Here is a 141,249-nt window from a genome sequence, read left to right as displayed (position 1 = left end):
CTGTTATTGGCCAGTGTGTTACCTGTATAAGTAAGTGACCCCCCTCCCTGCAGGTTTTGGTTTGGGGCGGGTCCACGGTGTCTCCTGTAGGAGCGACTACAGGTGGCACTATTTTACACGCTGTAGTATATAGAGGGTAGTGATGCGGTCTGAGCCGCGTACTGTAACTCACACAGAGCGGAGCGGCGCATTCAGACCGGCGCCGGCTCACCTTCTGTCCTCACAGAGGAATTAACTTTAAATTCAGTTATAATTTATTATTTTATTGTTTAAAAGTTGCTGCTGAAGGAGCTCTCAGGATTTGGATTTTTGGTGGAGATGCGTGGTGAGCCTGGTTCTGTATCTGAAGAGCTTCTGAGGACTGAGGTGAGGAACTCCATTAGAACCTTCTTGTCTGGTTCTTGGTTCTGGTGAGAGGTTTGATGTTTACTGACATTTTCACCCCCTGCAGTCTGTAGAATAACTTTTATTCTAGATGTTATTTGGGGGACTTTTCTTTAGAGTTTGAAGAATATTCTTGCCAGTAGGTGTTTTGGTGTTGGTGCCACAGCCCTCCAGTAGATCCCTTCTATCTCAGAGTAATGATCTGCTGTAGTGTTCAGAATCTTCTTCACTTCTTCTGCTTTGCTTCTGTTGTTTTTTATTTAATCTGATATTTAAATGGACACCAATCTACCCTCCGCACCACCAGCCGAGGTGCTTACAAGGAACCTGAGCAAAATCCATTCATTTCTCTCAATACTGAAGTTCAGCTCAAACTAGAGGAACAAATGACACTTTATCTCCTCCTGGATAGTTTGTTGTTGCTCATATTTTACACTAAAAGTATTGGGACACCTGACTGTGAGCTTAAATGGGCACAAATTCCCACACACAGAAGAGCGGCTGTTGTTCTGGCTGAAAAGAATATCTTGTTTTTAAGATAGGACATCCAACAAGCTCATGGTCAGGTGTCCAAATACTTTTGACCATGTAGTATAGGTGTTAACAAAACTAAATGAAAGGGAAATAATTCATATTAAATGGGACTCATTGGATTTTTCAGCCTTGTTGCTGTCCGGCGTGTCACGTTTATCTGATGTGTGGAACAGAAGCTTCCTGAAGTTTATATTCACACCTTTATCAGAACTGAACAGAACGAGTCTGAGTAATCCACCTTCTGCACTCGTCCTTATATTTAATCACACTGCCTTACTGCTCACGTTCACTTCTAACAATCAACAACAACACGGCCAAAAGTATTTGGACACCTCGTCCACGACATCGTTAGATGGGGTGTCCACATACTTTCGGCCGTGTAGTGTGTGATAACCCAACGTTTCTGGATGCATGTTTTGAAACACGTGCGCAGCTCTGATAGGAAGTTGTGAAATATGGGGTCGGTGTGAGGTGTCGGAAGTTTCAGTACAACAGGAAGTACGTGTGAGCGTCTCTGCACCGTTACGCATAGTTCAGCTCCTCTAAAGCAGTGCGTCCCAAAACTTTTGGAATAAGATCACCTCATGATCAATTTATCTCTTAATGTTAATTATATCTGCGCTCACATTATTAGGAACACCTCAGTCCTGCTGCTTTTGAGATGTTGGTCCATGTTGACATGATAACCTTCCTCTGCTCGGGTGGATTCGGACCCGGGGACTGGGGAGGCGGTTAAACCACGCTGAACTCCTGGTGAAAGCTAGTTAGCATCACGCTGGAAGTAAATATCGATGCTGTATTTCAAATGTATTTAGTTAGAATTTCAGGCCGTGCTGTCGACCTCAGGGGGTTCCCATACAGGCATGATCAGCTGTGCCTGAGGGAGGGAGGAGGGCGGATTCATTACTGATGTACATTTGCGCCCTCTGCTGTCTGGTCGAGGCATTTGCACTGGTGACGGATGATCTGGAGAGTATAGCGTGTCTCTCTGTGTGTCCAGCTGGGATCTGTGAGTGTGTGAGTGTTTGTGTGTGTGTATGTAAGTGTTTGTGTGTGTGTTTGTGTGTGTGTGAGTGTTTGTGTGTGTGAGTTTGTGTGTGTGTGAGTGTTTGTGTGAGTTTGTGTATGTGATTTTGTGTGAGTGTAAGTGTTTGTGTGTGTGTGAGTTTGTGTGTGTGTGAGACTGTGAGTGTGTGTTTATGTGTGTGAGTGTTTGTGTGTGTTTTTGTTTGTGTGTGTGTGTGAGTTTGTGTGTGTGTGAGTGTTTTTATGTGTGTGTTTGTGTGTGTGTTTTTGTGTGTGTAAGTGTGTGTGTGTGAGTTTGTGTGTGTGTGAGTGTTTTTATGTGTGAGTGTTTGTGTGTGTGTTTTTGTGTGTGTAAGTGTTTGTGTGTGTGTGTGTGTGTTTTTTTTTGTGTGTGTTAGTGTGTGTGTGTTTTTGTTAGTGTGTGTGTGTGTGAGTTTGTGTGTGTGTGTGTGTGTGTGTGTTTTTGTGTGTGTAAGTGTTTGTGTGTGTGTAAGTGTTTGTGTGTGTGTGTGTTTTTGTGTGTTTTAGTGTGTGTGTGTAAGTGTTTGTGTGTTTGTGTGTGTGTGTGTGTGTGTTTGCGTGTGTTTTTGTGTGTGTGTGTGAGTGTGTGTTTATGTGTGTGAGTGTGTGTTTGTGTGTGTGTGAGTGTTTTTATGTGTGTGTGTTTTTGTGTGTGTAAGTGTTTGTGTGTGTGTGTGTGTGTGTGTGTAAGTGTTTGTGTGTGTGTGTGTGTTTTTGTGTGTTTTAGTGTGTGTGTAAGTGTTTGTGTGTGTGTTTTTGTGTGTTTTAGTGTGTGTGTGTAAGTGTTTGTGTGTTTGTGTGTGTTTTTGTGTGTGTTAATGTGTGTTTGTGTGTGTGAGTGTGTGTGTTTTTGTGTGTGTGTGAGTGTGTGTTTGTGTGTGAGTGTGTGTTTGTGTGTGTGTGTGAGTTTGTGTGTGTGTGTGTGTGTTTGTGTGTGTTTTTGTGTGTGTTAATGTGTGTGTGTGAGTGTTTGTGTGTGTGTGTGTGTGTGTGAGTGAGTGTTTGTGTGTGTGAGTGTTTGTGTGTGTGTTGGAGTGGGTGCGTGATAGTCTTAGCCCTCCTTGGCCAGCGTAGGGGGAATGTTACTAGAAGCATTTCAGCCACGCCCTCTCCGACACGTATGCAGTAGTGACTGCTTATTTTTACCTGCATGGAGATCCGTATCGCGCACAGAGAGTCACGCACTGATCTCCATTATTCCCCGTCTCTGTGCAGCACCATCGATCAGCCAGCAGAGGGCGTAACTGCAGCAGGTGTGTGGAATCCCTTCAGCCCTCCCTCCCTCTCAGATGAGCCGATTGTTGTCTGTATAGACGCCCGGCTGGCTGATAGCACAGCTGAGATGGTGGGGACGGATGGAGCTTTTCTTTATGACCCTGCTCCTGGTTTTGCACGTTTATCTGCAACGTAAATCGTTTCTATTGGTTAGATTTTCTTGATAAAAGTGATCAGATGTTTGATCTGCACCAGTGATAGCTCAGTGGTTAAGATACTGGACTAGTAAACAGAAGGTTGCCGGTTCAAGCCCCGCCACCACCAAGTTGCCACTGTTGGGTCCCTGAGCAAGGCCCTTAACCCTCAGTTGCTCATAATGTTCCGCTCATTGTGTAAGTCGCTTTGGATAAAAGCGTCCGCTAAATGCTGAAAATGTAAATGTAAAAATGCACCACTGCGCTCGGCTTTACTGCGATTGGCTTGTAGAATTAAAGGAAAAAAATGCACAAACGCTGAACAGATTGGAAACGTGTCGGATATTCGTCACGTTGGTGTAATTGGGTATCGAGCCCCAACAGGACGCTGCTGAGGAGAGCGAGTGATTTATGGCTGCAGTTTGGAGGAACTTATGTGAGGTCGGGCGGGTCAGCGAGCACGTCCATGTGAACCTGAGTACAAAAGAATATTTCTTCTAGGCGGCCGATCCAATAATAGCGTGGCGAGCGAAGAGTTCAAGTCCGCTTCCTAGTGATAGTACAGATAAACAAATGAGCCGCGGCCGGCGATATCTCATGCACGTCCTAAAATACCACGGTGTTGTCGGCCTGTGCGCGTCCCACTGTTGATGTTGTGGGAAAATGACCTTCTGTAGCAGGAAACCAGGGCTTTTTTGACCCTTTTGCAAATTTAGAGTCTGATCCTCCAGATGTGATTGTTCTGTCTGCAGGGTCAGTGACCTTCCTCTGGAGCTCCTCCAGCCCCCAGCGCCCGGATCCTTCAGACGCTCTGCAGCCGGGGCATGAAATCAGGAACGTAGGCGGTGAGAAGGTTGGTGAGAAGGTTGGTGAGAAGGTCAGTGAGAAGGTCGGTGAGAAGGTCGGTGAGAAGGTCGGGAGGCCGCGCCGCTCGTACGCCGCCCTGAGCTCGGTGGCCCAGCGATGAGTGCCAGTCCGGGCTCCCACTCTGAGCTGGCATGGAGGACAGTGCGTCACCGGTTTACATCGTGCTGGAGCTGCTGATCGCCGTGCTGGCCGTGTCCGGGAACGTCCTGGTGTGCTGGGCCGTCAGTCTCAACAGCAACCTGCAGAGCATCACCAACTACTTCGTGGTGTCGCTGGGCGTGGCCGACGTGGCCGTGGGTGTGCTGGCCATCCCCTTCGCCATCACCATCAGCATCGGCTTCTGCAGCCACTTCCACGGCTGCCTGTTCATCGCCTGCTTCGTCCTGGTCCTCACGCAGAGCTCCATCTTCAGCCTGCTGGCCATCGCCATCGACCGCTACATCGCCATCACCGTCCCGCTCAGGTGAGTCCGTCAAAAAGCGCCAGGGGTGGGAATCATTTCTGTTAGAGGCTGCACAGCACGTAATGCACCCTCCACCGCACCTTTACCACACAGAGCATGAAACCCAGGTCCTTAAATCTCATATTTCTGTGTGGCACCCACCAAACACAACCATGCGATGTCATTGCTGTCACAGACACATGCAGCAGGTGGATTGGCAGCTCTAAACTCTTTTTGTTGCTGTGATGGAGTTAGTGAATGTGTGTGTGAACCCTGTGTGTGTCTTGTCCGGGTGTACTTTTGCCTCATGCCCACTCTTTCTAAGTGGCTCTGGAGCACCACGACCCTGACCAGTACAAAGTACTTAGTGTAAATAAGCACACTATAGGGTCAAAAGTATTGGGACGCCCCTTCTAATGACTGAATTCATGAACTGTCACTAACAGGTAATAAATCAATGATGTAAAGGAAATGATTCTGACGTAGCAGCATCAGTGTGTGTGTGTGTGTGTGTGTGTGTGTGTGTGTGTGTGTTTAGTGTGTTTTACTGATAAGCAGTTTAATGTATGAATTAAATTATGAATGATGGATGAAACATGAATGATAAAGGATGAATTAGAGATGATGGATGAATGATGGATTATAATGAAGGGTGAATGGTGGTGGATGAGAATGAGAGATGAGGAATGAGGGACAAATGAAGTCCATCTCCAGAGAACCTGATGTTCCTGTGCCCACTCTGTGGCTTGATGGGTTGGCGTATTAGACTGCAGCACCGCCCGAGCGCCCCATCCAGGTCTCACTGGTGAGGTTTGTAGGTTCTGTAAGTGTTTGAACATGGAGTTCCTGTAGATGTGCTGCTACACTGAACCTTCTCACTGTATCTCACTGTATCTCGCTGTTCCTCTGGGAGAGCCGCTGACGTCCCTTGATTATTCGAACAGCGTCCTGCAGATGTTTTCCCTCCCACAATCCATTGGGGAGAGGATCTAGCACAGCTGGAGCGTGGTGATGGTTCACCACACCAGACCGTGAGCTTGTTGGACGTCCCATTTTAAAGCCATTATTGAGTGAGGTGCTTCGGTTTTTTGGCTACAACCACCTCCACTATTCTAAAAGACCAAATTCCACCAGATCTTGAAGGTATCTGTGGATCTTCTGAGATCTTCTAAACTCAGTTTTCTGTGTGTGTGTAGGTATAGCAGCCTGGTGACGAGTCGGAGAGCTAAATGCCTGATCGCCGTGTGCTGGATCCTGTCGGTGGTCATCGGCATGACCCCTCTCCTCGGCTGGAACACCCACAGCAGCGACGTGACCAACAGCTCGTGTCCTGTCGGCATGACCGAGTGCCTGTTCGAGAAGGTGGTCACCATGGACTACATGGTCTACTTCAACTTCTTCGGCTGCGTCCTCACGCCGCTCCTGGCCATGCTGGTCGTCTACGTGCGGATATTCATGGTGGCCCGTCATCAGCTCCGGCAGATGGAGCGCAAGTCCTCGTTCGGGCACCTCCAGGCTGACGGACCGTCCGCGCCCTCCTCCCGGTCCAGGCTGCAGATGGAGGTCCACGCCGCCAAGTCTCTGGCCATCATCGTGGGCCTGTTCGCCGTGTGCTGGCTCCCCGTGCACATCATCAACTGCTTCACGCTGTTCTGCCCGAGCTGCGCCCGCCCTCCGGCGTGGGTCATGTACCTGGCCATCATCCTCTCGCACGGAAACTCCGCCCTCAACCCCTTCATCTACGCCTACCGGCTTCGGGACTTCCGCTTCACCTTCCGCAAGATCATCAAGCAGCACATTCTGCACCGGAAAGAGCAGCTGAGCAGCAGCATCGCCGTGGTTGCCGGGACCAACTTTACCGGGACCCCCGTTACCAGGACAACCATTACCGGGACCCCCGTTACCTCTTGGGCCGACGTGACGGAAAACGGAAAAGTGCCGAATAACGAGAGTCCAGTCAGAATTCATTCATACGCTGAGCGTGAGATTCGTAGGGAAGCTCCGACGATCTGATCAGCAACGACAACGTCTCGGCTAATCTCACATCTCCAGCCTCCTGCCGGGCGGGGCTCACTGAGGTGTCATGACTAGACAGTCAACCAGTCAACTAGATTGATGACTTGACCTCCACACGCTCATCAGCCCGGGTTCTTAATTTATTGATCATTTATCACATGATTGGTCCATGTTGTTTCATAATTCTATGACCAATAATATTAACTTCGCTATGACAGACAGCCAATGGAAGACTCGCTCCAGGAGCTTACTGGTTACCCTTCGTCCATCCGAAATTCGTTCCATAAATAACTAAATGAAGGTCACACTTCAGTAGACGTCAACGGTTTGGTCCAGCAGCAGTGGGTTATGGATTAGTATGTAGGGTTCCCCCCCACAGATGTTTTGTTCCAGATAGGGAAAGTTTGAGGTACTGGACTAGTAATCAGATTTAAGCCCTACATGTGCCAGGCTGCCACTGTTGGACCCTTGAGCAAGACCCTTGCGAGTCGCTTTGGATAAAAGCGTCTTTAATTTGTCCGTCTATAAATAATTCATGTTCCTGCAGCCTGTGTTCAGGTTCTCCAGATTAAATGTGACGTTCTGAAATACTGAAGCGGCATCATGCTTCACCCTTGACGTTTATTCCGTGTAATCTACACCCCGGACACATGGTGGGCAAAATAAACGCCTTCAGGAGGGGAGTTGTGTTGTTTGGAGTAAACAAGGTGATGCATTTAAACCCAACAACACTGTACCTGCTGTGGAGCTCGGTGGTGGTAATGTTATTCACTGCAACTGTTTTGCTGCTGATGCCAAGTTCACACTACACGACTTTCCAAGTGGTCAGGGTCGCTGTACAGTTCTCACTACACGACTGGATCTCTTGTAATCGGGAGTCTCCCAGGTCGGTGTGTATTTCACACTACACGACTGATGGGTGATGGGGGGTCTCACACTACACCATCTATCACCAACTGGAATCGCAGGCGAGCTTCTCCGGTCTCCCAAACTACGTTCGGTCACAAACAAACGCGAGAAGTGACGAGGGGTTTAATGATACCACGTCCAAAAATACACGTCAACAAGCAGCGAGAGATCAAAGTTTGTGTGCTGATGTGCAGCGTAAAATCAAATTTAAAAATAAATGAACTGAGTGGATTTGGCAACACGAGCAGCAGGGATTGTTCTATAGTGAGTCAGAGGTTAATAAATATTGTTTGCGATGCAGCGTGGGTGTTTTGTAGAGAACGATCAGGTCAGAAATACTGTAAAACTTGTGTGTGCTGATGTATTCTGATATAAACTATAATACGCCCCTGTACCATGTTTTTACACTCCTCTCCTGCGTTTCCCCTCACACCGTATCCTGCGTTCTCATTGGCTGTTCGACATATCACTCATTGCCAGTCAAGCAACTCAGATCCAGATATCTGACATGCTAGAAATCTTACCTCAGATCAAGTTGTTGAGTAGTTCACACATAGCAAAATCGTGTAGTGTGAACTGGGCATAATGGAACTGGTGCATCACAGAACATGGACAGAATGACAAAGACTGAAGGTTCCTTCACAATTCTCTCACATCTCCATCAAAAGTAAAGTGGATCAAAGACCCAAACACGGTTGTACCAGAAGATCTAAGACTCATAGAAGTGAATTTATTTATGCTGTGTGTATATTTCTGATCTGAAACCCCTGAATAAACTCATGAAAGAACCGAAATATTTAATAAAAACAAACAAACGTTTTTCTCGGGTGTATGTAAACTTTTGACCTCACTGCATGTGTGTCGACGCATTTCGGAGACGATGTGCTGACTGATGGAACACTCGGCCCAAAAACCAGCAGCACTTGTCAACTGCTGAGCATGAAAGTGATAACTGAATGTTTTGTGGTTTTGTGGCGGCCGGAGACACCGGAAACATCGTGTGGCTAAAGATTAAAACCCCGTCTCCACTTCAGAAGTAAAAATAAAATCAACTACACAGAAAATACATTATATATTCTTTAATCGTGTACTTTCCATGTTTTGTATCCTGGTCAGGGTTGCAGGGGGTCCAGTCTTCCCAAAATTATTGAAATTACGCCAGCCCACTAACACTGAGATCCAGGGTTCGAATCTCCAGCGGTAATATCGGCTAGTTGGGAGTCTACATACAGATGTGTGTGGGTTCTCACCCCTTGCTTTTTGGGGAATTCTTCAACCCAGTCCATCAGGTCTTTATGCTAATCAGATCTGCTGCAAACTACGAGGAACCTCCATCAGATCAACGTCTAATAGATCCCTCACACGCTACAGACAAGGTGTTACCATGCATATTTTGGGGGAGGTTGAAGCAAGAAGTGTGGTGGTGGCTCTGTCCTGGTCTAGATATTGAAAGGTCTTTGGTTCAAGCCCCACCCCCACCCACTCCTGGGCCTCTGAGCAAGGCCCTTAACCCTGAAGCACCACAGTGAGAACACACGAATGATTGGATGGAACGTCACGTAGAGTCTCAGGTGATTGACTCTCTCCCTGTATGTGATGTTCCTCTGGTGTTCCTGTGGCTAAAAGCAGTCGCCCAGTTCTCACCGCCGTCCATAAATAGCTAACCGACGCTCTGTTTACCTGCTCTGATTCTGTGGGAACCGGATGACTGAGATCATTAAAGTCTAATGCATCTCAATCTTGACGTTCCAGTGGAATTCCTTCATCCCTCAGTATCACAGAGCTTCCACAGTCCAGCAGATCAGAGCTGAACAGGAAGTGGAGGAACGTTTCTAACCATCACCATTACTGACAACCTTCAAAGTGTTATGAAGGTTTTGTTCTGGTGAATCCACGACTCCAGCACTCACACAGCAGGAGAACGTCCAACCAGGCCACAAGCTCACGGTCACGTGTCTACATACTTTTGGTCACACGGTGTGTAACGACCGCTGGTCTCTACAGCAGTGGGCGCTGACGCCAGACGCCGGTCCTAATGTGATGCAGATGAGATGACAGGGTGAGCGATGAGCCTTTTATTGTGCTATTAGGTTCCTCTAGGCTCATTAGAAGACTCCAGGGTATAAAGAGCTGCATTACCGTGGTGATCTCCATAAAATACGGTGCTCACCATAAACCTTCTGCGTGATGAAATACTCCACACTGTGTTTACAGAACTGGATGACCTGCACGTGCCAATAAAACTGAGGACGGATAGATGGAACAGAGGAGAAGATCTTCCAGGAAAATGTTTCTGTCGAGGAACATCTCACCAGCTTAGACCAGCTTTACATCACTGCAGTAATGTACACTGTACTGCCAAAAATATATGGACACCTGACCATGAGCCTGCTGGACATCCCATTCCATTTTTTTTCTTTTGGGTGCTTCTATATTTAGGCATCATCACAAATTGGATCTGGTCCTAACACCCGACCTGGCACAGTTGTTATGCCGGATGCCCTTTCTATCCGGCACCAAGAGCACACTGACAAGGACGTCTCCCAATGGCTGGGATGTTTCAGCCATCCTCACCCAGTCAGATGCCCGACCGGCTGATAGCACCCTGAGATTCGATCCCTGGATCCCCAGATCGCAGCAGCAGTGGGATGCTGTACCTTCGAGCACCCACGTCTCATTCCAAAAATATGAGCTTGAGGTTAATATATAGTTATATAATAGAGTTTCCACAAACTCCACTCTTCTCAGACGGCTTTCCACAAGGTTTTGGAGTGTGTTGGACATTCCAATTCATCCCAGGGGTCTTCAGTAGTTCCTCCACACCAATCCTGTCAAACTGTCTTCATAGATCTCATGCTGGAATAGAAAAGTGTTTCCCAAACTTCTGCCACAATAGTAAAAGCTTCTGTCTTCTGTCCTGGTCTTCAAGCTTGTTGATGGTTTTTCATGTTTCTCTAAATGTTTACCTCCATCTTGTCACTGACCGTCCTCTTCCTCTTTTACCTTCAACTCTTTCAAGCATAATCGTTCTTTCTGATGAAAAGAGCTTCAGTTTGGTTCTCTGAGCTTCCAGTGAGATGTTTCGTTTAATTTGGTCCAGGATTCTTTTGCAGCCCAAGCAACTCTGAAAAGTCTTCACCAGAAGGGAGTCGATCTTCTCCCTGTCCTGTTTTTAATGTCCAGCTTTCACATCCATAAAGAAGCACAGAGACGATAATAAAGTGAGAATAAATAAACAGAATTGTGGAGAGGATCTCATCAGTTATAGCGTATCATATTTATTATATTGATCAAATGTGATTTGTTATTCACATGTTATAAATGGGTGCAGCTAAACACCTGAACTTTTTCCTCCACATACTTTTGTTTCATGCTGTTATTGGACAGGGTGCTCAGTGACGGCTCAGTTTATCTTCTCTGTTTGAACGTACCGTGGTCTTATCTACAGATCTGCTCTAATCCTGTTCATCAGACGTATAGAATCACACATCAGACCCTCCTGACACCCTCATTCAGGGGTTGATGGGAGCGCGGCGGCATTACCCAGAGTGATGGGGTAATAGACGCTCCAGGGTTCGAGTCTGGTTCCCTTGTACAGGCGCTCGTTTGTTTCTGACCGCAGGTGAAATTCATCAGACGTCTGAAGCTTCCGACTTTCAAGGTCGGAGTGGAACCATCTCAGTGTGCGTTTTATTTTTGGATCGTCTCTTCCTTTACTGGGGCGTCTGTAGGACCTTGATACGTTCTTGCCTTGTTTGGGAAGGGTTTCTTTTAGGTTCACCTCCCAAATCATGCCAATAGGTACGGAGAGAAATTCGTGCCGAATTGAAACTCTGGAAAACAATGCACGTGGATTCACATTTAAAAAACAAAATGCTAGACCGCTCAGGTGGCGCAGCGGTAAAAACACACGCTGGAACCAGAGCTGGGACCTGGAATACATCGTATCAAATCTCAGCTCTACCAGCCGTTTAAGGCTGTTGTTCATATATGGGCGGGACTAAGCCGGATGGGGTCTCTCTCTCTCGCATGACTGGTGCAATTACGACCTCTGCTGGCTGATTGATGGTGCCTGCACATAGATGAGAAAAGCGTGCTCTCAGGGTGTGTCTCTCCGTACACAACGCTGAGCTGCACTGCACTCGTCAAAGTGTAGGTGATAAGATGCATACGGCTGCTGCCCACGTGTTGGAGGGGGCGTGGGTTAGCTTCGTTCTCCTCAATCAGAGCGGGGATCGGCATTGGTGGAGAGAAAGCGTGACGCAATCGGGCAATTGGACGCATTAAAAAGGAGAAAAAAGGGAGAAAATGCATAAAGAAAGAAACAAAAAAAAATCGCTGAATCAGGTCAGAATTTAATACAAATCAACTTGAAATGAATCAACTCACACACTTAAATAAACCAAAACCCCATACATTTATATATGTGTATCTGAGTCCTAACAGTGCTGTATTTGTGCCACAATTAAAAGTAATCTTTGTCCAATCACAATCCTCTTTGAATTTGGGGTGTGACTGAGAAAGGTGCAACTTAATCAATAAAAATGTCTTTTCAGGACCTAGAGAAAAAGGAAATAAAGACTTTAATCTAACAAGTTGAGGACAGTTTAGTAACAGACGACTATGTGCTAAGAGAGGCTTTTACACATCATGGGGAAGGTCCTTACAGTCAGACTTCAATGTGTTTATATTTCAGGGATCAAGTCTTCTTAGCCACGCCCCAAATTCAGTACAGGATTGTGACTGGACAGTGATTGTTTACGTTTCATTGTGGCACGAGTACAGCACTGCTTGGACTGAAATCCACTAAATGTTCTGGGTTTTGTTTTGGCTCACTGGGAGCAGCTCACAGTAAAATGTCGATGCGCTTCAGGCTGATATGTGTTTAATTCTGACACCAGTTCAGTGTTTTGTGCTTTTAAATATATAAACCTACTCATGTTGTTTTTCTGTAATGAGGTTTTTTTTTGTTAGACCGATGTGATGGATCAATTTAATGTAATTTTGGCAGGTTAAGTCTGTGCTTTGATATAATTTCACAGTAGTATAATAGTACTAAATAGTTTAATAGTACAGCGGTACCTTGCAACTGAACATCCCCTAAACTCAAAATTTTTGAACGTATATGCTTTCCGTGGAGAAATTTGTTCCCTTAAACTCGATGTTTGTGTGACCGTCGCTTTGTTTAGCGCTCGTCTTGATCAGTAAACCCTCACCAGCGTGTGAATCTGATCTGAATCTGCATCAGTGTGGAATAAGGTGCAGATCCAGGGTTACAGCTCCACATGTATCTGTGTTTATCTGGATTCTCCTCCCTGTTTCACTTTTAAACTTGTGTTACAGCTCCAGCTTCTGAGAAATGGTGAGAATCAGAATCAGCTTCTCCCAGAGTCTAAAACGCTTCTGGTTGAAAATAAAGCTTAACGTGGTTTAATGTAGTAAAAGAAGGAGACAGGAGCACTAAACTTCTCTTCATTATTACTGCTCATAAGTTCCTCCACTAATCACATTCCTCACTCGCTGTTTTACTACAGTAAGTCACGTTAGGTTTTGTGCACCGCCGTCACACTTCATAGGAAATAACGGCACAGCGATGCAGAAGCGGTTTTAGCACTTCTCGTGTGAATGCGCCGGTGCTGAAGGGAATACGATATTCCAACATCGAGCATCTCCACCATTAAGAAGCGTCAGGAAACAATAAAGAAGTAAAACTAAAGTGCAGCTTTTATTGTATTTTTATTGATGTGTAACTGTTAGTAATTGTATTTGTGTGTTTATATTATATTTGTGTTATTTTCAGTGTTTAAGTGTCAAAAACAACCTCATTATTTTACATGAGACTAAAATATCTGCAGCTCCATGGGACCATGGACGCATTAACAGGTTCCCCAAACATCCTTATGGGGAAAAATACCTCGAAACTCAACGTCTTTAAAACTCGACACCACTCCCAGAACCGACTGAGGTCCAGTTTCAGGGTTCCACTGTATTATAATCCTGACACAAATTCAGCATTTTTTCAGTGCAAATGAATGTGAATTGTTTTCCAACAGTAAAGACGTCCAGCACTGTGAAAACGATGTACTAGAGGTTTTACTCTTCATTTTGGCAAGTTTTGTGCATGCGTGTCATACATTTTAACTTCTCAATAATTAATTTCCACAGAAATTAGCATTAAGTTTTCAAATGCAAATCCTTGTGTGTTGTGTTTCAGTAAAGACGTAGAGTGATGTAAAAACATTTCTGATGTCACGATTTGAGCCTCTGTGTGTGCTCCTGAGGTGCCACGCCCCCCTCTCCATGAGCACACTCTGTCTCCAGCCAGCCTCCCTCTCCTGATTGGTTAGCTGGGGCTAATTAGCCCCAGCTGCTACTATTTAGGAGAGGCTCAGAGAAAGGCTGGTTGGAGACTATTTTCATTGTAACTCTGTTTGCTCTGGTGACTGTTTGCTCCTTGCTCCTTGCTCCTTGCTCCTTGCTCCTTGCTCCTTGCTCCTTGCTCCTTGCTCCTTGCTCCTTGCTCCTTGCTCCTTGCTCCGGTCTGTTTAGTCCTGTCCAGTCAGTTTAGCCCTGTTAGTCTGTTTAGTCCTGTTTAGTCTTTGTTTAGCCTGTCCGTTAGCCCTGTTAGTCTGTTTAGTCTGTTTAGTCCTGTTTAGTCTTTGTTTAGCCTGTCCGTTAGCCCTGTTAGTCTGTTTAGTCTGTTTAGTCTTGTTTAGCCTGTTTAGTCCTGTTTAGTCTTTGTTTAGCCTGTCCGTTAGCCCTGTTAGTCTGTTTAGTCTGTTTAGTCCTGTTTAGTCTTTGTTTAGCCTGTCCGTTAGCCTGTTTAGTCTGTTTAGTCTGTTTAGCCTGTTTAGTCTTGTTTAGCCTGTTTAGTCTTGGTTTAGCCTGTTTAGTCTTGGTTTAGCCTGTCCGTTAGCCTGTTTAGTCTGTGTAGCCTGTTTAGTCTTGGTTTAGCCCGTCCATTAGCCTTTTGTTTGTTTAACCTCCATGTGTTAGCTCTGTGTTATCTTGTCTTGGTGTGCCTGTCTTTTGTTTATTAATAAATATAGTTTAGTTTATTACATCTCTGCGTGTGTGTCCGCCCCTCCTGTCCGTCTAGCCCACATAACCGTTACATCTGATCATATTTTGCATATATTACTGTGGAAGAGCAATGATGTGTGTATTGTGTTTCACTTTTTCCTTTGTAGTGATCGCATTTCAGTTTCCTACTAACTCATCTGCATAAATAATACCAATAGATGTGCGTGTGTTGCCTTCATGTAGATTGGCGTAAACTTCAGGTTGCATAGCACCAGGTACTCAGTGTTCCTGTTCTTCAGAAGGACAGACAGTGAATCATTTAAGTGGATTATAACATGAATAAATAAATGAACTGAATGAATGAATGAATATGTCACATGACCCCCAAATTTGTTTATTTATTCATTTCTTGGCCAGCAGTTTTTTAGATTAGAGGTTCTGGAGGACCGCTTTACCCTGGACATTGATTTAGACGAGGTGGATCTGAGCTGAATTCATCCAAACAGGTAATCCATCCCCCCTAGATCAATAAAACTCAATTACAGCACAAACCTTCTCCAGAACCCATCAGGACTCCAGGAAACGAAGAAAAAAGGACATTTTTCTTTAAACAACTACGATATTTAAACTAGACTAGAACAGTTTTACTCTGCTTTCACCGGTGAAGCCGTGTTCTTCATCACCGAGGACGGGGTGATCCAGACCCACCAGGTTTCCTAATAAGAACAAAACATTCAAGGACACGAGAATTAAGAACCCTCATGTAAGAATGTGAGATAGGATTCAGTAACGATCTGCTGCTTAAAAACAAACACTGAACCACATCTGAAGGGGAAAAGGTCCAACGTTACCAAGAACAATCAATTCAACACGTCTTCTGGACTGAGGAAAGTATGATGAACTCTGAACTCACTCTGAATAAGAGGGCACACCTAATGCATAAGCCCAACAGCGCTGAGACCTTATTCTGTTAAGTTTGAGTCTCAGCTGTGCTATCGACCGGGCAGACGTTTGGGGGCATCTGAGGAAGTAAAAGGTCAAATGGGTTCCCTACTGGCTGGTTGAGACTCCTGTGGATGGTAGTGCATGACTCTCTGTACATGATGCAGCTCTCCGTGAGACTGTGTTTGACAGGTGAAAAGAAGTGGTCGGAGACTGTGGAGGCATTAAACAGAAAACATGATTATAAAGAGTCAGGAAGAGTGAAGAGTGGTAATGATTCTTTGTTCGTTTGTTGTAAACACTGGAAAATTAAGTTTAAATCCAGTCAATAAAACATTATTAATGCCTCTTCAGTTTGTTTTATTTTCCTGGTCAGGGTCCCGGCATGGTCCGGTTCCCCTGAGAAACACTAAGTGAAGGGCATGAATGTTCTGGACAGGGCACCAATCCATCAAAGGACTTAATCACCGCCAACTTTACAAACTTTACTTCCAGAAAAGTTGGGCCAGTATGTGAAATGCTAATATTATTCTCTGTCTGTCTATCTATCTGTCTATCTATCTATATGTCTGTCTATCTATCTATCTATCTATCTATCTATCTATCTATCTATCTATCTATCTATCTATCTATCTATCTGTCTGTCTGTCTGTCTGTCTGTCTGTCTGTCTGTCTGTCTGTCTGTCTCTGTCTGTCTGTCTGTCTGTCTATATGTCTGTCTGTCTATCCATCTGCTTATCTATCTATCTATCTATCTATATGTCTGTCTGTCTGTCTATCCATCTGCTTGTCTATCTATCTATCTGTCTGTCTGTCTATCTATCTATGTCTGTCTGTCTATCCATCTGCTTGTCTATCTATCTGTCTGTCTGTCTATCTATCTATATGTCTGTCTGTCTATCCGTCTGCTTGTCTGTCTATCTATCTATCTATCTATCTATCTATCTATCTGTCTGTCTGTCCGTCTGTCTACTTTTTTGCTCTTTCCACCTTCATAGTTTCGAAGCTGCACTATTAATGTCATAAACAATGTACATAAACACTAAACCCACAAAATGAAATATATGATAAAACCTCAATAAAACAAATATAAACATTTTTATTTTATAAAAAGCCGAAGTAAAGAAAGAAAAGTGAAAAACGAAGAAATAAACAGAGCGGTGACACCGAAGTGCACTATGAAGGGATCATGGTCGGAATGAAACACAGCCTAGTTCAGCTTTTCCCGCCCACGCGTTTACTAACAGGCTGATTGGCTCTCTGCTAGTCGATGGGCGGGACTTCTCGTGAATTCTACCTCACTGCGTCATTCCCGCCGAACGGTTCTGACTAACCGTGCTGAGGGAACCGGTTCTAACCAGTTCTAACGGTTCCCGAACCGTCTTCATATGGAAATCACTGTAGAACCGTTACTGACGGTAACCAGAACCGTTCCACACTGCAGTGGAAACAGAGTTGTTCAGACTCCCGAGGGTTCCTCAGTGAGTGCAGATGTCGGTGGTGTGGTCGGTGGAGGAGACTCTGGCTCTGCTGGGGGTCTGGTCGGACAGTCGGATCCAGGATCAGCTGGAGGGGATGAAGAGGAATGAGAAGGTCTATCAGACCATATCTGAGCTGCTGGCCGGTCGGGGGATCCAGCGCTCCTCCAAACAGTGCAGAGATAAGATCAAGAAGCTCAAATACACCTACCGCATGCACAGGGACAAGAAGAACCGGAGCGGCCGCAGGAAGGACCGCTTATACCAGGCTCTGGACCGGGTCCTGGGCTCCTGTGGTTCTGTCGGTTCTGTAGATCCAGATCCAGCTCGCCTCTCTCCGGTACAGGTGGAGCTGGGGGAGGACGGGATGGAGCAGGACCAGCAGGGTGAGATGTTCAGTACATCTGATGTTCTCCAACTGTTCCATCTGAACCAACCACTCACTCACTTATTCAACCTGATCACGGGCGCGCTGGGTCTAGACCAACCAGTAACACTTGGTACTAAATGCAAAGCATTACCTGTTTACTAACTCACAACACAGCCAATCCACCTTCCGCATGGTTTTGTGAGGTGGAGAGAACCCAGATTATCTAAATGAAGCCAGTGTGGACACACAGAGAACATGCAGCTCTCCTCACACACAGTAATTACACTATAGGATCGAACCCGGGTCCTAAGGACCTAAGAGCTTAACTTAATGCATGTTTGGAGCAGCTTGTTTGTTTACATTCAATTCAATTCCTATAAAGAGCCATTTCTCCACGTCTTATTGGTGCAGGTACATCATTAAGGTATGGGAAAGCTCAGACCCTCAGCTCATCGTTTATTTTACTTTTAATCATAAAAATATCAGTGGAAATTATTTTATTTTATTTTTCTAATTGTTTGAACAGCTTTTAAATGAACCTCAGACCTCAGGCAGGACTGATGATTGATAATGGGTGGAGAATCATAAATATGTGGACATGGTTGGTTTTGAAAGGAACAATCCGATATGTAAATATATATGATGAGGTTACCACTGCATTGTCCTGGTCAGGGTCGCAGTGGGTCCTGTATCACTGGACGAACTTCACCCAGACAGGACACCAGTTTACCTCAGGACATTGGCCACCACTCCACCCCACTCTCACAGAGACAGAGCCAATCACGTCTGTATGTACACGTCCGACCGGTCGATAGCACTGTTGAGGGTTCCGACCCTGGATCCCAGCACTAGTGGGCTAGTGCAATTTAACCGCTGCACCACCTGAGTGCTCTGATGAGTGATTTCTCTATCAAACTGGGGCTTCATACAATGTGATCATTATTTTTAATCAACCGCTTTGTCCTGGTCAAGGTTGCAGTGGGTCTGGTTACACTGGGAAACACTGGGCGCAAGATGTGAAGCCTTTTTTATATATGTGAAACTTTTTTTTTACAGATGTGAAACTTTACAGAAAACATTTTTACAGATGTGAAACTTTACAGGAGTAAAACTTTTTTTACATATGTGAAACTTTACAGAAAACTTTTTTACAGATGTGAAACTTTACAGTAGTAAAACTTTTTTACAGATGTGAAACTTTACAGAAGTAAAACTTTTTTACAGGGGTGAATTTTCTTTACAGATGTGAAACTTTACAGGAGTAAAACTTTTTTACAGATGTGAAACTTTACAGAAGCAAAACTTTTTTACAGGTGTGAAACTTTACAGAAGTAAAACTTTTTTACAGGTGTGAAGCTTTTCTTTACAGATGTGAAACTTTACAGAAGTAAACCTTTTTTTTTTTTACAGATGTGAAACTTTACAGATGTAAAATTTTCTTCTTTACAGATGTTGTAAAGTCCCAGAGCCCTGCTGACAGTTTGAATAACAGTGGACACTCCGAATCAGAAGCCAGCGTCCCATCATCACCTGTACCTGCTGCATCCACACAGAAGGAGGCGCCACCTGTTCCACCCACATTACAGACCCCGCCCACCCCCGCCACACCTGATGGCCAGGCTCAGACCAGCCACGCCAGCAGCACCAGCAGACGCTCCGTTCTGGGTAAGATCGTTCAGTCTGTGTAATAAATACAACATGATGGTGGTGCGGCAGTACAGGGCGGTACAGAGCGGTCACTCACAGACCGTAATTATGAAAAATTTGGGACATGAGACGCCTGAGACGCGACCTCTCTCCTCCTGGTTTGTGCAGGAAGGCAGCGGCACCAGCAGACCATCCACACGGAGTTCCTGGCGTACCTGCGGGAGTCGGACGCCGCTCACCTGACCCTGCTGGAGGCGCAGCACAGGCGCTGGATGGAGAGCCGAGAGGCGGACCGGGCGGCCGAGGCGGTTCAGGCGGCCGAGAGATTGCGGGTGGACGAGACCTTTAATAATCAGTTCATCTCTGTGTTCGGACAGTTCGTCCAGGTTCTCAGAGACGCTCGCTCACAAACACACGCCGAGATCCCACCGGACTGAATCCACGAGCATGATGGGAAAAATAATTAAAGCACTTATATTTCTAACATCTGTTTTATTTGATTTATTTATTAATTAATTATATTATTAATAGGCGGAGGCTGGCACAGGCCTCATCCGAGAAGGCTGAACGCATCTTTTCACCAGACAGAGCTGTAATATGTACGGAGGAACACACTACACCTTCTGTACTCCTCCACCACTTTTACTGATACATCAACCAGCCAGCAGGAGGCGCTGTTGCAGCAGAGAGATATGGCTGGTTTGTATGTAGATTGGCGGCACACAGTACGGGGCAGGACGAGCTTTAATAAGGATGCCGTGATCAAACACGGGTTTATCATATCATGCATGAGAGACGGTGTTACAGGGTCAATCCTAAATAAATTCCATCCTGGTCAGGGTTGCAGTGGGTCTGGGACTCAAGCTCATTTAATCAAAGGGGCAGTTTTAAGCACCCAGTCACCCTTTTCCTTATTTGGCAGGAAATCAGTGTATACACAAGGGAAAGGAACATGCAAAACTCATGTTTTAAGTTCTGATCAAGGAGAGTCAGATCACCACAGACCCCCTCCGACGAGTCCACGCCGCTTCTGATCACCTACCAGCGTTGGGTTGCATTGTGTACAGAGTCGCGCTCCACAAGCCCCAGAGATCCGTCCGACCTTCCCTCCATCAATCACGTCTCGTGTGAATGCGCCGGTGCTGAAGGGAATACGGTATTCCAACATCAAGCATCTTCAGCATTAAGAAGTGTTAGGAAACAATAAAGAAGTAAAACTAAAGGGCAGATTTTATTGTATTTATTGATGTGTAACTGTTAGTAATTGTATGTTTATATTATATTTGTGTTATTTTCAGTGTTTAAGTGTCAAAAACAACCTCATTATTTTACATGAGACTAAAATATCTGCAGCTCCACGGGACCATGGACGCATTAACAGGTTCTCCAAACATCCTTATGGGAAAAAATACCTCAAAACTCAACGTCTTTAAAACTCAACATCACTCCCAGAACCGACTGACGTCCAGTTTCAGGGTACCACTGTACTAAAGTTTTGGGGGCCTAAAAGTGGCACAGAATAAGTGAAATAAAAGACAACACGCCAGCATAGAACTGTTTATTTACTGAACCTGGACCCTCGAGCATCAAACTAAATAACGTCACGTCTTTATTTAAACTCGCTGCTGTGGCAGAAATGTCGCGCGAGTCCATCACGTACACGACTGGTGTCTGAAGTCTCCAGCGCCGCAGGTTCCGCCTCAGGCTGATCCGGTACCGGAGCGTCGGACCAGTCCGAGACGTACTCCTCACCGCGCCCCTCACACAGGTTGTGTAGAACGCAGCACGCCACCACCATCTGCGTGGCGAACTCCACATCGCAGTTATTCCGCTTCAGGAGGCACCGCCAGCGCCCCCTCAGTCTGCTAAACGCAGTATCCACCGCCCCCTTCACCCCGCTGATCCTGGCGTTGAAGATCAGCTGCTGTTCGCTCAACCCGCCGCCACCGTCGGCGTCAGTAAACGGCGTCACCAGCCACGACTGAGCCGGGTACGAGGCGTCTCCGATTATAAAATATCCCACCTCCTCTCCTCCGATGGTCCTGCTCTGTGAGGGAAACATCTCAGCGCTGTTCATGAGCCGCCACAACGGGGACAGACGCAGAGCGCTGGCATCGTCTAGGCCGCCCGGGCGCCCGGCGCTGACATCCCAAAACCACGCCCTTCCACCGACCACGGCCTGCAGGAGAACGGAGTGCCAGCCGCTCTGATTGATGTACTCATCCTGGTACTCTCTGGGCACGGTTATAGGAATGTGCACCCTTCCAATGGTGCCAACGCACTGCGGTACCCCCCACGTTCTCTCAAACTCCTCTGCCAGCTCCGCAAAGCCCTGCGCGGAGGGTACGGCGATGACCTCACGCTGCAGGACATCAGCCACGGCTATACAGAACTCCTTAGTGCAGCGCCACACGGTGGTTATACCCACCCCGAAGAGACGGGAGATGGTCCTGTACTCGGCGTTGGTGCCCAGCTTCCACAGGGCGATGGCGACTCTTTTGCGGTGAGGGACACAGCAGCGGAACTGCGTGTCCTCCTTCTCCATGGCAGGACGGAGACGGTTGCAGAGGTGCAGGTAGGTCTGTTCCGACATCCGGAAGTTCTCGAGCCACTGGCTGAGCGAGAAGCGAGGAACGCACCGATCCCACCAGTCTGTGGAGCGCCGGCGGGTCCACGCCACCGGGGGGCGCCTGATGGACTGCAGCACCCGAAAGAGCTGGAAAACATCAGAGAGGGTTAGTGCACTCGGTCACTCATTCATTCATCTTCATTAACCACTTCATCCTGATCAAGAACCATGTGGCACCCTGAGCAGAGCGCCAATCCACCTTTCGCATATTTTATGAGGTGGTGGTACTCCTGCAGACATTTACATTTACATTTTCAGCATTTAGCAGACGCTTTTATCCAAAGCGACTTACACACTGAGCGGAACACAATGAGCAATTGAGGGTTAAGGGCCTTGCTCAGGGACCCAACAGTGGCAACTTGGTGGTGGCGGGGCTTGAACCGGCAACCTTCTGTTTACTAGTCCAGTACCTTAACCACTGAGCTATCACTGGCCCTGAGACATGAGGAGAACATGTCAAACTCATCACAGACAATGATCAAAGGTGAGTAACAAGACCACGCCAGTGGGTAGCACTGTCGCCTCACTGCAAGAAGGTCCTGGGTTCGGTTCCCAGGTGGCACATTCCAGGTCTCTTCTGTGTGGAGTTTGCATGTTCTCCCCGTGTCTGTGTGGGTTTCCTCCGGGTGCTCCGGTTTCCTCCCACAGTACAAAGACATTGCAGTCAGGTTAACTGGAGATACTGTGATGCCCTGGCAACCTGTCTAGGGTGTTTCCTATCTTTCGGTCAGTGGATTGGACCCACCGTGACCCTGACCAGGATAAAGCGTTGGTAAAACAGACAATAAATGAAGACATTTACATTTTTGGCAGTTAGGAGACGCTGTTATCCAAAGTGACTTACAGTACTGGGACAGTTTACAGTCTGAGCAATTGAGGGTGAAGGGCCTTGCTCAAGGGCCCAACAGTGGCAACTTAGCAGAAATGGGGCTTGAACTGGCAACCTTCTGGTTACTAGTCCAGGCCCTAACTGCTGAGCTACCGCATAAATAAATGATAATAATAATAATTACTACATGAATGTTGCCAGTTTACTTAATAAGGGCTCAGTGGTTAAGGTACTGGCCTAGTAATCAGAAGGTTGTTGGTTCAAATTTTATCCCTGCCACTATTGGGCCCCTGAGCAAGGCCCCTAACCCTCAAATGCTTGAACTGTATCAATTCCCAGTTGGATAAAAGCATCTGCTATATGTAATAAATGTAAATACAAAATAAACGTGCATTAGTTCCGACCCGCCCGGGGGGCACAAACTTCTGCTCACATCTGTAACCTCCAGCTGCATGTAAACGTGTAGAACAGTATTCCGTACACACACTGATCAGATCAGATCGATAAAGAGCTGATTATTGATGATCGATTACTTTAAGCGCGCGTGCTCGCCGGTACAGCGTGTACTGCGTGAGCGCGCGCAGGTACGCGCGTTCCTCCCTCTCGCTCCGGACCCGCCGCCTCCGGATCGCCTCGTTACTGCGCTTCAGTCTGCTCTGCTGCACATAAACATACAGGAACACCAGGAACAAGCCCAGGAACACCTCCACCTCCTCCATAGTGCTGTCCCACACACACACACACACACACACACTCACACACACACACACACACGAACCGCACACGCAGACTCAGTGCGTCACTCACACGCGTCAGGCTGTAGTTCTTCATCCTTACTAACCAACTCCTTCAAACAAACAGCAATCAGAGATATTCATATTGTACTACTATAGAATTTTACTTATATGGAATTGTACTTATATAGAATTTTACTTATATGGGATTTTATTTCTATAGAATTTTACTACTATAGAATTTTACTTATATCGAGTGGTATTCATTTAGAATCTTGTTCCTATAGAATTTTACTACTATAAAATTTCATTCCTATAGAATTTTACTACTATAGAATTTTACTTATATTGAGTGGTATTCATTTAGAATCTTGTTCCTATAGAATTTTACTACTATAAAATTTCATTCCTATAGAATTTTACTACTATAGAATTTTACTTATATAGAGTGGTATTCATTTAGAATCTTGTTCCTATAGAATTTTACTACTATAAAATTTCATTCCTATAGAATTTTACTACTATAGAATTTTACTTATATAGAGTGGTATTCATTTAGAATCTTGTTCCTATAGAATTTTACTACTATAAAATTTTATTCCTATAGAATTTTACTTATATAGAATTTTACTTATATGGAACTTGATTTCTATAGAATTGTACTTATATGGAATTTTATTTCTATAGAATTTTACTTATATGGAATTTTATTTCTATAGAATTTTACTTATATGGAATTTTATTTTTATATAATTTTATTATTATATAATTTTATTATTATATAATTTTATTTCTAAAAAATGTTATTCCTGTATAATTGTAAACTTTTACACGGGTGCCGCACAGCAACGTGGGTCCTCTCTGGTCTCTGGACTGTGTGGAGTTTGGTATGTTCTCTTGACTTTTATGTCGGGTTTTCTCTCCCAGTTTTTAAGAATTTAGATTGCGGAGCGCCTGATGATTTTGGATATTATCAGAATCAGAGCCACCGCGACCCTGACCGAAACGAAGCGGTTAGTGTGGAGCGTTCTGATTCTCATCAGACTCGATGTGGTTTAATGTACATCGGAAATCGGATTCCAGCATTATATTTACATTTGTAGTCCTGAGCAGGAACTTCTATTAGAACCAGTTAATAATTGGCATTAAATACACTGGTTGAGAAGTGGTTCAGGGGTCTTGCTCAGGGGCCCAACAGGCTGATGGTGGGATTTGAACCCTCCAGTAGATGAAGCACTGAAGCAGCAATTCCCTCTTATTTATTTATTTATTTATTTATTTATTTATTTAATAGAAGCTAAACGTTAAAATAAACACTCGCTGTCGACTGTACACGATTCACTACAATTCCCATGATGCAACGATACAAAGTTGAAGTGTGATGTAATTTCCGGCTCAGTGCTGCATTGTGGGAGCGCGAAAACGTTACTTATACTCACGCTGCTGCGGCTAGCACAAAGGCTTCATCTTTACTACAGTAACACAGGTAAATCTATACATTTATCTTCTTTATAAGTATTAAATGCAGGTTTTAATTCTTAGAGCAAGTGTATGTAAAAGCAAAATGTCAGTAAAAGTTTTTGTTTGAAGTTTTGTATTTGCATGCACTTAAGCTAAGCTAGCATGTTTGCTAGGTGTTAGCATGTAGCTAACAGAATCTCATTCATTTAGTCTCGGTGTTCCGTACTTTCATTTACTGTTTCTGCTTTATATCCAATATTTGATCAAGATTATTACGTTTTATTACTAAAGTAAAGTTTACTTTTTGCTCCTGAGGTGTTAAACTGTAATTATGTTTAATTCTCAGTGTTTGACTCGCTGTACGGAATAGTGTTAATGTTAACAGTAATCCGTGCACTTCCTCATTTATTTATCTGTTCAGTATTTATATTTTTATTATTCATTCCTTCTGCTTTTCAAATGAATTCAAATTAATTTACCACTGATTAACATAATTCTGCTTTAAAAACGTCACTGGTTGCAGATAAACGTGGTTTGGGAAACATGACTGTAGGGATCTCTGCTCCATAGCGCTTTTGATAGCCTGCTTCTGAAGCTGTAATGTGTTGTGATCTTTTTTAAGGTCTGTACTTTAGTAATCAAAACATTAATGTTTTTTATTATCTTCTTTGCTGCAGAGATCTTAAGGATGTCCATCGGCGTTCCCATCAAGGTTCTGCATGAAGCAGAGGGCCACATCGTGACCTGTGAGACCAACACTGGTGAGGTGTACCGGGGGAAGCTGATCGAAGCTGAAGATAACATGAACTGTCAGGTACGCAGGAAATAATGCTCAGGCTACATTAACATCTGGTCAAACTCATCCAAGCATTAATCAGTGCTGATTGTCAATGAAGCGGTTTAAATCACACTGCCATCAGATACCTGAGCAGAGAAAACATTAAATGAATGCTGAGCTCAGATTTGTACGATTCCTACTTGGTCAGTACAACGGAACCTTCAAACTGGACCTCAGTGGGTTCTGGGAGGGGTGTTGAGTTTTAAAGATGTTGAGTTTCGAGCTATTTTCCCCATAAGGATGTTTGGGGGAACCTGTTAATGCGTCCATGGTCCCGTGGAGCTGCAGATATTTTAGTCTCATGTAAAATAATGAGGTTGTTTTTGACACTTAAACACTGAAAATAACACAAATATAATATAAACACACTGAAATACAATTACTAACAGTTACACATCAATAAAAATACAATAAAAGCTGCACTTTAGTTTTACTTCTTTATTGTTTCCTGACGCTTCTTAATGCTGGAGATGCTCGATGTTGGAATACCGTATTCCCTTCAGCACCAGCGCATTCACATGAGAAGTGACAGAACCGCTGTTGTGCCGCTGTGCCGTTATTTCCTATGAAGTGTGACAGCGGTGCACAAAAGTAGTAAAACAGCGAGTGAGGAATGTGATTAGTGGAGGAACTTATGAGCAGTAATAATGAAGAGAAGTTTAGTGCTCCTGTCTCCTTCTTTTACTACATTAAACCACTTTAAGCTTTATTTTCAACCAGAAGCGTTTTAGACTCTGGGAGAAGCTGATTCTGATTCTCAGCATTTCTCAGAAGCTGGAGCTGTAACACAAGTTTAAAAGTGAAACAGGGAGGAGAATCCAGATAAACACAGATACACGTGGAGCTGTAACCCTGGATCTGCACCTTATTCCACACTGATGCAGATTCAGATCAGATTCACACGCTGGTGATGGTTTACTGATCAAGACGAGCGCCGAACAAAGTGACAGTTCATTGTTAACTTATTATTGTTCTGTGGAAATATTAGTGTTACATGACGATGGAATTGGGTGGAAACAGGTGCCTCATACACTTAAGACACCTGAAAGACGCTGAATCTGCTTTGTTTGTGTCCCTCATGTCGTTTACCCGGTGCACCTTTAACCAATAGAACCACTGTGTGCACCTGAAATAGCGCCTCCGTGTGGGCTGTTGGGTGACTCTAACCTTGACCTTTCTCTCATTCCAGATGTCGAACATCACAGTAACGTATCGGGACGGCAGGGTGGCACAGCTGGAGCAGGTCTACATCCGGGGCAGTAAAATCCGCTTCCTGATCCTGCCGGACATGCTGAAGAACGCGCCCATGTTAAAGAGCGTGAAGAATAAAAACCAGGGTGCCGGAGCTGGCAGGGGCAAAGCTGCCATCCTCAAAGCTCAAGGTAGTGTACACGTGACTGCTTACATTTTTGATGTTTCTTTAAGGCTGCAACTAACTGGGAACCTGAATCCAATCAAGTAAAAGTTTAAGTTCACGGAGATGCTGATCAGCAGTTTTTGTCTATAATTAAATGTCCTTAAATCACCCACCGATAAACCATGTCCACCAACTTGTCATCCACCATTCCACTATCACCATTATCAAATTATGTTTATCTTATTAGTTGGGTTACTGTAATGACGTCTGCACGAATGCGAGTCCCAAATGTGTCTGGTGGAAGCTGTGACCAGGGTTTCTTAACTTTATGCTACAAATAAAGCAAAAGGGGGACAGGCTTTTTTAGGGTTGTGATGGGGTAGGGTCATCAGATGTTAGCATGGTCACTCAAACCCTTCTCCACCCCCAGTACCATGCTGTCCAGGCAGGGCTGACATTATCATGCAGGAGCTTGACCAGACAGCAGAGGTCGCTCTGCAATGTGACGATAACATTTTAACCTTTCCTTCCCATAAAGATGCAGCCAATCCTCTGTCTGGATACCCGGCTGGTCGATAGCACAGCTGAGACTCAAGCTTGAGATCTCAGTAGTGGTGGAAAGTGTTTTAATCCACTGCACCTCCTTCTCTCTACTTGTAGTGTTCACAAACAGAAAATAGTCTGTCATTTCAAACGCTTTAGGACTCCACTGAAACACAGGGAGTGCTATTAACTCCAGATTGAGAGAAAATTCAAGAGAGAAGTTTAAGAGCTCAGTTAACATATTTGGAAAGTCACACACATTACCAGAAACTCGAATACTGAGGTGCAGAGATCTTCAGCCCGGCTTAGGTCAGTGTTTAGGCCCATCAGACCAACCAAAAATATGTTAAAGCTTTTGGACAAGGGTAAACCAAAACTGTTCTTACTTGGGACATAACAGCAACTGTAAAACGTGGTGGTGGTGGTAGTGTGATGATGCTGTGCTTTATGTCTGGACCCAAACCTGGAACTTGCTTTATTTAGAAAATGTAGCTTTATACTGTGATGTGATATCAGTCCATGAGCTGACAGCAATTAGGTTATCTTAGAAGTCAAGCTTAAGCTAAGGGTTCTGCTGCTGTTGGGTCCTTGAGAAAGGCCCTTAACCCTCAATTGCTCAGATTGTATACTGTACAGTACTGTAGTTCGCTTTGGATAAAGGCAACTGCTAAATGCTGTAAATGTAAATGTCAAAGCCCAGTGTTCAGTGGGTACAGTTAGCTGTTTCTGAGGGAGGGGGGTGGATGATCCCAGTGGTCAGTGGGAGGATGCAGTAATGTGGTTTTTGTGTTGCGATCGTTGGCACTGGTGTGGTGTTGTGTGTGTGTGTGTGTTCTGATTGGTTTTCTCCGTTTCTCCTGCAGTGGCGGCGAGAGGTCGAGGACGAGGCGGCCCCGGAGGAAGAGGAAACATCTTCCAGAAAAGACGATAGTTCGATTCCCAGCTCGTTTCTGTACAGTCGCTTGTTTTCCTGATTCCATTTGATACGATTTTTTTCTCTTTTTTGTTTTGAACCGGGTGTGATTGTGATTACACAGTGACGGAGAGTTTTTCATGTTTTTCTTTTGTTTTGAGGAGACGTTTCAGTGCGAGTGTGTGAACATTCATTTGGACTTTGATTATTTGATTTGGGTTCATTAAACGTGTCTGAAGCTCTTTAATAAAGATTTTTTAAAACACGATGCAGCTGAAGTTCTGTTACTTCATCCAAATACAGATTTACACGATCACTCTAACCACCATACACACGGGTAAAGTGAGCAGATCGACCCACCACTTAACGTTTAAAGACCAAATCTATTATTCAGCCTTGATTATAGCCATAGCAGTTGACGTGGTGTAAAGAATCAAACGACAACAAGGGGTCATGGGGGTGTTAATAGTGTGAGCACAGGAATGTTGCTTTTATTTAATATCTATTTTTTAAAGCGGTTGATTGTTTATTAAGCATAAATTGGGATTAAAATTGGCCACCACTGCTTATGGTGCCTGATCTTAACTCTTAGACTGAAGTCTAAAAAAGTGCCTGGTGATTTTGGTTTAATAGTAAGGATTAGTGTGTTGTAAGCGGCAGTGTCTCAATTTGCATCGCTCACTCGTTAGTGTACTTTGGTTTAATTCAGACCTCTAGCAGACAGGATATGGTTATCAGTAAGAATCAGTATATGAGATGTGATTCCTCACTTTAATTATGATGTTGTGTAGGACTGATAGTGTGACTGTACTGGAGCAGAAATCTCTGCACAGGAGGATGAAGTGAAGAACGCCGTGTTGGACCCGAACTTTCTGCCGTTACCCATCGAAAAGGATTCAAACAGGTACAACAGTGCAGCCAAACAGCTCCATCAGAACTGAAGCAAACAGACTGGTCACATTTTTAAATCTGGAACCTTTTTAACAGTGTGTCGATTCAACCACCTCCACCACTGGTAGTGATTTATCTGTGAATGGGTTGCTCACCTTGTCACTGCGCCACAAAGCTTAGTTTGGCTCTTATATGATGGTATTGACATTTACTAAACCTGTCCCTTCTTAAAATCAAACCAAAATGAAGTCAGGTTCTTACTTGTGTTGCATGACATCAAATCTGGTCCTCACACCAGACTTGGACAATTCTTATGGTGGATGCCGTTCCTGGTAATGCCCTGTTTATCGTTTCCAGGTTTGAGAGTGCACTGACAAGTGCATCTCCCAATTAGTTACACTAATATACCTTAAGTTACATATCAGAATAATGAGTTCAAATTCATTAATCACAATTAAATACTTTAATATCTGGGTGGGTCTTGTTTGATTTGTGCAATTTTCCACCTGGGGTGGCACTGTCGCCTCACAGCAAGAAGGTCCTGGGTTTGATTCCCAGATGGAGAGATCTGGGTCCTTTCTGTGTGGAGTTTGCACGTTCTCCCCGTGTCTGTGTGGGTTTCCTCACGCAAGTCCAAAGATGTGCATTCAGGTTAAGTGGGGATACTAAAATTTGCCCCTAGGTGTGTGTGTTTCCTTTGATAGACTGGTGACCTGTCCAGGGTGTTCACTAACTTTCACCCAGTGAACTGCACCCACCGTGACCCTGACCAGGATAAAGATTTGGTAAAACAGACTCTGGAGTTTAAAAAAAACTACTTTTTTTCCCCTTACTGCAGAGTCTACAGAACCATTTTCATGTACAATCCAGTCAAAAGTTGACAAAGCAAACTCTACCCATTACAGACTTTCATATTTTTTATGATGGTTATTATTATTATTATTATTATTATTAGTAGTAGTATTATTATTATTTATAAAATATGGTGCATCCGATTTGAAGCTGCTTCCTCCACTCAAAACCTCATGAATCATGCTGGATTAAAGCTCCAGATTTACTGTACATATTACATGTGAGTGAAATGACTCTTAACCAGCAGGTTAATCTGCACCACACCAGTGAACTGTTTGCAGGGACGTGGTCCCATCAGGAGACCCTCTGGATAATCAGGAGACCCTCCAAACTCCTGAAGGTTCTGAAGTTCCACACTGCAGCTTTAATCTGAGGGGACGGGGGTGCGTTCACTTCCCCCGCGTGTTCGGCCGCGTTTCTGAGTGTACCCATCTGGTGCTGCTGGTGGGCAGATCTGATCGGGGGCTGGAACTGCTCTCACCAGCTCTGAATGCTCTTCATTCCTAAAGATCAGCACCGAGCAGCTGCAGGAGAAGAAAGAGCTCGAATTTAATTACTCAGGTGAGAATTAAAGCGTTTAATATGATGTAGGGATTCGGGTGTGAGGCGTTTATTAGGAAATCATATTAATTTCTCATGTTTTTATAAGATTTACTGTTTCATCCTGTTAACGTCACAACACACATTTAACACTTTTATAATTAGTACATTTAGAGCTGATTGTGAGGCGAATGTGAATGGAATCGGTCTTATTTAAATCGAATTATTTCAGAATTTGATGCCTCGGACGGAGCCGCTGTGTCTACATTGAGGAGGATGTTAGCTCACAGGCTAACGCTTTTTATTTCATAAATACTGATGTAAAAACCCGCTCAGATTTCACTGTCGCTCTAATTAACACGTTATTATTAACAATAAATTAATATTATTCTCAGAAAGTCTGTTTTTGCTGAATATTAGAATAAGCCAGATGTGTTCGAGCTGGTTACCGTTGTAATGCAGCGTTACATAAACTGGTTATGCAGCATTGATTTACTGTAACACGGGGTTTCCAAGCAGCTGGATTCTTTACAGCACTTTAAAACCATTCATAAATAAATTAGAGGGGAAATCGAACAGTATAGAAACTATATCTTTTAGCTTTGTGCTTACAGATAGAGAAGGAAGGAATGTAGACAGTTATACGCCAAAATATATATTCTTTATTTGCAGCATTGTGGTTTTATTTCATCTCTTTGTTCTAGAAACCAGTCTTTAGATATTTTGCAAACATATACGCCATCAACTCTGTTGGGAAAAAGCTATGATTAAATACCTGCACTCCACCTGGAGCCAGTTTGCACTTGATGAGGCGCAGAGACTGCCATTTCTATGATCAATCAATCATCTGCACCTCCATGCCCCCTGCTGGCCATTAACAGCATGGCCGGTGTGACATTTACACCTTTTAGGGGTCAACTTTATTTATATAGTGCTTTTTACAATAGACATTTTTTCAAAGGAACTTTACAGAATCCAGGACCAACAGACCAAAACCCCTGTTAAGCAAGCCGAGGGCGACAGTGGCGAGGAATGTCAGAATGTCTGAGCAGTTTGGAATCCATGTAATAAGAAACGAAGCTGTTCTGAGTACATGGGGCTTTCAATCAAGTCTTCATAGGGTGTTCCTAAAAAAACGAGACCCCAAATTCTTACCTTATATTAAGAGAAAGTTTGAATTAGAAGCTGCTGAAACATGGACGTCACTGTCCACAGTCAAGGGAGCTTTACACAGCAGTGGGTTTTAGAGACTATACGCTTGACCACTGCTAAGCTGAGTCACAACAGCGACTCCTAGTGTCTGATCGTGCCGTCGACACAAGCTGTGAAGGAATGTGGAAGGAAGTAGCATGTAAATCCACTGCTGGCGGGGGTAAAGATGCACAGGGGTACGGCCGTGCCAGAAGGGGGAACAGCGCTACATTTACATTTTAGCGGACGCTTTTATCCAAAGTGACTTACAATTGTGACAGTATACAGTCTGAGGGCCTTGCTCAAGGGCCCAACAGCAACCTGGCAGCCAATCCGGTTCAAGTCTGGCTTGAACCGGCAACCTTCTGATTACTAGTCCAGTACTAATAACAAGCGGCGTCTACATACTTCTGGCCTGATAGTGTAAGTGCGGGAAGGAAGGTGTTCCCTACGTACAGATGTTTCCTCTGCTCTTAATACCGTGGTCTGAAGGCTCCTGCAGATGTTCTGTAGATGTTCGGGGTGTGGTACAGAGTTTTTTGGCTCAGTGAAATACCCGAGCGCGCATCAGAGACCAAACTAGGTCATGCAGCCAGAAGAAGAAGCGGCTGAAGATTAAAATAACTCGGCGAAGCTTCTACTCCCCACGGTTCTGCTAGAGCTGCTCTCGTTCCTGCGTTCCTCTTTACTTCTCATCATGACCAGCTTCAGGATCTGCTTCCTGACCAGGATGGACCACGGAGCAAACATACAGGAACGTTACGAGCTAGGAAGGGAATCGAGCGTGACGGTGTTAGAAGAAAATAATCCATGACGTGTGGTGTGATGTGATGCGGTCTTGATGTGAACTCCAACCACATCAGAGTAAATTATTTCCCAATACCAGCACCCGAGTGCTTCATCCTAAAGGGTGGAAGTTTTCTCACGTGGAACTGGTAGAAGAACCATCTAAGATGGTTCCATTTAAGGGAAACGTCCCAATTTGAATGCAGCACACTGTTCAGGGATTCCTGCCGTGTAACGCTCAGGGGTTCTGACGCCGCTGGTACCTCCATTGCGCTTCCTTCGACACATACCGCTGCCGGCCGCATGTTTTCACCTGCCAGTGGCGGAGCCTCACACAGACACAATATGAATGCCACTGGAGGCGCCTCGGCCAGCCAGCAGAGGTCGCAGTTGTGAAGCCCTCAAGCGGTAAAACAAGCTATCCCACCAGAGCTGGGATCTCGAGCTCACGAGTTCTCATCTCAGCTCTGCTTTCAGCCAGTCGGACGCATACACAGTCACATGATTGGCGGTGTGTCTGTAGGGGGAGGGACGATGGCTGAAACAGGGTTCCTCGTCGCCGGTGTGAGTGCGACCTCTGCTGGCTGATCGAAGCATAGACGGCGGTGCGTGGCTCTCCACACATGATACTGCGCTCTCTGATTCTCATAACCTCATAACACTGAAGTGTGTCTGTGTGTGGGAATTTGTGCCCATTCAGTCTAAACATGACAGCGTTTGCATGGCTGTGAGCTGACGATCAGTTGACGTTCCGGTTCGTCCCAGAGCTGTTGATTGGGACTGAGCTCAGGACCTTCCCTAAACTGCTGCTGCACATTCTGAAGCAGATTGTTTCCTTTACATTTGCGGGGTTTAATGGAGGCTTTTATCCAAATCGACTAACAATTATGACTGACACAGTTGAGGATTAAGGGCCTCGCTCAGGGGTCCAACAGGGACTTGAATCGGCAACCTTTTGATTACTAGTTCAGTGCCTGAATTGCTGAGCTAACACTGCACATGTGAGTGATTTATTACACTTGTTAGTGACTGTTGAGTTTATAGCATATGCATTCAGTAAATAGAAGGCGTGTCCATCAAGCATAGTGGTTACCAGTACACAGGAGCCAGTATGTGTACTGGTTTGGGGTGTAAACGTGAAATGGTTCTGCTGTTCTGTAGAGCAGAAATGAGAATACTGGCGGTGGTGCTGCCCACTCGCTCTCCATTTCCTTTCTGAAACCTCCACAGAGGTGAATGTTTTTATTATCGTCTCTGTAGATGATACACACCGCCTACACACACCACACACACCACACACACACACACACACACACCACACACACACACACACACACACACACACCACACACACAGTAAATGTCTGCAGCTTTCACACCTACGCAGAAGCTGTCGGCCTGAAACCCGCAGCTTCATGTGGCTCCATCCAGCAGAGGAAACAGAAGCTCAGAAGCATGACGGTAACAGGGGCGTGTGAGCGGTACGAGGTTTTTTTTTTGGGGGGACTGAAATGAGGTTTGTTTCTGACCCTCGTCCGGGAGAGCAGGTCCGGGTGACCAGCGATCGATTAGGGATTTCCTGACCTGCTAGTAAATATCAATACTGATCCAAAACACTGGAGCCGCATCGGATATTGTATTTAGTGACAGTGTGGGGTGTGTTAGACCCCCCGGGGCGGCAAAAACTGGACGAGGACGCCTGATTATGTCTGTCTGAATAGATTTGACACGTTGATTGCAAGCCAGGCCTTTATCTCACAATTTAGTCATTTCCAATTCCCAAAAATGTGAGAGTTGATGTATTTAGATAATCACACTATATCGGGACACCACTTCTAATTTTTTTATTCATTTGTTTAGGGCAGTTGTAGCCTAGTGGCTAAGGTACTGAACTAGTAATCAGAAGGTCACTGGTTCAAGCCCCACCACTGTTGGGCCCTTAAGCAAGGCCCTTAACCCTCAGTTGCTAAGATTAGATACTGTAACACCTGTATGTCACTTTGGATAAAAGGTGAAATAAATCATATAATCACATAAGTCATATATAGAAAATTATATGCTTCTAACTGTGGAGCAACAGTTTAGCGAAGGACCTTTCCTGTTTTTGTAGGGGCAAGATGCACAGAGCCCTGAGCTCAGCCCCACTCAACAGCTCTGGGATGAACCGGAACACCGACCGAGTGTCCAGCCATACGAATGCTGTCATATATTGACTGAACAGGCACAAATTCCCACAGAGAGGTCACTGTGTTTTAATACCGTTTGTCTTTTAAGCTCATGGTCAGGCGTCCAAATACTTTTGGTCATGTAGTGTGTGTTTAACAGAAGTGCATATTGTGTACAGTTCATTATCTCATGCTGCACCCATAACTCCTAATTTTGGGTGGGTCCCCCCTCTGCAGTGAGTCCCTGTGTGCTCCTGATGGAGGCGAGGCGGGGGGGCTTTCAGGAAGGACGTCATGCACCCCTGCGTCTCCTCCTGGCCTCCCGCGTCTCCTGAAGCGCCCGTCCCTCCAGGCTATGCTTCCCCGGCTCCCTCTGCCCAGCCTTCCGATCAGACGCTCCCGGACCTGCTGCGTGGTTGTGTGGCGCTCCCGGCCCCGCCCCCGAGCCCCCGCATGGACGACATGGAGTCCCTCATCGTGGTGACGGAGTACGAGCCCAGCGGCGCCCCGGCGTGGGAGGGCGGCATCGAGGAGGAGGAGGAGGAGCCGGAAGAGATGGACAGCTCGGAGACGCCCTCGGGGACGACCCCGCCCCTACGCGTTCCGTCCTGTGATCTGTTATCTCGGGCGGCGGGGCGACCCGAGGCGCTGTTCCCCGGGGGGCAGGAGCACCGCGGCAGGCTCAGCCTCTCGGACAGGAAGCTGTCGCTGCAGGAGCGCTCGCAGACCGTCACCTCGCCGTGCGGCTCGCCGGGACTCAACGGGCGCTACATCTACCCCTCGCTGCCCTACTCGCCCATCACCTCGCCTCACTCCTCACCGCGACTGCCCCGCCGACCTACCGTGGAATCCCACCGCGTCTCCATCACCGACCTGCAGGTACACGCCCGCCCCCCTGCGTACCGGTCTGCATTAGTTTACAAGTTTAATGTCAAACTCACTCACTCGGGGACCTGCTTGGGACCTGCACTGAGAGCGCACTTACAAGTGTACCTACCAATGGCTAGACTTTTTCAGCCACCCTATTCTTGACATTAGTCAATCATGTCTGTGCAGATGCCTGACCGGCTGACAGCACAGCGGAGATTTGAACCCCAGATCTCAGCTGGAGTGAGCTAGCTTACTTTACCACTGCTCCACCCTGCATAGATCCTGCATATCCTAGCAGTTTCATTTCCGCTGCATTAGGCTACGCTTGAACTGGCTTTGGGTGGCCAGCAGGAGGAGGTAGTGCGCCTCCTCCGACCCACATGCAGCCCTTAGCGGGCGGAACCCTTTTCCACCCATGCACTCTACACAGGCGCCTCTATCTGCCAATCAGGGTCCTTACACAGCGTTCGAAGACCCCGCCCACATAGTCCGGCCATCCCGCCCTAGCAGAACCGTGTCTGCTGCAGGCACTGCCGATTATGTCCGCTAGATGGCGCCCAGCCGACCGGTTTCGAACCGAGGAGGTCAGAATCTCGGCGCTGGTGTGCTAGTGGAATATCCCGCTGATATACGCTGATGTTCATGTCTTTGATAGTTTGATGTTAGAAGGTGTGCACAAATTTGCTCTTGTCTTTATTTTTTAGGACTGCGTGCAGCTGAACCAGTACAAGCTGAAGGACGAGATCGGGAAGGTGATTTAATTTATTGTAATTAATTATGTGTTGATCTTTAAACAGCCACGTGTCTGAAATCTCAGATCTGTAATGAGCCCACCTACCGTGGTTATGGAATCATGTCCTTCTGTCCTGCCAAATATGGCCGGCAAAGGGGGCATGGAGGTGCAGATTATTGACCACGACTGACTGACTGACCAAGCCGAATTATAATTGTGATGTTGTTTACAGTAATCACTCTGGTGCTGCATTGCTTAATAATAACACGTCCTTTTTGTTTCTATTAAATCTAGGGCTCATATGGAGTGGTCAAACTGGCCTACAACGAAGACGACAACACCTACTACGTAAGTTCCACACAGTTCCAAACGCGTCTGTGTAGAGAGAGCGCCAGGTTATCACACACACCCATACTCTGTATGATCTGTCTGATTTCGGGTCTGATTGTGTTGTTGTCTCTGTAGGCCATGAAGGTCCTGTCCAAGAAGCGTCTGATGAGACAGGCTGGATTCCCGCGTGAGTGCGCCCTGTACCAGATGGAGAGCTCAGTGGGGCGGAGCTGTGCTCCAGTGTGTGCTCTTTATTCTCCAGATCACTCGTACTCACCCGTTGTTTTCCCGCCCGTACAGGAAGACCTCCTCCACGTGGAGCCAGGTCGGTACCCGAGGGTCCGCATCAGCCCAAAGGCCCCCTGGAGCGGGTGTACCAGGAGATCGCCATCCTGAAGAAACTCGACCATCCTAACGTGGTCAAACTGGTGGAGGTGTGTGAGTGGGAGTGGGCGTGGGCGTGTGTTCTGTGCCAGACCTGTAGAGGGCACTCGGGTTGGATACTGATGCCGTGTGTGTGTGTGTGTGTGTGTGTGTAGGTGCTGGACGACCCTGGTGAGGACCATCTGTACATGGGTAAGTGTAGCTACACGTCCTGTAATGTGAGAATGAACTGGATCATATTAGCACATAATATAACTATTAGAGACGGTGCATCCCTATACTGATTTTCTTTCTCTCCACAGTGTTTGAGCTGGTCAAGAGAGGGTGAGTAGGAGCCCTGGAGGTTCCTCCATGTGTTTTTAAGCTGAATTTATTCTGCCATTTAAAGAATTCTGGATTCAGAAAGTGTTCAGATCTACTGTGGAGATCAGCCGGGGGGCTCGGTTACAGAATCATGTCCTTCTGTCCTGCCAAATATGGCCAGCAGAGGGAGCGTGTAGGCGCTTATCAAGTCAAGTCAAGTCAAGTCAACTTTATTTATATAGCGCTTTTTACAATATACATTGTCTCAAAGCAACTTTACAAAATCCAGGACCAACAGATACAAAAACCCCTGTTGAGCAAGCCGAGGGCGACTGTGGCAAGGAAAAACTCCCTGAAAATTACAGGAAGAAACCTTGAGAGGAACCAGACTCAACAGGGCCCATCCTTCTTGGGTGGTCTGGAGGATACTTTAAATAAATACACGATTTACACAAATCATACAAACACAGAATTGAATGATCTAAAAGTCATCCAGTGGTAATAAATAGATAAATAAACAATTAAATAATAATAGAGTTGTTATCCACTCTAGTCTTCAATAAAGTCTGTAGTGATTTCTTGTCGTTGCAATTACTCCAGACCCGTCACATCTGACAGGAGCAGCATCGTTGTCCCGGCAGTCTCGACTTTAATCCTTAACCTCGGCGGGTAAACAGGTTTCCATCAGAATGCCCTCGGGGTAAAACAACAGAGAATGTAGTTAATAATGTACAATGCTAGTTGACAAACAGTTTTACAGAGAGTTTTAGACTCCGGCAGCCCTAATTATTACAGCATAACTAAAAGGGAGAGCGAGCAGGTAACAAGGTCATGAAGGCTTTCACAGGACATCAGCGCCCACCTCTCCTACCCAAACCAGAGTGATTGGACAAGAGAGGCAGAACGACAGCGACCCAACATCCCTGATCACCACAAGTTTCTATGACCAAGAACCCCCAAGCTCTGCGCCTTTGTCTATACTAATCAAAAGCCTGAGAAAATAAATATGTTTTCAGTTTAGACTTAAACATTGAGACTGTGTCCGAATCCCGAACAGAGGCAGGAAGATTATTCCAGAGTTGTGGAGCTTTGTAAGAAAATGCTCTTCCACCAGCTTTGGTCTTTTTAATTTTAGGAACTATAAGTAACCCTGCATCTTGTGAACGAAGTGGACGTGCTGGGTTGTAGTAATTAATAAGCTCACTCAGATACTGTGGAGCCAGACCATGTAGCGCTTTATAGGTTAGTAAAAGTATTTTGTAATCAATGCGAAATTTAACTGGCAGCCAGTGTAGAGATGATAGAACAGGAGTGATATGATCAAATTTTTTAGTTCTAGTTAGCACTCGAGCTGCTGCATTTTGAACTAACTGGAGTTTGTTTAAGGATCTACCAGAGCATCCAGTTAGAAGAGCATTACAATAATCTAACCGAGAAGTTATAAACGCATGGATCAGTTTTTCGGCGTCATTAACAGATAGTATATTTCTTATTTTAGAGATATTACGCAAATGATAGAAAGCAACTCTAGTAATATTATTAATGTGTGTATCAAAGGAGAGATCTGAATCTATTGTGACACCTAAGTTTTTTACATCTGGGCTGGGAGTAACAGAGAACGTGTTTAAGTTTAGCACCAGGTTAGACAACTTGTCTCTTGCAGCTTTAGAGCCAACAAGTAAAACCTCAGTTTTATCTGAATTAAGTAAAAGAAAATTACACGACATCCAGTTTTTTATGTCGTTTACACAATCTTCTATCTTACTGATTGTGTCAGTATCATTTGGTTTGGCTGATATATACAGCTGTGTGTCATCTGCATAGCAGTGAAAGTTTATGCCATGTTTATGAATAATTTCACCTAGTGGAAGCATATAGAGTGTAAATAATAGCGGTCCAAGTACCGACCCCTGTGGAACACCACACTTTACTTTTGTAGTTTCTGAGCATTTATTATTTACATAAACGAATTGAGAGCGGTCAGTCAAATATGATTGAAACCAAGAGAGTGCGAGTCCTTTAACACCTACTGTATTTTCTAGCCTCTCCAGTAAAATGTTATGATCGACCGTATCAAACGCTGCACTAAGATCTAATAGAACAAGAAAAGAGACACATCCATTATCAGAAGACATTAACAACTCGTTAACTACTCTAATTAATGCGGTTTCGGTACTATGGTTGGGTCTAAATCCTGATTGAAATTTTTCATGAATACAATTTTCATTCAAATAAGAACATAGCTGTTTGGAAACGACTTTTTCTAATATCTTTGAGACAAAAGGAAGGTTTGAAATTGGCCTATAATTAGATAAAACATGTGGATCAAGATTAGGTTTTTTAATCAGGGGTTTAATAACAGCACTTTTAAACAATTTAGGTACGTACCCAAGGCTAAGGGATGCATTGATTAATGTAAGCAGGGGCTCTACAATAGCTGGGAGTAAATCTTTAAGTAAACGAGTTGGAACAGGATCGAGTATACACGATGATGACTTCGATGATTTAATCAACACAGTTAGTTCATTTTGGGAGATTGGATTAAAGGAATTTAGTTGGATTAACTCGTTACTATTATCACCAATGCTGCTCGGAGTGAGTCCATACTTAACATTGGCAAGTGACACACTCTGACTCTGAAGTCGTATTTTTTCTATCTTGTCATTAAAGAATTTTAAAAAATCATCACTGGTACAGTCAGGCGGTATATTAGATTCAGTTTCATTGACGTTTTTAGTTAATTTGGACACTGTCTCAAAAAGGAATCTAGGATTGTTTTTATTTTTCTCTATTAGGGATGAATAATATAAAGATTTAGCTTTTATAAGTGCATGTTTATACTCAGTTAGAGCATCTTTCCAAGCAATCTTATACACCTCCAGTGTAGTGTGACGCCACTTACGTTCTAATTTCCGTGCTGCTTGTTTAAGTGCGCATGTGTGGTCATTGTACCAAGGAGCAAGTTTTTTCTCCCTAATCAGTTTAGTTTTGAGTGGGGCTACGTTATCTAAGGTTGTGCGCAGTACGGTCTCTAGGTTTTGAGTTGCCTGATCTAGTTCTTTAGGTTCTGATGCTGATATATTTGGTAATTCTGGTAGGCAGTTTATGAACGCTGCTGCAGTTGCAGATGTAATAGTGCGCTTACATTTAAAACGATTTGGTTGCTGTATATTATTGGACAGGGACACTTCATATATTAGTAGGGAGTGATCAGAGATTAAGTCATTCTGTGGTATAATTTCCAGGTTGTCTATGTTTATACCATAAGTAAGTATTAAATCTAAGGTATGTTTACAGCGGTGAGTGGGTCCTGTTACATTTTGGGTGATGCCTAAGGATTCTAAAATAGAATCAAACGCAATTTTGAGTGGATTACACTTATCCTCATAATGAATATTAAAGTCACCAACAATTAAAGCTTTCTTAGTTGATAAGACTAATTTAGAAAGAAAATCGGCAAATTCGTTAAGAAATTCTGAGTAAGGACCAGGGGGTCGATAAACAGTAACCAGTTTAAACATACTATTTTTATCAGATGAACATTTATTGGTTATGTCAGAGATAAGAACTTCAAACGAGTTTGTTATGGGAGATGATTTTACAGTAAGACCTATGTCTTTATCATAAATTGCGGCTATTCCTCCACCACGACCGCTAAGACGTGGCTTATGTTCATAACTGTAACCCGGAGGAGATGCTTCATTTAAACTTAGATACTCATCAGGTCTAGCCCAGGTCTCGGTTAAACACAGGGCACTAAGACAATTATCTGTAATTATTTCATTTACAATTACTGTTTTGCATGCAAGTGACCTGATGTTTAGAAGTCCTAACTTTAGTTTAACTTTACTAGGGTTTTCATGATGCTCATTTAGATTAATTTTAATTAAGTTATTATGACATACTTTTTGATTTTGTTTTGGCTTACACCTGCCACGGTAAACAGACACAGTCTCAATGGTTTGTGACCTAAGGATTCCGGGTGACGTCCGATGGCGACTCGCAGACAGTCGGTTAGGCCTGTTAGTCTGCTGCCTGGTCTTGGCTCTGGATAGTCATTTAACACTATCTGCCGCTACACTAACGCGGTGGTAAAGCCTGTCACCTATGCTGCAAGAAATGCGAGCAGCACCCTCCCACGTGGGGTGGACACCATCCCGCTTCAAAAGACCAGGCCTTCCCTCAAAGGTGGACCAGTTATCTACAAAATCGATGCAGTTTTCTGAGCACCATTTAGACATCCAGCGGTTCAGCGACAACAACCTGCTGTAGGTTTCGCCACTGGGTCGAATCGGTAAGGGGCCAGAGCACACTACTGCCTCAGACATCGACCTAGCTAACTCACACACCTCTTTAACATTACTCTTAGTAACCTCAGACTGCCGTAAACGAACATCATTAGTGCCGACGTGGATAACAATCTTCGAAAATCTACGATTAGCATTAGCCAGCACTTTCAGGTTTGCTCTGATGTCAGGCGCCCTTGCCCCCGGAATACAAGTGACTATGGTTGCTGGTGTCTCTATGGGGGTTGCAATACGCACGTGTCAGAGCTGAGAATCTCCTATAACCAGAGCACTTACATTAACAGGCTTCTCAGCGGGTGGCTCACTGAGTGGGGAAAACCTGTTGGACACGTGCAACTGAGATGGTCGGTGCTTTTCCCTACGACTATGTCGCCGAGACGTCACCCAGTCGCCCCGCTGTGAGGGCTCTAATGCCGGAGTCTGGGGTTCTGTACCTGAACTGCTGGCATTCGGGACTGCTACAGCTGAATCTAAGCACTCACTAGTAGTAGTCTGTTCTAACGCCCGAATGCGCCCTTCTAACACTGAGATCTTCTCCGTTAGACTAACCACTAATCTACACTTATCACATGTAAAGTTATCACTAAACACGGAGAAGGAATAACTGAACATATTACACTCGGAACATGGATACAAAGCTCCTGCTGGGGCCATAATAACAGAGAAATATACTTAGCTTTACAAGATGAGTTGGAGATGATGTTTATGTTGGATTCACCGGCGCTTCTGCTGGTAGTCACAGAAGAACGGCTTTAATTCCGGATGAAACAGGCGATGATGAGCTGGAATACAAAAACCACCAACCAAACCAACACAAACGTGCTTCGTTCGGACAAAAGCGGCTGTAATTCTAAAGGAAAACGGTGTTATGCGCTGGTGTACAAAACAAATAAACGCGCTTCCTACGAACAGAAACGGTTATAACTCCTCACAAAACAAAGGTGTTTTAAGAGCTGAAATACAGAACACAACCAAACACAAACGCGCTTCGTGCGGACCGAAAACGGTTTTAATTCTGGATAATTATGATGTTTATGCGCTGAAGTACAAAAACAAACAAAACCGGGCTTCGTTCGGATGCCGGTAGCAGAAGTTTCCTAGTTTCCAACACAGCACGAATTTACGTTAGTAAACACAAGCGCTTTTTTACGATAAACAAAATAAAACTAAATCAACAACACACGGAAGATTAACGTATAAATTATATGTTTAAAACATACGTATATAAAAAGTTATTTAGCTAAAGGCTACAAACAAACTACTAGGCTAGCGTCTCAGCGTGCGTACCACCGGAAGTGACGTGAGCCTAGTGACTCTTCGAACCGGAAGTGACGAAGAGGATTGACATCTTGGTTCCTCATACTCATGATTGACATCTTGGTTCCTCATACTTAACAGTAACCTGTTGTCGCCTGGTTGAGCATTAAGTCGCTCCAGGTGGAAGTGCTTCTATATCCTTTCCCGTGATTCGTAGCTGAAGCCGGTTTTTGACTTCCGGTTACAGTGTTTACGTTCTGAACGACAGAAGTAGTGGTCATTCGTAACTGTTTTTTTTTTTTTTTTTAACAAACATGGCCAAAAGCGCTGGGTGGTTGCATAGTAAGTGTAGAGCGACTGTCTATTTATGCATTTTGTTAGACGAGTGCACTCTGAAGTGTGCACCCTTATTCCCTCCTCTCGGTGTGTTGTTGGAACGCGCCCTGCTCACTCGCATGTTCTGCGTCTCTCTGCAAGCTGATGCTCCGAACAATAAAGCAGTTTTGTCTTAGTTAAAACTGAGTCCTTTCTTCATTCCTAGCACTCGACAGTAAGGACATTGTAAGAAGCTGTGGTGAGCGTGTTCTGACCGTGCCCCACGCTTCCACGCTTACAGAGTGGGTAGATGGCATGAGGTTAGCTATACTGATATAGTGAACCATTTCGTCTTTTCCGAAGCTGTAGACGGTGAGGAGCTACGGAACTATAAAAGCACATAACTATAAAGGCATGCATGCGTGGGTAATGCTGAGGGAAAGTGGAGTAGTGGAGACGGTGGGTTGCTCGTGCATTGCAGGGTTATGGTAGGGATGAGCCGAGGAACATTCTAACTGCTGTGAAACGTTGGAAATAATAAACAATGTATAACGACTGATTTGTTGATTGTTTTTTACTTCTACAACAGTGTATACTGTACTTGGTTCATGAGTGGATGTAAAGCAGGAAAGGGGAGATGAAGGGACAGAATAAAATGTGTTGCGTTGTTTAATTTACTAAAACAATAAACTGGGAACAACAAACAGGGTATTTACACACGTTCGGTATTCACTTGGACATTTGATTGTTATTTGTCCAATTTCTGCAACGCTCTCTAAAATTTTGGACTATACAAAGTGAAACTGCATTATACGATATTATAATTTTTTTATTATTATTTAATTAATAAATATTATAGTATTAAATAATTAATATTATTATTATGGAATGTACCGCGTAAGGCGCAGGGCACGGACAGTGTTTACGAATCCGCTGGTGCTCAAAGCACGAACTTTCCAATAACAGCTTCAATTTCTTTCAGTCGTTGTGGCACCCGAGAGCGGCACACGTCGAGCCCGAGCTCATACTTGAACCAGTCCTTACCAAAAGTAGTTTAATAATGTTGTAGTTAGTACTACAGCAAATCTAACGCGACTGGAAACGAAAAACCGGCAAACGGAAATAGGGAGGCGTCATGCCAGCCCCCATTGGGTTGCCTGGAAAATCGAGGATAGCACGGTTTCTTCCTCACAGATTTGCCAGCTCCTCTCTTGGCAACCTGCTTTTCTCTTGATCCATGATGCCGGGTTTAATCCGGTCCAGTCTGGTTTTCTGTTGGTGCATGTGACCAGCACACAGAGAACACTGTCACGGCACAAGAGAACCGCCCTGGACAAGCGAGGCTTCCCCTGAGGCGGCGTGATGGACCTTTTGCACAGCGGGCCTCGTTTCTGTGCAATTCTGGTTGATGTGTAAGTGTAGATTGATGGTAAAAAAAAGACGTCAAGGGGTCTGAATACTTTTAGAATCCAGCGCGACGTCTCGCTCGTCTTTATTTCACGTAGCCCGACGTAGTTTGACTGGTTTTGTGTGAATCACCAGTGCAGTGATGGAGGTTCCCACTGATAAACCCCTGAACGAGGACCAGGCTCGATTCTACTTCCAGGACCTGCTCCGAGGAATCGAGTACCGTGAGTTCACCCGTTCACTCCGGCATTAGTGCGCCGATCATGAGGTGCCGTGATTAGACGAATGAAGATGATCTCTGGTTCTCCACAGTGCACTACCAGAAGATCATCCATCGTGACATCAAGCCGTCCAACCTGCTGGTGGGGGAGGACGGTCACATCAAAATCGCCGATTTTGGGGTCAGTAACCAGTTCGAGGGAGCCGACGCCCTGCTCACCAGTACTGTCGGGACTCCTGCCTTCCTGGCTCCAGAGACGCTCTCCGAAACACGCAAGAACTTCTCCGGGAAGGTCAGAGAGAGTCCGAGTTTTGTTTTCCATTAAGAATAGATACACTCTCTGGACAAAAGTATTGGGACACCCCTTCTAATCACTGTGAGAGAAGAGATCGAGATGTACTGTGTTTGTGTGCAGGCTCTGGATGTTTGGGCGATGGCCGTGACCCTGTACTGCTTCGTTTTCGGAGTGGTAAGACTGAGCTAACGTTGAATATTAATACTGAATCATTCCAGTACGTGTGTTTACTCACCGTTTGTCCTGCAGTGTCCGTTCATGGACGAGCGAATTCTGAGTCTTCACCAGAAGATCCGGACTCAGCCGGTGGAGCTTCCAGAACAGTGAGAACTTTCAGATTTACGACCTTCTTTCTGTGGAGGTTTGTTGTGTGTATGATGTTGCGCTGGCTCACCACCCCGGGGATATGGGTTTGAATCTTAAAGGTGGAACCAGACCCACTGTGGCCCTGACCAGTATCCAGTCGTATCTAATTTCTCAGTGGTATTTCCCTCTAATGCTGCAGACATCCACTCCTATGCAGGTTCATACGGAGATCCGTATCGCGCACAGAGAGTCATGCACTGATCTCCATTATCCCCCATCTCTGTGCAGCACCATCGATCAGCCAGCAGAGGGCGTAACTGCAGCACTTATGAGGAATCCCCACAGCCCTTCCTCCCTCAGACCAGCCAATCATTGTGTAGAGCTGAGATTCGAACTCACAAGCTTGAGATGTTAGCACTGGTGTGTTTCGGGGTCACCACAGTGGACACTTTCTTAGCTAGGCTGTTTCGGTCATATTACCACCCCCCTCCACAACCTCAATCACATTAGCCAATCACAGCCATTCAGATATCCCACTGGCTGATAGCACTGCTGAGATTCGAACCCTCGCCAGCGTGCTTTACAACTGTGCCCAAATCTAAAAATAGCCACCTTGACCCTGACCAGGATAAAACAGTTGAAAACGGTGCACGTGTAGACGTGTATTTTGTGCTGATCTTTGCTGCCCCCACCTGGTGCTGTGAAGAGCCCTGACCCCGGTATGTTCTTCTCTCTCTCAAAGTGCAGAGGTGTCTGATGATCTGAAGGACCTGCTGCTCAAGATGCTGGAGAAAAATCCTGAGAGCAGAATAACCATCCCACAGATCAAGGTGAGAACCGTAAACCTGATCACCAGCTCAGAACTGTTCCTCAGTTTAGAACTGTTCCTCAGTGCAGAACTGATCACCAGCTCAGAACTAATCATTAGCTCAGAAGTAAAGTATGTGGACACCTGAGCGTGAGCTTGTCCAACACCCCAGTTCAAAACCATTTTTGTTGCACCACTCTTCCAGGGAGGCTTTCCACAAGATTTTGGACTGTTTCTGTGGGAATTTGTGCCTGTTTAGTCAGTATTTGTGAGGTCAGGCATTGATGTCTGATGAGAGGTCCTGCCTCAAATCAACATTCTTATTTATTCAAAAGATGTTAATGCTCCATGTGTGTGTGTACATGTGTGTGTACGTGTGTGTATGTGTGTGTGTGTGTACATGTGTGTGTGTCTGTGTGTGTGTGTGTGTGTGTGCAGGTACACCCGTGGGTAACGCGGCACGGGGCGGAGCCTCTTCCTCCTGAAGATGATAACTGCTGCACTCTGATCGAGGTGACGGAGGAGGAGGTGGAGAATTCGGTGAAGCACATCCCCAGCCTCGCCACCGTGGTGAGAACACACACACGCACACACACTCGAACAGCCACGTGGACTCTGGTCTGGCGTTGATTGAGCATGTTCTCCCTCCTGCAGATCCTGGTGCGGACCATGTTGCGTAAGCGTTCCTTCGGGAACCCTTTCGACTGGAGCCGCAGGGAGGACCGGAGCCCCACCACACAGGGACACGCCCTCATGTAAGCGTCTCACATCAGGTGTGTGTGTGTGTGTGTGTGGTCAGTTAGGTTTGCTAAAGCACCAGCGCACCCTGCAGAGTTTGAATTGGTAGTAACTAAATTGGGAGCTAATCCAGAGGAACGAATGCTGATGGTGGTGTCTCCTTCTGTCCTGCACCTCTAGAAAAGGGAGAGCAGGGACTCTGAGATCCTGCTGCATTCAGGGTGACCGGAGGTAAAGATCTGCAGGTTTGAGACCCTCAAGATGAACTGATTCTGCTCATGTGAATGAATAAATGAATGAATGGATGAATGCCAGTATGACAGCATGTGAAAGCAGATTGTTGTAATGCTGCCGAAAGTTTTTGCACCCCTTTGTTGAATAAACGAGAGTCAGTGGGCCTGTCCCGATTATTCCCGAATCCTCTGATCACCATCATTTCATCATCATGTGATACACGACCACCAATCCGAGTTCAGGAGCCGAACACTATCAGAAGTCTGACAGTGGGGGAGGTGGGATTCAATTCTTGGCAGTACAGCGTCGAGGATGAGCAGCAGCTCGAAATATTAAAGTACAGTAACGTTTTTATTCAAAGCGACTAAATACATTTTAATTCAGGGGCCCGACTGTTGGAAGCCTGGCAGAGGTGGGGCTTAAACCTGCAGCCTTCTGATTACTAGTCCAGTACCTGAGCTGAGCTACCACTGCCCCAAAATTCAATTAACCGAACTGATTCGTGAATCGAGTCGATTCAGATGAAACAACCGAACCCCGACACACCAGCTACTCGGTCCACCAGGATGCCGTGATCGACTGCAGACAGATTCCTTCCTTTTACCTAATTTAAAAAATAAATAAATAAATAAAAGACCTATTCAGCGGATGAAACGAACCACTGAGTCGTTTAGCTCAACTAATTTAAAATGAATGAATCAAATGACTCGGATCACAGATCACACTAAGCGCTCATATTACCCAAAGTATTTATTTTATTGTCATTCGTGTTTGTTTCTCGTTCCGTCTTGATGGATTTGTCCCTAGCCGAGCATTGTCGTCTCTTACTCTCAATTTTAGCTGGGCGCCCAGACAGACACGTGTCAGATGGGTAATTGCGGCCTCTCCTGGCTGCTCGGGGCGCCTGCATGAGGGACGATTGATTCACGGGTAGTAGTGCGTCATTACCGTGCTTTTATAATACATAAAACCGTTTAATCAGTGATTGTTTTTCTGTGATCAGTTGGTTTGGTATAACGGTGACCGGCCTGACGTTAGGAGTTTGGTTCATGTTTGCATCGTGCATGTTGTTTGTTCCATACTGGGGTTAGACTGGAATGTTCCCTCCCAGCAGCTAGTTCTACCAGTTAAACCGCAAGTCTGATCGGAGGAACCAAGGAGACAAATGATCTATAACACAACAGACGTTACCCAGACCGTTCCCCTACATTCATGTCTATAATACATCAGAGTTCTATTATAGAGTTTTGGTAATGCAACCTAACACCCTGAAATGAGCTTAGAGCTTTAAATGAGGGTCTAGGTCACTGTTCAGAAGCCACACCCTCTATCCCCCCCTAAATAATAAAAACACAAACATCGGGGCGCTCGGGTGGCAAAGCGGTCCAGCACACAAGCCCAGCAGTGCTGAGATCTGAAGCTCTCGAGTTTAAATCTCAGTTCTGCTATCAACCAGCTGAGCGCCTACACAGACACACGATTAGCTGTGTGTCTGTAGGGGACGGGACAATGGGCGACTCAGGGATCTTAGTCTCTGGTGCAAGTGCGGCCTCTGCTGACCGATCGAGGCGTCTGCATCCCTGGCAGGTGAAAAGAAGCGATCCGTGGCTGCGTGAGTGACCCCCCCTCGATCAGGTGCGGGGGTCGCAGTGACGAGCGAGAGATAAAATCCAATTGGACACGACCGGACTGGGTGAAACAAGAGGGAAACAACGAATGTAAACAAGCCGCCCTGATGCCCCCTAAATGCCCCGTTCGGTCCGGTTTGGGACACTAAAAAAATGAACTTTAAAATGAACCGCGCCCCTCGTACTGTGTGCTAGATCATGTGACTCCTCTCTGAGAAGAGATTCGGTATAGAGGAGCGTCCTGACCCGCACCGTGCCCGTCTCTGCCCTGTGAAGGTTCCTCCGATCCGATCCGAACCTGCTCCCGCTTCCGCCCCACCCACACAGACCGGATCTCTCGCTGCCCGCGCGTTCCGCTTCCTCTAAAGTGCCGCCGTTTGTGTTTCCTAGGAAACAGGAGAGCAGGGACGGCACGGCGAGTGTGGACCTGCCCTACGTAGGCGAGGAAGAAGTGCTGTCCTGACGGCCCCGCCCGGTCCACAGCGTCAGAAGGGCTTAGCGTGGCTCGGTCTCCGGCGGGGAGGTGCATGCTGGGGGACTTGGGTCGCCCCCATCCCCCACGCGTGGACGGCAGGGAGGCCTGAAGAGGGCGCTGTGGGACGCTCCCCGGATCATGCATGCATTTGTACAGCCAGCATGCGCTGTGTGTCCGTCCTGTACGGACCTGCTCTTCTTTACTTGTGGTGGGGGGGGGTTGGAGGTTTTGCTTGCACTTTCTATAACGGGGTGGTAAAGTGGGGTGGAATTAGGAGGTGGGTGTGTGTGTGTGTGGGGGGGGGGGGGGGGGGGGTAATTAGGCTGGTTGAATGTGATTGGCTGTTTCTCAGCTCATTTCTGACACGCTCTCTCCGTTGGCGCCGCCACCTTTTAGATTCACAATTTTTGGCATTTATGGACGGTTGTGGCCTAGTTGTTGAGGTACTAGACTAGTAATCGAAAGGTCGCTGGTTCAAGCCCCACCACAGCCAGGTTGCCCACTGTTGGGCCCTTGAGCAAGGCCCTTAACCATTAATTACTTAGTCTGTATAGTGTCACAGTACTTTGGATACAGAGCACTGCTTAATGCTGAATGTAAATGACCAAATACCACACAAGCAATGGAGGGTTTAGGGCCTTGTTCAGGGGCCCAACAGTGGCAACTTGTTGGTAGTGAGAATTGAACCATGAACCTTCTGATCACTGGTCCAGGACCGGAACCACTGAGCTGTCTAACACAATGCAGAGAATCGAACGCGTGCAGCCGTCTCTGGGCCAGTGATAGCTCAGTGGTTAAGGTACTGGACTAGTAAACAGAAGGTTGCCGGTTCAAGCCCAGCCACTGTTGGGTCCCTGAGCAAGGCCCTTAACCCTCGATTGCTCATCATGTTCTGCTCATTGTGTAAGTCGCTCTGGATAAAAGCGTCCGCTAAATGCTGAAAATGTAAATGTCTCTGTATCAAATTGGAATCTGGAACACTCCTGCTGGGACAGCGGTATCTCAGCGGTTAAGGTACTGGACTAGTAATCATGAGGTTGCCAGTTCAAGCCCCACCACTGCCAGGGTGGTTCCTTGATTGGTTGTTTTCAGCATTTAGCGGACGCTTTTATCTAAAGTGACTTACAGTACTGTGACAGTATACTGTCTAAGCAATTGAGGGTTAAGGGCCTCGCTCAAGGGCCCAACAGTGGCAACCTGGCATTGGTGGGGCTTGAACCAGCGACCTTCCGATTACTAGTCCAGTACCGTAATCGCTAGGCTACAGCTGCCCTGATTGGTCCCACTGTTATTCACATAACAGTAAATAAGAGCATCTTACACAGAATCTGGGTTGAGAAACAGTCAGCGTTCCGATTCCTGCCAGAGTTCGATGTTTACGGGGATGAAAAAGGGAAAGGATGGAGTGTTTGTAAATCCTCTATCAGTGGAATGTAAAAAGATGAACAGTTCTGCAAAAAAAAACCTCGTCCATCCATCGTATGAAGCCCAGCATCAGGACCACTTTACTTTCAAGATGTGATTGATTTAGGTTAATATCAGGGTGTCCAAACTTAGTCCAGGTACGCTATATGGATAAAAGTATTGGGACGCCCCTTCTAATGACTGTATTCATGTGTTTCAGCCACAACAGTCACTAACAGGTGTAATAAATCAGTCATATAAAGGAAATCACATGCTTCCAATTTTGCTGCAACAGTTTAGGGAAGGTCCTATAGCTCTAGAAAGACATGAAGAAGCTCCAGTGTCCTGCACCGAGCCCTGAGCTCAGCCCCACTCAACAGCTCTGGGACGAACCGGAACATCGACTGATCAATCAGCGCCTGGCCATACAAATACGAATGCTGCCGTCTTTTGACTAAACGGGAACAAATTCCCATACACAGACACACAGTGCAGCTTAGTGCAGCCACTGTTGGGCCCTTGAGCAAGGCCCTTAACCCTGTCTGCTCCAGGTGCGTCATAGAATGCGCATACATCAAATAAATGTGCTCTTCTTAATGAATGAGGCTTTCCACTGAGCTCAAGATCAGGCGTCCACATACTTTTGGCCACACAGTGCAGCTGCAAAGCTTTTATCTTTTATCGAGACAGTGGTAGCTTCGTGCAGCCGATGTTGGGCCCTTGAGCAAGGCCCCTAGACCTGTCCGCTCTATGCACGCTGTACAGTGTATAAATGTCAAATAAATGCGCTCTTCTTACTCATTTAGAATGGAGCTGTCCGATGAGCTCAAGATCAAGCGTCCACATACTTTTGGCCACACAGTGTAGCTGCATTAGAGTCGGGGCAAGTCCCTCTATCTTAGTGGGTAGAACTTTGGTTCATAAGTCTACCATGCAGCCACTGTTGGGCCCTTGAGCAAGGCCCTTAGTCCTGTCTGCTCCTTGCAATGTATATATGAAAAATAAATACGTTCTTCTTAGTAAATGATCAAGATCAGGTGTCCACATACTTTTGGCCATGTATCACAAGCGTACCTGACTTTGATTGGTAGCTTCCTTGCTGCATGATGCTGAACGGGAGCACAAATTCCCACAGACATGCTTCAAAGTCTCGTGAGAAGCTTCACATGGGTCACTATTTTAATAATGTTTGTTTTTGAAACGAGGCGTCCAACAAGCTCGTGTTCAGGCGTCCAAATACTTTTGGCCACATAGCAGCGTAAGAAGAACTTCATCAGTACCTGGTTTGGGTCGGGACTCGAGGATCAGAGATGATGATGATGATGATGGTGATGAATCTTCTCTCTTACTGTTTAGAATATTTGATTTGATTTGATTTGATCTTCATCTGGTGTAAAGTTTGGACACCCTTGAATCCAAACGTCATTAGCTGGTTAGCTTTAGCATTAGCGTTCTTTGTCGGCTGTGTAAATAATATAAAGACGTGCACTATTCACCAGGTCAGCATGAGACTGGTGTTTATACCAGAGAAGGAATCCGCTCGCTTATAGAAACGGTTCGACTACGGTGGACGTACACGCGGCTCCTTTTTATCATCCTGCTAATCTGGCAAGCGGTAAATTGAGCTAATAATACGAGGGATCTTCAGAAAGTTTCCTCACTTATATATTGTGGTTACAAGCGGTGAGGGTGGAGGAGGAGGAATCGGGCGTGTCTGAGACTGAGAGACGCTTATAGTCCTGATTTAGCTCCATCTGATCTCCACCTGTTTGGAGGCTGAAAGAAGCTTTAAGGGGAAGAAGATTTTCATGCGATGATGATGTGAAAGCAGCGGCGCTTCAGCGTCTACGGGCTCAACCAAACACATTAAACAGTGCAGACACTTTTGGAAGAACCCTCGTATGTTAGGTGAAGCATGCTAGCACACCAGTGCTGACGCCCTCTGCTGGCTGATGGATGGTGCTGCACCGGGGGAGACGGGGGATAATGGAGATCGGTGCGTGACTCTCCGTGCTCGATACGGATCTCACGTGTTAGTCCGACCCTTTTCGGTCAGGACTGGAGGTCTGCAGCAGTATAGAGTACCATCGGGGCATCGGATACGACTAGATTGGGGGAAAAGGCATTAAAAAACAAACTCATCGCTGTCACACCAGCACCGGGATTCTGAACTCCTCGGTTCGAAACTCGGTGTTACCTCCGGTCGGCTGGGCGCCATCTGGCGGGCATAATTGGCAGTGCTTGCAGCAGATACTAATTGGCCACCCATGTGTGTGTGGGCGGGTCTTCATACGCTGTGTGAGGACCCTGATTGGCGGAAGAGACGCCCGTGCAGAATGAGGAGGGCTGTACACGTGTGGGAGGAGGCGTGTACAGCGACGTGCTCTCCTCAGATGTGATCTGGTATCTCTCAGCAGCGGGAGATAAAACTGAGTCGCTAAATCGAGAGAAAAATGCTTTAAAAAAACAAACTCATGAATAGCTAACGAGCACACATCTTAACTGATGGACCACGCCCGAGGGACTGTGTGTACGTTTCTTCGTTAGTCGGACCGTTAGTGGATTCGATCGTTTGTGCATGAAATCCTGAATATTCGGTTTGTGATTATTTTTACTCTCATTACAGACATTTTACTCTGGTACGTTTTTAAATGACTTGTTGATAGTTATCGACGTTTCTATATAAGGGGTCTAGTATCTGTTTTTCTTTAGGAAATACAATAACCTTTATGATCTATGCATGACGTTTTTGGGAAATACATGTATGCCTTACATTTCATGCGTGTGACTTTAGAGCTTTCGGTACCGTATATTGGGGGTGGGGTGTAGCTGTGGGTCATCGTGCTCGTGAGAGGTGCTTTGTGCCACCGGACTTCCTTTATACACGTTCTGGGTGTTTTTACACTTGCACTTTAGTTTCGAACCCGAGTCCGAGCCCGTTCGGACCTTATTCTGTATATTTAGGTGTGGATGAGACGGCCAGACACGCTGGTCAGGATGTTGTTGATGAAGACTTGATGTTTACTGCTAGATTGGGCTGTTTTTTTTTGGAACTGAGCTGATTTATTGCCCGTTTCGACCGACGTGGAACTGGTTCTGTTCCGGTTCTGCCCATTTTCACCAAAAATTAACAGGTTCCAAATCTGGAACGTTCTGTGACTGTGTTGAGTTGTATAGAAAAGACCAGCTAATAGTGTGAATAAATGAAGAAGCTCCGCCTCCGTCTCTGATTGGTGGATGCACCGTTCCGTCAGGCTCCGCTGCGCATTTTACTGGCTAGTCGAAGTGCTGGTACAGGTGGTGGAAGAACACTGAGAGTATAGCGTGCTCTATCGTACGTGTTCCAGCTCTCTGTATGAATGTGCTGCTGGAGGCGTCACACAGTGGAGGAAGCACGTGCTAACCAGTGGCTCTTCTCAGCCAGTATAGGAATTGCACTGGGGAATTAAACAGGACTGGAAGGAAAGGAAACAAAAGATCCTGGTCAGGGTCGCAGTGGGTCTGATTCACTGGGCGAAAGGCAGGAAACACCCTGGACAGGTCGCCCGTCCATCACAGTGCAGATACACACACACGCACAGTTTAGTTTCTAGTAGCTGCATGTCTTTGGACTTGTGGGAGGAAACCGGAGCATACAAAGGAAACCCACACAGACATGTGGAGAACATGCAAAACTCCACATAGAAAGTATTTGAAAGTATCCTGGCCGTCCAGCCGGGGAAATCGAACCCAGAATCTCCTGCCGGGCTCCTATACGGACCATAATCGTCTCGTCAGAGGGCGGGTGCGCCGGAGGGGATTCCTCATAACTGCTGCAGTTACGCCCTCTGCTGGCTGATCGATGATGCTGCACACATCCACGCAGACGTGGGATAACGGAGATCAGAGATCTTTCCTAATAAATCCTCTTGTCTTGTATCTGATGAGGTGAATGACTGAAGCGGGATTTCTTCATCTGAACAGGGTGTAGAGAAGTGAAGGCGTGCAGCACCAGACATCAGACAAAAGCACAAAAAACAGATTTACTGAGGAAAGATCTGGCAACCTTGGATTAACTGAAGATCTGTGTGTTCCTTGTTGCTGTTCAGTGCCCGAAAAAGCATGCAGTGTGTAGATTGACTGCGGTAATGACTTCTAGATGTAAGAGAGTGAATAATGTGATGTACTGGCACCCTGTCCGGGACGTTCCTGCCTCACGCCCGGTGTTTCTGAATGCCTGAGTGAGAAGAGAAGAAAGTGCTTGAATACTTTTCTGTTCTGCCCGTCGTAGATTTGATTTTTCTTTATTTACACAGTAAGCGTGAGAACTGCTCGTCTGAACGTTCTGAACAGTCTGAACTGAACGGTGACGGCTGCATGATGAAGACTTTTGTACAGGATGATTAAATATTGAAGCTTTTTATGTTGATCGTACGTGCTCGGTCTGATGTGAAGGGCTAGAACACATGACTGAAACATCACTGTAGATCTTAGATTCTCTAATGATGATTGTTTACACGGATTTACCTGCATGCATCAACACCGACATCTTCATCAACATCTGCATCTGCATGCATCCACACCGACATCTGCATCAACATCTGCATCTGCATGCATCTACACCGACAGACCACACACAGACTTTTAGAGCATGTTAGAACGTCTGATCTGGAGCGTATTAATCACTCTATACTTTCTGTATCTGATCTTTCTTTTAATAAATGATCATTCAGACCATCTGATCACTCACTGGTCTTCTTTTTGTTACAGACTCTACACACCAAAAGTATGTGGACACTCATTCTAATTCAGGTGTTCCAGCCAGACCACTTGCTTACAGGTGTATGAAATCAATTAGATCAAATAAATGGTATTAAATTGTATACAGGGTGTCGCAGGACACTCTTATTTCAGAAACGAAAGGGAAAATAACATATCTGAATACCCCAGCAAGTAATGGGTGAGGTAGCATGTAGCATATCAGCGAAGACCAGAATGTTCTCATAAATTGATCGCCGCAATCAGATTTGCAATATCGCTCGTGGTTCAAAAGTTATCAACACAGAAAGTTCAGAACTTTAGTTGTTGTTTACAGGTAACTGAAGATGGAATTGAGGAAAGAAGAGAGGATCGAGGTGATTCTGATGTCCGGGGAACGCAGCTACCGTATCATTGCCGCAGACTTCAACAACCGAAGACCGCTACCGACGAAGAAACCACAACAATGGTTTTGGCAGCCTTCGACGCAGCGGCGACACCTCGCAGCGGAACGTGGTGTCAGCCAGTCGTCCCTTGTACGGATTCTTCATACCAATAAGTGGCTTCAAGATCCAGCTGCAGCAGAAACTATCAGAGGATAATCCTGATAGACGTGTGGAGTTCTGCACCTGGGCGTTAGACCAACATCAACAGGATCCCGCATTCGCACAGGGCATTCTGTTCAGTGGCGGGGGCAATCTTTATGTCAGTGGTGAGGTCAACCGCCAGAACGTGAGGTACTGGAGTGACGAAAACCCTCACTGGACAGCAGACACCGAAGTCGTAGGTGATGTGAAGGTTCTGGTGTGGAATATGGGGCAGCCTAAATGCTCAGCACTACCTGACAATGCTACAGGAACCAGTGTTCCCATCCATTCTGACCCAAGATGGCAGTTCCCCCTGTTATTTCCAACAGGATGGGGCTCCACCACACTACGGAGCAGTGTAGAAATATTCAATTCCCTGGTCATCGGATTGGCCGTCGTGGTCCTGTGGAATGGCCGCCCAGATCACCCGACCTCACACCACTCGACTTTTATCTCTGGGGTCTCAAACAAATCCGCAACAAACGCTAGCTTCAGCACGGCATCGTGGAGGCTTGTGACGGCATTTCTCCAGAGATTCTCATGCGGGTTCATAACGACTGGATCCAGCGCCTTCAGCTCTGTGTTCAGCACCAGGGACGACACACTGAACACGTCAAATAGCTGCGCATCACAGGGGACGGTCCCGGTCGTTGGTGCAACTTTCTGTGTTGATAACTTTTGAACCACAAGAGATATTGCAAATCTGATTGCGGCAATCGATTTCTGTTCCCTCACCCAGTACTTGCTGGGGTATTCAGATATGTCATTTTCCCTTTCGTTTCTGAAATAAAAGAGTGTCCTGAGACTTTTGACTCACCCTGTACATCAAGGTCAATACTGCTGAGATAAACGTTTTTATTAAGCCTTTAATAATTAGGTTATTATTAATGCTTTGTTTTTAATTAAATAATTTTATGAAGCTTTAATAAATAATTGAATGCCCTAATATTTAAATGACACTTAATTAACTAATTGAATGTTTTGTAATACTTTAATGGCTTTAACTACACTGCACATCAGATCAGCAGGGTGTTCGTGTTAACAGAAGTTGCAGCACGTTTGCTGAATCATGGAGAAACTGCGACACCAAGCGGCCGATCACTATAACTACACCCCCCCCCCCCCCCACCCCCACCCCTTTGTGTAGTGTGCGATTTGGGACGCGTCCGAACTCTCTTTCTGCCAATCAGAGCGCAGCAGCCGTGAGCGGGCGGTTGTTATAAAACAGAAAGGGGCGGGGCGGCCCACAGTGTCCTTTCTAATGCGTTACTCGGATGCGCGCGAGTCTATAACAGAGTCGTTTGACTCAGAGTCAAATCAATGAGTCGATTCCGATTCCAATCCAGTATTTTGATGAGGAAAAGAAGACTGAGTCGCTTCAAAGAGTCGATTCTACTGAATCATGACGCTGTGATCAGAGAAACACTGAAGCGGAGCAACAAGAGTGCCGCACAGCAGCATGGAACCTGGGGACTTGGGTTCAATCCTCTCCTCTGGTCACTGTCTCTGAGGAGTTTGGCATGTTACCCCCCCTGGCTGTGTTGGGTTACCTCCTAACTCCCAAAAACATGCAGAAGGTGGATTGACTGCTCTGAATTTTCCCCCCAACAACAAACTGCGCGGGTTTCTTTCAGGTGCCCACCCTCCTACACCTTCTTAAAACATGCGGAAGGTGGATTGTAAACAATAAATAGCCCCTATGTGTGTGTTCCTGCCTTGTGTCCGGAGAGTCTGCGACCCTGACCAGGGTTAGGTGGTCAGTGATATGAATGATATTCTGAGGCAGTTTGTGGTGTGGGTGCTGCACAGTGATGTGGGTTTGAATCTCACGTGTCTGAGCTTGACATGTTCACTACGTTGCTTCCTCTTAAAACATGCAGAAGGTGGATTGGCAACTCCACACAGCCACTTATTGTGACAGTCTAGGCTAGGGTGTGTTCACATGCCTACTTTGTCATTTCTTTTCTCCTCCTAAGACATGCGGAAGGTGGATTGGCAAATCCAATTAGTGCGTATGTATGAGTGTGTGTGAGAGTCTGTGCACGTACGAGTATTCGCCTGCGAACACCGCGACCCTGACCAGGAAAACGGTGCAATATATGAATGAGAGCGCATATTGGCGCCAACTTAAACCGGATCAATGTGATTCCAAATAATCGACTCCTGCGGTTTGGACTCGACTCCCAAAAATTTTGGACTCTTAAACCCAAAATAGAAGATTCGACTCCTTTTGAACTCGACTTAATGAATCTGAACCTTAGAACCGACTCCATTTGAACTCGACTCCCAGCGCCAGTGTTCAGTCGCGCGATATCGGGGAGCGCGCGCGAGAGAGGAGTTCTATATAATCAGACTTGTATCAGACCGAGCGGAGTTTAGTGATCAGACTCAGGGAGATTCACTCAGCACCGTCCGATAACCAGAACCAACAGAGTCCAGCAGCATGTCGTCGGCGGCTAAAGTCAGCAGGAAGGAGCAGAACTCCAACCATGAGGGAGCGGAGGAGACCTCGGGTAATGATGCTAATGCTAACAAGGGCCTGCTAACGGCGTCCACACACGCTCCGCCATGTTGATCACGTTCTCTCTCCCCTTCCCTCCTCAGCACCTCGGTTCAGTGTTGTATCCTCAGTAGGAGCTGTTTGTTCTGTGTTCGGTGCTTATTCGGTGTGTTTGGGCTCAGCTGCAGCTACTCGCTGGTTCTCTGTGTTCGCTTTAAACGTCCTGAGCTGCGGTGACCCGCGCGCGGCCATGTTAGCACGTTAGCATGTTAGCTTTCATTGTGCACGCGCATGTTCGCTACTCAACCGTGCACAACTATCACACACTTTATCATTAATTAAAGATCAGAGTTTAGTTCAGGGATGTTCCAGTAATTCTGATTTACGCGAATAAACTCTGATTTTGGTGTAAACTGACTGAATCGTGTGAATAAATAATAATATTGGAGGTTTCGGTTAGCGTTAGCATTGTAGCTAGCGGCAGTGTTTATTGTGTGCCCGCGCTGTTCAGTCTGCATGTGTTTCACTACAGAGACACAATTAAATCATTTCATTACTGACTTATTATTCATAATTATACAAACTAAATGTTAAACCACTGTATAGTATTATATAATATTAATATCGCGATCCGTCGGTTTATGGTTTATTTACTGTTACTGCAGTTTGTACTTCATTGATCAACTTCATCACTAATATCAGTAAATTATTATTCTTTATACATGTTCATTTATGTAAATGTTATTTTTATGTTAAGTTTTATATATAATGTTTATTTCATTTGTTATATTTTTTGTTATAGATACAAATTATTTAATTTTATAAACTTTATAATAAAATAAGTTATTTAATTTTATAATTATATATAATGTTTATTTTTTTATGTATTATTTATTTACAGATATAAAATAAGTTATTTAATTTTATAAGTTGTATATAATTTTCTTTTCTTTATTTATAAATGTTATTTAAGGGCAGTTTTTGTTAGAGATGAGTAAATTGTAATAAATTAAATCTAAAATGTAATACTCTAAAGCAAGGTCAGTACTTCTAAAATTATTTTTAATAATTAGACTATTAATGCTTTATTCATATTTAAATAATTTCATGAATCGTCAATAGATAATTTAATAAATATGTAAATCATGCTTAATTTAATAATTGAATAATTTGTAATGTTTCGAGCTAGAATAATAAAGCAGTTTAATATAGCTTATTTATAATTAATATAATTATTATTTAGTGATATATTTGTTATGCTTTATTAATAAATATATATTTTAATAGTACTTTATTATTTTATGGCAGTTGTAGCCTAGCGGTTAAGGTACTTTGCCAGTAATCAGGAGGTTGCTGGTTCAAGCCCCACCATTGCCAGGTTGCCACTGTTGGGTCCTTGAGCAAGACCCTTAGATTGTATTCCGTCACAGTACTGAAAGTCAATTGGGATAAAAGCGTCTGATAAATGCCAGAAATGTAAATTTTAAATCCTAGTATCTCTATTAAATGTCAGTAGGACTGTAGATCAGGTTATTTTTCTGCTCAGTGTTATATTTCAGACTGAGCTGTTAATACTGGTGCATAAATTAATGGCAGCAGTACTTTGTTCTGAAGTCGCCTAAGAGGAGAAATAATGCGTCCCCGTGCCGGTCCTGTGAGTCAGAGCTCTCGGTTGCGGTGCTTCGGTTGGCACTGGTCCGGCGGGTACGCGGTGGGTACTGCTTTCGTCTCTGAGGTTGGGGAGGTTGGATTGGGATTTGCCACCTTGTTGCTGCAACAGCGACTCCTGCTGGCTGTAGATGTTGGGACAGTCAGCAGAGAAATACAGCGGGAGTAGCGCAGTCCTCTATGGATGCTGAACCCTGTATGAGGGGTCATGTTGGGTCTTATGTTTTGGGTTATTTTCCATGTTTGCTGCTTGTTGTGACCTCTGTAGAAGATCATTGGGTTCAGCAGTTAGAGTTGAGGGTTTAATCCCAACCCTGCCGAGATGCTGTTGGACCCCTGAGCGAGGTCCTTATCCTTCATTTGCGTCGATTGGATCCGGCCTCAGTTGAAAGTTGCTATGAATAAAAGCATCTTTCTGATTCTTAAATATTAACATCAGAGATGATCAAGTAATTTTGTTCCATTTTTTTAAAAGTAAGAGTATTTTGATAAAATAAAAATAACTAAAGGACATATTCAAATGATGTATAATAATTTGTTAGCACTTTTTTATATTTAAAAGTCTAAACAAAACAAAGAGCTCAACAAAGTATTTTCACGTCAATAATAAAGCGTTTGTTAACCTGGTGATTAATTTGCTGTTTGTTTTTTATTACGCTTTCAGAAAAAGAGCAGCAGGAAGCGATCGAACACATCGATGAAGTACAGAATGAAATCGACAGGTAACGCCTTCACACACAGTCGGTTTATGTAACCGCTCGTCTGCCTTTCTGAGAATTACTGACGGTTCTCCTCTCACCCCCAGACTGAACGAACAAGCCAGCGAGGAAATCTTAAAAGTAGAGCAGAAATACAACAAGCTACGCCAGCCGTTCTTCCAGAAACGATCAGAGCTCATAGGCAAAATCCCCAACTTCTGGGTCACAACATTTGTCAACCATCCACAAGGTGAGGACTGAGACGGAGACACACACACACTCGCTGAGCTCAGAAAGTTCAGGCTTGTCTTGGGTTTAAATGTGGCAGGCTTGAGCCTGGGCTTAAATCCACATGATCTTAAACACACAAGGCCGACGTTTAAATCCGTGTTGAGTTTTTGGCCTTCGGGCTTTAAGCTGTGAGATTTAACAAAGACTTAAGAGTTTAGAGCTAGAGACTGTACTTAGACCTGAAGGTTTAAAGTTTAAGACTGTACGTAGACCTAATGGTTTAAAGCTCGAAACTATACTTAGACCCCAAAGTTTAAGTATCTTGAGACTGTACTTAAATCTGAAGCTCAAAAGTTTTAAACTGTCCTTAGACCTGAGGCTCAAAAGCTTGAGACTATTGTTAGACCAAGGTTTAAAGTTTGAGACCATACTTAGACCCTAAGTTTAACAGTTCAGAACTATACTTAGACCTTAAGGTTTAAAGCTCAAGACTGTACTTCGATTTGAAGCTCAATAGCTTGAGACTATTGTTAGATCCTGAGGTTTAAAGTTTGAGACTGTACTTAGACCCCAAGTTTAACAGTTCAGAACTATACTTGGACCTCAAGGTTTAAAGTTTAAGACTGTACTTAGACCTCAAGGTTTAAAGTTTGAGACTGTACTTAGACCTCAAGGTTTAAAGTTTGAGACTGTACTTAGACCTCAAGGTTTAAAGTTTGAGACTGTACTTAGACCTCAAGGTTTAAAGTTTGAGACTGTACTTAGACCTCAAGGTTTAAAGTTTGAGACTGTACTTAGACCTCAAGGTTTAAAGTTTGAGACTGTACTTAGACCTCAAGGTTTAAAGTTTGAGACTGTACTTAGACCTCAAGGTTTAAAGTTTGAGACTGTACTTGGACCTCAAGGTTTAAAGTTTGAGACTGTACTTAGACCTCAAGGTTTAAAGTTTGAGACTGTACTTGGACCTCAAGGTTTAAAGTTTGAGACTGTACTTAGACCTCAAGGTTTAAAGTTTGAGACTGTACTTGGACCTCAAGGTTTAAAGTTTGAGACTACTTAGATTTGAAGCTCAATAGCTTGAGACTATTGTTCGATCCTGAGGTTTAAAGTTTGAGACTGTACTTAAATAACAGTATTAAAAGTTTGCGACTTTATGGCAACCATAAGGTTTAAGTCTTGAGACTGTGTTCGGATCTGAAGCTCAAAAGCTCGAGATGGTCTTTAGGCTCCAAGGTTGAAAGCTTTAAAGCTTGGGATTACTTAAACCTCAGGGTTAAGCGCAAGACTAAAACTAACTGCAGTCATTTTCAGTTCTGTAAGATGAGTGTGAGGGTGTGTATCACTGCTCCTGATGATCTGCTGGTGTGATCAGTTTCAGCCCTGCTTGGTGAGGAGGACGAGGAAGCACTTCATTACCTGACCAGGGTGGAGGTCACAGAGTTTGAGGACATCAAATCGGGCTACAGAATAGATTTTGTACGAAGCCGCACTCCTCTTCTTTTATCGTTTACCTAGAATGGAAGGTAGTGGTGTTTGATCCAGGACTGATTTCTCTTTACGTTTCAGTACTTTGATGAGAATCCGTACTTCGAGAACAAAGCCCTGTCGAAAGAGTTCCACCTGAACGAGAGCGGCGACCCGTCCTCGAAATCATCCGAGATTAAATGGAAGGCCGGAAAGGTTGGTGTTTGTTTGTCTAACCGACTAATGATGGCAGGAAGGGGGTATCTAGGGGTGCATTTAATTTTTAGGGTGGGACTTATTAAATAGTGCACTGTTCATGTTAATAGTAAAGGATTTGTAAATAACCTTCTGTAGTGGTAGATGCAAACGATGTCTGCGTTTCTATATGCGTTCTGTTGTGCTAGCACATTAATACGACACCGATACCGGTCCTCCGCCACAGGCTAGCTCACACAACCTCTGACATGTGAAGGCCACTTCTTTTCACCACACAGTGCAGAGATCTGTAACACGATGCTCTCTATTATTCTGACTGCACGGCGAAGTCCTGGATGCCCCAGCTTCCCACCGAGATTTGACCCTGGGTCTGATTTAATAAACCCTCCCAGACCCTGGTCCTGACACGTAGAAGCCAACCACTTCATTTCACCTGAAGGCACTGCTCTCCATTATTGGTTTCCGTGCAGCACCTCTACCACCCAGCAGAGGCCGCTATTGCGGCGCAAATCGGAAATCGATTTTCACTAGATTTTCTCTTTCCGGCCGCGTGGCTCCGTTTATGTATTCGATTATTTAAAAGACTTCGTTTCGATGTAAATAAAAGTCTGCGTGTAAATCCACAGGACTTGACGAAGCGAGCTGGTCAGACCCAGAACAAGGCCGGTAAGAAGAGACAACACGAGGAGCCCGAGAGCTTCTTCACCTGGTTCAGCGATCACTCGGACGCCGGGGCGGACGAACTCGGGGAGGTGATCAAGGACGACATCTGGCCCAATCCTCTGCAGTACTACCTGGTACGATCCGCATTATGGTTTCCAGTCCAGATCGTGTTGAACAAACTGTTTTATTATTATTAAAAATTACCAGTTTAGGGCTAGACAGGATTGACACTAAAAGCACAAAACCAAGTCTGAGCAGAGATTAAAGGGCTTAAAGCTTAATGATGTGTTTCATGTGGTGCAGAATGAAACAGATCAGTAAAATAAATGTTTGCTGAGGGATGGATGCAGCAGATGATTGTGTTTCGCCACCCTGTGATTCTGTACGCTCTGTTTATTTTAACTCTCCAGTCACAGTGACGGTAATGAAGTTTGTTGATTTGCAGAGAGAACTTGTGAAGTATTTCTAAAAATCGCAATGGTTTACTTGGCAATATTTCAAACAAAAGCAGGACGGGTCACAGAAATATAGGATAAAAATTCGCCCTGATGCTTAAATGCTCACGTGGCGTCATTGTCATGACATCAGATTGCTCAGAAGTAAACTCCTCATGTCTGAAACCACAACTAAAAGCATTTGCAGGTGAAAAGACTCAACCTTTGCCTTCCTGCATTAGGGTCGAGTTGGGTTTAATTCTGACCTCCTTTCTTATTTTTGTTCACACTCGTGTACAAATGCTGCTTTGCTTTCCTGTCTAATGACGCTGCACACGTGGAATAAACGAACACTTGATGTTCTATACAAATACTTGTGGAGGCTTTCTGAATAGTTGTACGTAGGCTGAGCTACAGGTCAGTGTCTCTAGCTGAACATCTGCATGTTCACATCTGTCAGAAATGCATTTTAGTTGAACCACTGAGCGAGGAACCCTGCATTTATCCGGCTCGTGTTTATCCATCGTGATCTCTGCAGGTCCCAGACATGGAGGACGAGGAAGGCGAGGGTGAAGACGAGGAGGAAGACGAGGAGGGATTGGAGGATATTGACGAGGAAGGGGACGAGGAGGAAGGCGAGGAGGACGAGGAAGATGAAGGCGAGGATGGAGAGGTGAGGAACGCAGCTGGATCATGCTGTACTCAGCAAAATGGTCCTGCCTGCCTGGGGTGGTACCCGTCACAAACCCAGATCAAATGAGGAGAGTTGATCTGATCTAGGATTGTATAAGTCAGCCTGCTTATAAAAAAATACCATAGAGAAATTGATGGCCAAAAGTATGTGGACGCCTGACCATAAACATTCCATTCCGATATCTCCTCCACTGTGCCTGTATGAGCTGCTCTGTGAACAGTGGTACGCCCAGCTGAAAGTGTACGAAAGGTGTTCACATACTTTTGACTGATTGAACTGTATTAGAAGTTTGAATGAGCTTAGGGATAAACAATCAGCTTTATTTATTATTAATAATCGATATGATTTTTGTTGCCCTGCAGGACGACGGGGAGGACGACTGATCTGATACGGACACTTATAATTCCAGCGACCTCTGTACCTGCTTTTCTTTTGAAGTTCTCCAACCTGAGGGAGCAAAGATTTCTTTTTTTTCTCCTCCACCCCTTTTTTATTTTCCTTTATTATTATTTTTTATTTTCATTATTTTTCGTGCTCCGTCTTCTGTTCTCGCCAGTCTTCTGTATCCTGAGTTAAATTCCTGGATATTCACCTGCGTCGGATAAACTAGTGGCATCTCGTCGACTCTTACACCATCTCTCTAAACTCAAATCTCCAGATATTAACAACCTGCACGTCATGTCACGTCCTCTGTAGACTAAACTCCAGTCGATAGCAGTTTATAAACTATATATATACACGTATATATAAAACGTTTTCTTTTTCTGTGAATGGTTGTAAATTGAATTAATAAGCCATGGTGCAGTGATGAAGCTGATCATAGCGTACAGATTCTAGCCACCGTTTCTTTTCTCTGTATGTTCTGAATACTTTCATGCCAGCGTGGGGGCCCCAAAGAGTCGACGCCGTTAACCCTCCCCCCCCCCTTTTAAGATAACCGGAAAGCACCAGCTTGTTCTCGTCACCTCTCGTACGCGTACGGGTCGATATCAGGGTATGAGAGTTCTTCTCGCCGGCGGTAAACATGGGGTCGGTTGGGCCAAGTGGGTCTTTGACACATCAATGTTTTTGGGTTTGTGTTGGTTGAATTTTCATTGTAATGTTTTACAGACACCCATGAGGTTTGAAATTTACATTTTTAATAAAAATAAAATGCAAAAAAAGGTTTTGCTCTTGTACTTTTGTGCTTGGATTAATTAAAGGATTAGAAAATAAAACATGTAGAAACACTAAAGAACATTTTTGTCTTTTTATCCTCTAATAACCTGCCAGTTTGTATACGCACTTTTATTTCTCTGCTGTGTTTGCTCTGGATTTATCTCTGTGTCTGAACCCAAAAAATATTTTAAAACTTTTATAACCATGTTCGACTGCTGCACGACTCCTAGCTAATGATAAACTTAGTTGAGTTCTTAGTGCTTTGGGTGTAAATGTATCAGTCGGGTAACTGTAAAGTATGGTGGTGGAAGCATTTTGCTCTTGAGATGATTTTAAGCAGCGGTGGTCAGATTCAAGAGTTTTATTGTCATGTGCACAGAAAAACCAGCAATTACACTGTACAATGAAATTCTTACTTTGTTCGTCCTCCAAACGTCAAAGTATTATACATAAAAACAAAAATTAAACTAACAATAAAAAAAACAGTATAAAAACTTTTTTAATATAAACTTAAACTATAAAAACTTTTATATACAATGAGTAAAAATAGAAATAAAAGTAAACTAAGGTAGTAAAAAAAAAGGCACATAGCAGCAGTTCAAGGTGCAGAAAAATTGAGCAATGTTTAGGAATATAGCAGCATTTTAAGTTCTTTTAAGTAACTTTTAAGTTGTTTTAAGGTGCAAATATGCATAGCAGAAGTCATTGGATATACAGTTGTGCATTGTATTGTATTATGAGGTTTAATGTTCATGAGGTAGGTTGTGTGTGTGATAGTCCATGTTTGTTCACAAGCCTGACTGCCTGTGGGTAGAAACTGTAGGTCAGTCTTGTTGTTCTGGCCTTAATGTCAGGGTTGATAAACCTTTGTGTGGAAGAGATGTACCAAGATGCACTGTAGGACGATCCATTTTTTGATGTTCAGAAGATGAAGGAGCTGCTGGTAACGTCCTGGAACCAGATACCACAGGAACCCTTCAGGTGTCTTGGTGGGTCAGAGCTGTTATGACCATGTATTAGATTGGGTGGTTATAATGTTTTGGCTCTTGGTGTGTAACGTTTTTACTATAGGAGCTTCATTGTATGATCATATAAACCATCAAATGTTGGAGCAACTTGTTTGTTTATATTCCTTTCTTAATTTCATGCAGATTTCTTAGCATGTTATGGTTTTATTATAGGAAAAACCTTAAACCTATCAGAATAAAATGATGAATGAGATGGTTGTTGTCTCATTTCAAGATACCTTGAAATGATGTTGACACTTTATACTGAACTGGCGATTGGAAAACAAATATGTGGACGTGACTGGTTTTAAAGAAAAGTCTGAGGAGAGCAGAGGTATAAAGGTTTTGTGAAGTCGAGTGAGACTCAAACCCATGTCCTTGTGTGTCCCAGTCAGAGTTTTGATCTTAATCCCATCCAACATACTTATTCAAACCCCAGAACTGCTGTACACCACCCACCGCTTCTCACCAGCCTGCAGAACTGAATAAAGTGTTATTTAAAGATGGATGGAGATCGAATTTTGTCAATCAGTTTGGTTTCCATCCCTTTTTCCAGGTGAGGGTTGAGGTGGAAAGTCAGTCCAGACTTCTCCAGAAACAGATTCCAGCTCCTCCTGCGGGGTCTCCAGACATTCCCAAGCCAATTCGGAAATACAATCCTTCCAGTTGGTCCTGGGTCTTCCCAGGGGTATCAGTCCAAAGGGACGTACCTGGAATGTCTTTCTGGTCCTCTTGATTCCAAGGCTCCTCTGGATTGCTGAGCTCTTCACCCTGACACAGAGAGTAAGCCATTTATACCCACAGTCTTGCTCTGTTTGGTCATAAAACTACTCATGACCATTAGTAAAGATGTCTACTGCAAGGACCTGGGTTCAGTTCCCATGTGAAGTAGTCTAGGTCCGCTCTGTGTGGAGTTTTGCATGTTCTCCCCGTGTCTGTGTGAGGTGAATTGGCCATGACGGTGTTTGACATTGAACTTGAACTGATGAATCTTGGGTAACCTGTAACTACCTGTCCTGTCATGAAAGGAACCAAAATGAAAATATCACCTTAAAATCCTAATAAATAAATAAAAGGAGACATATTCGAGACAGATTGTGGTGCATTGTGGGTAGTGATAAACGGACGGACATTTTCCGATAACTTGTGTATGAAAAATGGCTGAAGCCCTAGTTAGTGCACTACACACTAGAATCAAATGCGATTTGAGACACAGCCGCTTGTTTAGGTTTCCATGGGTAACCAATCTCAGATAGTTAGGAATGATTTTTCTCAGCGTGTGTTTGTATAAAACTTAATATGATCGTTTTTTAAGACTCACAGTTTACGTGATTTGTGTGTTTAAATGTGTAAATTACAAACCAGCACGTAGCTAGGCACTATGATTGCTTTTTAGTCAGACGTTAGCATTAGCTGTATTAGCCAATAGCTGTCTGATTAATATAAATATATAAAATAATCGCTGTTTGTGGAGATATTTGACAAAATGTTTACAAATGAATCTCTCGATGTTATTGGCGTTGAATCATCGTGGAGAAAATCCAGCCAACAGCAGAACGATTCGGTAAGTTCTAATAAACCGAACTATCGCTGGCTGTGTTCCAAACCGCATATTATTCGAATTACTAGTGTTTCTAAGTAGTGTGCACTATCAATGACTTATTGCTGCTCTTTGTAGTGATTATTGCTCGGTTTAGAACGGAACCAGTGTATGATCGCCTCAGCTTGAGATGTGAACGTAACAGCACTTTTAGTTTTATTCAGAAGTCATTTCTGGTTGTTAGGTGCAACTGGAATGGGTTTACCAGCAGATTATGTACATTATCATCAGCATATAGATGGACTAAAGCCACTTATATAAATACTATTGTTTCTTTTGTAAGTTGTAAACAGAACAGGTCCGAAGACTGAACCTGGTGGGACACCTTTTGCTGTTAGCACAAGTTCAGGTGAAGCATTTCTTATAGCCAGTCACACACTGCTGGCTACTAGAAACTCTGAAACTCTTTTCTAAAAGTTCAGTCTTTTTAAAAGCAGTGAATGATCATCTGTATTTAAAAAAACTTTTTGAAAAATCAATAAAAATGGCTGCACAGAAGCTTCTTTCTATTTAAAGCTGAAATAAGTGAAATTAAGCTGCACAGTTGCTGGGCTTTTCTCTAAAAACAGATCACTGTCTGCTCAGAAAAGAACGAGCTGAGAACATTGATTTAATCTAAATATTTATTCAATTTTTAAATATATTTGCTAGGCGTGATCTATAATTGTTGGGCAGATGCTCCGCTTCCTTTATGTAAAGAGGTTTTTTTTATGCAAGCAGCCTTCCAGATCATACAAACTGTATTTAATAATAAGGAAAATAAAACAGTATCTTAAGGAGGTAACTACAATAGGAGCGGCAAGTTTAAAAGGTTGGGATTACAGGGCCTTCCCCATACTGTTGTCATCAAGTTTGTTCACTGTGTAACTGAGGGGGCGGCACGGTGGCTAAGTGGGCAGCACTGTCGCCTCACAGCAGGAAGGTCCTGGGTTCGATCCCCAGGCGGGGCGGTCTGGGTCCTTTCTGTGTTGAATTTGCATGTTCTCCCCGTGTCCATGTGGGTTTCCTCCCACAGTCCAAAGACGTGCAAATGAGGTAAATTGGAGACACTAAATTGTCCATGGCTGTGTTGGATATAATCTTGTGAACTGAAGTGTAAAACATGATGTTAAAATCCTAATAAACAAACAAACAAACAATATTTTTTAAGTTTTTCTTTTTTAAGTTTTTTTAAGTCTCTGAGCTTCCTAATCATGAGTCGTGAGGTTGTGAGGACTTGTGTGCTTCTCCTGTCCGGGGACGATTTGTGGTTCCATGAACTTTCCACTTTCAACATTTCAAGATTTAAGATTAACTTTATTGTGACTTCACTGTACACCAAGGTGTATAGAAAAACAAAATTACGTACATTGGGTTCATCCTAAAACACTGCAGATTTAAAATAGAGAGTTTATATACAACAGTAATGAAAAATATAAAATATGTGGGACTGAAATAGGTACATGACAAGTTACATATAACAATATTAATATTCACATGCTGAAAATTGCACATAGTGATTATTACAGCTATGAGTATTGCATATTAAGATATTGTGCAAATGATTTACCCTTAGATAAAATATGCATCAGAATTTGTTGATTTTGTTCTGTTCAGGAGTCTGATGGCTTGTGGATGATGGCTGCAGTTTCCTTTGTAGCTTTGTTTCATCAATTTGTTCCTGAGAACTTTAGGACTCGCTCAGCTTCATCATGATTCCCCTCGCTGGTGTACGGGCGGAATTCAGGATCTAAAACAAAAGAAATTAAACACGTGTTTCCTCTGACAGCTCGTCTGTGCTTCCTTCATTAGAAAGCCTGCCAGACGATGCCGGTTCAGACCGCCGAGACAGAAACTCAGGCCAGAACGGTTTCATCCAGCGGCACCCAGACCGATCCACCCGAGATCCTCGGTGATCAGCTCATACTGGATGAAGATCTCCCCTCTCACCTCCTGCCCGGTCTGCTGGACTTCCTGCAGCGTGTGGAGGACACGGTCATCAGGGAGCTGGTGAAGAACGTGAAGAGTCATGCTTTTGATGGATATGATGTAAACTGGGCGGATCAGAATCAGACGGTGAGGATCTGATTAGAACTAGTTGCTACTTCTTTCTGATTGTCTCTGTGTTTTTTAGCTTTTTTGTGTGTGTGTTCCCATGTGCAGGTTTCGTGTTTATACAGCCTCCGGTACCCGGGTGCTCAGGTCAGAGGGCTGCAGGTCACCGGTGTGTCGTGGAACTGTACCGGCTCTGTAATCGCCTGTGCATACGGACGGTAAAAACCTGCTCCTGATTCTATTACATTTACTTTGACTTTCATTTCATAGCACACAGGATGAACCTGAGCATATAACTCTGTATTGTAGAGCTGATAAAGGTTTGATAAACTAATCCCTCACCCATGTGGTTATATCAGCTAGTGTTGAGTGGAGGTTCTTGATGCGGCGCCGTCTGAGGGATGGAAGATCACGAGCGTTCAGATTAAGCTCTCACCCTCCACCTTTACACACTGAAATTCCTCCTGATTCCTCGAATGGTTTAATGATATTCTGCACTGTAGAGGGAGAACATGCAAATCCCTTCCAATCTTTCTTTGAGGTTCATTGTTTTTAAACATTTCAATCATTTTCTCACACATTTGTGGACAAACTGGATCCTCTGATCATCTTTACTCATCAGAGACTCTCAGCCTTTCCTGGATGCTGCTTTTGTACCAAACCATGATCACAATCACCTGTTCACATCACCTGTTCACATCACCTCAATATTTAGTGTTTTCACCTCATTACGAGCCCTAAATCGCCCCCGTCCCAACTTTTTTTGGAATGTGTTGCAGGCCTGAAATGCAGGAATGGATGTTTATTAATAAATGAAATGAAGTTGAGCAGATAAAAGATGAAACATCTCAGGTTCATCCTGTCTGACATCAAATAAACGTCAAAGTCAGTGTAAATGTAAAGTAAACGTTCCGTTTAGCGTTGATGATGGAGACTGGAGCTCGGAGAGATCGTACGTGTGCACGTGGAATCTGGACCGACGAAGTCTGAACCCCAAACAGCCTGACACGGTTATAGACGTTCCGACAGCGGTCATGTGTGTGTCCTTCCACCCCCTGCGTCCATCCCTGATTGCAGGTAAAATTCACTATACAGAGGAAAGTATATTAAATTCATGTGTTTCAGTTACAACAGTCGCTATCAGGTGTAATGTGTGTGTTTATTCCACAGGAGGGCTGTACAGTGGGGAGGTTCTGGTGTGGGATACCAGTCGTACTCAGGATCCTGTACTGGCTCAAACTGGGATGTGCCCAGATACCCACAGAGAACCAGTATATGAGGTCATTCTCTCTCACTGTGACCATAACTGCATCTGATAGACGAATCGTTTAGTGGTCAGCAGTCTGATCGGTCTGTGTGTGTGTGTGTGTGTGTGTGTGTGTGTGTGTGTGTGTGTAGGTGAAGTGGGTACCCGGGTCTCGTCGTGGAGATCACATGGTGCTGAGCGCGTGTTCAGGAGGGAGGATCCTGTGCTGGAGTGTGGATGCGGTGGAGGGTAAACTCTCCCTAAATAACGGTTACGCCCTCGTCAAACATCAGCTCCCTCAGAACAGCTCGACCAACAAGGTGTGTCCCATCATCACATCTGTAATCACATCTGTAATCACATCTGTAATCACATCCATCATCTGTTATCGCTCGCTCTTGATTTTTCAGGCTCGAGGAGGCACCAGTGTAGGCGTGACCTCTCTGGCGCTCTCACCGTGGGATTCGGACGCCTTCCTGGTGGGTTCTGAGGGGGGTCTGGTCCTGAAATGCTCCTTCAGCAGTCAGACAGTAGCTGCGCTGCCCCCTGATGGCGAGAGTGTCACACTGCGCGCCCCGGCGCAGTTCTGTTTCTCACCGAGGGCCGGCCCGGTGCACTCGCTCCACTTCTCGCCCTTCCACAGGTGAGTGTGAGCTGATTGAACATGGAGTCACGCTGACCACACGCTGACCGCTTCCATTTCCTGTTCTGGCTGCAGGAACCTGTTTGTGAGCGCGGCTACGGACGGACTGGTTCACGTCCACAGCGTACTGCAGCCCGGGCCCCTGCTGGCCCTGAGGGTCTCAGACTCGTACGTGTTTGGAGTGAGATGGTCACCTGTTCGGCCCCTGGTGTTCGCTGCCGTCACCGGGCAAGGTGGGTTTCAGCTGAGGTACAGGTGAGGTCGGAAAAATGTACATACACCTGTGGGGGACCTCACAGTACAGCTTTAGTACAGCTCATGACTTCTCTGTGCCCATATACATAGGTCTAGTTTGACTGCACTGTGACACAGTGGTCTTATTCACAGCATTTAGTGGATGTTTTTTTTTTTAACCAAAACAATTGAGGGTTAAGGGCCTTGCTCAGGGGCCCAACAGTGGGAACTCAGCACGGTAGGACTTAAACCAGCGACTTTCCGATCAATAGTCCAGTACTTTGACACCTGAGCTACCTCTGCCTGTGGTTTCTAATCAGACACCATGGAGGTCTGGATGAATCAGGAGCTGCCGGAACACAGGCATCACTGTTTACAGCCAAGCAAGCTTTACATCACCACAGGCTTTAAAGTGGTAATTTTAAAGCTGCACACCAGCCTCTAAACCCGTTCTAATGTAAAGCTTGCTCGGCTGTGGACCCACAGATGAGTGGAACTCTCACTCTGTATTTTTCTCCGTGCAGGTTTGGTGCAGGTATTCGATCTGGGTCGGAGGTCACTCAGAGCAGCAGCCACCATCGAGCAGGAGACCGGGGCGCGGTCGGCGCTGTGCGTGGAGTTTAATCAGCGGCAGCTCCTGGCGGTGGGCAACGCAGACGGTACCGTCAACATCTGGCAGCTGAGCACCGAGTTAACGGAACAGCAGCCGAGAGAGAGCGGCGTGCTGGAGCAGCTGGCGGACCAGGTCGCCGAGTGAAGGGGGGATTCGATCAGTCAAACTCGGGAAGAACTTGAGTCACGTGACCCTGGAGTGTCAAATTCAGTCAGTAAAATGACTGATTTCACAAGGATTCAAAACGATTCCACTACTGACACGTTCAACTATAAATACAAACTCACCAGAGAACAAGGAGAAAGTTTACGTAAAGTTTACGTTTGTTAAATGTTGACCTGTGAATTTGTGTGTTGAGGTCTGTTGAATTTGTGATGTTATCGGACTACAAATGATTTAAATAAAGCGTCACGCTGAGGAGGTGGAAGTCTGATGGTAGAAGCCTGATTCATGTGCATTTGTAGACACATCTGGGAAAGATTCGGATATTGAGGATAGATTTGGGATATGGGGATAAAATCCCACTGGGTTTCAATAAGCACCAGTGAAAAACAGCAACCGGTACTAGAGTTCCTAAATCTGTCCTGCAAATGCTTTTTCTTTTACTACTGAATGGGCACAAATTCCCATACACAGACATACCTCACAGTCTTATGAGAAACTACTCAGAAGAGTGACTGTTGTTCTAGAGGGATCTTTTCAATCAAAAATGATCACTAATTAATACTCTTCACAACTGTATAAGGGCCCTTCCGCTAAATCGGTACCATTTCCATCCCCAGGACATTATATGTATAAATGTTTATGAAAATTCACTTTAAAATGCATTTCTTTAATTGAGCAAAGTGTCCTGCACTTTGATCTAATTACAAATTTATGATCTATAATTTAAAACCTTCATAAAAACTCTCTATAACACTGAAATATAGTATTAGTTTACGTCCCCTCTCTAACCTGACACTTTAGAATGAAATATTACATTTACATTTTCTGCATTTAGCAGAAGCTCTTATCCAGAGCGACTTACAGAAGAGCTTCCATAGTAAACATTTCATTTCTCTAGTTTTAGTAAACAACAGTCGAAGAACACAAATCTGCTGATATATATAATATATAATATAAATATAATATAATAGAGTAAAATCTGTCAGAAATGCTTTTATCCTGCAGTGTTTGGTGACTCCAGGGGGGGTATTCCAGAAAGCAGGTTTAGCAAACTTTAAACTTAACCCTGAACTCCGAGTTGACTTATCTCGCCGTATCACAGTTTTTAGTTCCAGAGTTTTTGGTTCCAGAAAGGTGGAACAGAGTTGAGTTACTCAGTTCTGAGTAGATTAAACCCAGCCAAAGCGCGGTCACGGTTACCTATGAAGAGGCATTCTCAATAGAGTGGTGATAAAAGGATTCACCGTGGATGTGAATGATAGAAAGAGTAGAGCGTCATATTTTACACCAGTACAGCTGGAAATATTAATGTTTGCACATGCAGATTATGAAAATGTTTTAGACATAAAAGTAATTAAAAAATATAGTTAAAGTAATAAAAAACAGAGCTATTTCTCTATTACTTTACTGTTGTTTTATCCTTTTCTTTTGTAATTTTTATTAATAAAGCGTTTTAATGCTAGGCATACGTTTCAGATGAACCAACATACAGTAGCCTTGCCTATATGTTCAGCGTCTCCTACATCCATGGAGAGCAATGCATAAAGTGTGCAAAGAAGAGACGGCTGATCCACAATGTGTAATAAACAAAATTTTAATAAATTAAATCCAAATCTGTCAGCTACCCACCCACACAGCTGTAACGTATATACATATGATAATATGTGTAAAAAATTAATACTTGAATAGACAGTGTGAAATGTTGCAACTAACCCGATAACAGGAGGCAACATTCATCAAAATGTAATAAAATTATTATTTAACATCATTTTGCAAAGACTTTTTGTTATTCGTGTACAGACAGGGTTTTCTCTCATTAATTTGGCTGTATAAAGACAGTAAAAGGAAAAATATAGGCCCTATTTTTAAGTAACAATCATGTTTGGTTAATTATTACAATTCATTTAAACTACAAAACATTTTAGCTTATTGAACTGTGTGTGTGGAAGGTATTCTATATTAATCCATAACATTCCATCCATAATGTTATAATTAATGTTATAACAAGCCTTTTTATTAATATTGTAATAAGGGACAGTTGCAACTGTCTTTACATTGACATCTATAATAAAACCTGCACAGATTTAAATAATAGTAGTTTACAATATTTTACTTAAACAATTCAGACAGTATGACAAAAAAACATGAACATTTAAATGACATTTTTAGCTTGAAATGTTTTTTCTTGCAAAAGGAATAGTTGCATGTGGCTGCTTTCTTCCAGGAAGATATGGATTATGAATATCAGTATAAGAGCTCAGCTCATTCCTGATTGGAAAAATAAACCATGTTGCAACCGTCACCACTCTTTTATTTAATAACTTCAATAGCATTGAACTCTTATACTGACACTTACCCTTTATTTACCCTTTATTACATAATAATAAAGATTTTTATTAATAACTTTAATGTATGATGTTCATGTAGAACACAACATGCTGTGTGGATTTCAGAAGACAAACATTTGTGAAGTAAAGTTGTAGCTGCTTGTCTTGGATGTCAACAACGATAATTTGCTATTGTTAAGCCTATAGCAGCACCGTTCGAAAGCTATTGAAGATAAAAATATGAAACCAACTTTACCGTAGTGGTATTAGTGCTTGTAAATTAGGTTCATTTTATGGACTCAGTCACTCAGTAATGTGATCCGGTTCACTTGAGTCACTTGTACTGACATCTTGATTGTGATTGATTTACTGCATGAAAATGCATCCAGATATCACTTATCTTCCGTCCACTCATCTTCTGTAAATAAATCCTTCTCTCTTCATTCTCTTGTCTCCTCACACTTCTCTTATCAGTGACAAGTTGACACTTTTTTCTAAGTGGAATCTTGATCATGCAGGAGGGGGGGGGGGGGGGGGGTGGACTCACCTACCAATCAGATGGGTATATTAATGGGTCAAGGGTTTAAAATGACCATGGGGAAGGGCTATGATACTCCTTAAGTGGTACATTACTAAAGTAGCCTGTAAGCATTTGCATTTTAATAATAATAATAATAATAATAATAATAATAATAATATAACTATATTTTGGTGTTGTTTTGCTTACAAGAAAATATGCTGCATTACTAATCTATACCACTAATAATAATAATAATAGTAATAATAGCATGTGCATAAAATCAGTCACATAATGAACACCAGTGTGTTTAACCGCTTGTTTATTGGAATATTTAACTTATTACTTAGATTTACGGACTGGAGTGCAGCCTGTTCAGCCAAATCATCCGAGTCTGTGTTTCAGTGAGTTAGACAGAACTGTGATAGCTGTGGAGTCCTACAAGTTCCTGGGCACAACGATCTCCAAGGACCTGAAGTGGGACAGCAACATCAACTCCATCATCAAGAGGGCTCAACAGAGAATGTACTTCCTGTACCAGCTGAGGAAATTCAACCTACCCCAAGAGCTGATGGTGCAGTTCTACACAGCCATCATAGAATCCATCATTACCACATCCATCACAGTGTGGGGCAGCTCAGCCATCAAACACGACACCAAGAGACTGCAGCGCATCATCAGGTCTGCAGAGAGGACCATCGGTGTAAAGCTGCCCACACTGCTGGACCTGCATGCCTCCAGAACCAGGAAGCGCGCAGGGAAAATCAGCACTGACCCGTCTCACCCTGGCCATCACCTGTTTCGGCGCCTTCCATCAGGCCGACACTTCAGCCACATGAAGACCAGAACGACCAGGCTACAGAGAAGCTTTTTTCCCACACACCATTGTGCTCATGAACAATTGAACACTACAGAACTGTTAATGCTCGGGACACTTGCTTATCTACAAATTACCTATTTAATTTAACCTGCTTACCTATTTTATGTAACCCTGCTTACACTGGTCTTTCACATTCATTTCATTTCTTATTTAGATTAATACTGAAGACATTCAAACTATGAAGGAACTCGTATGGAATTATGTAGTGAACAAAAAAGTGTTAAACAAACCAGAATATGTTTTATATTTTACCAACTCTACCTCTGCACAGCACAACTGATGGTCTCAAAAGAAATTCCAGAAATTAACTCTAGACGAGGCACAAACATTAATTGAAAACCGTTCCAGGTGGCTACATCATGAAGCTGATTGAGAAAATGCCAAAAGTGTGCAAAGCTGTCATCAGAGCAAAAGATGGCTACTTTAAAGAATCTAAAATATAAAACATATTCTGGTTTGTTTAACACTTTTTTGTTCACTACATAATTCCATATATGTTCCTTCATAGTTTGGTTGCCTTCAGTATTAATCTACAATGTAGAAAATAAATAAAAAAATCTAGAAAAAACACAGGAATGAGAAAGCGTGTCCAAACTTTTGACTGGTACTGTATATATATTTTTATTTTTCTATAGTTTTTATACTGCACAGAACTCTGCACCTTTAACCCATAATGTGAATTACACATGCTAATAGTTTACAGGTATGAATGTGTGAAGTGTGTGTTAAAGAGAGAGTATATGTGTGTGGGTGTGTGTGTGTTTAAGACTGTCCTTATTGTATTTATTGTGCACTGTTAGCATCTGTATAACCAAAGTCAAATTCCTTGTATGTGTGAGCACACTTCTGATTCTGCTCGCCTTGTGTACTGAGCAGCAGCCAGTCAGAGGACTCACAGGATCCGGGTTAATTGAGATTTCGAACTCGTGATTCCTGATTCAGTACAAAGATTCGAATCATTAACCCGGGTGATTCAGGAACCGCCCAGCTCTACTGTAACCCCGGTTTAGGGTTAAGTTAACCTGCCAGCGAGCAGGTTAGCTTCAGAGCGTAAGCTGCTATAATAACTGACACGGGCTCTTTATTCTCGGGTTTTTCGTTAATTCTGAGTTAACTTACCCGGTTTGATCGCTTAACTCGCTTTCTGGAATACCCCCCCAAATCACATCTGTGTTTTTAATCTTTATTTTCCATCAGAAATGTAGAATAATGTGGTTAAAATCCCCTCAGTCCTGTTACCCTCACACATTCATCCTCCTGATCATAAACATGTGAGAATATTCTGATCAGTCAGGTCACATTTAGGACAGAAATGTTCCTGATCTGTATCTACTGAAGCTCACGGGAAGAGCATTAGTAGGTTCTCCTTTTTCCCCCTGTATGTTTGATAATATTGTAACTGACGGAGAAGATTCGTCTCCACGTTCATTTCTGTTACCTAAACCTTCATTCCTGTTAAAAAGATGATTTTGTGATAAATCACTAGACTGTGCCTGGTGTTCTCGTGCTTCAGCATGTTCTCCATGCTGCTGTATTTAATGTATGTACTAATTCTAGGTTAAAAACTCAGTCCTGTTACTTTCAGTCCTGTTACTCATATACACTCATTCTCCACTTAGAAACCTCGTAAACATGAAACAAAGGTGCCTGAGATTCGAGCAGAACACATTCTGAGTAGTGAAGTGTGTGTTACTAGATTCAGTGTAAATAAGAGAAGGTTTCATTTCACCCGTTACTACATGCACATGGCTCCACCTGCAGACCCCCAGTAAAAACCAGACAGCACGACGTTTCCAGTTCTAATCAGTAGCGTTTATTAATGAATGAATAAATGAAAGGTTACACACTGCAGAATCACGAGCACTGGTAACAGCCTGCGGTCTGTTTACGTTTCTCTAAATCAAGCAAAGCAGTGAAACATTCACATTCACGTAGAGCACAGAGTAACGACAGCAGAGTGAGTGAAGCACAGACGCATCAGATTATCAGATCCAAGCGGTTACAGAGAGAACTATAGTGCTATAGAGAGATCTAACGTCAGAGTCATGCCGTTCAGCCGTGTGTCGTAGCGCGAGGGAGGGTTAACGAACGCGTCCCGATCGGTCCCTGGCAGGGCGGGGATCAGTTGACGAAGAGCGAGCGGGTGAATTCCACGAAGTCGAATGCCGACGGGAGCTCGCGGCCCTTGCTGTCCAGGTACGGCTTCATGTGAGAGATGCAGTAATCGGCCTGCTCCTTCGTCAGGTTCTGCAGAGAGAAAACAGTTCAGAATCAGCCTCATTAGTTCTGGAATAGAACCAACGCCCTCCTGCACCCACCGAGAACCCCCACCCTGGCCCAGGAGAGACTCAGGCTATCACTCAAACACGTGCACGGCCGCCGGTCACGAACTGCTATCTGTGAATCGTCCATCTCTCAGTCACATACAGGATCCTGGACCGGCCAGCAGAGGGCGCAATTACAGCAGCAGCAGTGAGGAACCCGTTTAACCAGGCAGTCGTGCCAGCGCAACAGCACATTTATAGTTAATTAAACAGAATTAAAATCAATATCTGAGCTCACTGTAAGAACCGTGTATTTATTTCACTGTGGCTAAAATTAGATCTAGATTCTGTTTAGGATGCCAGTTTATCCTGGCGCATCACCCATATAATCACCACCGCTGTAAACCAACACCGCCTCTGACGTCTCTCCATGTTTAATCACAGAAATATAAAATATAAACATGTCCCTGTATACGACTGACCAGCGTGAACATGTGAAAAGGTCACAGGTGATAAATCAGTCAGGTGTCCTAATACTTTTATTATTAGGTTTATTATTCACTAGGGATGTAACGATGCACCACAAAAATCAGTTCACATGTAAAATGAATCGATATTCACTTTCAACAGAAAAAGGCGCTGGTGCTATTCACCTCGCCTGGTTGACGTCACTACAGGGTTGCCAGGTTCGGAATTTTCCAGCCAAATTTACTTATGTGAGGATACTTTCTTTATTTGTATTATTTATTTATTTATTTAATGTTTTTTTTTTTTTTTTTTTTACACAATAAGGGAAATGTGCAGCATTGTTTGGCATAGTTTGTACCCACCTCAGAAGTAAAAGGACATTTATTATTTAGATAAATAAAAGATCAGCACAAATACAGGATATTATTATTTTTTTAAAGAGAAATTTTGTCATAATTTGTCTTTAATTTCATTTTGTTTAAAAAAACCCAGTATCGTGAATCATACCCATACCGTATTGCATCGTGGGTAGAGTGTATCGTTACATCCCTATTATTCACACATCAGAACTGAACGCGGTTAAAGAACCGGGGCCGTACGGTGCGGTGAGCTCTGGTTCTTGGTGCTGCAGCTCCGTCTCAGATTATCGGTCACAGGAAGGTTCTAGATGGTACAGAACCGAGGTTCTTTATATAGAACGTTAGCGTGAGGATCCGTACCTGGTAGAGCTCCTCCTTGGTGACGTACGGTTTGTTCTCGGCGCTGAGGGCGCGGAACGCACTCTCGATCTCCTCGCTGGACTTCACGTTCTCCGTCTCCCGGCTGATCATGAACGCCATGTACTCCTGCAGCGACACGTTTCCATCCCTGCAAACACACGGGCACCAATCATCAGGGGTGGAGCGGATGTGAACATCAAACAGGAGGCAACAGTCTGGGGAAGGCCCGTTCCTGTACTAACATGACTGTGACTACGAGCACAAAGACCTGGTTCGATGAGTTTATTAATGGAATGAATCAGAGAGGGGCGCTGGGGTGGCACTGAGATCCAGGTTCGAATTCAGTGGTGCTATCAGATGGCCAGACGTCTACACAGACATGACTGAATTTATCTCTTGGAAGGGGGGGGGGGGGGGGGGGGGGGGTATTCGTACCTCGTACCCGGCCCACTGTTTGGAATCTGCAGTGATTACTGCATTACTGTAGGGGGTGTCACAAGTACCTGGTGCTAATTAATATCCCATTATTAGAAGTAATTAATAACCTCAGAACAGTCCAGAACTACAATTAATAATAAAACCAGAGGCAGGACTCTGTGTGCCCTGAGTTTTGGTCTCTTCGGTGTTTCTCCCGGGGTCAGAGGTTACTGGCGTGGCGCTCACTCACCTGTTGGGGTCGACGGTGTCGAGGATGGACTCGAACTCTGGGTCTGGTTCTCCCTCCTCCACCATGGGCAGGTCGTAACCCAGAGAGCGCAGACACGACTTGAACTCCTGGTGGTTCAGACGACCCGATTTCTCCTTGTCGAAGTGCCTGCGGGACAGAGACCAGGATCAGTGTCGGCGCTATAGAACACGAGTGGAGGAGCGGACCGCAGGCTGTACTCACTTGAACATCATGCTGAACTCCTTCAGAGCCTCCTCCGTCACTCCTGTGGTGTTTCTGTAAACATCAGTCAGCAGCATCAGATCAAAATCCTGATTGTTTAGGAAATCCTGTCCCAACTATTCTGAAACAGCTCAAATAAAAACTATTTAATCTGACTGGGACAGAAGATCATTCATGTCCGAGTGTGATTTATCTTACAGCTGATCTGAACACCCACATACACATCGAAACCACAAACATCTGATTCATCACTATAGTAACAGCACCAAATCTGATCTCATACTGAAATAAACAGTGTGTGAGAGCTGTGTGCATAAATAAAGGTGTGTATGTGTATACATACACTATATACTGTATATATATATATAGTGGTGTGTGTGTGTGTGTGTGTACCTGGCTTGTATCTGCTGTTCCAGGTTGTGCTGCATCCTCATGCCCAGCTGGTCGAGCTGATCCCACTGCTGTGCCAGTCCCACCGTGCTGTGTTCAGTGTATTTATTATCCAGGATCAGCGCCTCCTCCATCGCTGCTCCCAGATCCTCGATCTTCTTCAGCTGGCTGCGCATGGCTCGGATCTCCTGGTGCTTCCTCTGCACACACACACACACACACACACACACGACGCTTACACTCCTGCCCGGCGTCCCGTCTCACACACCGCAGCTGAGCACAGAACATCTCTCACTCACCTTCGTGGCCTCCAGCTGAGACTCCAGAGTCCCAGACTCCTCCACCATGCAGGACCTGTTCAGAGAAGCAGCATGAGTACACCAGCACACACACACACACACACACCACCACACACACACACACACACCACCAGCCACGCCTACAGACACCTACAGCATCGCATGAGCGTACGCTAACTTCCTGTCTGCTCGCTGTAGGTTCAGCACTAGCATGTATATCTCAGCGTGATTCATGCTGGGCTCAGAAACTGCTCTCATCTCCAACAACATCAATTTGGAAATATTTTCATGTTAGTTCCACATTTTCTGGACTGTAAGGCTGAGCGCACTGTTCTGAGTTCACACTGCAATACACAGCGTGGTCCTGCTGGCGGCGCCACTGAGCTCTGAACTGGAAAACGCTCCACAGTGGCGTGGCTTCATCAACCTTTAGTACTGCAGTCCAATCTTATTAAAGAGCTACGAAGATACACCAGTGATCGGTAACCCAGAGCTCTACTCACTGTGGTACCAGTGTACCACTGATAATGGGCACCATGTGGTGGTGATGTAGAACAGGGGAATTTAACACTATTTTGGTTTCCTTGACAAAAATGTAATAACAGAATCATGTGTGCAGAACAAAGCTTGCTAGAAGGAACACATCCTGTGGGAACGTGATGTTCTGGACCACCGACTTGCTGTACCATATTTGCTGATGTTGGTACACTTTGTTAAGCATTAGCATGAGCTCTAGTACTGCTGTAAATCACGAGGGCAGGAGGTCGATGTAGATCTGAGGAGTCTGAGCAGGGAGATCGACCGATTGTACCCGACTCTCCAGCACCTCCAAAACCAGAACCATAAACATCTGTAAACATCTAGCAAGTGACACTGGTCTTATAGTCCAGAAAATACAGTAAACAGGCCAAGATCTGATCAGAAAAGATCAGAGCAGAGAAGATCAGATCAAAGAGGATCAGAGAGGATCAGAGAAGATCAGAGCAGAGTAGATCAAAGCAGAGCAGAGAAGATCAGATTCGAGAAGATCAGATTCGAGAAGATCAGAGCAGAACAAGATCAGATCAGAGAAGATCAAAGCAGATCAGAGAAGATCAGATTACAGAAGATTAGAGAAGATCAAAGCTGAGCAGAAGAGATCAAAGCAGAGAAGAGAAGATCAGAGAAGATCAGATAGAAGCAGAGAAGATCAAAGCAGATCAGAGAAGATCAGACAGCAGCAGAGATCAAAGCAGATCAGAGAAGATCAGACAGAAGCAGAGAAGATCAAAGCAGATCAGAGAAGATCAGACAGAAGCAGAGAAGATCAAAGCAGATCAGAGAAGATCAAACAGAAGATCAGAGAAGATCAAACAGAAGATCAAAGAAGATTAAAGCAGATCAGAGAAGATCAGATCAGACCAGAGAAGATCAGACTACACTTGATGATGATGATGATGTTGCAGTTTCCAGCCCTGAATCCTGAAGCACACGATTCAGAACGGCTTCAGCACTCCAGATCGAAGCTTCCTGAACGGTAGCCAGGCGTGCTCAGGATTAGGAAAGCGTGAGGGTGGAGCCCTGCGTCACTCCCGGCGGCGTTACGGTGAGAGGTTAGTACCGGAGCGCACTCGCAGAGCCCGGGCGCGTGAGGGGATTAAAACCCAAAACCATGTGGGGGTGAGGAGGTGAGAGAGAGAGCACACGAGATCAAACAGCATCAGGAGAATAATGGAGAGGAAACCTTCCGGAAAGATCGTCATCGACCTCGTACTGATACACCCGGATTACCCGGCGATACGCTATGCTAGGCGGGGCGGGGCAGGGCGGGGCGGGGCGGGGCCGAGGTGCAGGAGCAGGAGGGATGAATGGAGAAATCATTCAATCAAAGGAAACAAAATACAGAGTAAATCAAGAGATTAAACACCATTACAGCACCTAAACCTTCATATATACACACACACACACACACACACACACACACACACACACACACACACACACACATGTACAGTATATATGATATCATTACTACACACACACACACACACACACACACACACGAACACACACACGTACAGTATATATGATATCATTACTACACACACACACACACATAGTATATATGATCATATCATTACCACACACACACACACACACACATGTACAGATGTACAGTATATATGATATCATTACTACACACACACACACACACACACACACACACACACACACACACACACACACACACACACACACACATACACACACTGAGAGGAATAAAAGGTGATATTAACCCATCCAGCAGGTATGTCCTGATTAGAAAAGTGATTCCAAGCATCGGGAGAGGCGGCGAGAGAGGAGGAGAAAACAGAGAGACGGTTAAACATCGAGCCCCAGATCAGGAGCAGGTAAACACACGTGCACGTACAGAACACCAGCGCGGGAACACATCAAAGCTTTTCCCCAAAAACACCACACACACCAGCTCGGCAAGCACCAGAACTCGGACCTGGACCAGCGTTTTCATTCTGACCTCCACCCGCCACAGCCGGGGCCTCGAACCCTGAACCCAGCGAGTCCCCGACGCCTTCCTCCAGAGGTTAAGCCTGGGTGGAGAAGACTGGCGGCGCTGGGTTCAGGGCGGCACCGGGTTCAGGGCGGCGCCCGTCTTCTCCACCCAGGCTTAACCTCTGGAGGAAGGCGTCGGGGACTCGCTGGGTTCGGAATCAAGTGAAGGACGGAGAATACCACGCCATCGGTGCCTCCCTAGGATTAGTGGCTCCCTAATTTAGTCATATCCAATTCCAGATTACGAATCCGCCGCCGCTTGCTCGACCCTCGATTTGATCGAGCGCACGCGTCCGACCTGTGGGCACTTCTAGTCACCCGACAGCGTTGGGTTCCTACGCAGAGAGCCGTATCGCGTACGGAGAGCCGCGCTCCATGCTGTCCGTCCTTCTCCCGCTCAAACACATCTAACACCAGATCGGTGGCCTTGCTCAAGGGCCCAACAGTGGGACTTGAACCGTCGACCTTTCGATTACTAGTCCAGTACCTTAACCGAACTACTACTCTGCAATTAGGACTAGTTTTTCAGGCGGAGGAACACAGAATACAGTTGGTCGTGCCTGAGGGAGAGAAGGCTGGCAGGATGCGGGCTCCCCGTCTTCTCCACCCAGGCTTCGGGGACACGCCGTGTGGCCTTCCCTTCCTCGAATACATGCGCACAGAGAGCCGTATCGCGTACGGAGAGCCGCGCTATGCTCCATGTGACTCGCGCAACTGTGTTCGTGTGGACACCTGGCAAGATTGCCGGCCTTGCTCGAGGGTCCAACAGTGGCAAACTAGCCGTGGTGGGGCTTGAACCAGCGACCTTTCGATTACTAGTTCAGTACCTTAACCGCTAGGCTACGACAGCCCTACTATGAACTGCTAGACTGTAATTAGGACCTAGTTTTTGAGGCGGAGGAAGATCTGACAGGTGGGTGCTCGGCTGCAGGATACAGCTGGTCGTGCCTGAGGGAGAGAAGGCCGGCAGGACGCGGCATCAGACGTCAGGTTTGAAGACGCGGTAGAATTTATTTGATTCCTTTATGAAGGACACGTGGAGAACATGCAAAACACTGGGAACCCGGGCCGGCCCCGGCGCGCCCTGCCGTACCTGGTCTCCTGCAGCCACTGGTGGAAGGCGTTGGCGTGCTGAGCGAACTCCTGACGTAGCTTGTCGTTCTCCTCCTGCCTCCTCTGCTCCTTCTGCAGCTCCAGCTCGCGCTCCTGCGAGAACCCACAGCACAGGGATCACTCGGGGGTGGGGCGGGGCGCGGGACACAGGAGGGAGACGGATATATCCAAGTACCAACTCCTCTCGCGGCAATACCAACACTCACGCCGCTAACTTATGATACGGTATTTATTAGGTTCAGATAACCTGCAGAGATCCTGCATGAGCTTCACCTACCATACAGATGAATACAGTTGGTATACAATTACTGACTGTAGCCTATTTGTACTAGACGCTCTGTACCCTATCCATCAATGACCCCAATATTACTGTATTATTATTATTAAGCGCTGGACCATTCTTGGCTCCTGGCTTGCAATAACACTAACACAATAGTGTGTGTGTTGATCTGAGTATAGCAGGTGCAGCAGTGTTGTTGGGATTTTAAACATCACATTATGATCACATTACTTTTATCCAAGGCGACTTACAGTACCGTGACAGTATACAGTCTGAGCAATTGAGGGTTAAGGGCCTTGCTCGAGGGCCCAACAGTGGCAACCTGGCAGTAGCGGGGTTCGAACCCCCGACCTTCTGATTACTAGTCCGGTACCTAAACCGCTAAGCTAGAACTGCCACTGATCAATTTTCCCGCTTTCTTCTCCCACTGAAGTCATATCCAGTTCCCAAATTGTGACCCCCGATGCTGACCAAGGAGAGACGCAGACTACCACGTCCCATGTGCAGTCACGGGTCACTTCTTTTCACCTGCCAGTGACAGACTATGGCACATATAGTGACGCTATAATGCACCAACCAGCAGAGGTCGCAGTTCTGCAGCAGAAATGAAACTTGCGCCCTCTCCAACCCAACCTAACCTTGGGCACGGCCAATGGTGCCCGTTAGACGCCAGCCTGAACGACAGAGATGAAGCTCAGACACCTTCCATCAACCTCTCACACATTAACCCCCCACAGTTTACCTTGATGATCTTCTGCAGGTTCCTCCAGGTCTCCTCCAGAGCCTCCATGGTGAACCAGGTGTACGGGTTGGACACCACCTGGTAGCTCTTGATCTGGCGGTCCAGCTCGGCCAGCTGGCTGAAGTCGGCCTCGGCGGAGCTGAGCGAGGAGCGGAAGGCGTCGTGGGCCTCGCGCAGAGCCCGGATCTCCTCCAGAGAGTTGCACCGCACCGGGTCCGTCAGATCCTCCTCGGCGTTCTCGAACCAGCTGTTGAAGGCCGACGCCTTCTTGGCGAAGGTCAGGAACAGATCCTCCACCTGCAGGGGGCGCCGACAGGGGCAGAAGGTCAGAGTCAGAACATCTATCACACAACGACTTCCACCATCATCACCGTACATGGTCTTGGTGCCGCCCCGTGTGGGGACACCAGAGTTTCTCGACCAGACCGAACACCTTCGGGATGAATTCGAATGCTGACTGTATTAACCACACACACGGTTCTGGTTCCTCACACAGATCTTCGTACCTTTCTGAAGTGCTCCTGGGCCTCCAGCAGCTTCTTCTTGCGGGCGGCCGAGTTGGAGAGCAGCTGGTTCCAGCGTTTCATCAGGGTGGCGTGACGCGCCTCGATGGCTTTGGACTGGACGTGCTTGGCTGCCAGGAGCTGGTCCTTCAGCGCCGTGATGTTGGAGATGCCCTCCTGCTGGAAGGCCTGGAGTCCGGCGTCAAACGTTTCCTACAGACAGGCGGGAGAGGCCGTCAGAGAACATCACAAACATCTGATAACGACCTGCTGTAGATCAGACCGATCATCCAGGCTCATGAAGATCAGACCTGGTCTCCATAACCCTACGACCTCTCGATGAGTTGTCTCTGTTGAGGACCACCCAGAGGAATCTCAAAATCATGCTAGGTTATGCCATCTCCACCCTTCCCTCACGCTCCCTGTCCATCCCGACTAGTTGCACGACACCTGCTTGCTCCGATGAGTGCGGCGCGGCCGGCCGCATCTTTACACCGTCTAGCGGCAGATTCTTACAGAAGGACCACCGTACAACCTCCTTTTCCTCAGACACAGGCAGGCTGGTAGCACCACAGACATTGTGCCAGCGGATTAAATCGCCGTGCCACCCGGTGCTATTCAGAGAACTGACCCACATTTGCACCAGGTCTAGGTTGAACCACCATCAATAGGGGGCGCTGCACAACACACGATGTCACAACTTGTTTATTATTTTTCATTCATTCATTTTCTTAACTGCTTATCCAATCAGGGTCGGGGGGGGGGGGGGGGGGGGGGGGGGGTGCTGGAGCCTATCCCAGCTTTTCAATGGGTGCAAAGCACACAGTGACAACCTGGAGGGGGCGCCAGTCCGTCACACACACACACACTCATACACACACACATTCACCTATAGGGCAATTCAGTGTCTCCAATTAACCTGACTGCACGTCTTTGTACTGTGGGAGGAAACCCACGCGGACACGGGGAGAACATGCAAACTCCACACAGAAAGGACCCTGACCGCCCCGCCTGGGGATCGAACCCAGGACCTTCTTGCTGTGAGGCGACAGTGCTACCCACCGAGCCACCGTACCGCCCTTGTTTATAATTTTTAGATCAGTAATCAGAACCCAGGTCCAACTCGTCCCCTCTTCGTACCTGTTTGGTGAGCAGCGTCTGCACCGAGGACAGATCACGTCCATAATCGTCCGTCTTCAGGCTGTTCTCCTTCTCACCTAATGATCACACACACACACCCGTGTTAGCATTCAGTCCCAAAACAGCACGACCCGCCCCCCCACAGACACCCCGAGAGATCTCACCGATCCAGGACTCCACCACGTCGGCCTTCCAGTTGAACTGCAGGAACGCCGAGTTCTCGTCCAGCTTGGCTTTCCTCTGAGCGGCGGCTCGCTCCAGCTCCGCCACCTTCCCGCGCAGAGCCTTCATCTTAGCCGTGATGTTCTCCACGTGGTGGTTCTCCTGCACGAGCAGAACAACCAAACGTCAGAGCCTAACCTCAAACAAACCTGAACACGAACGGGGTCAGGGTCTCGGCGGGTACGGCACCTTCCCGACGAGCTCGTCTCCGTTGGCGCACACGTCGTTCACTCGGTCCCGGTGCACGGTGAAGTCCGTCTCGAACGCCTCGTGCTTCTTCAGCAGGCCCTGAAACCCAACCACAAGGTGGCGTGAGAGCCCCGCGGGGGTGGAGATGCAACGTTACGGTCCGCGTGATGTTTTGGGGTGACGTACCTGCACGGCCGCCAGCGTGTCACCGTAATCTTCACTTCCAACCAGGTTCAGCTTCTCGTTGATCCACGCTTCCTCTTCCTCCACGTTCGCCACAAACTGCTGGTACTCCAGCGACTCTTCCAGCCTCTGCCCCCTGCAGGCACACACACATAAACAAACAAGCTGCTTTTCATCCTGGAACCTCTGTGCCTCGGTGTACAAAACCAGCTCTATTTCATTTCAACTGTGTGTATGGATGAGCACGCTATACTCTGTGTGTTCCTCCACCGCTTGTGCTGACACGTGAACGGACAACAGGGGTCACTGTTGCAGCTTTAAAATGACACCCCCCCCCCCCAGTCTAGACACAGGCGCATTTCCCATCATCCTACACTCCAGAGAAGAGAAGAGGGCGTGTCTAAACTCTCAGCTCCCTTTAAAATGCTCCAACTGAGGCTCTTAATTCTGAGTGACGATCTGACCGAATAACGAGGGAGCGTCAGACGCCTCCTCAGCGCTGAAGATCAATCCCAGCATTCAGCGCGGCACCACTTTTCTCGGACAAATGTGAATGTGGAGCAACCAACACCCCTTTTCCACCCAAAAAACCCTGGTTCTTGAACCGGTTCTGTTCGGGTTTCTCTGAACCTTGGTGTTCTGTAGAGAACCGACGCGCGTTTCCACCAGTTTTTGAGAACCAGGCAGCGTCATCAGCGGTGGGCGTTACTTACTAAGAGTTAAGAGCAGTAATAACATGGTGGAGTGTGTGGATTATGTGCGAGCGTTTGTGCTGCTGTTACAGATGTTTGTTTTTATGTAAAAAGCAGCGATCTAACTATCGGTGATGAGAAGACGTGACGTGTTTGTCTCAGTTGTTGTTTTCTTTAGTTCATTAACGTTAGTTCATTTGCGCTTCGCTTTCACCGCGACTCTCGGCACAAATAACCGATTTGCTCAGCGCTCGACTCGAGAGATAAAACATCATTAAAGTTCCACAACACGAACAAACATCTGTGTGAAATAAACATCAGATCCAGTCTAACAGCTCCACGTGTATCTGTGTGTAACTGGATTTACTTCACGTGTGTTTATGCAGCTCGGGGAGATGAAAAAGCTTCAGGCTTTATTTATCACGTTAAGCGTGTTTCGTTCTGTCCGGGTCACTTTTATCTCGTAATATCTCACAGTTCATCTTTTTAAAGGCGCTTTGAAAATATCAACGACAAACTGGAGCAAAATGTGATCAGGTGAAGTTTAAAAGATAAAAATGCAGCATTAAGCGCAACATGACACGCTCACCAATCCCCCACGTCACGGTTCGGGCTGAATAACCCAGTATTCTGTGGTGCCAGATTGGCCCGCTAGTTCTCTGTCTGGAACCTCTTTTTTCCGGTGGAAACACGCGGAACCGGTTCAAAGTCAAGTTGCCGCGTCGGTGGATAAGTGTTCCTTCTACATGTAAATAAATTCTGGTCGATGTGTAATCTGTATCAAGGTGTAATTATACCAGTGTGGGTTTATTTGTAAATTGGGGCGTCGGAGACAGTTGAAGCGTTTCCGGTACACGGAGGGAGACGTTAGCCGGCGTGCTATCGGGTTTGAATGTCCTGAGGCTAACTGCGTTGGCTTAGTAAGCTAAAACTGTGCTAACGCAGAAAGTAGAGTGTCTAAATAATCTGATTATGAGCTCCAGGTCTGATTAGAATCCTCTCTATTTAGGGAGCTGATCAGGATTTGAGACGGACCCCCACATGGGCACGCTGGCACTCACCTGGCAGCGGCCAAATCCTTCAGCTCCTTCCAGTGCTCGACAAACTGTGCCAGCCTCTGCTGGATCTCCTCCTGCCCGATGGTGTTATCGTCGGACAGCTTCTTCCCCGTGTCGAGCACAGACTGGAACAGGGAGAGAGAGAGAGCGAGAGAGAGAGAGAGAGAGAGAGAGAGAGAATCCACGTCAGGATTTACCCGCCCAAAACCAAACGGGTTCCTAAACCAGGCTCCGAAACGACGCCCCTCACCTGAATGGCGGGCTCATGGGCGCCGAGCTCGGCCTCCAGTCTCTTGTGCTTCTTCCTCAGATTCTGTACTCCTGTCAAATCACGTCCATAATCCTCCGAACTCACCAACAACTTCTTCTCTCTGTCAGGATGAAGACAAACGCGTGGTTAGATACCACCAAACATCAAAGATCAAAGGAAACCTCCGAACACCAGGGCGTACTTGATCCACGACTCTTCATCATCCAGATCCCTGAAGAACTGGTGCAGGCGGTGCGACTCGTTCAGCTTGGCGCGCCGGCCCGCCGCCATGCTCTTGATCTTGGTGAAGCGCCCGTTGACGGCGTCGCGCTTGTCCTTGACCTGCGAGGTGTCGAAGGCGTTGCTGGTCATCAGGCTGTCGGCCTGGCCGTTCAGGTCCTTCAGACGGTCCTGGAAACAAGCGCAGGGTCACACAGTGAGAGTGATGTGAGGCACCACGAGAATGTGAACGTGAACTGGGGTGTGTTCGTGCCCCCCCCCGGCGCTCACCTCGTGGGCAGAGATATCGGCCTCCAGGAGCTGGTGCTTCTTCAGCAGGTTGTTGACGGACGCCAGATCTTTGCCGTAATCCTCCGACGCAAGAAGAGCTTCAACCTGAGAGACACGAGGAGGAGACGTGGAGGTGAGGTCTGGAGCCGAACAACATAAACACCTACACACTAATCAGCCAAAACATTAGGACCACCCTCATAAATCTGTGTGTGAGGGTCAGGGATCTGTTAGATGTTGATCTGATGGAGGTTCCTTGTAGTTAAACGCAGAAGATCTGATCAGCATAAAGACCTGAAAGACTGATCAGGACCAGACTGTTTGCAGGAGGTGTCACAGGCGGGCGTGGTCAGTCCTCACCCACAGTGGTCCAAGAAGGGACGAGCCAGAGGACATGAGGGCTGTGGTGTCTGGTCCAGACCAGCAGAAGATCTACTGTGTCTGTGTTCTCCACAAGATCTGACAGCACACAGCACTCCATTACTGTTTTACTACACTACCCACAATGCCGTTCACCCACCCTCTGATAGCCACACCCACTAATGTAACTGAACGCTACATTCTGGAGCGATTCGTTTTGTATCTGAAGACCCCTGGACCTTCTGAACGATGGTCTCAGCATCAGTGTCTCCATGGTTACGCACCTCAGAGAGCCAGAAGTCGAAGTCCTTGATGCCGGTGTTGAAGTTCTGCTGCTTGTTCGCTTCCTTCAGCTTCTGGCTCTTCTCAGCTGATTTATTCACCAGGAACTGCCACTGTTCATCCAGAGCTACCAACCGCAACTGCACAGGGGACACACACACACACACACACACACACACACACACACACACACACACACACACACACACACACAGAAACACACACAAACACAGACAGAAACACACTGGTGAGATCTTCATGTACTACTCACATATTAAAAAAATATAAAACTAAATGAGTTTCATTAAAATTACTTAGTAACGAATGAAATTGTATTTATAACTGGGTGGAACAAGAAGCCGGTGAGACTCTACACGGTCCGTGTACCTTTGGTTAGTCATTTTTTACCTTAAAAAACAAAAGTGGAATGGGCGAAACGGGGCGTTTCTGGTTTCAAGATCAAAAATCAAAAAACAAACAGAAATTGAAAAACAGTGTACTACTACTACTACTTATAATAATAAGATAATAATAAGATGCCTTTTTTGTCATTGCACAGTGTACAACGAAATTGAGTAGCAATCCGACGGTGCTTACACATACAATTGTTAAAAAGTAAAAAATAGAAGCAAAAAAATTATATATATATATATATAAATACACCATACACACACACACATGTATAAGAATCTTAAATATAAAGAATAAAGACTAAACTATAAAACACACAGCATTGAGGTAGTAGTGGGGTATTGCACATGCCCTGATTGGCTTAGGATATTGCACAGAATAAATTGCACCTAGGGTTAGGGTTATTGTTTCAACACTTGTGCTTGATTTACACTCTATACAGTCGACCCTTGAGTTACGAACGTTTACCATGTGAACATTTCGGGTTACGAACGATGTTTTTTAACTTAACGTACGAACAAACTTCGGATTACGAACAGAAACACGTGACGTCACGAACAAGTTGACTCCGAGCGCCTCTCTCTCTCTCTCTCTCTCTCTCTCTCTCTCTCTATATATATATATATATATATATATATATATATATATATATATATATATATATATATATATATATATATATATATATATATATATATATATATATATATATATATATATATATATATATATATATATATATATATATATATATATATATATATATATATATATATATATATATATATATATATATGGTGTTTTTCTGGTGTTTTCTTTATATTTTGTAAAATTCGATATTAAAATGTCCCCAAAGAATGTGCAGAGGAAGCGCAGTGGTGACAAAATGAAAAAACTAAACAAAATCACAATTTGTTGTTGTATAATTACTCCTGCCAGTAGGTGTCACTGTGTATCAGACAGAGGGGACAGTGAGCGAGAGAGAAGAAGGAATTCGGCTCAGTAAAGTATTCTTTCTTTCGTTCGTAAAATAAAGAAGGAAATAATAGAGAAATATGAGAGTTATTGTTGTTTCTGGTAAATATATTTTATATAAAAGAAGGAAATGTATTATGGTGTATGGTGCAGCACACGTACTGTACTGAAATGTGATGTGTGTTTATGTACAGTACTACTGTGTATTATTGTGTATTATTGTTTATTACAGTATTATCTATTCTATAATTTAAGATTTAAGGGAAATATACGTGTATTTATAACAAAAAGAGCATTTAAGACATTAGAGAGGTTAGGGGGGGGGTAAGGGGGGGTTGGGAGGTCTGGCACGGATTAATTCTGTTCACATTATTTCTTATGGGAAAAATAGGGTTAACTAACAAACATTTTGACTTAAGAACAGAACTTCAGAACCAATTACATTCATGCACACGTTTATTTTCGGTTGAACTGATAGAAAATGTTGATTTCGGAAAATTAAAATACGAGCCGTTTTTACATTTCTGCTTGTTTGTTATTTGATTTTTAATCTTGAAACGAGAAACAAATAACAGCCTGTTTTTCTATATCGTTTTTTGAAACGAAAAACAACCCGTTTCTTGTTTTTCAACTTAGGAGGTACATGGTACACGACACGAGGTACACGGACCGAACACACTAATCAATTTATTTATTCATTATCAATATTATTAAACAGATTTATTAATGAATAGATGAGAAGACGCTTCAGTTCTGGAGACGAAGGATGAAGCTCCTCAGATCCTCCACCTTTCACCCTCAGAACCAGAGGAAGTGGTACTCACCTTCACCGCATCCTCACTTCCTGCACAGGCGCCTCTCTGGATCAGAGCGTTTCCTGTATCGATCACGCCGCGGATGCGGTCGGCGTTAGCATGGAGCTCGGCTTCAAACGCCTGGTGCTTCTGGTGCTTACTCTGGAAACATGGAGACAGCAGCACGGTCAGGGTCACTGTGTGTGTGTGTGTGTGTGTGTGTGTGTGTGTGACTGGGTGGAACCACACCAGGACAGAATCAAAACTAGCATCACTGCAGCTACACAGGCAAGACGGACGACACCAAGAGGAGTGGAGGGACAACCATCCAGGATGAGATACACATCTGTGAGCAACTCAAAACTGTTGGGCTGCTTTGTATCATCAGAGCTTCAGACATCAGCGAATGAGACGGATTAATATATTTGTTCCCCAATTTAGTCGTGTCCAATTCCCCCCCTACTGCTGCAGACCTTCACTGGTGACCGAGGAGGGTCGTGACTAACACACGCCCCCTCCGACACGTGTGCAGTCCGACCGCTTCTTTTCACCTGCACCAGGGTTCATAGGAAGATCCGGAGAGTCGCGCACTGATCCCCATTATCCCCCGTCTCAGTGCAGCACCACACAGCACAGTATCACCTGCCAGTTGCAAGCACAGTTGCACTTGCATTAGCGACGAGGAACCCTGTTTCAGTCCTCGTCCCTCCCTCTACAGACACACAGCCAACACGTGTCTGTGCAGGCGTCCAGCCGGCTAATAGCAGCTCCAGATCTCAGCAATAGTGCGCTAGGGCACCATTCCTTGTAAAAACGTGAAAATTTGGGGGCACTTTTAAGGTTTAAACATCAGAACAGAGCGATAAGAAGCTCGTAAACACAGCCGTCATTCCACACTGTTAGCAACCCAGCGGATGAGCGGGAGAAGCTAAAACCTGCAGATATTTATTCTGTAGCGCAGAGCTTTTCAAACCTGAGTGGGTCACGAACCAAAAAAAAAAATGGGCCCGGTCAGACAGAAACACACACACACACACACACACACAGAGACAGAATCACACACACACTCAGAGACACACACATAAACTCACACACACAGAGACAAACTCACACACAGAGACAAACACACACACACACACAGAAACTCACACACACACACACACACACAGAGACAGAATCACACACACACTCAGAGACACACACATAAACTCACACACACACACAGAGACACACAAACAGAAACTCACACACACACAAACACACACACTCAGAGACACACACAAACTCACACACACACACACACTCAGAGACACACACAAACTCACACACACACACACACACACAGAGACAGAAACACACACACACAGAGAGACACACATAAACTCACACACACACACACACACACACACACACACACACACACACACAGACACACACATAAACTCACACACACACACACTCAGACACACACATAAACAAAAACTCACACACACAAAACATCAAAACAAGGGTCGCAGAAAAACCTGAAATGAGCTTGTACATTACGTTACATCTTGTAAACCACAGTGTGACCAGATTGGCACCAATTTCATGAATGAAGTAAATTTGGTTTTGTGTTTGGTTTAGATTTTTTGTTTGCCGGGGTCGCAGTAATAATCATGAACACAATGTGGCTCGCTTGAACGAAGGTTTGAAGAACTCTGCTGTAGCGGAAGCATGGAAAGCACCGGATCACTAAACAGCAGCAAAGCAAAGCAAAACAGCGTCCCCCCCCCCCCCATCCTAACACCCCCCCCCACCCCCCGGGTCAGAACCCTGAACAGTGTGGAACACGCGTGACACAAAACAGCCCAACTGTGACAAAACTGGTGAACAGAACGAACCCACACCCACAAATCACAAACAAAAACCAAACAAACAGGAAATGTAATGATATTGTTCAACCCAGAGACGCACCGACGGACTGAAAAGGACCAAATTAAATGAAATTAATCCATAATAAGTGGACGGTAGGACTGGGACACACACTGAGCTTTACTACACGTACACACACACACACACACACACACACACACACACGACTGGGGTTAGTTAGCGTACACACTGCTCCACTTACCAGCAGCTTGGACAGCTAAAAACACAACGAGAACACAGAGAGGGTCATACAGGAGCGTACAGCATTATTATTATTATTATAATTACTACTAATAAACAATAATGTTCGAAAGTATGTGGACACCTGACCAGCTGAAACAGCCTCCGCTCTTTTGGGAAGGCTGTCCAGAAGTTTTGACACTGTTTACTTTGGTAACACATCTTATCACATCTTAACGGACCTGTCAGAGTGCAGGGGCGTGATCAGGCCTTCCCTAAAGTGTTGCCACAACATTAGAAGCTTGTATTTGATTCCGAGTGCGGCTGACACAACTGAACTCAATGATTAGGGATTAGGAGGTGTCTACATACTTTTGGTCAGGCCTTAACACAGTTCAAGTCCTGGTGACCCGAGAGCTGGGAGATATAAGAACTGGGTTTCCCTCTAATTTAGTCATTTCCGGTTCCCCAACTGCACGAGGCTGGCCGAGAACATGTGTTGAGCAAGTGGACGGCGCTGGAGCTTTAGGACGTCCAGAGGAACACGCTATACTCTGTGTGTTCCTCTGATGGCTGCGCACACTCAACCTGGTGCGGTGACCGGACCGGACAGTAGGGGGCGCTGTTACGGGAACAATAATGTTAATCCCAGTCCGGTCTTCCCTCCCGCAGGGTGCCCGAGCGGACACTAGCACTCGGATCTGTGAGGACTGCAGGGCCGAACCCAGTCAGTCAGACTCAAGGGCCTTGCTCAGGGGCCAAAAGTGGCCACTTGGCAGCAGTAGGGCTTTAACCAGCGATCTTCTGATAAGTCCAGTACCAAAACAAAACTCGTAGGCTGGCCGCCGGACAGATCATTCATTGTATTTGGCTTTAAAGAGCACTGACCAATCAGAAGAGAGAGCACAGGGTGGGCGGGGTCATACCTGGATGTTGGTGGGGTCCTTGTAGGACTCGTCAGTGGCCGTCTGCAGCTTCTCGCTGATCCAGGCCTCGATCTCGTCCACGTCTCGGCTGAACTGCTGGAGGGTCTGAGACTCGCCCAGCTTGGAGCGCTTCTCGATCATCTGGGCCTTCAGGCGGCGCCACCTGGTGGTCGGGACACGGGTTTACGTTTAGATTCGTTCAGTTACTAAAACACTGGAAGTAAAAATCGGGTCAAAACTGATTTTTAGCGTTCTAGCAGATACACTATGAGGCCAAAAGTATTAGGACACCCGTGAGTTTGTAGGACGTCCCAATTCAAAAACAAAGTGTATTAGAATAGAGTGATCTTTTTAGGCTTCTCACAAGACTGTGGGAATTTGCGCCCGTTCAGTCAAACGCTGACAGTATTTGTATGGTTGGGCGCTGATTGATCAGTTGATGTTCCGATTCATCCCAAAGCTGTTGAGTGGGGCTGAGCAGGAAGCTTTTCTTCATGTCTTTATAGAGCTTGCTAATGCTGGAACAGGAAAGGGCCTTCCCTAAACCGTTGCTGCAACATAATTGCATATAATTCCCTTCATATGATGGATTTATTACACCTGTTAGTGACTGATGCGGCTGAAACACATGAATTAAATCATTTGAAGGGGCGTCCCGATACTTTTGTCCATGTAGCGTATCCTGAGAGGGGTCCCCTGCCCCCTGGTGGACACACTTCACGGGAAGAGCATTAGTAGGTTCTCCCCTGTTTTTTCCTCCCTGTATGTTTGATAATATTGTAACTCTGACTGAGAAGATTCGTCTCCACGTTCAATCCTGTTGCCCTTATTTATTCTGTGATGAATCACTAGACTGGGCTCAGTGTTCTGGTGCTTCAGCATGTTCTCCATGCTGCTATATTTCATGTTTGTACTAATTCTAGGTTAAAAATACTCATGTACACTCATCTTCCACTTAGAAACCTCGTACAAATGAAACAAAGCTGCCCGAGATTCGACCCAAACGCATTCCGAGTAGTTGAGTGTGTGTGTTACTGGAGTTTAGTTTGGAGAACCTCACCTGTCCAGGACCTCGTTGCGGCGGTTGAAGATGTCGGGTTTGGCGTAATGGTCGGCAGAAACGAGCTGATCGGCGAAGGACTGCAGGGCGGCGATCTTCTCCTCCTGTAAGGACAGTAGAGGGTGAATGAGTGCGGGTGTGAGCGCGGGCGAGTCGAACCCGGCGGGTGACGGGTACGCACCTGAACGTTGATGGCTTTATCGAAGTCTTCGTGCTTCTTGATCAGAGCCTCCACGCTGTCCAGAGAGTCGCCCTTATCGTCGGTGGCGAGGAACGCCTCTCGCGCCGCCATCCAGTTCTCAGCCTGCTCGCAGTCCCGGTTAAACAGCTGCAGGAAACACAAACACAGCGTTAACACACACACACACACACACACACACACGATACACTCCAGCGCCAACCCATACCCGCTCCACTTAGACTGGCACAACAGACCTGCAGTTCCAGGCACTGATCCAGCATCATCCGGCGCTGCACCCAGGCCTTCTCCAGGTCGGCGCGCTCGCGGTCCAGAGCCTCCAGCTTCTGCTGGATCTCGGGGCTGGCGTAGTGCCCGCGTGCCAGCAGCTGCTGTCCGAACTGCTCGAAGGCCTGGAAGGTGCCAGCGCGGGCATCGATCTCAGTCCGGTGCTCCTGTACAGAGAGAGAGAGAGAAGAATCAGGTCATGAAGAAGCCTCGTGATGAAGATCTGCATGATCAGGGTGAGGTGGTGATGGGATTAGAACCTGGTGCCTCTCCAGAAGAGCTTCGGCTCCGGTCACGTCCTTGGCCATCTCGTCGGACGACACCAGCCCGCGGATCCCATTAATCCAGGACATCAGATCCCTGCAGGAAAGAGAGGAACTCTTATAGACGCTCAGAACACAGCACACGACCCGCCATGCAACAAACAAGCCAGGGAAGGACCTCGCTTCGGGTGAAAGTGCTTCTGTGATGGATGATGAGGTTTATTTGGGTGTGTCACTATTACTGAAATCGTATCCCAGTTTGTTTGGAAGTTGGGGTCAGAGCGCAGGGTCAGGTATTGTCCGGCACCACCGGAGCAAACAGGGCTAGGGGCCTTGCTCAAGGGTCCAACAGTGACTGCATAGCACCACAGAACCATGAATCTTCCCAGTAGGCTCCCACTGTCCCATAAACCGCCATCTGTGATCGGCCACCCTCCGTGCAGGTGCGTAAACCGGCCAGCAGAGGCCGCACTTACACCGAAAAGAACCCACCACCTACAGACACACAGCCAATCGAGAGTCCGTGCAGGCGCCCGCCCGGCTGATAGCATCTCCGTATCCTCACCTGAAGTCACTGAGGAAGCGCTGCAGGTCGTGAGAGTTCCCCAGTTTGTCCTTGCGCTGGTCGGCGCGCCCCACCAGGCTGCTCCAGGCCGTGTTCAGCTCCGTGCATTTCTCCTGGATGTCGTCCACGGCCTCGGGATGGGACTGGATCAGACGCTCCGCCGTCTCGCCCAGGGAGTTCACCTGCCACGAGAGACGCCCGGACAGACGAGTGAGCGCCGGTCATCTTACCGTGCACTAGGTAGAGTCTATAACACCGTTATGCTATATTCTGTGTATCGAGTGTAGGGTATGGAATAAGGCCAAAAGTATGTGGACACCCAAGCATCAGGATGTGCTTTGTTCAGTCAAATAAAGCATAATCAAAGTCCCAATTCATCCCAAACCCCATATTTTAGTGGGGTTGAGGTCAGGGCTCTGTGCAGGCCCCTGGGTATCCATGCGCAGAACTCAAAATTCATACCAGGTCTTTAAAGTCCTTCTTTTGGGCACATGGGCACAGTCATACTGGCACAGGAAAAGGCCTTCCCCAAATGTTTATGTTTTAAAAACACAATATATTAAGTTTTGTGTCATCAAAGAGTCTGGCTAAACACCTCATAGAACAATAGGGTAATAGCACGTTGGCCCTCGGTAGTCTGATAGTGGTGACACCCATCCAGACTCGTGCCCAACCAGGACGGTGGCACCACTGAGACCTTCACCCAGTTCTGAGCAGTAAATGTTATAAGCTCGTTACAGCCTAAACGTAGAGGTGCGAACCTTATCCCCCAGAGCTGCCAGGTCTCTCTCGAAGCCCTCGTGTTTGCGCTGCAGGGCCTGAACGCTGGCCAGGTCGTGTCCGTAGTTATCGGTGTTCAGAGCCTGGTTCTTCTCCTCGATCCACTCTTTAGTCTCGTCAGCGTCCCTGTAAAACAGGTCACAGGGTCAGACTCCGGGTCAGAGCAGCGCCACACCTACACCCGGTCCATCCATGACGTGTTGGAGTAAAGCGGGCGTACCGGTGGAACCTCTGCACCTCGTGGGCGCTCCCCAGCATGTTGCTCCTGTCCTCAGCCAGCTGCTGCAGGGATCTCCAGCGGTTGTTCAGCTCCTGTAAACAGAACGTCAGCAGAAGGTTAGAACCTCGGAGAACGAGGTCGTCCACCATCAGAAGCGTGGGGTGCTGATCTAACATTCGAGCATGAAGCAGGATGAGGTTATGATGGAACACGGGGTGAGTGGACACACGACGAGCCATGAACCACAGACCTCCATATTAGAACCCTGGATTACTGACGGCTGAGGAGGGCCTCACACGGAGGAACACACTACTCTCTGTGTACTCCTCCACCGCACTTCTACCGGCCAGCAGGGGTCACTGTAGCAGAGGCAAGGAGGCGAGTCCCTACACGAGGACTTCCTTATACACGACCAACTGTGTAGTCCGGGTACCCGGCCAGGCCGAGAGCACCGTCTAGGTTCAAACTCCACTAACTAAATATCACTAGATTTAATAAAGGTAATTACATACGATTGGAATTTTTAAAGTAATTAAATACTACAATTAATAAATGTAATTAAATACAAACACATGTAGTAAAATTAATTAAATACAATTAAATGTAATAAAAGTAATTAAATACAGTTGTAATTAATAAAAGTAATTAAATACGGCTATAATTAATAAAAGTAATTAAATATGACTAAATTTAATATTGTAATTAAATACGACTAGATTTAATAAAAGATATTAAATACAAATAAATTTAATAAAAGTAATTAAGTACGATTAGATTTAATAAAGGTAATTAAATACGACTATTTAATAAAAGTAATTAAATACGGTTAAAATTAATTAAAGTAATTAAATACGACTAAATTTAATATAGTAATTAAGTACGACTAGATTTAATAAAAGTTATTAAACACAAATAAATTTTATAAAAGTAATTAAATACATCTATAATTTAAAAAGTAAGTAAATACAACTAAATTTAATATAGTAATTAAGTACGATTAGATTTAATAAAGGTAATTAAATACAACTTTATTTAATAAAAGTAATTAAATACGGTTAAAATTAATTAAAGTAATTAAATACGACTAAATTTAATATAGTAATTAAGTACGATTAGATTTAATAAAGGTAATTAAATACGACTATTTAATAAAAGTAATTAAATACGGTTAAAATTAATTAAAGTAATTAAATACGACTAAATTTAATATAGTAATTAAGTACGACTAGATTTAATAAAAGTTATTAAACACAAATAAATTTTATAAAAGTAATTAAATACATCTATAATTTAAAAAGTAAGTAAATACAACTAAATTTAATATAGTAATTAAGTACGATTAGATTTAATAAAGGTAATTAAATACAACTTTATTTAATAAAAGTAATTAAATACGGTTAAAATTAATTAAAGTAATTAAATACGACTAAATTTAATATAGTAATTAAGGACGGTTAGATTTATTAAAAGTAATTAAATACAGTTAAAATTAATAAAAGTGATTAAATACGACTAAATTTAATAAAGGTAATTAAATACGATTAGATTTAATAAAGGTAATTAAATACGACTTTATTTAATAAAAGTAATTAAATATGGTTAAAGTAATAAGACTAAATTTAATAAAGGTAATTAAATATCACTATTTAATAAAAGTAATTCACAATGACTAAATTTAATAAAGGTAATTAAATACGGTTAAAATTAATAAAAGTAATTAAATACGACTAAATTTAATATAGTAATTAAGTACGACTAGATTTAATAAAAGTAATTAAATACAAATAAATTTAATAAATGTAATTAAATACATCTATAATTAAAAAATATGACTAAATTTAATATAGTAATTAAGTACGACTATAATTAATAAAAATCATTAAATACGAGTAGAATTAATAAAGGTAATTAAATATAATTAGATTGGGAGGAAAATTTTAGTTGAATCGGATACGTTGACCACTGAAAGGTCCAGTTCTACCAGTCTGGATGACTTGTGAGCTGTGCTGGTTAACCAAACCAATGCAAGTCTACAGGACTAAACTCAGCCTGAGGAGTGCATGTCCTGCATATCCAGGGCTCTAATACAGATCCATATCAACACCATGGAGCAGATATGATTGTTTATTTATTTAAAAACACTTTAGGGTTACACACACACACAGGAAGAAAACTTAGCTAATAAAGAACGACACAGAACACAGAGAGGAAAGCGGAGTGTGTGTGTGAGGACACGACTGAAGCCCAGCACAGTGAGGACGAGGATGGATGGGAAGCTGCTGGATCTACGAGCTGATGGACAGGAGAACCCAGATCTTACCTTGATAGTGTTAAAGTTAGCCGTCGTTTGGACAGCCAAGCGAACAGACTAGTTAGATGATCAGGATAAAGGAGGAGACAGAAGAACCACAGCAGTCAGGAGAAACGTCACGGCTTTAGTGTTTCAGTTCATTCGTCAGTCACACACACACACACACACACACACACACACACACACACACACACACACACACACACACACACACACACACACACACACACACACACACACAGGTCTCACCTTCCACGGTGACGCCGACTTGGAGTCGTTTTCATCCTGTAAAACACGACAGGACGTTCAGCACCACATACTCACACCTGATTATATTTAATACAGAGAGTCTATGGAACAGTAAACTGATAGTCACCTTGCCCGGAGCAGAACCCAGAGCCTCTTGGTGCTAAAGAAAATGCAAAAATACAAAATAATCTTTATCTGATCAATATTAATCAACGTTACATTTTCTTTAGGTCTAATTTCCCCCACTTGACACATCGTCAACCTCTAACTCAGGGGTGTCTGAATGTATCTCACATTAAACACAATAAACATATCCACTTCCAACTGAAATCAGAGACACGATGTTTATCCATCCAGGGGGTTTAATGCTGGTGTATCATTAATGTTTTGTAATATGGGGTTTAAATAAACAGGGAGCATTTTACACTGGTTTATAGCGACACCCAGTATTCAAACTAGGATGGACTTTTTTTTCCCTGCTTAACCACTAAGACCGTCCAACCTGGCTCTGCTTCTGAACACACACGACACATGACTCGGGTGTGGTAGGGCGGCTCACCTGGGCCTGCACCATGGGAGCCTCCTCGGCCATCAGTCCTTCAGACTCCAGCTCCGACGCCACTTTGTTGATGTCCCTCAGACGAGACTCGTTAGCCTTCAGGTCCTGAATTAGAGCACAACACACAGGAGGGTTACAGGCCTGTTCCAAAAAATACTGAACACACAGCTGCATCTCGAACAGTAAGAGGAATCGCCTGGAGGAACGGTGTGTGTAATGAACCCATCATCTTTAACAGCACCCCCGTGGCCAAACGTACCTTCTGGAAATCATCGAACTTCTTCTGCAGGACCTCCACCTGCTCCAGGTCTGATCCCATCTCCTCGTTGGTCAGAGCGCCCTCCTTCTCGTTGATCCACTGCTGCAGCTCGTTGGCCTCGCGGAACAGCATGAACTTCTTGCAGCTCTTCTCCAGCATGTCCTTCCTCTTCTCTCCCAGCTCCAGCAGGGTTCCGAACCTACGGACGGAGAGAGGATCCAGGTCAGGAGAGGTATCATTTATTCTAATCTTCACCTCGGCTGTTCGTCTTCAGCCGGACTCATGATCAGCGACAAAAACCAGCAGGTACTGAAGCTCTCAGTAACAATGATGATGGAGAACCAGGGGTGAGAAAAATCCAGAGAAAGGTCACGTGAAGGCCCGGTCACTCTGGGTACTTAATCAAGAACTGAACGGACTTTGATGCCTACGATGTTTTAGCATTGCCAACTGGCACAAATGGATTTTTCCTAGGTCCAAAGGCAGAAGAGCTTTTCTGTCATCTCAGATTCATGAACCAATGAAAACTCTGGAGTTCTCCTGGTTCTTCCACTGCTGAGGATCCCAATTCCATCTGAGGCGGGTATATTCGGCTGCTCTTTCCCCTTTGACACATGCCCTCCTTCTTATTCACCCGTGTCTCAGTGGATTCACACACGAGGCTGTTTTGCGTACGATTTCTCCACAGGGTCCCTACACAGCGCCGAAGACCCCGCCCGATTTTCAGTCCCGTCATTCCCCACCCAGCAGACTAGCGGCTGATTCTGTCTGCTGCACCGCCTGCACTGTCGATCGTGGCCGCTAGGGGGCGCCCAGCCGACTTCGTTTGGAATTCCCAATGTGGAATGGCACCTACTGAAATCTTGGGTGACCTGGACTCGAGTCTCCAGAGTGACCGCGCCTTTATGTGTCTGATGATGTTTAGGCAGGGCGGAGATGTGACTTCTATCCTGGTACTGAATAGAAGAGATGAAGGTGAGTGGTGTTGCAGAGGGGAAGAAAAAATGGAAATGGAAGCTTCAGTCATGACAGAACCATGATAGAACCATGATAGAACCATGGCAGAACCATGACAGAACATCTACAGAAGCTTCAGCTACTACAAAGCAGATGGAAAAAATGAAGATTCGAAGGATTACAACATGATTTTCACATAACAGCACATAAACGGAGGTCCGGGGTGGTCCTACTCACAGTTCCTCCACCTGCTTCATGCGCACAGACACGCTGCACGCTTCCTTGGCGCCCGCAGCCCTGCCGCAGGGCAAACCGGGCACGCGCATGCAGGAGTTAGCAAAGAGAGAGAGAGAGAGAGAAGCAGAAGAGGAATGAAGGAAGTCTGAGAGAGAGTTAGCAGCACAGTGTAGCTGATCGTTACAGGAGAGGAAATACACCCCGCATGGGTTAAAGTATTGGGACACCACTTATTCCTATAATTTATACATCAATAACGTAAGAGAAAGGATTCCAACTTTAGGGAAGGCCCTTTGCTGTTCCAGCATGACTGCACCACCCACAGAGCAGCTTTAAAAGAAACTGGAACATCAGTATCCAGCCATACAAACAATGTTTTGTACTATTACATGGGCACAAATCCCCACAGACACACTTCAAAGTTGTGTGAGAAGCTTCTCCGAAGAGCGGCTGCTGTTCTAGCTGAAAAGACGAATACTTTTGGCCCTGTAGAGTCGATCAGGGCTGCGACAACTAGGGGAGCAATTATATATATATTTGTATAATTTTTATATAATCTTTATATTTTTATAATATTTTTATAATATTTTTATAATTTTTTAAATATTTTTATATTTTTTAATAATATTTTTATGTTTTTAATAATATTTTTATGTTTTTATAATGTTTTTTAATAATATTTTTATGTTTTTATAATGTTTTCATAATATTTTTGTAATATTTTTAAAATAATTTTTATAATGTTTTATAATGGTCAGGTGTCCGAATACTTTTGGCCCTGTAGAGTCGATCAGGGCTGCGACAACTAGGGGGGCAATTATATATATATATTTTTATAATTTTTATATAATCTTTATATTTTTATAATATTTTTAAATTTTTTTTTATATTTTTATAATTTTTTATAATATTTTTATAATGTTTTTTAATAATATTTTAATGTTTTTATAATGTTTATATAATATTTTTGTAATATTTTTATAATTTTAAAAAAAATAATTTTTATAATGGTCAGGTGTCCGAATACTTTTGGCCCTGTAGAGTCGTTTAGGGCTGCGACAACTAATCTGTCAATTAATGTAACGAGTTTCACTGTCTATCATCAATCATAACTAATGAAATAAACTGGGTCAAAGGTTCATCAGAGAATTTAAGATGCAGTACAGTTAGAAAAAACACGATAAGATCATAAATAGAGCACACAGCAGGTCTGAGGGTCTCTTACTGATTATCGATCTGCTCCTGGCGCAGACCGATGCTGCCCTGCTCGTCCAGCAGGTTCTCCCGGGACGAGGACTGGGTCGGGTCCAGTTTCTTCACGTAGGCGGCGGGGACGAAGCCCTGCCTGTCGTTCACCTCCACCTTCCACCAGTCCTGAGGAGAAGAGAGAGGGACGTCAGCGGTCCACGAGCCGATCGCGCCCACGGTCCACCCCTACAATCATCTCAACACTACACATATCAGGATCAGTTCAAGTGTACAGACACTAGATGGCAGTAAAGTCGCAGCTTTCAGCTGGACAGTAAACTGATGAATGTACCTAAAGGATTGTTTACAGTCTGGAATGGAGTACCCATACCCACTACAGCAGTGCCAACAGCTCCCCCTTGTGGAGAAACTTTAAGCATTTGCAAGTCTAAGATGCCACGTCTGCTGTTTAGTGTGGGTGTGGGATCTACTATATACCTTCCTGGATTGGTTCTACCTTGTTGGTGCTGTTGAGCAGGGTGAGGATGTCTCCTTTCTTCATGGTGACCTCGCGTGGACTCTTCTCCTGGTAGTCGTACAGAGCCAGGACCAGCTCTTTCCCGGTCTCGTCGTCGGTCGGGGTCACTTGTTGCTGCGGGGCAGAACAGAGCAGAGCGTGTGAGCAGTGGTATGGATCCAGCATGTGGAGGGGTTACAGGGAAGGAAGAAGGTGGTGGACTCACCCTGCAGGCCTGAGCCTGCTCCTTCAGGGCCTGGATGCTGCTGCCGTAGGCGCTCAGGTCGGACATCAGAGCCTCGTGCTTCTTCAGCAGAGCCTGGGGAGGAGGGGAGGGGGGGGGGGGGGGCGAATATAGTTTCAGATCCTCAAAATACAGAATGCATAATGATATACATCATTTATATCACCCACGATGAAAAAGTAATTGCACCCCCCCATGTTAATAACTGATTGTGCCACATTTAGAAGCAACAACTGCAACCAAACTCTGAGGACAGGAGTTTATCTTTCACTGTCCAGCCACTGGGCAGTATTTGTATATTTGTATGTTTTTATAATATTTTATAATATTTTTATGTTTTTATAGTATTTTTATTATATTTGTATATTTTTATAATAATTTTATAATACTGTTTTATAATTTTTTTATGTTTTTATAATAATTTTATAATGTTATTAAAATATTTAGATAATTTTTTAATAATGTATTTATAATGTTTTTATATTTTTATAATTTTTTATTATGTTTTTATAATATCTTTATAATTTTCTTAGGTTTTTATAATGTTTTTATAATTTTTTAAAATATTTTTATATTTTTTATGTTTTTATAACCTTTTACAGTTTGTGACTGTTAATATTGATAATGTCTATACTGTTATACACTGTATTGTTCATTTGTCTATTTTTTGTACCTTACTAAGGATTATCTTTATCTTATATATATATCGTACATGATGCCATCTGAAATGATCATGTGACTGTACCACACTACCACACCTACTCTACCCGGGCCGGTACGCAGCGGTACGATATGACTAAATTGTTGTTCGTTTTCACTCGAGTTGTCTTCGTCTCGGAGACGTACGCAAAAATATAAATCAGGAAGAGGGGGGGGGGGGGGGGGGGGTGCCCACCTCAGCCGAGTCCTCGTCCTTGCCGTAGTCGGGGCTGCTGACGATGGGTTCCTTCTCCCTCATCCAGGATTCGGCCTCGTTGGCGTCGGCGAAGTATTGCTGAGCCTGCAGCGAGTCCTCCAGGTCCTGCCTGCGCTGGGTGGCTTTACCCTTCAGAGTCTCCCAGCGGCTGTTCAGCTCCGCCAGCTTAGCCTTCACATCCTCACCGGCAAAGTGACCTGCAGGAGAGAGAGAGAGAGAGAGAGAGAGAGAGAGAGAGAGAGATGTTTATGATCAGAAGGATGAATATGTGAGGGTAACAGGACTGAGGAACTAAAACATGGATTTTAACCACATTATTCTACTCTATTTACTCAATTTATCTACATTTCTGATGGAAAATAAAGATAAAAAATCGATGTGATCTGGAGTCACCAAACACTGCAGGATAAAAGCATTTCTGACTGATTTTACTCTTATATTTCATTCTAAAGTGTCGGGTTAGAGAGAGGGGGACGTGAACTAATACTATTATTCAGTGTTATAGGGGTTTTTTATGAAGGTTTTAAAATATAGATACTAAATTTGCAGGTAGATAAAGGTGCAGGAAACTTTGCTCAATTAAAAATGCACTATAAGGTTAATTATTATAAACATTTATACATATGAAGTCCTGGAGACGATTCAGCGGACCGGCCCTTATGGTGTCACTGTTGCAGCACCAAGCATGATGTAGCTAGGCGTGGTATAATGTGAGGAAGGAGACTAAATACCTTCTTCCACCATGGCCTCGCCCTTCTGCGTGACGGCCTTGATGCGAGGCTCGTGGCCGCCGATCTCCGCCTGCAGGGCCTGGTGCTTCTTCAGCAGGTTCTGCACGCCGATCAGATCTTTACCTACAAAACAAAAACACAGCCGCGCACTTTAGCCACGCCTAGCGACTCGCGTACCGATCTGGTAACCGTACCCGAGCGCCGGACAGACTGACCCCGGTTGGTGGAGGAAGCGATGGGCTCCTTCTCTCTGATCCAGGTCTCCTCGTCCTCCACGTCGCGGAACAGCTGCTGCAGCCGCAGGGAGTCGGACAGCTTCTGCTTGCGCGCGGCCATGGGTTCCTTCAGGGACTCGTAACGCGCCACCAGCGCCTCCTGCTTCTTACGGATGTTATCGGCGTCGAAGTGCCCGGCCTCCTGGAACTGCCGGGCCTGGATGGAGATGCCGTCGATGCGGTCCTGCGGACGGGGAAGGTGATGATCGGGTCAAGCTTCCCCGGGCGCCACACCCTCATCGTTACTGTTACGGACATTTCTCAGGTTCTCAGGGATGTAACCCACCTCGCCGACCCAACCGGGCCGATATCGCCACGCCCTTCTGCACCAAACGCTGACTAAACCTTCTGATTGTGACAGAAAAGCGCCGGTTCAAACCCCACTAATGCCAAGTCGGCACGGTTGTGCCCTTAAGCAGAGGCCTGAATTGTTCCCGGATGACAGCGACTGCCAATCTAGTCATATCCAATTCCCCAATCTTATTTCCCCTCTACTCCTGACCAAGGAGGGTCATAACTAACACACGCCCCCTTTTACACGTGCAGTACTGGCCGCTTCTTTTCTGGAGATCCGTATAGCGCACGGAGAGCCACGCACTGATCTCCATTATCCTTTGTATCTGTGCAGCGCCATCGATCAGCCAGCAGAGGGAGTAACTGCAGCAGTTATGAGGAATCCCTATGACCCTGCTTCTTTCGAACGAGCCAATCAGAGCTCGCATAGGCACCCGGCCAGTGTGCTAGCGTGTTTTACCCTGTGCTGACTGGCACACGCCCCCTATACTGTGTACTACACTGTGTCTGCACCCCAACCAGACAGTAGGAGGCGCCGTTGTAGCACGGGCGAATGCATCTGTAGGAAGCCCGGATGCCAGGGTGGCCGAGGACGGCCTGCAGCGGTTTACCTGGTGCGCAGCCACGTCGGCCTCCAGCAGAGCGTGCTTCTTCTGCAGGTTCTGAACGCTGGTCAGGTCTTTGCCGTAGTCGTCAGAAGCCAGGTGACCCTCCACCTCATAGAGCCAGAGCTCGATGTCCTCCACGTTACGGTTAAACTGCTGCTGCTGGTTGGCTTCACGCAGCTTAATACCTGAGGGACGCACACGGAACCCGACATCAAAGAGCTGGAACCCACCAGGGTGCAACGATTCACGATCCTAAATCCTTTCCCTTCCACGAGGACTGAGCTCATCATTGGTTACCTTTCAGCTCGGTGGCTTCCAGAAGCTTCTTCCACTGGGAGCTGACCTCGTCCATGCGCGTGGCCACCTCCCCGGAGGCGTAGTGCTTCCCGTCGACCAGCTCCTGCCCGGATTTCTGCAGGGCGTCGATGCGGCTCTGGTTGGCGGACAGCTCGGCCTCGAACGCCTGGTGCTTCTGGACTTTCCCCTGCAGGTTGGAGGGGTCCTGCGGGCGGAGTGTGTGTGTGTGTGTGTGTGTGTGTTATTTTATGTAAGACAGGAATTAAACATGCACTGTCCAGAGCAGCACTCGACCGCGCGTGATCACCTTGTAGGCCTCGTCGGTGGCCGTCTTCATCTTCTCGTTGATCCAGCTCTTGAGCTCGTCGGAGTCGCGGAAGAACTGCTGCAGGTGGAAGGAGTCCTCCAGGGCGGCGCGGCGCAACTGAGCGCGCTCGTGCAGAGCGTTACGCCTGCTCAGCAACTGGAACACGGAGAGAGAGAGAGAGTGTGAGGCCGGAGCTCAGAACCGTCGGACGCACCGGCGAGGAAGGTCGGGAACATTAAGGAAGAGCGTCGCTGGGGTACTTACAGCGTCTCTACGGCTGGCGACGTCCTCCTTGGCGTAGTGGTTGTTCTGGATCAGCTTGGTGGCGAATTCATCCAGGGCCTAAACACGCAGAATAAAGTCGTCATGTTGTGCCTCATAACGAAGTCCCTATCTAATCCACGGCGCAAATTAATCGTTTGCTGTAAAATTCTCAATTTCAGGTTTGTGTTTAACGATTTGACGTGTTTAACATGCCGCCTCACGTTTACTGCTTTACACTGTGTTCCAAATTATTATGCAAAAAGTGTTTAGGAGTGATAAGGTAAGAATTTTTTTGTTTGTCAGTTAAACTCATTGATGGTGATGTGTGTCAGGGCTCTTTATATCACTGAAAGCAATTGCAGACACCTGTGCTAATTAGTTTGGCAGGTGTGTCCAATTAAAGGCAAGACTACTTAAGAAGGCTGTCCCACATTATTAAGCAGCCTACATTTTCAGCCAAAATGGGAAAGAAAAAGGATGTGTCGGCTGCTGAGAAGCAACTAATTGTGGAGTGTTTAGGTCAAGGCATGACTACAATCAACATTGCCAAGACACTTCATCGTGATCATCGCACAATCAAGAAGTATGTAGCTGATTCAGAGCACACACGTGTGCGTGCTGATAAGGGAAGATTGAGGACTCTTTCCAACAGGCAATTACGTCAGGTTAAAAGAGCAGCTGCAAAAATGCCTCGTCATAGCAGCAGACAAGTTTTTGAAACTGCTGGTGCCTCCAACGTCCCCCGAACAACAAGATGCAGGGTCCTTCAGAGGTTTGCAGCTGTGCGTAAGCCATCCTGTCGACCTCCTCTATCCACTGCACACAAGCAGAAACGGCTCCAGTGGGCCAAACGATACACGAAGACTGACTTCAAAACTGTTTTGTTCACCGATGAGTGCCGTGCAACGCTAGATGGTCCAGATGGATGGAGTGGAGGATGGCTGGTTGATGGACACCCCATGCAAACGAGGCTACGGCGCCAACAAGGAGGAGGTGGAGTAATGTTTTGGGCTGGAATCATGGGGAGAGAGATTGCCTGAAGGGGTAAAGATGACCTCCATAATGTATGTGGAGTTTCTCAAACAGCACTTCCTGCCATGGTTCAAGAAGAAGAACCGTGCATTCCGCAGCAAGATCATTTTCATGCATGATAATGCACCGTCTCATGCTGCAAAGAACACATCTGCATCTCTGGCTGCTATGGGCATAAAAGGGGACAAACTTATGGTGTGGCCCCCATGCTCCCCTGACCTCAACCCCATTGAGAACCTCTGGAGCATCATCAAAAGGAGTGTCTATGATGGCGGGAGGCAGTTCACATCTAAGCAACAGCTCTGGGAGGGTATTCTGTCCTCATGCAAAACAATTGAAGCAGATACCATCCAAAACCTGACAAATTCAATGGACGAGAGAGTTCAGAAGCTCCTTTCGAACAAGGGGTCCTATGTGCAAATGTAACATCACCTAGAATAAAGTTTTGACTTGAAAACTGTTTGATTTCAGTTTGTAATAACCTGCTAATGCTTATAATTTCACAAATGACCATTTTTTTGTTCTTTATAAAAATGAAAAGGTTGAAAACTCTGCTGTGCATAATAATTTGGAACATGCATTTTGAGTGCATTTTGAGTGTTTTATTTTTAAAAAAATATACTGTTATCATTGGCAGTTTGTTCAAAAACCTTTCAATTGTACTCTAATAGTTGATGACTGGAAAATTACAATGACTGCAATTCATATAGGTAATTTTGGAAAATCTGAGAAAATATTATTTGCATAATAATTTGGAACACAGTGTATTTGTACTCACGGTGATCTTCTCCTCCTGGGCGCTGAGGGACTTCTCGAAGTCCTCGTGTTTCTTCAACAGAGCCTCCACACTGTCCAGAGAGTCGCCCAGGTCCTCGTTCAGCAGGAAGGCCTAGGAGAGGGAACAGAGGGTCCCGGTCAGGGTCACGTCTCATTCAGGGTGGCCTGAATAAAAAGGCGTGGCGAGGTCCGAACCTCCTGCTTGCTCATCCAGTTGTCCACCTGCTCGGTGTCCCTGTAGAAGAGCTGCAGGTCCATGCACTGCTCGTACTGCTGCCTGCGCAGCTCCCACAGCTCCAGCAGAGACTCCTTCTCCTCCGCCAGGATACCCAGCTACACACACACACACACGTTTTCGTTCAGCTACGATATAAAGAAGCACTTAAGCGTGATAAATAAATGCCTTTGACACTCCTCCTACCTTCTCCTTGACCTCCTCGGAGGCGTAGTGACCGGTGTTCAGGAGGGCCTGACCCGCCTCAGCAGTGGATTTAAAGCTGTCCTCATGGGCATCGATCTCACCCTGCCAACACAAACCACAGCACCTCGTTCAGATCGAGCACAGATCGTCTCTCTCACCTGAAGACGGGAGGTAGATGTGAGCGGGGCGGCGTCCACACCTTGTGCTCCTGGTGCCGGTCGAGGAGAGCTTCGGCTCCGGCCACGTCGTTGGCCAGCTCGTCGGCGTTGATCAGAGCCTTCATCTCCGTCACCCAGCTGGTGAGGTCGCGGAAATCTGCGGTGAAGCGCTGCAACCTGCGGGGCAACCAATCGGCAACCAATCACCAACCAAACAGGAATTAGAAGTGCCACTTTGAACGCACACATAATAAAAACAATAAAATAGGTGCCTGGACGGGTACCCAAGTGGCACGGCTGGGTAATGCGCCAGGGTACCACCACAAAGACCTGTGCTTAAGTCTTAGTGATGGCACCAGCCTGCAGTGTTCATTGTGTGGAATGAAGATCCCACTGTACCAGGATCTGTTAGCTTTGGATGGTGGACTGAGCAGCTGGAACCACGACCACTGGCAGGCTGGGTGTGTCCAGCACAGGATCGATCATGCTATGCTCAAAGAGGACAAGCGGTGGAGGAGATGTGGCTGAACCTTTTGGTATATGTGAAGGTCTTTGGAAGCATTTGTTGATGTCCTAAACCTTGGCCCTCTGGGTTAGGATAGAAGGTGATGCCCTCCTACCACGCCTGGCACAGCGTGTCATAAAGTTAGCGATAACATAGCACACCCACTTATAGGGACGATATGATTGGTCTACTGACCTACGTTACGTTCCTTCTACCGACAGCAGAGGGCGACAGATTGAACCCATCACATTTTAAAGGATAATTCGGGAGCTTTGCGCACCTGTACGAGTCGTTGAGGTGGGCGTGGCGCTCGGCGGCCAGCGTGCGAATCTGCTCCCAGTTGGTGATGAGCTCGTCTCTCTTCAGCTGGATCTGAGAGGCGTTCTGGGGGTGAGTCTGCTGCAGCCGCTCCGCCTCGCCCCCCAGAGTGTTCACCTGAAAGACATCCAGAGCACACAGGTGAGCGCCGGCTCCGCCGAGACGCGCCGGCGGGGGTTTGGATCGGGACCGTCACTGACCTTGTCCTCCAGGGCGGCCAGGTCTCGCTCCAGCCCCTCGTGTTTGCGCAGGAGAGCCTGGACGCTGGCCAGGTCGCGTCCGAAATCGTCCGAGGCCATGAGCTGCTCCTTCTCCTTGATCCAGCTGATGGTTTCGTCCACGTCCCTGCAGAACAGAAACGGGTCACGCCGCGGTCACTCCACGAACAAGAGGGTGAAACCAAAGAACCGCTCTCATCTAGGGCCTTAATAATTGAATAATGTGACTCATTACTATAATATCCCTCATTACAACAGCGCCACCTGCTGACTAAGTAAGGTATCTGCACAAGTGGTGGAAAAATACAGAGAACACCTTGTGCAAGAAACAGATGGTGTACAAACCCCATTTCCAAAAAAAGTTGGGACGCTTAGTAAAAGGCAGTAAAAAGAAGAATCTGTGATGTTTTAATTCTCTTAAACATTTATTTAAATTTACCACAGTACCAAAACAGTTTTCCTGAATCTTTTCACCATATTATGTACGGTAGATGGTAAAAGACCTAAATTAATTGAACCCTTGCTCTGAGAAATGTTCTTTCTGAACTGATCGATTCTCTGATGAAGTTTGGAACACAGTGGTGAGCCGACTCACTGTGACATCAGTACAGACGTACCTGTTGAAGCGCTGCACCTCAGCAGCCCCGAACAGCTTCCCCTGCCTCTGCAGGGCCAGATCCTTCAGCCTCTGCCAGGCCGTGTTCACCTCCTCCTGCTTCTTCAGGATCTGCTCGCTCTCGGGGTGGTTCTCCTGGGTCAGCTTGGTGGCCGTCTGGTTCACCTCGTTCACGCGCTCCTCGTGGGCCGCCAGGTCCGTCTGGAACTCCTCGAACTTTTTCTGCAGGACCTGGACGTGCTCCAGGTCCTGGCCCAGCTCCTCTGAGGTGACGATGGCTTCCTGTGGGAGTGAGGAGTGTGAAGACATTTAAAAGCGTTTAACTGATGCTGTTAACCGTGACTGAATACTTTACAAGTAGTGAAGTGTGCTGCTCTCGCTCAAGGGTCCAACATGAGCAAACTGGCGGTGGTGGGGATTGAAACAGCAACCTACTGATTACTAATCCCGTACCTTAATCACTGAGCTACCACTGACCATATCTAATAAATCTGAGTAAATAATACCTGTCTGGGTTGGTATGCACAACACTCTCCATCCAATCATCCATCCAATCTCTCTAATCCAAGCATCCCTTTACCCATCCATCCAATCATCCATCTATCCATCCCTACATCCAATCCAATCATCCATCCAATCATCCATCCCTACATCCAATCATCCATCCATCCAATCCAATCATCCATCCAATCATCCATCCCTACATCCAATCATCCATCCCTACATCCAATCATCCATCCCTACATCCAATCATCCATCCCTACATCCAATCATCCATCCATCCAATCCAATCATCCATCCATCCATCCCTACATCCAATCATCCATCCATCCAATCCAATCATCCATCCATCCATCCATCCCTACATCCAATCATCCATCCATCCATCCCTACATCCAATCATCCATCCATCCAATCCAATCATCCATCCATCCATCCATCCCTACATCCAATCATCCATCCATCCAATCATCCATCCCTACATCCAATCATCCATCCATCCAATCATCCATCCATCCAATCATCCATCCCTACATCCAATCATCCATCCATCCAATCATCCATCCCTACATCCAATCATCCATCCAATCATCCATCCCTACATCCAATCATCCATCCATCCAATCCAATCATAAATCCAATCATCCATCCCTACATCCAATCATCCATCCATCCAATCATCCATCCCTACATCCATCCAATCCATCCCTACATCCAATCATCCATCCAATCATCCATCCCTACATCCATCCAATCATCCATCCCTACATCCAATCATCCATCCAATCATCCATACCTACATCCAATAATCCAATCATCCATCCATCCAATATCTCTAATCCAACCATCACTCTAATCCAATACAATCCATCCAATCATCCCTACATCCAATCCAACCATCCATTCATCCATCCAATCATCCATCCAATCGTCCATCCATCCATTTAATCCAATACACTTCTCTAATCCATCCAATCTAACCATTCTTCCATACATCCAATCCATCCAGTCCATCCATCTATTCAATTTCATTGAATTCTATCCATCTGTTTAATTCATTTGTCTTTAAACTTTGAGACTTTTGAAAGTTGCTTGGTCAGCAAAGAGGTGAAAACTAATACACCCTGGACCAAGTCAAACATCTCACTAGAAGCTTAAATAACACGATAAGAAGAGATTCACTGAGAAAAGAAAATTACTCTAGTAGGAATTGAAGGTAAAGGAGGAAGAGGACGGCAACAATTAGAGGAGCAATTAAGACGTCCATTAGGACAGGATGTTCTGGAGAGGAACTAAACATATTCTTATTTCAGTGTGTGTGCTGGTTCTGACCTTGTCGCTGATCCAGTCGAGCGTGTCCTCACACTCACGCAGGTACTGCACCATCTTCTGGGTCTGCAGCAGGCGCAGTCCTTTCTCCTTGGTCTTCAGCAGGAGCAGGTCCCACAGCCGGTGCAGCTCCTCCAGACGGGTCTGAGATCAACCAGGAGAAACCGATCAGGGCCGGACTTTAAAAACCACTTACGCCCTAAACTCTGGTTACTGCCTCAATCAAACGCTGGTGTCAGGCTTATTAAAGAGCTACGAAGCTACAACCACAGGTTCCATGATCAGGAAATGTGGGGCTGCTTTCTACAAACCCGCTCTAAGCAACTGAGGGTCAAGGGCCTTGCTCAAGGGCCCAAGTGGCAGTCTGGAAGTGGTGGGGCTGAACCAATAACCTCAACCACTAGGCTACAACTGCCCTACATCTGTCACACAAACACGAAATGAGTACAGCTTGTACACGAGCGCCCACTTGTGGAGGCTTTATGTTACATCTTGTAAACCACAGTGAGACCAGATTGCCACTGTTTTTATTAATTAAATGTATTTAGTTTTGAGTTTAATTTTAAGGACGCTGGTTTTGTTCACGTCTTTATAGAGCTTACTCATGCTGGAACAGGAAAGGTCCTTCCCTAAACTGTTTCTGCACAGTTAGAAGCATGTAATTGCTTTTACATCACTGATTTATTACACCTGTTAGTAACTGCTCAGGCTGAAACACATGGATTCAATCATTAAAAGGGGCGTCCCAATACTTTTGGCCGAATAGGTCAGACTGGGAGCCTAAATTGGGAACCGGACATGACTAGGCTGGGAGGAACAGGGTGAAAGTGATGTTATAAACGTGAAAAACACACAAACAAACACACACACAAACCAGTCCAGACCCAGAATGGAACACAGTGCTGGACAGGAAACTCCAAACGGTGCTGCATCCTAAATCACATACTAGCGTACTGGGCTGTACCGCCGCCGCCGCCGCCACCGGTACTCTTTAGCGGTGTGTATGTGGATCAGAGCAGCTCTCATGCACATGCACAAGTCTGATAACACAGCCTACAGTGCAAGACATCATGGAATTCACCTGAATAATCAGATCTGCCGATCGGATTATCAGCATGCAGGTGCGCTAACTCTCGCTACACACGTCAGCAGAAGATCAAAGAGAGATCAAAGAGTTCACGCCGATGCTAGGAGGAGTCACAGCACCACCACACCTACTTGGATGCAGGTTCCATAATTGACACTTTTAACGACGGGTCTCTGAGCTGTCCGGTACGGCGTGAAGGACTGAGCCCGGCGTTAGCATGGTTAGCATCGACAGGGTCAGACGTCAGAGCGTTAATCCCACACGCTAATCTGGGGAAGGTTTCCGCTAGGCTGCGGGCGGATCTGACTCTCTTACCCGGATGGTTTCGGAGGCGAAGTGGCTCTCGGTGATCATCAGGTTCCCGGTCTCGTCCAGTTTGATGATGGCGCCCGAGTTGGCCTGCACCTCCGCCTCGAACGCCTGGTGTTTCTGCAGCTTCCCCTGTGGGATTAGATCGGATACCGTTAACGAATGAAGAAATGGTCAAAAGTATGTGGACACCACTAACATGGAGTTGTTTCAAAGCACAAGTGACTCAATATTAACAGCCGTGAAAGACGAGCTCGTACAGAGGTGTCCACAAACTTTTGGCTATGGCGTGTACGTTTAAAACCGAAACATTCTGCTACGCTGGTCAGGGTCACAGTGGGTTTGGTTCCACCAGGAAACACTGAGCACAAAGCACACACCCAGGACAGAGCGCCAGTCCATCACAGCAGACGCCCGGCTGGCTGATAGCACCGCTACACTGGACCGTTCTCCCGAACCCGCCGGTTACCCTAAAACCCTGAATAACCGCACATGTTCCCATCCCAGTACGTCGTGTAGATGGTGCCAGGTTCAGACAGCCTCCACGCTCCAGGTCCTCTCCACACCCAACCCACCCACCTGCAGGTTGCTGGTGTCCTTCCAGTTCTCGTCGGAGGCGATCTGCAGCTTCTCCTGGATCCATTTCTCCAGCTCGTCTGCGTCCCGTCTGAAGAACTGGAAGCGGTAGGAATCCTCCAGCTTCTGCCGCCGCACGCCCGACAGCTCCTTGAAGCGGTGGTAACGGTCCAGGACCTGCTGACGGCGCTCCTGGATGTCGTCGGCCGTCTCTAGGACTTTCGCACCGGTGGTATCCATTCTCTACAATACAGAGAGAGAGAGAGAGAGAGAGAGAGAGATTAAACATCTACGTCTGAACGTCAGGAACACCGGAACATGGAGAGCACGACTGTAGCACCAGTCCACACCCAAGATTAAAACAGTTCTGATTTTCTACAGTAGCAGCAGCACTGAGATGAACCAGGACCAGATAAAGAACTACGGTGTCTGTGCAGGTTGAAAGGCGTGGTTACGTAATAATTATAATAATAATATAAAAGTAATACATATATTAATAACAAAAAATAATAATAATACCATCACAACATCAATAATAATTATAATAAAAAATAATACAAATATCAATAATAAATGATAATAGTAATAATAAAGTAATAGTAATGCATATAATAATTAATAATAATAATAATAATAATACGTCAACAACAACAATAATAATAATAATAACAATTATAATAAAAAATAATATATATAGTAATAATAGTTATTATTATAATAAATAACAATACATAATAAAAATAAATAAAAGTAATAATAATTATAATAATAATAAACAACAACAATAATTATAATAAATAATAATAATAATAAATAATAATAATTATAATAAAAAATAATACAAATATCAAAAATAAATGATAATAGTAATAACAATAATAATAATAATAAAATAATAGTAATGCATATAATAATAATAATACAATGACAACATCAACAACAATAATAATAATAAATAATAATAACAATTATAATAAATAATATAGTAACAGTAATAATTACAATTATTATAATAATAAATAATAATACATAATAAAAATAAATAGAAGTAATAATATAATAATAATAATAATAAACAACAACAATAATTATAATAAATAATAATAATAATAAATAATAATTATTATAAAAAATAACAACAAATAATAATAATAATAATAAACAACAAGAATAATTATAATAATAAACAACAATAAATATATAATGAAACATAATAATAGATAACAAAACATACTGATAATAATAAATAATAATAATAATTAATAATTATTATTATTTGACTAATAATAACAACAATAATAGTAATTTTATTGGAACGCCATTATTTATCATACATAATTCTACACGTGTACCATATGATGAATTTCTTTATGTATCCCAGTGGTTTAAAAGCTGGGGTCAGAGCGCAGGTTCGCGAGTGTTAAGGGCCTTGCTCGAGGGCCCAACAGTGGCTGCATGGCTGAGCCAGGGTTCGAACCCTGGACCTCGTTAGCCCAAAGCTCTACCCACAAGGACATGGTTTTTCAAACCCTGGGTAGTGACCCACCATGGGTCGCAGAGAAAAACTATAATAATGAAATGAACTTGTACGTGAACGCCCCCTTGTGGAGGCTTTATGTTACATCAGTGAAACCAGAATGTACAGAGAGAGTAAGATGCATTGTTTGTGTAAAATATGGACATATTGTGGATAGTTTGAAAAACCCTGGTCTAGGATATTACGGTCCCACTGCTGCTCTTCATGTGAATAAGGGATTTGATGGTTTAATAGCACATCAGTACCGGGTTTTAAACTTTCACACAGTGATGTGAACAACCACAAATGGTCCCGTCCACAATAAACACCAAACTGACAACCTCACAACCGGGGGGGGGGAATCGGGGAGCAACCGTGACGTCTTAGGGGTCGCAAAGTCCGTTTTAACTGCAGGAGCTTGGATGGTGCGTCTCTGATCAATAAGAAAGTAAATCATGCGGATCTTTTAGTGAGGCTCTGCTCGACTTCTGGCAAAGAACGGTGATGGTACTGCCAAAGCAAAAGGGTACTTAGAAATTCACCAGCGTGTTAGGATTTTAGCTACACACAACCAACCAGCATTTTATTAAAAAGCTAAATCACTAAAGCATTCAGACCACCGCTGATTTTACTGCTTAGCTTGTGCACGCCTCTCAAAATACACGTCATATATCAAATAATCACAACGTATGCTGGGGGGGGTGAGCTCTGAAGCACACGGTCAGTTCACAACTGTGGTGAACAACAGCTGAGCTCACAAGAGGGAGGAGGAGGGGGCAACCGGGGGGGGGGGGGGGGGGGGGGGGGGGGGGATTCCACACATCCTGAACGACCGGCACAATCAGACTGCTGCCGTCAGCCCCCCCCCCCCCCCCCCCCCCCCCCCGGGGCCCCGACTCTAACCCTCCCCCCTCTTAAACCCAAACACCCCACACCATCATGAGCCGGTCTCCTTTCTCTGGTTTAGCTTAGCAACCGAGGTCAGGACAGAGAGAAGGGGCCACGCCCTGCTGCTCCCGGTTACTGCTATTCCAGAGATTCCAACCTTCCCAATCTCGGGGAATGCCAAGCTCCGGGAGAACTCTTTCTGCCGTGCCGATATAGATGGAGGAACGAACCCGACTGTACAGGGGCGCGACAAAAATCCCACAATACACCGTATAGTCAGAAGTATGTGGACACTGAATGAAAGCTAATTAGAAATACAGTTTTAAAATGTAAAATTGTAGAACCCCCACATCCTGTTCGTGTTCCACTGTTCCAACAAGTATTTGGAATATGTGCCCATTTCATCAAATGAGCCTTTGTATGGACGGACAGACGCTTTACGTAACGAGGTGTAACGTAAAGCCCCCACAAGGAGGCGCTCATGGACACATTTATTTATTCAAGTGCCTGTTAAAAAACTTTTATTTTATTATTATTATTTTTGTCTGCGACCAATTTTTTGGCTCCTAAGGATTCTAGATGGACCCAGGGTTTGAAAAAACCCTGTTCGGTGTCAACTTGAGCCACCGGAGAACATCGTGTCCTGAAATTGTGGTAAAGAACTATGGTAAAGGCTGTATATTTTGGTGAGCGTATCTGGTTTAATGTCTGGTTTAATGTGGGTAATGGACTGCTGCCTACTGACCTTAAAGTTTCTGATCTACGTGCTGAATGCCGGTTTACGCTCAGGAATCTTCTCCGTTCCTGCTGGTTCTACTGAACACTGGTTAGGTTCTGAGGATACCGTTAAAAGGGGGTGTTTCGGCGTTCCCTCAAAATCCACGTTTCCAAAACAGAACGGCACAATAAAACGGACCTTCCTGAACTGAGAAGTGATGCACTACGTCTACGGCACTATGTGCAGTTAACCAGTCAGACCAGTCAACAGTCTCTGAGGACGGAGAACCCTCACGCTGGAAGGAACGTGGAGAGTCTGGAGCTTTAATGGTTCAGGAGGACAGCAGAAGGTTCCTACAAGTTTATAAGCAGAGAGGTCTGATGTGTTCATGCGTTCCCATCACAACCAGTCGGTCCACCACCACCAGCCACAGCTTTGCGCATTAGTATCATCGAGTCTCGACCGCTGGACATCCTGTACTTCTGAGCAAGGGTTGGGAGCGTAGCATCATCCAGCTTACCCACATCTGTACCACCTCCTGTGCCAAGCATCAACCCCCCCTCCCCCCCACCCATGTGCCCCGACTGAACTAACGTCACGGTGAGAGGAATGACACAGCGCATTTTAACGCCTTCTATAAAGCAGCGAGCAAGCAGTCAGCTGACCTCTTCAAAACACCTCTCTCTACCTAACGCCGCTACACTTCATGCACGCTAGTTTCTCTCATTAGCGCTAAGAGGATAGCGCTCAGATGTGAAGCGACCGAGCATAAAAACACCCAAACATCAAAAACTCACCGAGCAGGGTTCTGCAGATGTTCTGCTCCGATAGGTGAGAGTGTGGTGGAGAGAGATAACAGAACCTCACCCTGTCCTACACTCCGGTTCCTCCCACTCGCTCTCTCGCTCTCTCACACCCACTCACTCCCATTAGTGCTGCAGATCCAGAACATTCTCTCTCTCTCTCTCTCTCTCTGGACTCTTGTATTCCTCTCACATTCCTGTCACATGACGACAGAGGCGAAGTCCAAGCTCACGTCCTGCAACCGCCTCACTGACCAGTTCCAATAACCACGGTTCCAGTCTCAAAAACGTCCTCATTCCCATGAGAACCAGTGACCTCACACCCTTCAACAATTCATCCCAGATCTGGCAGTGCACCACCGAGGTTCCACGACTGCTGAAATAGATTTAAGGCGGACCACCCAGTCCTATTCATCCAGCGAAATGGAACAAACAGGGAGGTTTAATCCTCCTTAAATCTGAGGGTGGATATCTGTGATGTGAAGCTGCTTTATTACAGACACTTGGGACAAAGGAACTAAGATTAAATGTGTAAAGTCTACTAGGTTCAAATTTTCTGTCCTTTCTTGCCCCCTCTGGACTAGACAGGGGTATCTGGCGGACTCGGGGTAAGAGCCGAGAGCTAAATCTCCCCCCACATTCCTCATCCTGATCTCTGTGTTCCTGCAGCCGCGCCTACTCATGTCCGGGTATAAAGAATATTTTGGGGACCTCAGTATGCAGGTCCAGGATGGTGAGACGATGACGGTTCTGAGTACGTTCACATCTGCAGCATTTAGCAGCTGCTTTTATCCAAAGTGACTTACAATTAAGGGTTAAGGGCCTTGCTTAGGGGCCCAACAGTGGCTACTTAACAGTGCAGTACCATAACCACTGAGCTACCTCTGCATTTCTTACTCAGGGTTCCTTCTACAACATCTCAAACGGCATGATTCGTACACGACACGCTAGTAGGACACTAGTGCACCCTATGTAGTGCACACTAGTCATCATAGGTAGTGCACAGTGTAATAGATACGGCCGTGTAGAACCAGTCGGTACCTACAGACACGTTACTGACCAGGTCCCACACACAATCCTCGGTGAGATTCCTTCTTTAGGTTCTTCAGCATGGCAGGCTGGAGACGTTCCCCTAACTGGTCTGGTTTCTTTTTTTAGCACCACCATCGATTCCCAACTGGTCCTGATAATCAGGTCGTCCTCTCCCAGAGCCCTGAGGAGATATTAATAACAGCACCGCAGTGCCGCACAATCCCACCACGAATACAAGAGAGGAGCTTTGTATGTTCAGCTGCACGTCACATGACATGTCAGTAAACAGAACGCCAGTGGAACTGGAACCACTCTGCAGAACCTCTGAAGCACGTGTTCAGAACTCTGGAGACCCTGCTGAGGCCTCTCGTTCACGTCTGATGGGATTAGATCTCATGTAGGCGGTGAGCGGCGCAAGCAGCATGCTCAGCATCAGAACCCTGCACGTTTCCATGGAAACACATCAGCAGGAGGACGAACCAGGATTAAGGATACGGGGGTAGACTGATACGATGCTGATGTGTGTTCTTTATGGTCATATTATTTTGGTAGAACATGATGGAAACTCACATCCAATCACAGACCTGAACATTCCATCACATCTCATACACTGAGGAGCTCAACGACACGGCTAACCGGCTAATGTTGCGCGAGCTCCGTCTTTGCTCATAGATAAAAAAAAAACATCCAGCATCTAAATGTAAGGATGTTCAGGTGGCACTTATATAGATTATATGGATGGACCCTCCGATACCGGCTAAAAACCTTCGCTAGGTAGGCTAAACTTCTGACAGGATGACAGTAACAATCATGGTTCAGCATGAGAACACCTGACACACACACCCTCCGACACGTGTGCAGTAGCTGACCACTTCTTTTCACCAGCAGAGGTATCAGTATCGCCTCGAGTTAAGCACTGCTCTCCATCATTCACCATCTCCGTGCAGGACCTCGACCAGCCAGAAGAGGTCACTATTACAGCCTTAAAGAGGGATCCCATCGACCCCCCCCCCCAACACACATGACTAAAAGCGCTTATTGTTCGCCCGGGTGGTGCAGTTTCGAACCGGCCGGCTGGGCGCCATCTGGTGGGCATAATCGGCAGTGCCTGCAGCGGATACTAATTGGGCACCGTATCTGCGGGGTGGGGTCCGGACTATGTGTGTGTGTGTGGGCGGGTCTTCATACGCTGTGTGAGGACCCTGATTGGCGGAAGAGACGCCCGTGCAGAATGAGGAGGGCTGTACACGTGTGGGAGGAGGCGTGTACAGCGACGTGCTCTCCTCAGATGTGATCTGGTATCTCTCAGCAGCGGGAGATAAAACTGAGTCGCTAAATCAGGAGGAAAATGGGGAGAAAATGCATTAAAAAAAAATAAAAAAATAAAAACGCCCATTGTTTAACCCTTTCCAGTCCATGACCTAAGGAGTTGTTCGGTCTTATATTCTGATAAACGAATGCCGTCAGTATGGTGATTGAGGCTGATAACATTTGTTATTGTATCCAAATAAGCTAAAGACAATTTAACAGTTTATAATTTTATTGTGTGGTACCTTTTGAAACAATTACTAATATGCAATCCAGGATTTCTTACACAAGTTTCGCATATATATATATATATATATATTAGAGATGGACCGATCAGGGTTTTTGGCACCGATTCCAATCTCCTTTCAGGGACATCGGCCGATAGCCGATTCCGATCGGGGGGGATTAGCAGTAAATAAACTTGGAAATAAGCGAAAATCCTCTTCAGAATCGTCTGAAATCAGAACGGCATCTAAAAATGTCGTTTTTACTTTATTACTAGCGACATTCCTCCAATAAATATTCTTATTTGCACACTCATCATCATTTTCACTCCATAAATCATGAAACTCGTCGTCTAAATCAGATAAATAGCTTCTTTCTCCGTCACTACTTTCCTCAACCGCTTCTCTTATTTCATCTGGATCCATCGCGATGGTTCGAGTAAATAATATACAGCAGAATGAAGTGTAATCAAACACACACACACGTATCAGTTACGCTCCGGCGCACGCTCCGATTTGATTTGGGTTATTCACTTGAAAAGAAAAGGAATAAGAAAACACGACAAGATGATGCTTACGAGTTCTGAAACTGACACGGATCAAACCTGTCGAGTGATACTCAACGTTGGACCTGCTACAACCAAATACGATGTCAGGTGGGGCTCGACGTTAGACCGGAAAGGGTTAAGCATCTTAAGATGTGTCCCAATCCACATCCTACTGCACTTACTCATGAGGAATCGGGACACAGCCATTAGTGACGTCACCGTTTCTGATTTGTGGTTTAGGAAGCAAATTTGTCAGATGTGGGGAAAAATAAACTCAAACCAAAAATTAATAAATAAAAACACAAAACAAAACAACTAAACAGCAGGAACGGACGTGTGTCCCATTTCTAACGAACACCGAGTGAATCCTCCCCTGTGATGTACAAACGACGTGAGTAAACACGACGCTTCATGCAGTTTCCACAAACTGAGGATTAAATTTAAACCCCCGGTGCAGATCAACAACGTTCAGGTGCACCGATGGATTCTGATTTAATCCCACTGCAGTCGATCGTGCAGAGATCCCCACACCCACACCTCCAAAATCCACACACAAACACACATCAGAGCATCAGAGCCACTCAAATAACCAAGACCAACACACCGACCTGGCTGGATCAATCCCGGCACCTGATCGGACCTCGTCTGCACCACCTACACCGGTCAGGATCGGATGTTTGGAGAGCGATGACGGGGCGAAACATCAGGAGACCGAGTGAGTCTGCATCTCTGTCTCGCCGCAGCTGCACCGCCCAGCGACGCAGCACTGCTGCATTGTGGGGAGGGAGCCAAACCCCGGCACCACCCCACCCTAACAGTCCCGACTCATCCCGACTCGCCCCACCCGCTCAGCAGGAAAACATCAGCGTGTGTACATGCTCTTACACACACACACACACACACACACACATCTGCAGCAAGTACGAACTGATCTTCTGTTAATACATTTACACAATCTAGTCATATCAAATTCCCCACCTGTACCTTTCCTCCACTCCCCCAGAGCCCAGCACAGAGACCAGGATCACGTACGGAGAGTCACGCACTGCTCTCCATTATTCAGCGTCTCTGTGCAGCACCTCGACCGGCCAGCAGAGGCCGCTACTGCAGCAGTGATGAGAAACCCCTTCGCCCCGCCCTCCCTCAGACACACACAGGCTAAAAGGACGGCACCCCCTGAGCACCCTGAGGCACCGTTATCGTTTATGACGATTCACTATCGGCTCGTCCGGGCCGCCCGCACAGACGTGACTGGCTGTGTCCGAGGGCGGAGGCTACGATGGGTTCCTAGGTGCTGCTGCAACTGCGACCTCTGCTGGCGGGTTAACGGTAATGTGTGACTCTCCGTAAGAGATACTGGTCTCTGCTGGGTGAAAAAAAGTGCCAGAAAAGGTAAATGAAGGTACCAGCTTGGGGAACTGGATACGACTAGACTGGGGGTAAAAAGGGGGAAACCCTCAAACAGGATTTTTAACCACGGGACTAAGAGTGGGATGTGAAGCGCCCCCTAGTGTTCTCAGATCCAAACGCAAGCCAGTAAGATCATATAAAATACACTCGCCAATATGTGGACACCCCTCCAATTACTGAGTTCAGGTGTTTCCGCATGTATGAGGTCAAGTTAACTATTCTAACAGTTTCTCAATAGTTTAGGGAAGGCCCTTTTCCATGTTACATGAGTCTGGTGTAAAGGAACTCCAGTGGTCGGCACAGTGACCTGAACTCAACCACGATAAAGACATTTGGAATGAATTGGAACATCAACTGGGAGTCCGGCCTTCTCATCTCACATCAGTGGAGGCAACCCCATGTTTAACATGTTTACTGTGAGGTGGGTGTCCACATACTTTTAGCCACACATGCTAAACCACTGCAAACCACACACACACACACACACACACACACACACACACACACGGTACCTTCAGTTTGGGTTTAGTGAAGGTGGACATGGTACTGCAGGTCTGTGAGAGCTACAGGAACAAGATGAAACAACATCATGGAGACGTGGAGATGTTCCACCGGTCCATCACACACTCACGTGCAGTAACACAAAGCTCCAGTGTGTTCAAGCTCATGCAAAGTTCTCGTGATGACCCTCACAGATCAGCTGACCGGTGCAGATATGAGAGACGTGAAGGTTTCAGAGCTTCTCCTCAGTCCAGAGTCAGAAGATCAGCTGCTGGATCGAGTTACAGAAACGTGATACCAGAGAGAACACGAACGCTCCCTCAGCCTGGTCCTTCAGGGTTTAAGGTGGTATTGTTAGGGTTTATAAGTACCTACATAATTTAAGGTGGTATTGTTCGGGTTTATAAGTCCTGTTAAAATTTAAGGTGGTATTGTAGGGGTTCATATTTTCTGATAGTTTAAGGTGGCATTGTATGGATTCTTAGGTTCCTACATGGTTTAAGGTGGTATTGTAGGGGTTCAGAAGTTCCTACAAGGGTTAAGGTGGTATTGTAGGGGTTCAGAAGTTCCTACAAGGGTTAAGGTGGTATTGTAGGGGTGTATAAGTTTTTAGAGGGTTTAAGGTGGTATTGTAGAGGTTCATAAGTCCCTACATGGTTTAAGGTGGTATAATGGGGGTTTATCATTTTTTTTACAGGGTTTAAGATGGTATTGAAGAGGTTCATAAGCCCCAGCAGGGTTTAAGGTGGTAATGTTGAAGGTTTATAAGTTTGTACGAGGCTTAGATAGATACTTTATTAATTCGAAAGGAGCTTAAGGAAGGGTTTAAGGTGGTATTGTAGTGGTGTATACGTTCCTACAGGGTTTAAGGTGGTATTGTAGGGGTTCTTAAGTCCCTACATGGTTTAAGGTGGTATGGTGAAGGTTTCATACATTCTTACAGGATTTAAGGTGGTATTGTAGAGGTTTTCATCCACACTAATTGCTAAAAGGATGAATTGCATAAATTCAATACTATACTTCCAACTGGTGGGCATACATTTTGGGAAACATTTCTGTATTAACGCTCATGGTTTTGAAATGAGATTTAGAACAAACGCACGTTCAGGTGTCCATAAACTTTTGGCCACAAAGTGCATTTTCCAGCAGGATAAAAATAATGATTCTGATTAAACTTGTGAATGTTTACAGCAGGTCTGGTTTCTCTCTTTATTTGAGGCGATACGGGCGTGGTGGACCTGAAGCGTTTTCTCTGCTGAGGACCCCGCCGTGTTCCAGAGCTCCGACTTCACCCGCCACAGCTCAGCTGCACTCAGCATGACGTCAAGCTCCGAGAGAAAAACAGGGAGGGAGCGGCGCTATCGGACATCCTGCCTACACACGGGGCCACGCCGGACACACGGCAGCAGCACCGGCTCATTACAGGAGCACATTCCACACGCTACTCTGGGTGATTCGTGAAAACATGATCCGTCAGTCTGTATAAGAGCACACGATGCCTCACAAATTAAATAAAGACTATAAAAACACTTCTATGTTATTCTGTCCCAAAATCTGAGCCTCAACTTCCCAACCGGATCACATCGTGATTATTTCGAATATAAAAGTCAAATAATGGAGACTGGAAACACGTCCGTCCGTCTCCCCCAGATCAGTTCCTTAATCAATCTCATCAAAACTCTCCAGTAACTCTGGACTTGAGGAACTTCATTCGAGTCCTCTGAGGGTGAAATAATCAGCTTTATGGGTTCCACTGTACACATCACGAGCTTTGCATGCTAATTGCGGAACACAAAACACAGCGCGTCTGGCCGTTAGCCGTTCTGTAAAGAGCAAAAGCAGCCCGAGCTAATTCTGGGTGTAGAGCGAGGAGGGTTATCTGGAATATAAGTGGTTAGAAGGTTAGAACCTGGTGGTGTAGATATGGGTGGAATGCTGGTATGCAGCACACCACCATCACACCACACCACCACCTGTCTTTAGCAGCTGCCAGATTCCTCAATCGGAACGTAATTTCTTATAAGACGATGTAATAAAACTCTGTCTACAGCCGAGCAAGCTTTCTCAAACGGAATCATGACAGCAGGATCAAAGCCGTCTGCTATAAACGAAGGTGCGGCTGGTAATCTCACAGCAGCACTGAAAAACACAGAGCGTAAACATCCAGGCAGATTTCTCATACATTAATAACCAGAACTGCTGTGTAATAACCGCCTTATTAATCGCTAATGACACGACGTGAGTCGCTTTGTAACGAGATGATGAACACGAGAATCTGGACGTTTTTATTTTCTCGTAAACTGACCGTTTTAGCTTCACACTGAACGGTACAGAGGCCATTAGGGGTCACTAACGACTAACAACGGTACCCACGGTTTAGTCATCCGTACTCTCAGTTTGTAAACTGTACCCTGAACTTTGATACCCCTGCACTAATCATATCGTTCTTTTTAAAACGTGTCACCGGTTCTAAGCTCCGTATGGGGGTGTAACCAACTAACGTTAATAAATACGTAAGCAATAATAAATTATAAATACATGTATCATGAAATATTAGGGTATTACATGTACGTATGTGGCCACGAATGCACTGAAATCTTAGAAGAACCAGCTGTTTATGAAAGTCATGGATATTAAATCAGAGTACGATTTACAAAACCGCGAGAACCGTTTTGTTGAAGGTCTGTGGGTAAAGTTTACAGATCCGTGGGTACGTTTTATAAACGAAGAGTACGGATTACTAAACCGCGACCCCTAAGGGCTGTAAGTTACAGCTCGACCGTTTCTCCTAACAGAAATTCCAACCACATTTGGTCCGTGTTGCATCAGGAAAACAAACATAAAGGACGTGATTAATATCAAACAAACGATAAACTTGCTGTGGAGTTCCATTAAATGTTCAACACAGTGTCCCACAGTTCCTTCTCAAAACAGTTCATCCCAAATCCTAAACTGTTCAAGCCCCACCACTGCCAAATTGTCACTGTTGGACCCCTGAGCAAGACCCTTAACCCTCAACTGGAGTCTCTTTGGATATAAAAAGTCTCCTATAATGCTGTGAATGTAAATGGACGGATGGATGGATGGATGGATGGATGGACGGATGGATGGACGGGTGGATATAAACGCTGCTTCTTTATAGCTCCTGTTCTAATGGAATTATTGATTAGTGCTGAACATGAGTGTGTGATGGATGTGCGGCGTTTAGCTCTGGGTGTGGTGATTAGTCTGAATGGTTCTGGTTGTTTAGTGGATGCTGGTGAATTCTATCTGCTAGATTAAGGATCATAAGTATGTGGACACCTACAGTTTACTGTATAAATAATACTGGTGTATTTTCAGTGCACTGTAGTGGATTAAACTAATGGATTATACAAAAAAGAATAATAGTTTTTCAAAAACAGGCATTATATCTATCTATCTATATCTATATATGTAGACTTTATGTGGAATGATTATGAATTGTTGATGATCACGCTGTGCGGAACACTGTTACCCCTCAGGTTTGGGACTGGGCGGCTCCTAAAATAACCAGCAGGCTCATTTCACCCGTAAAATACACAAATCACTCCTAATAAACGCAAATATGAGCTTGTAATCGCATCACACACGGTTTTATATTCGAATTAACACGATTCACTTATATAAATATAAATAAATAAATAGGTAAACGAGTTTGGTGCTTATGAAGGTCGCTAATGCTAGCAACTCAGCTAGCCTGGTTTTCTGTCAGGATTAAACGGTTAATCTTTCACCAAATAAAACAATTACAGTCGTGCTGCTTACAAACTGACGATAAAAGGTTAATTTATTTGTTTGTTTATGAAGTCTGCATACTATAAAATGCTTTTAATCGATGATAAACTGTAAATCGTCGATTATTTTGCTTCTGCACAAACGGTCGCCCGGGCGGTGAGGAGAGATTAGCCACTTGGCTAACTGGGTTCACCTCACCCGACAACATTTTTCAATCTGATATAGTTATTTATTTATCTATAAAACGATTATAAATGTAAAACCAAATACTGATTAAAAGCAGAAAACATGCAAGGCTGTAATTCTGTCCGTGTATCAATTATTCACAGCGCCGCGGTGTGCTGAGCTGCACTACAGTCATATTCATTCATGCATTCCTTCATTAAAGCAATAAAAGCAACACACACCCGGAGTTATTGTTAATTTAATGCAGTTTAATCACATACATATACAAATATTAAAAGCTCATACCTCAGGTAATGAATTCAGAGCAGTTTTCAGACTGGATCGAAGCGGCTATGAGTGGCAACACCTACTGTAATCAGCTAATGGCTCAAGGATCTGAGAGTCGATTCATTGATTCACTAAAGTATCGGCTCTTTGATTCTAGTCCCACTGAGTCGATTCCATGGTACATTCCGTACAGTAAAATTGCTCATGAAATTCGCTTTATCCTGGTGGGTCCAGTGCCGAGGGGGCAGGGTGCCAGTCCATCGAAGGGCAACATGCATGTACACACTCACACGTAAGGGGAATTGAACCATTCCACCTACTGCATGTTTTGTATGGTAAAAAAATCGAACCCAGCTTCTCAGGAACCATGTTCCTGTGTGACACCTACACTACAGCACAGACTTGTGATATCTAAAATAATCAGTCATTATTAAACAAATCTGAACCTGCTTCAGTGTTCAAATATTTTAAATTATTCCATATTTTTAATGTATTTTTACTTTTTGTCCTGGTCTGAAGTTAAGATTTAGGCGGTCAGTGGCTGGTGGTAAATGGTCTGAACTACACTATACTGAAATGGAACTTATAATGAACTTATAATGGAAATTATGAGGCAAAGCACATTTTGTAGACTTGGCTAAATAAACTTGATGTTAACTGGCTTGTTTAAATGTTTAATATGAAATTGCAACCCTTTAAAAAGAGTAAAAGTATTGATTATTGATGCAATAGACATTATCAGGCAAAACCCTGGATTTTATTCTTGATGTTTTATTTCTATTTAAAAACTGATCCACATATTTACATTTAGCAGCCACATTAATCCAAAGCAACTTACAATTATGACTGAACACAATCTTTAAGCAATTGAGGGTTAAGGGCCTTGCTCACGTGGTGGGGCTTAAACCAGCAACCTTCTGATTAATAGTCCAATACCTTAACCACTGAGGTACTACTGCCCACTTGGGTTCAGGAGACCTGTAGTCAAACCTCACCTTCAGTCACTGCCTGTAAGGACTCTGTGTTCAGGTTCCTCTCATCCCCCAAACCATGCAGAAGGTGGATTGGCTGCTTAAAATCAACCCAGGCTATTAAACCCATATTTCCAGAGTCTAGTGTATTTCCCAGGTAGGCTCTGGACCCACTGAGACCCTGTTAAGGATGAAGAAATTATTAAAGATATATAGTTAATAAATTGATGCTTTTTAAAAATCAAATTCAGTTCGGGTTCATGTGTAGCTTAGCTTTATATATTATATATAGATATTCATTTTTATTTAGTAATTTTCTTTTTAGAACTAAAGTTTGCTGTGTTTAATATTTCATTTTAAATCATAATTGTAAAACATTGAAATATATATATTATCTTCTTATTTTAAAGACAAGAATTAGAACTGTATTTTTATTTTATTTAAAGAAAACATTTATTTTACACATTTTAATCCCATGTCCTTTGTTTACGACAATCTAGAAAATGATTTGGTCAAATCGACTCCCGAATCGACTCCATCTATGAGTAAGAAGAAGAATCATAATCTGAGTCGACTCCGTTATTTGCGGAATCGAACGGTCTCGGTGAACAGTCCGCTGTTCCAGTGAGACAGGAATGCGAATGACGTCATGAGCTGCAGAGCTTCTACGAACAATTCCGAAAACTGCCGAACCTTCCCGAGTCTCCTGGCCCTTATATAACGGGTCTGTGGTGGAAATGTAATCATCACTAACAATCATTTTATAACGTTTAAATGCAGTGAGAAGAGAAAACAACAGCGAGAACACATTCTATTACTTGCAATGAACGTGACAAGCAAGCAATGAACCTAATTTAAAGGGTGGTGTGCATAAAAACACTGCTATTTTACTGTATTACAGCATGCATTGAACACAACAATGTCCATCATCCCCAACACTGATGAAGCTCCATCACCTTACAAAAACAGTAGATAGAAATAGAATCTTTAGTTGATTGTGAGCCCTGCAGTTGGGTTCATTACTTACAGAATGTGCTGAGTGTAAAGCAACACACACACTCAAAAAGAAGCTTTATTGGCATGACAAATAAGAACATTCGTATCGCAAAAGCTCAGTTACAGAGAAAAATAAAAATAACAATAAGAACAAATATATACAAAACAGTTACAGGTGCAAAAAATAAAATAGAATCAAATAATAATAAAAACCGTGCAAATAATAACAATAAAAAAGGTAACACACACACACACACACACACAGATTTCTGCTGAAATGAGGGAACACGAGAGCTTGTTAACACACGAGCATATACAAAATAATAATTTCATTAAAATAAATAAACACCAGGCTGTACAAACATTGCTGCATTGAGAAATGAGAATGAATTGCATGTATTAGCATAATAAAAGGGAGAAACTGGTGATCTTTAAAGAGCGTCTGTGCATTTGAATCCTGTGGAATTTCACACCCACTCCCTACATACATACACACATTCACACCGGGTCAGTAAAAGCTTTCAGACGGGCCGAAAATGCTAAATAACCTCAACAGTTTGGACTCTTCTGTTACACTCCCATGTTTTATGGAGTTTAAACAGCTAAACATGTTCTACATGCCACAATGTACAATTCCAATGCATAATTATGGCCAAAAGTATTGGAGTGTGAGCCAGGCTTTTCTCTTCCAACATCAGTGCCTGACCTCATTGACTCCACTACTAAACAAGCACAAATTCCCACAGAAACATTTACTCCAATGTCTTATAGAAAGGCTTCCCAGCAGTGTGGATAATATTAAAGCTACAAAAAACATCCAAACACATTCACAGCCAGGTGCCCCAATACTTTTGTCCTTTTAGTGTATTTGGAGGGGAATAAAAGTGGTGCTATTTTATGTATTAAGCTCCATTTTTTCTAATGTGTTGAATTTAGAAGTTAAAATGAGCAAAATGATATTTGTCCGATTCAGATAGACAACAAAGCCGTCCCACCTATATTACAATATGCTCAAAATATACTGAAATAAAATAATAAATGTTTTATGTTATAACCAGTGTTATATTATGGAAGGAATTACCCATCTTTCCATTAGATAAAAGATTATTACTTAAAATAAAAGCATACAATTAAAGATAAAAGATAATTATTAAAGATAAAATAACATTATTAAAGATACAGGGGTTTATTAAATATAAAAAATAATTGTTAAGGATAGAAGATAATTATTAAGTATACATGAGTATTAATAAAGATAAAAGAGAACTATTGAAAATAAATAAAATTAAAGATACAGTAATATTATTATTAGAGTATTATTAAAGATGAAAATAGTTATCTTAGTTAGAAGAGAGAATTATTAAAGATAGAAGCATATAATTAAAGATATTATTATTATTATTATTATAAGAACATCATTATTAAATATACAATAACATTTTTAAAGGCACAAGGGTATTATTAAATATAAAATATCATTATTGAAGATAAAATTATTAAAGATACAAGAAAACTATTAAAGATAAGGGTGAATTATTAAAGATAAAAGAGTATTATATTACCATTAATATTTCTGTTCAGGCATTAAAATGGGGTTTTAATATTTAATATTTATAAAAAAGTGTAAGTCGTTTATAAAATACATCAGAGACGTGTTTCAGTTCATTATTCAGTACGAGAACATAAACTTTTATTTTCTAACATCATCAGATAAATAATTTCAATATTCTACAGCAAAATACGCTACATGACCAAAAGTATTGGGACGCCCCTTTAAATGTCTGAATTCATGTGTTCCAGCCAGTACAATTCATTCCAACATGTGTAACAAATCAGTGATATAAAGGAAATGAATTAGAGTTTTATAAATACACAAGATAATTATTAAAGATAAAATAACATTATAAAGGATACAAGAGTTTTATTAAATATTAAAAAATGTTAGAAAGATAATTATTAAAGATACAAGAGGAATATTAAAAGGTATTATTAGATAGATACTTTATTTATCCTGAGAGAAATTATTGAGAATTATATATATATAAAGATAAACGAGAAATATTCAAGAGTATTATTAATGATAAATTATTATTTAATTTCTTTAATCAGTAAAAATGTTTCTTCTTTGTGTTAAAATACAGGAACAGTGTTTGATGTCTCTGTGTGTCTCTGGATGATCAGGGTCTGGGTGGGTGGGGGGTGATTGAACAGCTTGCTCAGCCATTAGTGTAAATGGGCCATTAAACCAGCCCCCCCCCACTCCCACCCTGACCATTATCACGTTGAGAAGCACCAGTCTGGAGCTTTGTGACCTGGCCTATATAACAGCGGCGTGGCTGAACATCTCATCATTCAGGTGTGTAGAAGATCCCTCAGCATGAGCACGTGCGCGGCCTGCAGGAACACACGGAGTGATGACGTCACGTTCCACAGGTAAGTCCGAACCCTGCACCCTTATCTGAGCTGATTCTGTGGTGTTGGAGATCAGGTAGATGTTAGGATGGATGTTGCAGGTTCCCTCAGGTGGAGGAGCAGCGTGATCAGTGGATCTTCAGCATGGGGAGATATGAGGGATGGACGCCGTCAGAGACGTCGGCTCTGTGCTCGGAACATTTCACCCCGGAGTGCTTCCATCCTTCAGGACTGTTACAGCCGGACGCCATTCCCACCGTCTTCAACTCACCGGTGGGTTTAATGCTTTATCATGTACACTCTGGAGGCAAAAATATTCGGACGCCAGACCATGAGCTTGTCGGACGTCCCATTTCGTCCTGTGTGTGATCTTTTCTGAGAAGCTTCTCACAAGACTTTGTGTGTCTGTGTGTGGGAATTTGTGCTCTTTTTAGTCAAAAAATGACAGCATTTGTATTTGTTTGGCTGCGTGCTGATTGATCAGTTGAGGTTCCGGTTCATCCCAGAGCTGTTGAGTGGCGCTGAGGTCAAAAGATCTGTACAGGAAGCTTTTCTTCATGTCATTATAGAGCTCGCTCATGCCGGAACAGGAAAGGGCCTTCCCCAAACTGTTGCTGTAAAGTCAGGGGCATGTAATTCCTTTATAGCATTGCTGTATTATACCTGTTGTGGCTGGCACACATGAATTAAAAAAATAGAAGGGGCGTCCCAATACTTGTCCATAGAGTGTTTTTCCAAGTTACTTCTTGGCTTCTTCTTAGCACATTGTGGCAGTTTATGGTGGTTTTTTTTCCCTCCTTTGGCAAAGTGACCACTGTTCCATGTGCTTTGTGACCTGAGTTTTTTAAAAGGATGAAGGTTCTTGATGTAGAAACGTTCGATGACTCACATTTCTTGTGTTCTGGTGTTTCTTCACCAGGTAAAAGAAGCAGATGTTGTAGAAGAACCAGAACATCTAAACAGTAAGAAGGAAACATCAGCTCCACCCTCGACCAGCACCGGACCTCCATGTGACTGTGAAAAACGTATCGCAGTAATGGAAAAGTCCTACAGGTTAAAGCTCCTCACGCTCCAGCTCCAGGTGAAGAAGTACCAGATAGAGCTGAGCGACCAGTCCCGCCAAGTGGTGAAGCTGAGGAGGAAGGTGATGGTCCTGCAATCTGCAGCCAAGGTCCTGAGCATGAGGACATCATCTACACCCAAAATATCTGCACACACCCCTACTGAGCACGTCTGAAACCTCTCAAACCCACCCGGGGGTCTCAGAGAAAAATAATAGTAATAAAATAGACAGATTTTAACAGACACTAAATGAACATGGACACGAGCGCCCCCTTGTGGAGGCTTTATGTTACATCTTTTAAACCACAGTGGGACCAGATTGCGACAGTTTTCATAGTAAATTTCGTTTAGTGTTTTATTTTGAGGCATCGTTTGTGTTTCCTGGGTGACGGTTAATAACCCTGATATAAGAAACATGCTTTTTATAACTGCCTGGTCACATCAGTACTAAAGAAAATGTAATGTACACAATAGAAGTATAGAAATGTATAAAATATAGCAATTTATACAACAGGTAGTTCCGACCTTACAATCTGATTGGTTGAGAAGCGTTCTAAACGTGCTGATATTGGTGATAACAACACGGTCTTTTCACACCACAATGGTATTACTCCGCTGACGCGTTGCCAGTAACGACGAGCTTCATGCACACAAACGCGCACGCAGGCGACACAGCCTTTTTTTCCCGGTCGCGTTTTAAATCCGTTATCTGATACACAATCTAGCGCTCTGTGTAGGGAACATAAATCACTTGTCTAATTCACTGTCTAGTGCACTATGTAGGGAACATATATCCATGATCTGATACACAATCTAGTGCACTATTTAGGGAACATTAATGTGTTTGTAACGCGAACAGTTAGTTAAGCCAGTTAGCAGCTCCTAGTAGTTCTGTTTTCATCCATAGCCTTTGGTGTGTGCGAGAGGTTTTTTTATTTCTTTTTTTCTCTTCGGAGGTTCTCGCCCTCTTCTTCTTCTTGTTCTTACCTCCCTGAAATGAGTTTTTGCAACTTGGGATGTTTGCTTTGTAGTGTTAAACTTTATATTCATTGTGGAACTACTTTTTGGCGGAAGGTATTGTCAATATTAAAGCATATTTAACATGAAATTCAGGGCTTCTTTGATTTATTTTCTTTCTTTATTTTGTAAAAACTGTTGTATAAAAGCAGTAGAACACTCGAGGTCGTGTGTTATCGTGAATAACTCACCTTCGGTTCGTGCCTGCGACCAAATCACAGCCGTGTTATTCGCGATAACACACTCCCTCTCGTCTTCTATTGCTTAAATAAGCCTGAATATTAAAATGTGCATAAAATACAAACTAATCCTGTGTGATGAATTATGATTACATGTATATATCCATATATACACCGATCAGCCATAACATTAAAACCACTGTCCATGTTATCAGCTCCACTTACCATATAGAAGCACTTTGTAGTTCTACAATTACTGACTGTAGTACATCTGTTCTTCAGTGGTCAGGACCCCCACAGGACCACCACAGAGCAGGTATTATTTAGGTGGTGGATGATTCTCAGCACTGCAGTGACACTGACATGGTGGTGGTGTGTTAGTGTGTGTTGTGCTGGTATGAGTGGATCAGACACAGCAGCGCTGCTGGAGTTTTTAAACACCTCACTGTCACTGCTGGACCCAGAATCGTCCACCAACCAAAAACATCCAGCCGACAGCGCCCCGTGGGCAGCGTCCTGTGACCACTGATGAAGGTCTAGAAGATGAGCGACTCAAACAGCAGCAATAGATGAGCGATCGTCTCTGACTTTACATCTACAAGGTGGACTGACTAGGTAGGAGTGTCTAATAGAGTGGACAGTGAGTGGACACGGTGTTTAAAAACTCCAGCAGCGCTGCTGTGTCTGATCCACTCATACCAGCACAACACACACTAACACACCACCACCATGTCAGTGTCAGTGCAGTGCTGAGAATCATCCACCACCTAAATAATACCTGCTCTGTGGGGGTCCTGACCATTGAAGAACAGCATGAAAGGGGGTAACAAAGGTCTGTTCCAGGTTCAAATCTCAGCCGTGCTATCAACCGCACAGGTGTCCACACAGACAGATTGGCTATTTCTGAGAATGAGGGGTGGTCAAAGCTCCTTGTGTCCAGTGTTTCCCAGTGGGACCGGACCCAGAACAGCCAGGATAAAGCGGCTGAAAATAAACTGATCTTAATTAGAAATATGTCACACTTTTAAACCTCTTGCTGTAAAATAATCACACACAGGTTTTCTGTTCAGGCATTAAAGTGGTTTTAATATTTAATATTTATTAAAAAAAGTGTAAGTCATTTATAAAATACATCAGAGACGTGTTTCAGTTCATTATTCAGTACGAGAACATAAACTTTCATTTTCTCACATCATCAGACAAATAATTTCAATATTCTACAGCAAAATACATGACCAAAAGTATTGGGACGCCCCTTCTAACGACTGAATTCATGTGTTCCAGCCAGTACAATTTATTCCAACATGTGTAACAATGAATTATAATGCTTCTGACTTTGCTGCAACAGCATGAGCAAGCTCCCGAACAGGGCCCTGACCTCAGCCCCCACTCAACAGCTCTGGGATGAACCGGAACTCCATCATTAGTGCCCAGCCATACTCACTGGACGGGCACAAATATACTTTAAAGTCTTGTGAGAAGCTTCTCAGAAGAACGGCTGTTATTCATACAGAGCTCACTCTATTTTTAATAGAATGTCCAACAAGCTCATGGTCAGGTGTCCAAATACTTTTGGTTGTATAGTGTATATGGACATCACAGGATATTGGAATTTGAGCCCGTCGGGCATGGACGTTGGGTGAGAAGGTTCACTAGTGTTTGGTTTGGAGTTTTTAGAATTGACCACGAATCTGGAGACATCAAGCTCAACCAGGATGGGTGTCTACATACTTTTGGCAATATAGTGTATCTATCATGATGTGATTATTGTTGGTCCTGATTAGTGCAGGCAATGTAATGTACAATAGCCACTGATCAATCAGGATTACTCTGTGTGTGTGTGTGTGTGTGTGTGAGAGAGGTTCTGGGTCTATAAGGGCAGCTGTAGCCTAGTGGTTAAGGTACTGGTCCAGTAATCAGAAGGTTGCCGGTTCAAGCCTCACCACTGCCAGGTTGCTACTGTCGGGCCCTTGAGCAAGGCCCTTAACCCTCAATTGCTTAGATTGTATACTGTCACAACTGTAAGTCGCTTTATATAAAAGCGTCTGCTAAATGTAAAAGGTTTAAGAACCAAAAGTGCACGTCCAACCGCAAAATAATGTGAGTTTATAAGGATATAAAAGTGTAAAGAATATAAATATTAGCACCCATTTCACAGACACTGATCTGTATCAGAACCGGCACTGAGAATCATCCTTCATGTAAACATCACGTGTTTAATAAAATCTGATACACCACAAATATGTCAAACATCAAAAAAATCATTAAATTCTACCACGTGTCCATATAAAGAGGTGACGTGAATTCGGATCAGCTGTGTGTAGGACAGTTACGAGTGTGTGTTTCACCTCAGGCACGTGGTGAGGGGTGTCAGATACCCGTATGGGCTCTGAGTGAGGACCCGGTGAGGGGCGTGTCCCCGAACACGCTGGCGTAGGAAGCTTTGAGGAACTGGACGTAGTTCTGCAGGCTGCGGTTGGTGCTTTCGGACTGTTCCAGACGATCCTTGACGTCCTGCAAGCGACTCTGTTGCCTCCTCTCCGCCTGGGAGGTACACACACACACACACACACACACACACACACACACACACGTTTCATTAACAATACAGA

General features: G+C 44.8%; 10 protein-coding genes and 1 long non-coding RNA gene across 27 annotated transcripts in view; 7 read left to right on the top strand and 4 right to left on the bottom strand.

The window, feature by feature from the left end:
- The first annotated feature begins 240 nt into the window (after positions 1-240).
- adora2ab (adenosine A2a receptor b) lies at positions 241-8,660 on the top strand. Its single transcript, XM_063011408.1, has 3 exons — positions 241-366; positions 4,127-4,704; positions 5,880-8,660. The coding sequence occupies exons 2-3, from the start codon at positions 4,373-4,375 to the stop codon at positions 6,694-6,696; spliced, it is 1,149 nt and encodes a 382-aa protein (XP_062867478.1). The 5' UTR covers positions 241-366; positions 4,127-4,372; the 3' UTR covers positions 6,697-8,660.
- A 7,997-nt stretch (positions 8,661-16,657) lies between these two features.
- LOC134330526 (uncharacterized) lies at positions 16,658-17,350 on the bottom strand. Its single transcript, XR_010015012.1, has 2 exons — positions 17,263-17,350; positions 16,658-17,139 (listed from the first exon to the last, which is right to left on the bottom strand). It is a non-coding gene; the product is annotated as an uncharacterized LOC134330526 (long non-coding RNA).
- On the top strand, positions 16,959-19,552 carry LOC134330525 (zinc finger and SCAN domain-containing protein 29-like). Its single transcript, XM_063011695.1, has 3 exons — positions 16,959-17,437; positions 18,871-19,086; positions 19,237-19,552. The coding sequence occupies exons 1-3, from the start codon at positions 17,065-17,067 to the stop codon at positions 19,503-19,505; spliced, it is 858 nt and encodes a 285-aa protein (XP_062867765.1). The 5' UTR covers positions 16,959-17,064; the 3' UTR covers positions 19,506-19,552.
- A 1,059-nt stretch (positions 19,553-20,611) lies between these two features.
- Positions 20,612-23,257, bottom strand: LOC134330491 (uncharacterized). Its single transcript, XM_063011651.1, has 2 exons — positions 23,060-23,257; positions 20,612-21,784 (listed from the first exon to the last, which is right to left on the bottom strand). The coding sequence occupies exons 1-2, from the start codon at positions 23,243-23,245 to the stop codon at positions 20,678-20,680; spliced, it is 1,293 nt and encodes a 430-aa protein (XP_062867721.1). The 5' UTR covers positions 23,246-23,257; the 3' UTR covers positions 20,612-20,677.
- Positions 23,258-24,672: 1,415 nt separating this feature from the next.
- Positions 24,673-28,640, top strand: snrpd3l (small nuclear ribonucleoprotein D3 polypeptide, like). The gene is made up of 4 exons (XM_063011767.1): positions 24,673-24,746; positions 25,399-25,535; positions 26,749-26,941; positions 28,323-28,640. The coding sequence occupies exons 2-4, from the start codon at positions 25,410-25,412 to the stop codon at positions 28,388-28,390; spliced, it is 387 nt and encodes a 128-aa protein (XP_062867837.1). The 5' UTR covers positions 24,673-24,746; positions 25,399-25,409; the 3' UTR covers positions 28,391-28,640.
- Positions 28,641-30,548: 1,908 nt separating this feature from the next.
- LOC134330069 (calcium/calmodulin-dependent protein kinase kinase 2) lies at positions 30,549-55,629 on the top strand. 5 transcript variants are annotated; one of them, XM_063011008.1, is made up of 17 exons: positions 30,549-30,676; positions 35,034-35,675; positions 36,371-36,418; positions 36,694-36,747; positions 36,865-36,916; positions 37,030-37,163; positions 37,269-37,305; positions 37,416-37,437; positions 44,838-44,926; positions 45,015-45,214; positions 45,338-45,391; positions 45,467-45,540; positions 46,266-46,353; positions 46,770-46,901; positions 46,986-47,086; positions 47,250-47,314; positions 55,560-55,629. In XM_063011008.1, exons 2-16 carry the CDS (start codon positions 35,091-35,093, stop codon positions 47,302-47,304), a joined length of 1,725 nt encoding a protein of 574 aa, XP_062867078.1. In that variant the 5' UTR covers positions 30,549-30,676; positions 35,034-35,090; the 3' UTR covers positions 47,305-47,314; positions 55,560-55,629. The 5 variants fall into 5 exon arrangements, with proteins under 5 accessions (XP_062867078.1, XP_062867077.1, XP_062867075.1 ...); XM_063011007.1 differs by lacking the exon at positions 55,560-55,629 and adding an exon at positions 49,322-49,408; XM_063011005.1 differs by lacking the exons at positions 47,250-47,314; positions 55,560-55,629 and adding an exon at positions 49,322-49,616.
- Positions 55,630-58,423: 2,794 nt separating this feature from the next.
- setb (SET nuclear proto-oncogene b) lies at positions 58,424-65,869 on the top strand. The gene is made up of 8 exons (XM_063011683.1): positions 58,424-58,647; positions 60,967-61,024; positions 61,108-61,250; positions 62,604-62,707; positions 62,798-62,911; positions 63,538-63,708; positions 64,547-64,681; positions 65,065-65,869. Exons 1-8 carry the CDS (start codon positions 58,578-58,580, stop codon positions 65,083-65,085), a joined length of 816 nt encoding a protein of 271 aa, XP_062867753.1. The 5' UTR covers positions 58,424-58,577; the 3' UTR covers positions 65,086-65,869.
- Positions 65,870-68,112: 2,243 nt separating this feature from the next.
- dync2i2 (dynein 2 intermediate chain 2) lies at positions 68,113-73,668 on the top strand. 2 transcript variants are annotated; one of them, XM_063011398.1, is made up of 9 exons: positions 68,113-68,431; positions 70,259-70,522; positions 70,610-70,719; positions 71,421-71,578; positions 71,675-71,781; positions 71,900-72,067; positions 72,158-72,390; positions 72,466-72,623; positions 73,149-73,668. In XM_063011398.1, the coding sequence occupies exons 1-9, from the start codon at positions 68,354-68,356 to the stop codon at positions 73,379-73,381; spliced, it is 1,509 nt and encodes a 502-aa protein (XP_062867468.1). In that variant the 5' UTR covers positions 68,113-68,353; the 3' UTR covers positions 73,382-73,668. The 2 variants fall into 2 exon arrangements, with proteins under 2 accessions (XP_062867468.1, XP_062867467.1); XM_063011397.1 differs by having other exon boundaries at positions 68,114-68,431; positions 71,672-71,781.
- A 5,248-nt stretch (positions 73,669-78,916) lies between these two features.
- Positions 78,917-132,095, bottom strand: sptan1 (spectrin alpha, non-erythrocytic 1). 11 transcript variants are annotated; one of them, XM_063011091.1, is made up of 57 exons: positions 132,019-132,095; positions 118,847-119,086; positions 118,274-118,399; positions 116,875-117,015; positions 115,043-115,323; positions 114,408-114,552; positions 114,170-114,324; positions 113,426-113,561; positions 113,227-113,328; positions 113,001-113,138; positions 112,807-112,917; positions 110,997-111,074; positions 110,733-110,888; positions 110,426-110,630; positions 110,132-110,313; positions 109,167-109,410; positions 108,952-109,074; positions 108,200-108,417; positions 107,287-107,379; positions 107,061-107,195; positions 106,581-106,729; positions 105,356-105,415; positions 104,162-104,360; positions 103,903-104,007; positions 103,471-103,503; positions 103,344-103,379; positions 103,104-103,151; positions 100,784-100,875; positions 100,545-100,689; positions 99,784-99,965; positions 99,216-99,315; positions 98,925-99,122; positions 98,671-98,817; positions 98,490-98,593; positions 97,430-97,592; positions 96,526-96,540; positions 94,440-94,571; positions 92,232-92,369; positions 91,588-91,692; positions 91,280-91,488; positions 91,078-91,198; positions 90,831-90,952; positions 89,081-89,213; positions 88,895-88,993; positions 88,648-88,807; positions 88,484-88,560; positions 87,347-87,556; positions 86,841-87,137; positions 85,799-85,911; positions 84,432-84,449; positions 83,879-83,941; positions 82,156-82,210; positions 81,860-82,056; positions 81,467-81,520; positions 81,245-81,391; positions 80,578-80,725; positions 78,917-79,373 (listed from the first exon to the last, which is right to left on the bottom strand). In XM_063011091.1, exons 2-57 carry the CDS (start codon positions 119,081-119,083, stop codon positions 79,248-79,250), a joined length of 7,506 nt encoding a protein of 2,501 aa, XP_062867161.1. In that variant the 5' UTR covers positions 119,084-119,086; positions 132,019-132,095; the 3' UTR covers positions 78,917-79,247. The 11 variants fall into 11 exon arrangements, with proteins under 11 accessions (XP_062867161.1, XP_062867159.1, XP_062867164.1 ...); XM_063011089.1 differs by lacking the exon at positions 132,019-132,095 and adding an exon at positions 127,803-127,818; XM_063011094.1 differs by lacking the exon at positions 132,019-132,095 and adding an exon at positions 126,489-126,569.
- Positions 132,096-136,344: 4,249 nt separating this feature from the next.
- On the top strand, positions 136,345-137,616 carry si:dkey-228b2.6 (uncharacterized protein LOC563918 homolog). The gene is made up of 3 exons (XM_063011144.1): positions 136,345-136,400; positions 136,481-136,652; positions 137,299-137,616. Exons 1-3 carry the CDS (start codon positions 136,345-136,347, stop codon positions 137,614-137,616), a joined length of 546 nt encoding a protein of 181 aa, XP_062867214.1.
- A 2,090-nt stretch (positions 137,617-139,706) lies between these two features.
- Positions 139,707-141,249, bottom strand: part of odf2a (outer dense fiber of sperm tails 2a) — a 15,123-nt gene continuing 13,580 nt past the window's right edge. For both annotated transcript variants that reach the window (XM_063011513.1, XM_063011514.1), the window contains exon 19: positions 139,707-141,181. In XM_063011513.1, the coding sequence (XP_062867583.1) occupies positions 141,008-141,181 (174 nt within the window). In that variant the 3' untranslated portion in view covers positions 139,707-141,007. The remainder of the gene's footprint in view (positions 141,182-141,249) is intronic.

This window comes from Trichomycterus rosablanca, chromosome 16 (genome assembly GCF_030014385.1).
Source record: "Trichomycterus rosablanca isolate fTriRos1 chromosome 16, fTriRos1.hap1, whole genome shotgun sequence".
Classification (NCBI taxonomy): Eukaryota; Metazoa; Chordata; class Actinopteri; order Siluriformes; family Trichomycteridae; genus Trichomycterus; species Trichomycterus rosablanca.
Note: the sequence above shows the minus strand (reverse complement) of the source record. Positions and strands in the feature narration are given on the sequence as shown.

What these genes read in the sequence shown, in the direction of transcription:
- adora2ab (XM_063011408.1), top strand. Translation starts at nt 4,373, where the DNA reads ATGGAGGACAGTGCGTCACCGGTTTACATCGTGCTGGAGCTGCTGATC. An exon ending in GCCATCACCGTCCCGCTCAG is followed by an intron (nt 4,705 to 5,879) that starts GTGAGTCCGTCA and finishes GTGTGTGTGTAG; the next exon opens with GTATAGCAGCCTGGTGACGA.
- LOC134330491 (XM_063011651.1), bottom strand. Translation starts at nt 23,245, where the DNA reads ATGGAGGAGGTGGAGGTGTTCCTGGGCTTGTTCCTGGTGTTCCTGTAT. An exon ending in GGCGAGCACGCGCGCTTAAA is followed by an intron (nt 21,785 to 23,059) that starts GTAATCGATCAT and finishes GATGTTTTCCAG; the next exon opens with CTCTTTCGGGTGCTGCAGTC.
- LOC134330069 (XM_063011005.1), top strand. Translation starts at nt 35,091, where the DNA reads ATGCACCCCTGCGTCTCCTCCTGGCCTCCCGCGTCTCCTGAAGCGCCC. An exon ending in TTTGAGCTGGTCAAGAGAGG is followed by an intron (nt 37,438 to 44,837) that starts GTGAGTAGGAGC and finishes GTGAATCACCAG; the next exon opens with TGCAGTGATGGAGGTTCCCA. An exon ending in TAACCATCCCACAGATCAAG is followed by an intron (nt 46,354 to 46,769) that starts GTGAGAACCGTA and finishes GTGTGTGTGCAG; the next exon opens with GTACACCCGTGGGTAACGCG.
- snrpd3l (XM_063011767.1), top strand. Translation starts at nt 25,410, where the DNA reads ATGTCCATCGGCGTTCCCATCAAGGTTCTGCATGAAGCAGAGGGCCAC. An exon ending in AAGATAACATGAACTGTCAG is followed by an intron (nt 25,536 to 26,748) that starts GTACGCAGGAAA and finishes CTCTCATTCCAG; the next exon opens with ATGTCGAACATCACAGTAAC. An exon ending in TGCCATCCTCAAAGCTCAAG is followed by an intron (nt 26,942 to 28,322) that starts GTAGTGTACACG and finishes TTTCTCCTGCAG; the next exon opens with TGGCGGCGAGAGGTCGAGGA.
- dync2i2 (XM_063011397.1), top strand. Translation starts at nt 68,354, where the DNA reads ATGTTTACAAATGAATCTCTCGATGTTATTGGCGTTGAATCATCGTGG. An exon ending in GCCAACAGCAGAACGATTCG is followed by an intron (nt 68,432 to 70,258) that starts GTAAGTTCTAAT and finishes TTCCTTCATTAG; the next exon opens with AAAGCCTGCCAGACGATGCC. An exon ending in CGCTGCCGTCACCGGGCAAG is followed by an intron (nt 72,624 to 73,148) that starts GTGGGTTTCAGC and finishes TTCTCCGTGCAG; the next exon opens with GTTTGGTGCAGGTATTCGAT.
- LOC134330525 (XM_063011695.1), top strand. Translation starts at nt 17,065, where the DNA reads ATGTCGGTGGTGTGGTCGGTGGAGGAGACTCTGGCTCTGCTGGGGGTC. An exon ending in GATGGAGCAGGACCAGCAGG is followed by an intron (nt 17,438 to 18,870) that starts GTGAGATGTTCA and finishes TCTTCTTTACAG; the next exon opens with ATGTTGTAAAGTCCCAGAGC. An exon ending in CAGCAGACGCTCCGTTCTGG is followed by an intron (nt 19,087 to 19,236) that starts GTAAGATCGTTC and finishes TGGTTTGTGCAG; the next exon opens with GAAGGCAGCGGCACCAGCAG.
- setb (XM_063011683.1), top strand. Translation starts at nt 58,578, where the DNA reads ATGTCGTCGGCGGCTAAAGTCAGCAGGAAGGAGCAGAACTCCAACCAT. An exon ending in ATTTGTCAACCATCCACAAG is followed by an intron (nt 61,251 to 62,603) that starts GTGAGGACTGAG and finishes TGGTGTGATCAG; the next exon opens with TTTCAGCCCTGCTTGGTGAG. An exon ending in CGGGCTACAGAATAGATTTT is followed by an intron (nt 62,708 to 62,797) that starts GTACGAAGCCGC and finishes TTTACGTTTCAG; the next exon opens with TACTTTGATGAGAATCCGTA.
- si:dkey-228b2.6 (XM_063011144.1), top strand. Translation starts at nt 136,345, where the DNA reads ATGAGCACGTGCGCGGCCTGCAGGAACACACGGAGTGATGACGTCACG. An exon ending in GATGACGTCACGTTCCACAG is followed by an intron (nt 136,401 to 136,480) that starts GTAAGTCCGAAC and finishes TGGATGTTGCAG; the next exon opens with GTTCCCTCAGGTGGAGGAGC. An exon ending in CCACCGTCTTCAACTCACCG is followed by an intron (nt 136,653 to 137,298) that starts GTGGGTTTAATG and finishes TTTCTTCACCAG; the next exon opens with GTAAAAGAAGCAGATGTTGT.
- sptan1 (XM_063011091.1), bottom strand. Translation starts at nt 119,083, where the DNA reads ATGGATACCACCGGTGCGAAAGTCCTAGAGACGGCCGACGACATCCAG. An exon ending in CCCAGGAGGAGAAGATCACC is followed by an intron (nt 111,075 to 112,806) that starts GTGAGTACAAAT and finishes CTGCGTGTTTAG; the next exon opens with GCCCTGGATGAATTCGCCAC. An exon ending in ATCAGTGCCTGGAACTGCAG is followed by an intron (nt 98,818 to 98,924) that starts GTCTGTTGTGCC and finishes TGTTTCCTGCAG; the next exon opens with CTGTTTAACCGGGACTGCGA.